Genomic DNA, 136,842 nt, shown 5'->3' on the forward strand with positions numbered 1-136,842 from the left:
GGCCCGCGAGCGTTGGCGTTGGCGTTGGCGGCGCGCGCTGGGGCATGCCCCGCGCCTAGGGCCCGGGGGGCGCGCGGGGGGCGCGCGGGGGGCCCGGGCGGCGGCGGGCGCGGCGCGGGGCGCGTGGATGTGGCGCCGGGCCCGGGCGGCGGCGGCGGGCTCCAGCGGCGGGACCCCTTCGCCCCGCCCGCCTTCCCCTTCGCGCCCCCGGGCGAGGCCGAGGCCGCGGCCGTGATCGGCCGGGAGCCGGCGGCGGGGGGCGGCCGGGGCCGGGGCCGGGGGCGCCGCCGGGGCGCGCGGGGCGGCGGCGGGGGCCGCGGGGGCCCGGGCACGCGGGAGCGGGAGCGGCCTGGGGAGCCGGAGCGCACCATGGAGGCGGCGGCGGGCGGCCGCGGCGGCTTCCAGCCGCACCCGGGGCTACAGAAGACGCTGGAGCAGTTCCACCTCAGCTCCATGAGCTCGCTGGGCGGCCCGGCCGCCTTCTCGGCGCGCTGGGCGCAGGAGGCCTACAAGAAGGAGAGCGCCAAGGAGGCGGGCGCGGCCGCGGTGCCGGCGCCGGTGCCCACGGCCGCCGAACCCCCACCGGTGCTGCACCTGCCCGCCATCCAGCCGCCGCCGCCCGTGCTACCCGGGCCTTTCTTCATGCCGTCCGACCGCTCCACGGAGCGCTGCGAGACCGTGCTGGAGGGCGAGACCATCTCGTGCTTCGTGGTGGGCGGCGAGAAGCGGCTGTGTCTGCCGCAGATCCTCAACTCCGTGCTACGCGACTTCTCGCTGCAGCAGATCAACTCGGTGTGCGACGAGCTTCACATCTACTGCTCGCGCTGCACGGCCGACCAGCTGGAGATCCTCAAAGTCATGGGCATCCTGCCCTTCTCGGCGCCCTCGTGCGGGCTCATCACCAAGACGGACGCCGAGCGCCTGTGCAACGCGCTGCTGTACGGCGGCGCCTACCCGCCGCCCTGCAAGAAGGAGCTGGCGGCCAGCCTGGCGCTGGGCCTGGAGCTCAGCGAGCGCAGCGTGCGTGTGTACCACGAGTGCTTCGGCAAGTGCAAGGGGCTGCTGGTGCCCGAGCTCTACAGCAGCCCGAGCGCCGCCTGCATCCAGTGCCTCGACTGCCGTCTCATGTACCCGCCGCACAAGTTCGTGGTGCATTCACACAAGGCCCTGGAAAACCGGACCTGCCACTGGGGCTTCGATTCGGCCAACTGGCGGGCCTACATCCTGCTCAGCCAGGACTACACGGGCAAGGAGGAGCAGGCGCGCCTCGGCCGTTGTCTGGACGACGTCAAGGAGAAGTTCGACTATGGCAACAAGTACAAGCGGCGGGTGCCCCGGGTGAGTGTCCTGTGGCAGCCCGTGCCTGGGTAGTGGGAGTGGGGGCTGGAGAGGGGGTGGTGCCCTCCTGGGTCGGGGGCTCAGCCTCCCCCCTACGTTTCAGGGCTAGGTTTTGTTTTGTGGAAACTTGGGGGTGGTGTTGGCGTCTCCATAGACTGCTTCGTATAGGGAGGAAGGTCCTTTGGTCTGACTCCTAGGACTAGCTCCTTGCTGGTTGGGAGCCTGGGGGGCAGGCCTTGGGGCTGAAGCCCTCCTGAGGCCCACAGCTGTTGCCCAGCTGGGTCAGGAGGGGCAGGCCTTTTCTGCCCTTAGTCCCATGAAGTTTGATCCTGGCTGGTTCCAGTCTGAAGCCTCCAGCCCAGGCCTTCCTGGGGACCAGGGGGATGTCCAGGCTGAGTAGGGGGCAGGGAACCGCCCTGGCCTTCCCATTCCCGGGCTGGCACACAGAGGGGTGCCTGCCCATGTCCCCAGCAGGCGGAACTTGGCCGGGCAGGGCCTGTTTGTGCCTTGAAGTCTTGGGAGACAGACTCCAAAGCGAAGCCAGGTGTCTGGGCCGTGGTGGCCGGGGGCCGAGACTCGGCGACTCCAGCTCTGTGTGTGTGCCTGGCCTGCCAGAGAGTGAGTCTCAGAGTCCCCTGTGCGGGGGCGAGGGCCACTTGGCACCGGGCTCGGGGACTGGTCAGCGGGCGCCTGAGGCTTTGAGTGTCAGGGGAGCCACTGGCCTGCGGTTTGTTTTGGACGTGCACGTTTTCTTCTGTCCTTTCCTCTGAGATGCAAAGGGCGAGGTGGGGAGGGCCTCTGGCCTGGGGTCTGTTGTTTGTTCGCCAGACGGTGGATCCATGTGATGCAGCCTGGCAGCTCCTGGCCACTCACTGGGGTCCACACCAGCTTTGCATGGCACCTCCCCCCCTCCCCAAGTATTTGTAACTTTTCTTTTGAGTATCCAGGCTTGTTAAATTGCACACACAGAATGCTGCATTGGCTCTGCTATTCTTGGGAGGCCTAATTAATTCAGCTATTGCATCAAACTTTTTTTTCCAAATCTGTGAATAGATGTTCCCGCCCGGTTTTCTCTGGGCGCCCCTCCAGCTGAGTGTCAGAGTCTCTGGGAGCGGAGGAAGGGAGGGGAAGCCAGGCCTGTCGCCCGCGCTCGGGGGGCCCGTGTGCGCTCGTGGATGTGCTGGTGTTCCTGCCCTCGGCTCAGCTGGCGCCCAGGTGGCAGCTGTCTGCAGACCGGGGCTGGGATTGGGCTGGAGGGACGGTCTGAGTGGGCATTGTGGATGGGAGAGGTTGCTGGTGGCAGATCCCAGCAGGCTGATCGGCCCCTCGTTTCAGACTGGGAGCTGGCCGTGTGTGGCATGAGGGGTGTTCCCAGTGAACTGGGGGCCTCTCTGTTTGGGATGCCTGCCCCCTCGACAGCCCTCGTGGCCTGAGGGCACCCCGTGTGCAGGATTGTGGTGGGTTCTGGCCGCCTGGATAAGCCTGTGGTTGAAAGGCTGTGGCAGGTCACTTAGTGCAGGGTAGACAGGAGACGGTCTTGTCTGCAGGGTGTGTCTGTGTTTGTGTCCGAATCTGGGTCATGCGTGTTTGTGGTTGTCTTCCTGGGGTTAGCTGTGGCAGCTACAGGCCCAGGCCTTGGCTCCCTTGCAGAAGGCCCTGCTGTCCTGGACAAGAGTGTCCGTAGGCTCAGGGAAGGCCTGGCTTCAGCTTGTGGGCCCAGGCACTGCCAGACAAGTGGGCAAGACGGCCTCCTGAGTCCCAGCCCCAGAGAGGGGGCCAGAGTGAGCTTTGGTGTCTGGTGATTCCCCAGATGGTCAGTGCCGCCCTTTCCTCTCGTGCCCCCCCCTCCCCAGCGCTGCTGCTGGGAGCTCTCATCGGTTCAGAAAGCTCCCCCGGGGATGCTGATGGTGATGTGATCATCTTGAGAGGTTAGGATCTCCAGGCTGTGTGTCAGTACCACGTGTCGTCACAGTGGGGTCTGGGCCGGTGGTCCCATGTGCCCCCATCCAGGCCTCGGCTATGCCACTGTCCACGCTGGCTCCTGTGCCCTCCTGTCACCCTCAGCTCAGTTATCCTGTTCTCTGGCCTCTGCCCATGGCTTTGGCTCTGTGACTGTGCACTCGGGAGTCCTTGGGTGTGTGGTCCTTTTCAGGTCTCCCCAGCACAGCCTGTCTGTGCGTCAGGGACACCCCACCCTGAGAGTGGGAAGGGGGTTTCGGCCTCAGGGTGGGGAGCTCGTGGGGAGTTCTGGAAAAAGCTGCAGGGGAAGACCCCCTCCCCAGGCTGCGGGCCTCTATTTGCTCCACCCCTTGCCCGCCTGACAGATTATTCGTGGGATACGTTTTGATTTCTTCACTTCTTTCTGTAGTTCATTTTAATATATTTGATCTCCTGAGACCAAGGACAAAAAGCAACAGAGAACGTGCTGGAACTGCTCTTTGTGGGGGCCTCAGGTTGCGGTGAGATGAAGTGAGCTGATGTTCGGCCCCGGGCACTGAGGGCTGCGGGGGTCACCTGGCTCTCTTGCTGCCAGCACTGGGGGGGCCTCCTGGGGTCCTGGGGCCCAGTTGCCTTCACCTGCCCTGCTGTGCCTACAGCCTGAGCACAGGGGGGTGGCGGTCCCTGTGGTCGCCCCAGCATGGGGACAGGGCTCCAGCCTGAGCCTGGAAACCCTTGAAGGTGGTGTGTCTATGAGTGCTGGCCCGGGGGATGCTCCTCAGTGATGCCCTTCACACCACAGGGTCCCCCAGGATGTGCTGCTGTCAGGGCTGCCAGGCCCTGGTGCCCTGCGTTGGGCGGGTCTGACTGTGGAGCTCCTCGGGGCTGCTCCTGTGTCCTCGCTCTGTCCCTCCCTGGCTGCCTGACTGAGCAAGCATGCGCCTCAGTTTCTGCGTGTTAAAACGGAGACAGTATGCGTAACGGTTGTTGGCAGTGTGTTGAGGGCGTGTTTGGGTGATGAATGTTGTAGGTGGGCAAGGATGTGTCTTTTCGCTGCTGGACTGTGTAGCACTGAGGTGGGAGTCTCAGCCTCCCCACGCCCCCTTCCCTTGTCTTCTGCCTGGTCGACTCCATCCCTCATCTGATGGCCCTTGGACTAAGTTGGACCTGTCAGTCATGGAGGGGGGCATTGGTATGTGTCCCTCATTTTGAGGGATGGCTGCTCATGGGCCAGGTGGGTTGCGGGGGTGCGTTGCCCCCCTGGGGCTGGAACTGGGCCGGCCCCTGCGAGGTTGAGGAACAGGCCGTTGGGGACTGCTTGCCTTCCGAAGGTCCTGCTTCCCAGGCTGGAGACCGGGGATGCTGTTTGCTCATGGGGCCTTGTCCTTCAGTGCTGAGTCCCTGTAGGAGTGTTTCTACAGAATTGCCTGCCTGGCAGGGGCTCGTTGACTGAGGGTCCCCGTGCTGTGAGAGTGTTCAGAGTGGAGTCTGTTTGAACTCCCAGTAGTGGAGCGGTTTCCCCCGTCATCTGGGGATGGCCAGGCCATTGGCATGGACTCTCAAAGTCCCTGCTGGGCAGTGGCCGAGACTTTGGTGGAGGGAGATAGGCCATAGGGATTCCACTAAGGGGGCACGTGTTGTAGGGTCAAGCTGAAGTGGCCATGGGAGAGACGGTGTCAAGAACGTCCATCGGGCTGGAAGGGACTCTGGCCAGCCTGCCTCTCCCAGCACCTTCTCTTTGTTGTGGGGCTAGGCTCAATGATGCCCTCAGTCTGGGCACAGGTGTAGAGGCTTGGCCGTCCCATCGTCCACTGGCTTTGCTCGAGGTTTTTGTGGGCCCCATTGTGATTTCCTGGCTCCTGATGTTTTGCTGAGAAGGCGGGGTGCTATTGGGTGATGCTCTGCAGCCAGGCTCCTGGATGGGCCCAGCCCCGTGTGCAGGAGGATGGAATCCGCAAGTTGGTCTGGTCCTTGGTGAAGGCCCCAGAGCGAAGGCCCGGCTCATCAAACGGGAAACAGCAGCCTCTGGTCAGCCTAGTGCGAATGAGGGAGGGTATGGGGGGCCGGCCGAGTGCCCTCGTCTGCGTGTGGTGAGCAGGGCCACGTTGAGGTGGTCCTCCAGGTGGGGGCCATCTGCCCATCTTCAGCCATCCTGCTGGTTTCCAGCACCTCTCTTTGGAACTGGGCAGTGCCTTCGGCTTGCCGGGGGCAGCAAGGTCCCTGAGTGGCCCTTGCCTCTGTCCCTGCTGCCTGTCTGGGGACCCTCGACCAATACAGGGCTTTGAGAGTAGAGCAGTTGGCTCCCAACCTTGCTCACAGCCCGTCCGAGTACTGTCTGTCTGAGGTGCCAAGCGAGGCCCACGAGGAAGTCTGGGGAGGTGACCGCCGGGCGCCGGGACGGCCTGGGGGAGGCGGTGCTTCCGGGCCCTGCACCCTGGCCGTCTGGCGGGAGGTGTTGGTGGCCGGCGGCCGGACTCTCTGTGGCCCAGAGACTGTTACACAAGCAGCAATAATGTGTCTCTTTCTAAGGATTGCGAAAGTTGGGGAGGATTTCTCCACTGGAAAAATTATGCAAGTTTCAACTGAAATGTCTTTTAAAAGTTTCTTTGTTTTGAGTCAAAATACAGAGGCTGAATTATTTCCTTAAGATCTGTGAGAGCTGCGGGAGAGGGAGAAGCCTCCACTCTTCCCAGGGCCCTGCTTGCTTGCTTCCTTCCTTCTCTCCTGCTGCCCATCACAGGGGGATGGGGTGTGTTTCGGGGAGGTTTGGCCCCGAGGTCACGGGCAGGAGCTCCTGGCCACACGTGTCTGTGGGTTAACAGGGGCCTGTCAGAGCCCCAAGAAGGGATGGGAAGTCATTTCTGGGAGTGTGAAGCCGTCGCGGTGGGGTCTGAGGTGGGTTCCTTTTGGTGTCAGGTTAGAGCTGTGACTGGTGTCTGTGTGTCCATGTGAGTGGAGTGGGGCGGGTAGGGACTCAGGCTGTGTATCCAGTGTGGCCAGCGTGGCTTGGGCCCTGCGGGGTCCCAGGATGGGCGGAGGAGCCCGCGCTGTACCCACCTCTGTGCGTGCAGGGCCGGCTTCTCTGGTGGCCCGGGAGCAGCCGGCGTACTATCGGGTTTATGGCGTTTGAGTCTCCTCTGATTTTATGTTTTTCACTTAGAAAGACTCAAAGAACGCTGTGACTTCTTGATTTTGCAGCTACAGATAATAATTCAGGAAGTCTCGGCGTGGCTCTGTGGCCGCGCAGCCCGCAGCGGTCGGGCCTGCCCCGCGGTCTGGGCTCCGGGGAGACCTTTTTGCGGCCGACCTGGGGGTTGTGTGTTTGTGGTTGTGTTGTTGGCTTCGTGTGGGCCCCCAGTTCCGGGCTCGGAATAAATACTTGTCGAATGACTCATGGAGACATGAAATCACTGATGTCAAGGTTTATTGGCAGCTCGGCGCTAGCTGGCTAGAAAAGGAAGGAGCGGGCGCTTTCCCTGGAGTGCACGGAGCCATCCTGTGGGGCCCCAGCTCAGGGCTGCTGGGGGTTCAGAGAGGGCTCCACCTGGACAGGCCCCGACGTGGCTCCTGCTTGAACGTTGGTTGGCTACTCTGAAAGGAATGTCTCTTGTTGAAACAGGCTTCTCGGGGCTACCATGCTGCTTGTCACAGAAAACGTGGTGACGGGTGGTGAGGGGGCTTTGTGGCTGTGGGGGAAGGAAGCTGGAGCCACTGGGCCTGAGGGTTGCCAGGACCACGGGTGGCTGGAGCGGAGGGGGTCTGAGGGCACCGGGCACCCGTGAGACCTCACTCAACCGCTGAGCCCCTGTGAGGGGTGTTGCCGAGTGGAGGTGACCATCATGTGATGGGGAGGATCTGAACCCCTGGGACAGGGCTGGCAGTGAGGGACGGGGCGGGGCTTCAGGACTGCAGGTAGGGGTCACCTGTGTGTTGGGGGTCACCCACTGGGTGGCCCCGTGTGCCTGTGCCCACCTCCCTCTGCCCCAGGAGCTGTTGGCCACGTCCTCACAGGAGCCAGGTGGTGTGATTGGTGTCTGAGGACCTGGCCGGAACCTGGGCCTTTTCTGCACCCGACTCTCACCTCATTCATCTCCTAGGCCATGTAGCGTTCCGGGAGGGCTGAGGGTCTAGGTTCATGTGCAGTACACGACCCCCAGTATCAGAGCCCCTCCATCCGTGGACGGTCACAGCCACGCTTGCCAGTGACAGCCAAGAGGGCCCTGAGCCCTGGGGAGCCTGGCGGCCCTGCTGGCCAGGAGGGTGGTGGGGGCTGTGACTGGGCCTGTGTGTGGCCAGCTTTCTATGTGCACGTCTGTCACCTTGACTCTCTCGTGACCCCATGGCACTGGTTTGTGGTTCAGGCCTGGTGGGTGGGTGTGGCATCCACACACTGTGCTGTGGTCCTCCGGTCCGCGTGAGCTGCCTTCAGGGCCTGACCTGCTCGCTGACTGGGGTCACTGTGGTCTCCAGTGGTGCTGGTGGTTTTCTCATGGTTGTCATGGTTCCTCCTGCCCGCCCCTGTGGGTGTGTCCTGTTTGCTTGATGGTCTCCTCTTGCTGCCCTTCAACTGTTGGAACAAGAGGGGCCCTTGGTCCTGGGGACCCCCTAGCCTTGCATGGGGCTGGGGCTTCTCTTGCAGGGACCCATGGGTCCGGCCATGGACAGAGAGCCTCAGAGTCTTCACAGAGAGCCATGGGGCCTGGCTGACCTCCCCTGCACCTCCCAGCCCAGCTGCTGTGGTTGTCTGGGTCTGACTGTTGCCCCCAGTGGGGCGAGCGTGTCACAGGTGTTCTCTGAGTCCCTGGAGGAGGTGGGGTGTGGGGCGGGGGCCGCAGTGCCACCCCGGGAGGAGGGCAGGTGCATATGTCCACGGGTGGCTCTGGAAGCTCCTGCCCAGCCCCCCGTCCAGGTCAAGGCAGGGGGGAGTCTCTGCTGGCCTTGCCTCTCCTTCCACCTGGGGTGGGGACCCCGGGCCTGGCGTAGTCCCTGGGGTCTAGCCTGCCCTCCCTGGAAGTGCGGAGGCTGCTGGCTCCCTCCACCTGCCGCCTCCCACTTCCTGGTGTTAGAACCACCTCGCCCAAACCATTAAAAAAATTATACTCCCATGTTGAATGATATGCAAATGTAGTCAATTAAGCGAGGGGATTTTAATTAGCAGTTTAAGTTCATGTGTGAAGTGCCTAGCCTTAATTACTTGACAGTTTTGTTGTAAATTTGCTAAGTTTTTTTTTGCAGAACTATCAAAACTGTGATTTTTTTTTTTAACATTCTTGTATGTAATAAGTGTCGCCCAGCTTGCCTGACCCTAGTGGGTCTTGTCTGCATTTACAAAGCTCCTTAAACTGTGAAAGCAAGGTAGGCCCTGGACTGGCTCCATGCGGCTCTGATAGTTAAACTGTATTCCGAGTGGCCCGGGTGTGGGTGGCCGAGGGGTCCTGGGCTCCTGGGTGGTGGACCCGGGGACCCTCCTCCTGGCTGGGGTCTGGCTGCTTGCAGTGGAGCTGGGGCCGGGCAGTGTACCAACAGGTGGGACCGCAGAGGACCGAGGCTGCAGCCCCTGCCCAGCACCATGTGGCCCGGTCCCCACGTCCTACCCTGAGAGCCCTGGTCCCTCGCTGCCGAGGACCCGGAATTCCCAAATTCCCAATCTCGCTCCTTCCCCTCCAGGAAGGAGGCCTCCCTCCTGCTGCCGCACACACTCCCCACCCCCCCACTCAGTTCTTCTGATGGTGTGGCCCACCCAGCCTGGTGTCCCGTTTCTCCTGCGGGAGAGGAGATGTGTGCTCTGTTTGTTGGATTCGGATTCGTGTTGGACTCACCTCCCCTTTGGGGAAGATCTGCTTTAATTTTCCTGTTGCTGTTGTTGAGGTGGTCTCAAGTCATCTGGGGTCTTCTGTGGTTTTTAGTGCCCCTCCCAGGTTTGATTATTTGAGCTCCAGGTGTTTCACATACGCAGTTAGAATTTTAAATGTTCTCTTGAACTACCTTGCTATTTCTCTCAGGAGTCCATGTGACGGGACCCTGGCCGGGACCCTGCAGAGCACGCAGCTGTGAGTGGGGGAGGGATGGGGTGCAGGCCTTCTGATGGGCTTGAGGGAGAGCCGTGGAGCTCTGAGCCACCTGGGCCTCTGCCTTTGCTTGCTTAAGCTTTGAGGGGTGAGCGGAGTGAGCCCAAAGGGTGATCCCAGGCCAGGTTCCTGCCCAGCGGTGAGCACCTACTACCCGAAGGGCCAGCATGTGTGTGGACTTAGAGTGAGTGGTGGTGTGAGGGCAGATTCAGGTGCCCGCACGTGGAGAAGTGGTTCACGCAGACACGTTCCTGGTTCCACACCTGCTTTCAACTCACTCATTTCCTCTAACGCCTTCTCTCTAAAGCAGACCCCAGGCATCATTTCACACGTGAGTGTTTCAGTATACGTCTAACAGATACGGAATCGTGGAAAATCATAACCTTGGGGCTGTTAGCATGCCTGGCAAAGTTGACAACAGTGTCTGAATGTGTCCCCAGCCTGTGTTCAGATCTCACGTCTCACACATGGCTCTGCAGGCCTCCCTGATCCACGCCCCTGTGTACACGTGTGTCTTGTGCACGGCTGTGCCTGTGGGCAGCCACAGAGCACTTTGGTGAACAGTCTGTGGTGTGGAGGGTCCTGGAATATCTTTCACATCCAGGGACCGGGCTGTGTTTTTGTTATTATGCGAGAGGCTTCAGAGAGTGTCTTAATGAGGACTTCCCCCCAGGAGCCTCAGTGCAGCAGTGCAGAAGGTCATGTACACCTGCCACCACCTTCCAGCACCACCACCCCCACTCCACCATCCTGAACGTCCCTGTGTCTGGACCTGTGTCCAGTGTGGCTGTGGCCCTCACCTCCACCTCGTAGCTGGGGCTGGTTCCTGCTCTTGTGTGATGGGCGTTGGGGCCTCCCGTGCAGGCACCCATGGATGGGACTGGTGCATCCTTGCTGCAGGCGTGTGCATGTGTGTCTGGGTCAGAGGTCACGCTCAATTGTTTTCTGCAGGGAGGGCAGGGCCTGTGTCCCGAGGGGCCTCAGGTCAGTGGTCACCACAGGCACATCTCCTCTGATGCCCGGGACTTGAGCTGAGGTTCTCATAGATGACTTGGCAGCTCAGAGCGGGCTCCCGACCTTGTTGGTCGCGCTTCCGTTTGTCCCATTTGGTTGCTCACACACAGGATGCCTGTACTTCTCTGGGCATTCCCTTGGGAGACTGACCCAGAGAGGCAGGTTGTCTTCATGGATTCTTGATTTTGTTGCCAAGATTCTCCCTCTTAACAGCATCAGGTACCTGCTCACCTTCCTCTGTCCTCACAGCCTTAGTCACTGTCATTCAGAATAGCCTTGTTAAAGGGGAATATCTCATTGATCCATTTTTTCCTAAAGGAGTTGGCCATTTTATTATTTTTAGTATTTTTTTTCCTATAATTTTCCTTGTGTGTGTTGTTCTTTATTGTGGTAAGATGACACTTACCATAAAAACCACCCTCCTCCTTTTTTTTAAGTGCACAGCTCAGTGGGATCGGGCACATTATTGTGTTGGGCAGCCATCCCCACCATCACCTCCAGGACTTTCTCCTCTTCCCAAACTGAAGCTCCGCCTCCACCCACTCCCCCGGCCCCCACCCTCCCTCTTTATGTGTCTGTGACTCTTAACTCCCCCAGGGACCTCAGAGAAGTGGAATCACATAGGATGTCTCCTCTTACGTCTGGTTTGTTTCACTCTGCATCGTGTCCTAAGGTCTGTCCACGCTGGAGCAAGTGTCAGTGTCAGGACCTCCTCCCTGTTTAAGGCTGGATCCTGTTCTGTTGTATGGATGGACCACATTCTGTTTGTCCGTCATCTGACGACGGGCACCTGGGTTGCTTCTATGTTTCAGTTGCTGTGCATGGGGCAAGTCCCTGCTCTCAGTTCTGCTGGGCACATCCTCACAGGTGGAATGGCCGGGTCACACGGTAGTTCTGCGTCTGCTCCTTGAGGAACCTCCGTACTGGCTTCCTTGGCAGTGGTGCCCCCGCGTCCCAGATTCCCCATGTCCTCGCCAGCACTGGTTTCTGGTTTTTGACAGTATTTGTCCTGACGGGTGTGAGGCTGTCTCTCTGTGCTGTTGATTTGTGTCCCCTTATGATCAGTGATGTTGAGCATCTCGTCATGGGCTTGTTGGTTGTGTGAGTATGATGGCCTCTGAGGGGTGGCCGGTGAGCTTGACGTGAGACTGTCCTCTCTTGAGTCTATGTCCTGCCCCTGTTCCTTGAGAAAGTTCTTCAGAGAGGAAGCGGCGGTCTTCTCATGCTTTTCCCCACACAGAGACCGGAGTCTCTGCCTTTTAATCTCATCACCACACGGGGGTTGCGTGTTTGGCTCAGAGCAGGGGGACACCCACCTGTGTCCTGGATAGCTTGAGGGCCCCTCTGGGCAGGAGAGCCTGCTGGCTGGATGTGGACTTTCCCTCTGGCTCTGGGACAGCCAGGAGCCCACTCACAGGACCGCCGGCCACTTGGCGTCCTCCGTCTGCCTTGGACACAGTTTCCCAAATGACTGGTGCATGCGCCCCTCTCATGGGCTTTGGGTCCAGCCCAGCTTCCAACCATTATTTCCATTAGTTTGTGTCCGTTGGTTTCAGGAGGCCACAGTGACAGGTGGCCCAGGAGACACGGGTTGTCTAGGCAGACCAGGCTGCTCCGGGCCCTGACTGGTGGCCCTGGCCAGGATGGGCTGTGCTCGCACTGCCCACATCCCAGCCCTGGGGCTGCATTGCCTGAGCAGTTGAGTGGCCTCTGAACCAACCGAGATGTTTCGTTTCCAGACGCCCCCATCTTGGCCTCTTGCAGGAGCTGGAGTGGGCGTGGACCCGAAGTCCAGGGACTGGGAGAAGTGACCCTCTGCTTCTTTGTCCACTTTGTCTTAGCTGTTGAATATTGATGAGAGTCTGGGGTGTGAGGGCACCCTGCCGCGTAGCTCTTGAAAGGAGGGTCCTCGATTTTTGTTTTGCAAATACTGCCAGGTCTGCCTGCTGGGTGGGGGTGAAGGCACTGGTTGGATTCAAAAAGAAGGCCTGGTGGTGGGAACCTGGGCAGGGCCTGCAGGGACCTCAGTGAGGGTGGCTCTTTGTGTGCTGGTTGAAGAAAGAAAGAGGAGTTGGAAACCGCTTGGGGTGGGAGGGCCCCCCTCTGCCCCACCTGCTGCCCACAGTGAGCAGGAAGCACTGTCTTTGGATCTAATTTTAACCTCTTTCTTACCCCATTTTCTCTGTGCAGATGTTAGCAAGTATAATTTTTTGGTATTTCTGGTGAAGTCCAAGTTTCTAGAAGTCTAGAGAGGCAGCATTGCTTAATGGTTAGGGGCAGGGATCCTTAAACTTGATTGCTGGGAATTCCCTGGCGGGCCAAGGGATAGGATGTAGCCTTTTCACTGCTGAAGGCATGGGTTTGATCCCTGGTCAGGTGAACTATATACTTCAAGACACGTAGTGTGGCAAAAACAAAGAGAAAAAAGAAAAACATTGGCCTTTTTTTTTTTTTGTAAAAAAAACCAGATATAGCCCACTTGATTCCCGGGGCCAGATCCTGGCTTGGCCAACTTCTCACTTGTATTAGAGGCTTCGTCAGCTCCCTGGGCCCTGATGTCCCGTCTGTAAAGTGGGGGGCGGGGGGGAGTGGGGTGCCTCCTCTCATTGGTCGTTACAAAGGCCCAGCACTGCTCCCGGCCCTCTCTCTCTCTTCCTAAGCCGGGGCATCTGACAGGAGGCAGCGGGCCGGACAGGCCATCCCAGGAGCCCGGCCGGGCCAACGTGTGGGCATACACAGGCTGGCACGGTGGCCTCCTTGCAGCCAAGCGGGCCAGCGGATGGGCGCCAGCAGGTGCTCTGAGTGGAGCACACAGTATGCCGGGCGGCCAGGCTCCCTGTGCCAACGGTAGCTCTGGGTAGCCTGGGGCCTGTGCAGTGTGTGGTCAGTGTGCCCCATGCTGGCTGCCCTAATGGACTTGTAGAGACTCAGCCTACTTCCACACTGGGTCCCAGATGAGGCAGGTGCTGGTATGTTTGGCCCCTGTGTGGGGTCCTGTTGGAATGCTGAGAGCCGCCCGTCCTGGGTTCCCTGGGCTCTGTCTGCAGCCAGGCGTGTCTGTGCGGACCCAGCTGTCCACTGCAGCATGGTGCTTGGTGACAGGCTGAGAGAGTTCCTTCTCTGTCAGGTGCAGCCTCCAGGTGGTTCCCTGGACGGAGGGAGGACCCGCATCCTGTTTGAGCAGAGCGGGTGGTTGGGTTTTCAGATGGGAAGATGGGATGACTGGGGATAACTCTTCACACGGGGACTTGGGTAAACAGCCAGCAGTGGTCAGCGCCTCATCCGCAGCCTTGGTCTTAATGGAGCAGCACTGATCCCAGAGCCATTCTTCCCCAGAAAGATAAGGTTTTCCGGAAAGCAGAAACAAGGCAGTGTGTTGAGAACCCTCTTAGGGATGCTCGCTTGTTCCCATCCCGCTCTTGGGGCAGAGCCTCGGGAGGGAGGAGCCCAGGGGGAGCGGCCAGGGTCCAGGGTCTTGGCTGGGGGTTGGCGAGGGGAGGGTCCCATCCGCCTGCTCCTTGTTGATACAGGTCCTCACATGCTGGATTATGCATCACCCTTCCAGAGAGTTGAACAGAATTGGAGATCTGTTTTCCTGTTCAGGAAATTGGGAATTTTGAGAGGTTTTTCATGCTATTGTTCCATTTCTGATGCTTTTGGGTCTGATTTAGAAAAACCACTTAGCGTGGCTTACATGTTGCAAGATGTCATTGCCCTGCCCAAGCTGGGCATCCCCAGAGTGCCTCTGTCCCTTCGTGGCACATGTTCTTGTGTCCTTATGCCAGGGGGTGGCTTCCACGCCCCTGCGGACGGCTTCCATGCCCCTGCGGACAGAGGAGCAGACAGCCACCCGTTGGTGAATCTGTCGCCTCTCCTTGGTTCAGGGCTTTTTATTTTGTATTTGTTGTGTTCTTGGCTGCACCGGGTCTTTGTGGCACGCAAGATCTTTTAGCTGTGGTGTGTGGGATCTATCCCTGATGAGGGATCAAACCTGGGTCCCCTGCACTGGGAGCACAGAGTCTTACCCACTGGATTACCAGGGAAGTCCCTGGGGCTTTTTTATTATAAGAAATTTTCACACCTGCAGTGAAGCTTTGAGACAGGTTCCCCAGGGTTCACTGCCATCGTCCTGCTGCATTGGAGGGAAAGTGTCCGACGCTGTGGTCCTTGGTGTGTGACCGTGGGTGCCTGGCTGCAGCACCGTCACGCTCCTCATCCACTCAGCCCTCCTGCAGCAGTTTGCTTCTGCGCAGGACCCACCAGGATGGGCCCTGCGATCCTGCGTCTCTATCTGAGCCTGTCCGCTGGGATCCCCCCACCTGTGGTCCTGCCTGATGCGGTGTCGGAAGGGCGAGGGGCTGTCCTGTGGACACGTGCCTGGTGTGTCTCCTGGCTGGTGTCGGTGGCAGGCTCGGAGCCCACCTCCCCTTGGGGACGGCAGCTTCGCTCACACTCATGGGTGAGTCTGCTTCTTCCCTCTGTGGTTAATAAATAATCTGTGGGCAGACTTTAGACCCTACCGGTGTCCTGTCCCCGTGAACTTTCTCCTGGTGGGTTGGCTGTCCCTCCGGGATGCTGCCTGACCAGAAACAATTAGCCGGTCTGCTGCTCCTCTCCCTCCTCTCCTCCCTCCTCCTCGGGCTGGTTGGTGTCACCAGATTAGCCCCAGACAGTGTTGCGGTCATTCCTGCCATTATTTGATGCCTCTGCCGTCCTCTTTGGGCCACCTGCTAGGGACTCAGTCTCTCCCAGTGGCTTTTCTCCCACCACTGACCCCTGCCCAACACCTCCACACCTCCCTGCAGTGTGTGGCCCATCCCCTCCTGACTGTAAGGCAGCTGGTCCCTGGGGTTTAGACACAGATGCAGTCCCTTGATATGGTCACACCTGCCCCCCAGCAGGAGCCCCCAGGGGGTGTGTGGGTTCCAGTCTCAGGGTTGTGTCACGGTGGGGCAGCAGTTGGCTGCTGACAGCAGAGGGTCTCGCTACCTGTGAAAGTTGGGGCATTTTCCACGTCTTGTTGTAGGTCATGGATGGGACCCGAGCCACTTCCCCCTGATTTCTGTCCTGGGCTTCCCATGGGGCTGCATCTGTTGCCATTTCACTCTGAGCCCGGAGGCTATGTCTATGCCTCTGTTCACTCCGCCCTGGATGTGCCCTGCCCTGGGGTCACTCACACTCTTCCTGCCTGGGATGCTCCCAGATTCCCGTGTGACACATGGGGTCAGGAGGGGAGGGCACCTGGTGGGCTGTACGCCCTCCAGGTGCCTGTCACTTCAGTTTGAGGTGGAATGGAGAGGATTGAAAACCATCCCTTTTCCTCCCATTTTAAAAACGAATCTTTATTCTACCTCAAATCTCTGAAAGCTCTGTAAAGTTAAAAAAAAAATAATAAGGGTTGATTCATTTTAGCTGCCCTAATAAGAAAGATGTTGTTGTTCAATCACTAAGTTGTGTCCGACTCTTTGTGATTCCAAGGACTGCAGCATGCCAGGCTTCCCTGTCCTTCACCATTTCCTGGAGCTTGCTCAAACTCATGTCCATTGAGTTGGTGATGCCATCCAATCATCTCATCCTCTGTCGTCCCCTTCTCTTCCTACCTTCAATCTTTCCCAACAATCAGGGTCTTTTTCAATGAGTCAGCTCTTCACATCAAGTGACCAAAGTATTGGAGCTTCAACATGAATCCTTCCAATGAATATTCAGGGTTGATTTCCTTTAGGATTGACTGGTTTGATCTCCTTGCTGTCCATGAGACTCTCCGTCTTCCCCAGCACCACAATTCGAAAGCATCAATTCTTGGTACTTAGCCTTCTTTATGGTCCAGCTCTCACATCCATACATGACTACTAGGAAAACCAGAGCTTTGAATGCGAGTGTTTTGAGAGCAGTAGTGGCTGTTCCGGGATGAGGTCCTGCCCTTGGTGTGACCTGATGGTCTGAAGGTCCTCTGGGTCATGGTGGGGGGTGTGTTGGGGGTTCACGATCCCAATAGGTGGCCCAAGGCCTCTGCGTCTGGGAAGGTGACCCCAAGTTCTGGGCCCTGTGCTGGGGACACAGCCTCCCAGGGAGCGTGGGCGGAGTCCTTGAAGGCTCCAGTGCTCTGTACCTGCTGAGAGCTTCTGTCTCTGTCAGCTGCTGACCACAGAGTGATGCGAGAGCCTGAATGCAAGGACAGGCACCCTAAGAGAAGACAGACGTTGAAGACACACTGGGCCACGGCCACCTTGCCCTCCAGTCTTCCCACATAGTCCATGGCCCTCCAGACAGGACTAAGCCCGTGTCCCCACAGCCCTTCCCAGCTTGAGGCTGGTTCCTTGGTGAGGCCAGTGTTGGGCTAATGCCAGGCTCTGCCAGGAGTATCTGTGCATCTGGCTATCAGCAGAAGGTTCTAAATACTGAGCCTCACAGGAATATAAGGATTGCCTGATTGGAATGAATACTTAGGATCTGATTTGATTAAAGTTGCTTTGGCCAATCTGTGGGGTACTGTGCACCATGGGTCACAGCCTCATCCGTCCCGATCTGCAGCCAAGCACCCTGCCAGCAGCACCACCACCCCCCACGGTCAGTGAGCATGGGCGTCGTGGGGCTGGGGGCCTCAGGTCCTCCCTGATGAGGCTCCCAAAGCAGCATGTGTGCTTGTTTTCGATGTACCCTGTGTGTATCCCTGTGTCTATAGGCCTCCAGGGAGAGGAGAAGGACATTGTGTGTGTAGGTCTGTCTTCAGATGGGCCCTTTGAGGAGACAGCGCTTGAAGCCAAATTCGCTCAAACCTTCCTGCACACGTGCCTGGTAACCAAGGCTGCCGCCTCCACTAGGGGCCTTGCTCTTTTTCCCGAGGACTTGTTCCCAGCGTGCGTGTGTGCGTGCTTAGTCGCTCAGTTGTGTTGATTCTGTGACCCCATGGGCTGTAGCCTGCCAGGCTCCTCTGTCCATGGGATCGTGCGTTTGTCAGTAAGTGAGCACACACTCTAAGCCTGGAAGTGAGGCGGAGGCTGAGACAGGCCCCTTGGGGATGAGGAGGAGCTGGCCCTGGCTGTGCTTCCAGTTGGGTGCCATGTGCAGGCCTGGCCTGCCCGCCGCTTGCAGGACCCATGGGGGTTGGGGGGTGGCATGTGTGAGCAGCGGGCAGAGCAGGGCCTCCCTGTGGCGCTTTCTGTCACCTAAGGCCCCGGGGCCATTAGTTGAGGGCCTTGCCCCTACCTTGCCTGGGCGTCAGGTTCTGTGTGGCTCCCGTGGAACTGAGGGACCTTCATTCGGAAGCTGGAGGATATGTGGCCCTGGGAAGCCCAGCGTGAGTGGGAAGAAGCCTCACAGCTGCCCGGTGGTGTGAGGGGTTCAGAGGGGTGGGGGCGACCCTTCAGCCAAGGCCTTGGCCAGGCATGGCCAGGCATGGCGCTGGTGGCCCCTGTCTGTCGTGGGCTGAAGTGGACCCTGGGGACTGCTGCAGGGCGGCGCTGCCTTCTGGATGCCTCACACCTGCTTTATTCATCCCCTGCGAGGTCTGCTCTGATGGGAAGCCATCCCAGGCCCCATGCACACCCAGCATACCTACCACCTTGGTGGTGCCACCTAGCCCTTGCCACTGGAGGGGACTGTGGACTGTGCTCACTGGATACCCTCTGCCCCCGCCCGTGCAGTCAAGAGAAGGGCTGGAGGTACCAGACCTCTCTGGGCCCTGGGGGACCCCGACAGTGGCAGGGGAGGTCGAGGGCTGTGTGAGCAGACTTTGGGCTGCAGTCCTGCAGGTCTGAGTGCCTGTGGCCGGGAGCTGTCCTGAACTGTGCTACGGTGTTTCAGGCGCCCCAGGCATGTTCCTTGGTGGGTCCAGGGGAACTTCTCTGTGTCTCTGAGTCTTTCTGAGACACGTAGGAGCTTCTCGTCCCTCTCTAGATGCTGATTCTGTAGAGTTGGGAAGGCCCACCATGTTGACTGGGCTGTCATTCTGCGAGGTGCACCTGCTTGGAGTGCTGGCTGGCCTCTTGCCAACCCCTCTACCCTTAGATGAAGCACCATCCAGCTGTGATGGACTTGTTTCCAGTTTTGGCACTGATGGAAGGGCTGACCTAGGCTCTCCTGCCATCAGGGAAACACCAGGGTGCAAGGACCCCTTGCAAGGACCACTGCTGTCTTGTCTCATTGCTCTGTACCTTGAGTTACCCTGCAGTGGAGCTGCCTCCTCCCAGGAACTGCCAGACCGAAAGGTCAGGATCCTTGTCGGCTGTTGTCCATTTTGGTTTGCTTGGTGCTCCGTCTGTACATGCTGACGCGCACCCTGTGGCTGTCAGACAGCCCTTGTGTGCGCTCCTGCTTGTCACCGTGGCCTCCGGGTGGGAGCAGAGTTAAGACCTTCTGTTTGCTTCTGATGTCCTCAGGGTGTAGGCCAGCCGACTCTGGCTGTGACTCAGCCTTTGCAGGTGGGATCGTGATGTTCTGGGTGGGCACGACCGTGGCGGCTCTTCTTCCTCCAGATGCCCTGTGGGGCACAGGTGGGACCTTTAGCCCCATGCTGCCCGGTAAGGCCCGCTCTGTCAAGTGGTGGGAGCTGTAGGCTTGTACCCCCACTCCCCAGGCACACGGACGTCATTTCTTCATCTGTCTGGGGTTTGAGGGTTTGATATTTGTTTTTATTATTACACAGATGTCCTCTTACAGCTAAAGGGCAGAAGGCGCAAACTCAGTGTCCCCGTCTTGTCCTCCCCACTTGGCATTGGGCAGGGGCTTCCTGTGGTTCACAGTATATCCTCTGTTGACTCCATGTTTCTCAGTCACCTCCAGGCCCCCCCAAGCCTGTGTATCTCAGGTCTGGATACATCGACCCTTCATGCTGACCACTGTGACTGGGGAACTGTTGACCCTGAGCTGGTGGACAAGTTCTGATCTCATTTCCTGTCTGCTCTGTTTTCCACATCCTGACATCACTTCCTGTCTGTCTGTCGTGTGTCTTGGGTTGGTCAGTCACTGTTTCCTGCTCCCCTGTGTGGTGCTGTCCCCTCTCGGAGGCCGAGGTGCTGGACCTGGTGTGTGCCCTGCCTCTTCCTTCTGAGTCCAGCATCTGACAGGTGGCTATGCAGGCCTGGTGCGGGTGCCTGCCCCTTTAGGGCGCCTAGTGGCATGTCCCAGCTATTGGTCCACTGCTCTCCGGTGACCTGGAGAGCCTTCTGGCTGGGCGTCAGCCTCTCTGTCTCTTGGTGTCACTTTCTGGAGATCTCTTCCAGTTTATTGTCATGTTCATTTTCATTTTATTTTTAATTTTCATATTTTATTTTACTTTGGGCTGTGCTGGGTCTTCATTGCTGTGCAGGGGCTTTCTGGTTGCGGTAAGTAGTGGCTACTCTCTAGTTGCTCTGCGAGGGCTTCTCATTGTGAGAGTTCTCATCGCAGAGCCCAGGTTCGTTGTGGCTCATGGGCTTAGTTGCTTCGTAGCACGTGGGATATTCCTGGAATATGGATTGAACCCGTGTCCCCTGCGTTGGCAGGTGGATTCTTAAACACTGGACTACCAGGGAAGTCCTGCGGTGTTCATTTGTAATACTTCTTTTGTTGTTGTTTCTTCCGTAAAAGTGCTCACCTGTTCTTTTCCATGGCTTGTCTCCTAGCCCCAGGGATATTGGCTGTGGTTTCCTCTGAAGTCAGCTTTCAGGGCCTGCTTTTCCCTCGATGGTGGTTCTTGACCATATCGTTTTATCATGGGGAAGCGTAATGGGCAGCAGGGTGGGGCAGGGCCGGGCACTTGGAGTCCACTGAACTGTTTCTTGGGGATGCTTGCAGATGAGCCCCGATGATGATCTCGAGAAACGTCCTCCTGTGGTCGCTGGCGCCTGCATCCCGTGCCTGTCCACACAGTCCCTGGTCCTTCTCTGTGCTGCCCGCTCAGCCCCCACCTGCCCCCACATGTGCACCTTTGCTGGAGAGTGGGGGCTTTGGCAGTTTCTGAGAGGAAGTATCTTTGTTCTTCCATCTTGAAATGGATTTTTTTTCGTTAGCATTTTAATTATTCTATCTTGATGTGTTTCTCTGAATTTGTAGAAGGTTTTGGCATTTTAAGCATTCAGGAAGGAAGGGCATAAAGAGCTGCTTTAAAAAGGAGGATGCGTTGTTGCCAGTTATTTGTGATCTAAACTAGAAGTAACCTTCAAATAACCAAGATTTATTTTCTCAAAGTGTTTTATTTCTTGCTAGTGTGTGTGTGCATGTGTGTGTGCGTGTGTCCACGCAGGGTTCACTGCCATTGAAGGTCTCACACTCAGCGTCTCTGGCTGAGTGTGGTCTTGACTGATGTTTGGACAAGTGACTCAGACTCCTTATTCTAAGACTTAATCATCCCTGAAGGATGACTAAGTTCCAGATCCTGCAGAGCAGAGTGCAGTCAAGGGAGAATGTGAACCAGGACAATTTTAGAACTGCTTTTTAAAAATGAGTTGAAAACTCTTTGTCAAGAAGCGAAAAGAACCAGCAGGAGCTGTTTAGTAATAGAGGTTTGTCAGGACGAATCTCGTTTTCTTTTCTCTTTTTTTTTTGAAATTTTCTCCCGTGGTTATTCTAAGTCAGCACACATGTTTTATCACAGACTGCCCCAGACCTCGGCTCTCCTCTGTGGACCGTGGTATGCAGCTGTAATGTGCTCATTCTTGGCTCTGGATCTGTCCCTCAGTTTTGCTGGTTTTCTAGGGCAGAGGTTCTAAAGCTTGAGCTTCAGAATTCTTCATAGATGAGCCTGTGGGTTCCACCCGGGAGTTTCAGATTCCTGGGTCTGGGGTGGGTGCTGAGACTTTGCATTTCTAACAAGTCCCCAGGTGAGGCTGCTGCTGGGCCACCCCTGGAAGAACCCTGGGCTGAGGCCAGCCCCCACCGTCTGTGTAGATAAAGCTGTATCAGCTCACGCCTCGCCCCTGGCGTCCACTTGGCCTGTGGCTGCTTTTGTGGGAGCCTGGAGCAGCTGGAGTGAGAACGCACACCCTGAAAAGCCAAAAAAAAAAAGCTGAAAAGACAGTTTGTCCTTTGCAGGGAGTACATGCTGGTTCTGATCTGGACAAAGAAATGACTTGAATGCATGGTGACAGCATTTTTGTGAATCTTTTTGGGACAGAAAAGGAGGTGTTTGGGATCGACCTCAGAAATGGCGGCCTGTGCTGCTCGTGTACACATGTCACTGACCTGTGGGGGTTGTTTCAAACCGTGGAACAAACGAGTCCTGGAATATAAAGGCTCCGGTTGGGATAATTGCTGTATAGTTATTTTAAAGGCAGCTTTTTAAAGGTATAATTAACATAATAAGCTGTGCACATTTAAAACATACAGTTTGATAACGTCGACGAATGTGTACACACGTGAAGCCATTGCTGCAGTCAAGGAGGAGCAGCTGTCCCTCACCCGCAGGGTGTCCTGTGCCCCTTGGTCCCTCCCCACCCCCACCCCAAACAGCTGCCAAGCCAGCTTCCTTCCCTCTAGATGGGTTTCCTTGTCTAGAGCTTATGGGAAGGAAATCTTTTTTTTTTTTTTTTTTGTCTCATTTCTTCCACTCAGCACAATTATCTCGAGATTCTTCTGTGTGGTTGTGTCAGTGCTTGGTTTGTTTTGTTTTTGCCCCACTGTAGAAATTGCCATGGTTTCTTTCTTCATTCACCTGTGGACTGATGAGATCCTTCCCAGTTCTTGGCTGTTACTCACAAAGCTGCTGTGAATGCTCCTTGCGAGTTTTGTTGGGACACACACATCTCACTCCCTTCGTAGACACCTCGGTGTGAATAGCTGGGTCCTGTGCGTGCAGGTTGGCCTTTCTAGAAATGCTGAGCTGGCCTAGGCACCGCCACCGGCTCCCGTGTCCTCACCAGCACTGTTGCTCTCTTTGGGTTCAGTCCTTCTAAGAGGTGTGGAGGGATATCTCTCCTTGTGGTTTTAGGTTGCATTTCCCTAATGACTAATGGCTTTGGACTTCTCTTTGTGGGCATATTTGCCAACGTTTATGTATGTTCTATGGTGAAGTGTCTCTTGAAGTTTTTGTCTGTTATTTGAGTGGAGTTGTTATTGGTGAATTTTGAGAATTCTGTGTGTATTCCGAGTGCAAGTCCCTTTTCACATTTATGCTTTGCAAAGCTTTCTCCCTGTCTGTGGCTTCCTTTTTTTTCTCTTTTGAAGAGTAGAATTTTAACGTTTTCATCAACTCCAATGTATCGATTGGTTCTTTTGGATTGGAGTTTTGATATTCTAGATGAGAAATCTTCTCTGATGCAAGGTCACAAAAGTGTTTCTCTTATGTTTTCTTCTAGAAATTTTGTGGCTTTAAGATTTACATTTGTTTCAAGGTCCACATCCAAGTTCACATTTTTGCATGTGGATGACTGATTGTTCCAGTCCTGTTTGTTGTAGAGACTATACCTTCCTTACTGTGTTATCTTTGCACTTTTGTCAAAAATCAGTTGTCTGTGTGAGTTTATTTCTGGACTGTATTATGTTCATTTGTAGTCAGTGTGTCTGTATCAATGCTGTGCTGTTTTTGCTTATTATAGTTTTATAGTTCTTGAAATCAAGTGACATTAGCTCTCCAGCTCTGTTCCTTTTCAGGGTTATGGCTATTTTAGGTCCTCTGCATTTCTATGTGAATTTTAGAATCAGTTTGTCAATTTCTATGAAAAACATCTTGCTGAAATTTTGATTGGGATTGAATTGAGTTACAGATAACTTGGGAAGAACTGACATTTTAACACTTTTTCGTTTCCATCTCCTAGTCAAGTTATATTGCTGCATTTATTTAAGTTGTTCTTTGTTTCTCTCAGTAGTATTTTGTAGTTTTCAGGGTATAGGTCTTTGATGCCTTTGGTCAGATTCATTGACTTATCTCTAAGCTTTTTCTTTTTCTTTTTTGGTGTTATTGTGATTATTATTGGTGTTTTGAATTCAACCTACTTGATCATATTAAAGGAGAAATATCATATGATCATCTCAGTTGATCCAAGAATATGTGATAAAACTGTTCATCAAATTGGGCTTCCCAGGTGGTGCTAGTGGTAAAGAACCCATCTGCCAATGCAGGAGACATAAGAGACACTAGTTTGATACCTAGGTTGGGAAGATCCCCTGGAGGGGGCCATGGCAACCCTCTCCAGTATTCTTGGCTGGAAAATGTCATGGACAGAGGAGCCTGGTGGGCTACAGTCCATAGGGTCGCAAAGAGTAAGACATGACTGAAGTGACCTAGCGCACACGTACCATCAAATTAATGGTGAAAACTCTTGTCAAATTAGAACTAGAGTTTTGTTTCCTGATAAAAGGCGTTTACCAAATACCTGTAGCAAACAGTTGCCATAATTAATACTGAAATGTTAAAATCATCCTTTTTTAAAAAATCCTTTTTATTTTGTGTTGGAGTATAGCCGGTTAACTGGAGAAGGAAATGGCAACCCACTCCAGTATTCTTGCCTGGAGAATCCCAGAGACGGCGGAGCCTGATAGGCTGCCGTCTATGGGGTCGCGCAGAGTCGGACACGACTGAAGCGACTTAGCAGCAGCAGCAGCATAGCCGGTTAACAGTGTTGTGATAGTTTCAGGTGCACAGCAGAGGGGACTCAGCCATACATATGCATGTATCCGTTGTCCCCCAAACTCCCCTCCCATCCAGGCTGCCACTTAACATGGAGCAGAGTTCCCAGTGCTGTACAGTAGGTCTTGTTAGTTATCCATTTTAAATAGAGCAGTGTGTACATGTACCTTATTTTTTTAAAAAAATTCATTTCCTGATTATAAGTTGCTGGTACAATTGATTTTTGTATATTGATTTTGCATCTTGCAACTCCTTCTAGTAGCCTTTTTATAGATCCCTCAGGGTTTCCATCTGTGAGTAAAGACAGCGTTGCTTCCTCTCTGACTTGGACGCCTTTTCTTTGTCTTGCCTGGTTGCACTGGCTGGAGCCTCCAGTGTCCTGAGAGCAGACAGCCAGCCCTGCTGCTGGCCTGGGGGGAGGCGTGGTGTCTCACTGTCAGGCATGCTGTTAATAGGTTGCTGGGTTTTGTAGACACTCTTCAGGAGACTGGAGAAGTTCCTGCAGTTCTGTCCTTTACTTTGGCCAGGAATGGGTATTGGGTTTTGTCCAGTGCTTTTTTTGTTTTTTGCATTTATTGATACTATTAACATGGTGAATATCTTTTTTTAGTTTATTAACATGGCGAGTTGCACTGGCCAATTCTTGAATCCAATGAACCTTTCGTTCCCAGGATAAATCTCCTTGATCATGGTGTCTCATACTTCTAGAATGTTGTTGAGTTTGATTTGATAAAATTTCATTTATACCTTTTACATTTGTATTCATTATGAACATTGGGCTGTAGTTTTGCTTTTTTTCTCCTGGTAATAGTCTGGTTTTTGTATCAGAGTATTGTCGGATTCACATAATTTGGGAAGTATTCCCTCCAAAAACTTTCTGAAAGACCTAGTAATTCTTTTAGAAATACTTGGTAGCACATATTTTTGAAGCCTATTTGGATTTGGAGGGGTTTTTTTTGTGGGAAGTTTTTTTAACTATTCAGATTATCTATTCTTGGTTGAGAGGTTTTTTGTTTGTTTGTTTTTTAATGAGTAATTGCCTGGTTCATTTGAATTGTCAAATTTATTGGCATGGGCTGTTGACAGTGTTTTCCTGTTACCCTGTCATAGCTGTAGAATTCAGGGCGATGGCACCTCTCATATTCCTGATGCTGACCGGTTTTCTTTTTTTATTTTCCTGATCAGTCTGCGTAGAGGTTTATCAGTTTTACTGGTCTTCTCAAAGAACCAGTTTGGGTCACTGTTTCTTCTGTTATTTTTCTGCTGTCTGTATTGATTTATGTTTTAGTCTTTATATTTCCCTTTCTTTGACTTGCTTTGTGTTGAGTTTGTCCTTTTCTTAGTCTCATATGTTGGATGCAGAGCCATTTGTTTGTGACCTTTTTTTTTTTTGTGATCTAAATGTTTGGTTTTCTCCTGAGTCCTGTTTTAAGGGAATTGCACATATTCTGATGCGTTGTTTTCATTTTCATTCAGTTTAAAGCTCTTGCAATTACTTTTCAAAGTCATCTGAATAATGAGAGGAATCAATATATTTGTGTATGTAGTAATCGTTTCTTGCTCTGCTCTTCCTTTGTGTAGACACAAATTTCCATCCGAGGGTGTTTTCTTCTACTAGAAGGATGTCCTTCCACATTCTTTGTTGGTTTCTGTATGTATAAAGCGTATTTACTTCTGCCTCTTTTTTGAAAGATATTTGCAGTGGGTGTAGAATTCTAGGTTGATAGTTTTTTCCAAGAAGAGGTGGCAAGAATACACAGAAGAACTATACAAAACAGATCTTAATGACCCAGATAATCACGATGTGATCACTCACCTAGAGCCAGACATCCTGGAGTGCAAAGTCAAGTGGGCCTTAGGAAGCATCACTGCAAACAAAGCTAGTGGAGGTGATGAAACTCCAGCTGAGCTATTTCAAATCCTAAAACATGATGCTGTGAAAGTGCTGCACTCAATATGCCAGCAAATTTGGAAAACTCAGCAGTGGCCCCAGGACTGGAAAAGGTCAGTTTTCATTCCAATCCCAAAGAAAGGGAATGCTAAAGAATGCTCAAACTACTGCACAATTTGCGCTTATCTCACACGCTAGCAAAGTAATGCTCAAAATTCTCCAAGCGAGGCTTCAACAGTTTGTAAACCGAGAACTTCCAGACTTTTAAGGTAGATTTAGAAAAGGCAGAGGAACCAGAGATCAAGTTGCCAACATCTGCTGGATCATAGAAAGAGCAAGAGAATTCCAGAAAAACGTCTACTTCTGCTTCATTGACTATGCTAAAGCCTTTGACTCTGGATCACAACAAGCTGTGGAAAATTCTTAAAGAGATGGAAGTACCAGACCACCTGACCTGCCTCCTGAGAAATCTGTATGCAAGTTAAGAAACAACAGTTAGAACTGGACATGGAACAATGGACTGGTTCCAAATTGGGAAAGCAGTATGTCAAGGCTGTATATTGTCACCCTGCTTATATGACTTACATGCAGAGTACATCATGCGAAATGCCAGGCTGGATGAAGCATAAGCTGGAATCAAGAGTGCTGGGAGAAATATCAGTAACCTCAGATATGCAGATGATACCATCCTTATGGCAGAAAGTGAAGAGGAACTAAAGAACCTCTTGATGAAAGAGGAGAGTGAAAAAGCTGGCTTAAAACTCAACATTCAAAAAACAAAGATCATGGCATCCGGTCCCATCACTTCATGGCAAATAGATGCGGAAACAGTGACAGACTTATAAAGAAAGCTGAGCACTGAAGAACTGATGCTTTTGAACTGTGGTGTTGGAGAAGACTCTTGAGAGCCCCTTGGACAGCAAGGAGATCAAACCAGTCAATCCTAAAGGAAATCAGTCCTGAATATTCACTGGAAGGACTGATGCTGAAGCTCCAATACTTTTGCCACCTGATTTGAAGAGCCGACTCATAGGAAAGACTGTTGTTGAGAAAGATTGAAGGCAGGTATTGAGGGTGCAGTAGAAGACGAGATGGTTGGATGGCATCACCGACTCAATGGACGTGAGTTTGAGCAAGCTCTGGGAGATGGTGAAGGACAGGGAAGGCTGGTGTACTGCAGTCCGTGGGGTCGCAAAGAATCATACACGGCTGAGCGACTGAACAACAACAACGTTGAAAATACTGATCTGCTGTGGTTCTTCATTCCTCTTTCTGGGATATCTTTATGATTTTCATTTTTATTAGCCACTTCCCAGGTAGTGCTAGTGGTAAAGAACTCACCTGCCAGTGCAGGTAGATGTAAGAGATGTGGGTTCGATCCCTGGGTTGGGAAGATCCCCTGGAGGAGGTCACGGCAACCCATTCCAATATTCTTGCCTGGAGAATGCCATGGACCGAGGAGCCTGGTGGGCTACAGTCCATTGGGTTGCAGAGTCAGACTTGACCGAAGCGACTTAGGACGCACGCACGCATGCACTGCTTTTGAGCATCTTGATTTTGATACACTTTGTTGTAGCTTTCTTTAGATTGCATGTGTTTGGGGTTTATTGAGCTTTTGGGGCTCATAGTTTTGAAGTTTGGAGGGTTTCTGGCCAGTGTTTCTGAAGACTTTTCCTGCTCCCCCGCCTCCTGCAGGAACTCCAGGCACCGTTGAGTCACTGTTTGAAGTGGCCCAGCCCAGGGGTGCTCTTCCCCTCCCTTGTCCTTGCTCTCCATTCTGTTCTGAGCAGTTTGTCAGCAGCCCCTCGGGCTCACCTGTGTCCCCTCAGCATGTCTGCTCTGCCAGACCATCCAGTGTTGTCTTCATCTCGTGGACGCTTGACTTCACAGACCTTCTGCATCTCTGTTTAACTCCTTGAATGTGTGGAGTTTGGCCTCAGTAATGGTTTTAATGTCCTCTGTGGATTCTGGCGTCTGTGTCAGTTCCGGTCTGCCTTGAAGGATTCATGAGTCTCCTTGTGGTGGCTCGTGTTTTCCTGCTTCCTTGGCTGTAGACGTGCTGATGCCCAATGTCCTGAATTCCTGTGAATCTCCTTGGGCTTTGTCCTGAGTCACTTACTCTGAGACAGTTTAATCCTTACAGATCTTGCTTCTGTGTTTTGGTAGGTCGCTCAGTCCTGTCCCCTCTGTGTACTTCTGGTGGGTGTTTCCCAGCCTCAGGCAGCGCTCACACATTTGTGCCGACCTGTGCTCTGCTACCCAGCCTGCCCCCTGGGGCTCCTTCAGGTTGCCCTGGATCATCAGCTCTGTGTCTTTGATTCCCGGGCCTTGGGCCCCACCTGGATCCCCTCCCTGCACTGCTGCCTGGGGGCTCAAAGCAATGGGCTGGGTGGCCGGGAGCTCCCCATGAGAGCCTCTGCATCTGGGTCACTGTCCTCGGTCGCCTGATGTCCAGTGCCTTGAGGGCGATTGTCTCCTGGATCTTGTCTGGGTTTTAGCTGAATGTTGGAGGGGGCGATTAGTTCCTTTGATGCCATTTGGGCCACAGGTGCGTCCTCTCCCCATGGTGTGGTTACTGCCCCCAAGTTGGCTTCCAGCTTGTCTAATCAGGCTCTCTTTTCATAAACAGCATTAGAAAAATGAGATCAAAAGTTTAAAATTGCCGTCATCTTACCTGATGCTGGCATCTGCACCCAGGAGGCTTCTCTGCCCCGGGGAGACCTGGTGGGGGACAGCCCGGTGCCACCAGAACCCACGAAAAGCAAAATCGACTGGAGACTAGAGTAGCAGAGCCTCCGGTGGTCTCGACTACAGGAAGGAGGGGAGCATGTCCAGCTCTGAGGTAGAAGGTTTTGAAAGTTCTCTGAATTGTGCTGACTAGCATGTCCATTGTGAGCAGATATGTTTTCCTTTCTGCAGTAATTTTGGCTACATTAGATTCGTTTTTGTTAACATCTTCATTACTGCCTTTTCAATTTTAGTCAGAATTGATTATGAACAAAGTGCCGTGATTTTGACTATTCAGAGTAGCAGCTGTGTGGAGCCAGCGCTTAACCAGCCTAGTGACAGACTTGTGTCCACACACTCCCTTGGCGGCTGCGCGAACGGGCTCGTGTCCACATGCTCCCGTAGCGCCTATGAGAAGGGGATGGTGTCCACGCACTCCCCTGGTGGCTGTGCGAATGGGCTTGTGTCCGCGCCTTCTCATGGCACCTACCAGAAGGGGCTTGTGTCCACGTGCTCCCGTAGCGCCTATGAGAAGGGGGGGGGTCCTGTCCCACGCTCCCCTGGCGGCTGCGCAAACAGGCTTGTGTCTCTGCGTTTTTTATGGCGCCTACCAGAAGGGGCTTGTGTCTGCACGCCCCCCTGGCGGCCCCCCCACCCCCCAGAAAGGGCAGCGCTCATAGTTGAGGCCTTGGCTGTTGGGGAGGGGAGTTACCAGCTGCCACTCACTTGAGCTTGAGCAGAGGCAGAGTTGAACGTTCTGAATTTCAGACACTCCCAGGCAGTGTGGTCCCTTTCAGAGGAGGAGGTATACGCTGGTGACCGTCTGGATGGAGCAGGGCTGTGGACAGTGCCTCTGTGCCCTCGTGTCCTCACCCTAGAACACCACATCTGCTCAGACCCTTCCTTTAGGTCTAGAGGCACGGTCAGTAGTTTTGGGGTCCAGCCAGGCCATGGGGGAGCTGTGTTCTCCTGCGACACCGTGGGGGAGGGGCTCAGGCCAGCAGGTCAGCACTGCGCTGTGGTCTCGCTGGGGGAGGGGCCACATGTCTGTGCCCGTGGTGGGCCCCAGGCATCCAGACATGGTGGGAGAGGGTCATGGGCCTCCCGCATCCAGTGCCCCCTACCCTATGTCTGCCTAGAGGTGCATTGGAGAGGCTTCACCAGGCAGCTTGAACTCTGGGGTCAATGGGTCCGGGCTGCTGTGGTGGCTTGGGTGCCAGGTGGGGAGCCCCTTGGTAGGTGTCATTCACCCTGGAAGCCCGTCCCCTGGTGCCTGGCTTGGGCCCAGGGCTCCAGCTCAGTGTGTTGCACAGCAGGACCTCAGCCCTGCTGGAGTCAGGGTGGGCTGAGGCCCCGGGGTACCTGATGAGTGGAGGGCCTCTGAGGGGTGGAGGTGGGGGAAGGTGCTGCCACAGCTTGGTTGCCAGGGGTGTTTTGCTTCCTGAGTCAAGAAGGCCCCTCGAGGGCACATGACTGCCTGGAAAGTTGTGTCCAAGGCACAGGGCCCAGTGGGCTGAGCTGACCACAGGGTAGCCGTGGAACAGGAGGCTGTGAATGCTGGTGGTGACAAGGAAGGAGGCAGGGCCAACTGAGACCCCAGCCCTGCGCACACTTCCTGTAGCTGCTGCAGGCCCCCGAGTGACTGGAGGGTCATCCCGAGCTGTATTTAACATGGTTTCCAGGGATGGAAAAGAAAGCTTGAGTGCTAAAGAATTGATGCTTTTGAACTGTGGTGTTGGAGAAGACTCCTGAAGAGTCCCTTGGACTGCAAGGAGATCCAATCAGTCCGTCCTAGAGGAGATCAGTCCTAAATATTCATTGGAAGGACTGATGCTGAAGCTGAAACTCCAATACTTTGGCCACCTGATGCAAAGAACTGACTCATTTGAAAAGACCCTGATGCTGGGAAAGATTGAGGGTGGGAGGAGAAGGGGACGACAGAGGATGAGATGGTTGGATGGCATCACCGACTCGATGGACATGAGTTTGAGTAAACTCCAGGAGCTGGTGATGGACAGGGAGGCCTGGTGTACTACAGTCCATGGGGTCTCAAAGAGTCAGACACAACTGAGTGACTGAAATGAACTGAACCAGGGGTGGGGGTGAGGTTCCCTGCCCAGTTTTAGAGCCTGGTCCTGGGGCATCAAACCTAATTTAATTTGCCTGTGGAGGCTGCAGAGCAGAAGGATCGAGGGGTGGTGGGTGAATACGTGGAGGGGGAGGCCTGGGAAGCTGCACTCACCCACTTGGGACCCCCTTGGTTCTGGCTCAGGGGTCCCTTCATGCTGGGCCCTCAATGTGGCTGTGCTGTTGGGGATTCTGGATGAGTGTGGTCCATTTGGGACCTGCTGTGATGTCTGACATGTCCTTCTGGACAGCAGGTCTGCAAGAGCCATTGCCTGGAAGTCCTCTGCAGGCCACAGGGCTGTTTAGGATGACGCCAGGTCTCACAGGGGTGGACGATGACCTGGAGGAGGAGTGGCAGTGAGTGCTTGGGCTCCCAGCCTTGTCCCCAGGAGAGGACCAGGCTCCAGGGGTATCTGGTCTCTGGGGTGACGATGTGCTGCTTGTCCTCAACCCCCAGGAAAGGGGGTCACTGTGCTGATGGTGCCTGGCCTCCTCCTGGCCTGGCCTGTGGTTGTGCTGCATGCACTGGGCCGAGGGAGCTGCTGTGTCAGGGTGGGGGTGGGGGTCAGTCTGCACACGGAGCCCTGGGTGTCCCGCCATGTGCATTCCCATGGCTGTGCCTGGAGAGGTGGCCTGGCCATGGAAGTGCTGTCGGGCAGGCTCTGAGCAGTGGGGCCTGTGCCTCTTCCTGCCCTGTTCCCGCTGGCGGGCTGGCTTCTTTTCAGTTCTCACACAGCAGGTCTGGGAGACAGTGGCTCATCACCCCGAGGCCAGGGCTGGACGGAGCCCTGGTGACCTTCGCTGGCCCCTCCCGGGTGGGGGTGTAGCCGCAGGTCCTTGCTGAGGTCAGGCAGTCATAGCGACTGAGGAGGCCTGCGGGCCCCGGGCCGCCATCTGGCGATTGTAAAACTGGCAGTGTGGGGTTCTGGAGTGGGGATGGTGGTGTCGCCCCTCCCCTCCCCCCCGCTGCGGGCAGACACCTCTGAGCCCTGCTCTCTGGTGTCTGTGCTGAGGGTGAAAAGTTCAGGCCACCAGCTCTAGGGATGGGGGTGGGGCAGCGCCATGGCTGCACTCCTTGTGGGCCCTGGACTCCTCACGGGCGGGGCAGTTTCAGGACCCACAGACGTGTCCCACCTGCTCTCCAGCCCCCAGGACCAGCCAGGTCCAGAGTGGGTGGCAGGAGCTTGGGCACCAGGGACGTGCCTTCCTGTGTGGTCAGGCCTTCTGGCTGCCCCTGTGACTCTGGGTAGAGGGCACCCACCCCCTGTAGGGGCTTTTAGGAGGCCCCTATCCTGTGTTCTGTCACCCAGTTCTCAGGGAATGAGGGGCTGGTCTGGGCACTTGGAGCCATGGGACCCTCAGCACAAAGGCCTGGTGCTGCCAGCTCCGACCCAGATGCTGCTCAGTGCTGAGTGTGTCCTGCCCACGGGAACCTTTGTTCCTCTGGGCCCGCCAGAGCCTGGTCCCCTCTGCCCACAGGACCTCTGGGCTGAGATTCAGCCCTTGTCCTCGAGGCTCCTGGTGGCTGCCTGGACCATGGGGACTTGGGGGACCCTGGGGTGCCCCTCCTCCCGTCCGGACCATTGCTGAAGGGCCAGGAGGCACTGATGACCTTTGTGCAGATGACTTGAGAGGACGATGCCGGGGGAAGGCCTGCCCAGCTTACAGAATTGTCTTCTGGGAAAGGGGACCTGGTCCCCCAAACAGTCAGCATCCTGGGGACAAGGTGCTGTGGGGTGGGTGTGCCAGCCCCCTGGGCTTGTGTCTTCTCCCCAGGGGCACTGGCTCCCAAGGGCAGGTGCAGGGCCAGCCGGCCCCTCCGGGGAGAGGCGCTCCACCCCCAGCACACTCTCCAGCAGCCTGGCCCTGTGGAGAGGCCAGGTCGAAAGGTCACTGCCCTGATTCTTACGCCATGTCGTGTGTTCTCACGACCCCTCGCCCTCTGCACAGGCAGCTTTTCAGGGGCTGAAAGGCCTGGATTGTAGCTCCCTAAGTGAAATGTTTCAGTAGCAGCAAAATGGGGTTAAAACTGAGAAAACACACACACACATGTCTCCATTTAAGACAAAGAGAAGCCAGGACCGCTCGGGACGACACCACCTGCTAAAGCAGAGTGAGGTGGGAAGGCCAGGTGGGAGGCCGCACCAGGAGCTCGTCCAGATGTGCAGGGTGAGAGGGCCCAGCTCGAGGAAGGCCTCCGGGACGTGCCTGAAACCAGGGCGAGTGGGCGAGCTGGTGTTTCTGCGTGGTGACCACTCCGCCGCTGTGTTCTGTCGGTATTGCCCTTGATGTAGCTCCATGTTGTGCCAAGCCCAAGACTCCCTGCTTTTCTGGCTTCTGTCCATGCATGTCTCCGCAGTGTGGGACCCTCACCTCCCTGGAGCGGGTGAGGTGTTCTGCTCCCAGGATGACCCTGGTTCCTTTCTGAACCAAGTCATCACTCTGCTTGTGGCTGAGGTGGCAGGGGCCTGGGTCTCAGGTCTGGGGAGTGCCCACTGGCTTCTTCTCTGAGGGGACTTGGGTTACGTGGCCGAGAGTGTGCCAGGCCTGGGTATCAGGGCAAGTGGCCTTGGAGATGGGCGCGGTAGGTGGCCTTCATGGGATGAGGTGCTGAGGGTCCTGGGGGGGGCAGGGTGGATGGGGCCCTCCCATCTTGCCCTGCCCAACCGCCAGCTCTGTCCCTCATTCTCCCTGTCACTGGGGTCAGGGAAGTGGTTCCAGGCTGGGAAGGCTCATGTGTTTGGGGAGGCCTCCCTCTCACATCAGTTCTGGTCTCTACTGTGGCTTTCCAGGCATTTGTGCAGTGAAACCTGCACGCCTTCCCCGCTCTCGCACCTTTTATGCGCTCACATCCACCCGGGGGCTCCTTGTCCACATCCTGGCCACATGCTCTGTGTTTCTAGAAAAGCGAGTCCAGCTGGGACCCAGGGCGTGAGGGACAGCAAGGTGAACACACTGGGCTGGTTCCAGGAGGATGCGGTGATGACAGGGGTTTCAGCCTCGTCCCCTCTCCGCATCCATCCATCATCACTCTCTGACCATTATGGGGCGGCAACCGCGGCCTCTAGGCTGTTTTGGGGACATGGCACCATGGTCATGTCCGAGCTTCACTGCGCTTTGCTTTCTGGTCTTTCAGGGTCTCTCCAGCCCAGGGGACCCACACCCTCCAGGTCTTCGGGTTTTTTTTGCACACCCTACTGCATCTGTGCTTAAACATTTGCTAGAAGCTGTGGTGGGGCCTTGAGGGGCCCTGGCTCTGTGGGAGAGTCCTGAGCACACCTTGGAGATGGGCTCTCCGGCCTTTGCCCTTGGGCCAAGGGGTGGTTGCTTAGAGCTGGCTTTGGCTTAGCTGTGGCTCAGTCCTCCTTCGCCCGCTGTGCCCATGGCCTGGTTTCGAGTTTCAGCCCACACTGCCAGCGTGCTAGAGGGAGTGGTCCATCCTGGCACTCACCCCCAGGAGGCAGTGGGCCGGGCACACCCCAGGGGCACTGGACTCCCTTCTCTGTGCTCTCAGGAATTGTATCCTTGGTGCCCAGTATTTCACTCCAAAAGGACGAGGCCCCAAGGTGAAAAGAGAGGCTTGGGCGGCTGGGCCCTTGGGGAGGTTGGACCCCCGGCTCTGCTGCTCCCTGGTAGAAAGGGCCCACCGGCAGGGCCTGCACTCCTGAGGTCCTCCTGGCCCCACCCCTGGATGCTGTGACCTCGTCTGGTCTGTCGGAGGAATGGTGCTCTTGTCAGCTCTGTGAATTCTCCATGGAAAAGGTGGAAAGCCTCCCAGGAGCCTCAGGGTCCCTAGCCTTGAGGTGTTTCTCTCTTGTTCTGAGATTTGGGAGGTTCTTGGGCTGTCATGTCCACATGTGCATTTGCAGTGGGCGTCACATGTGTGCTTGGCCTCTGACTGCTCCCCCAGCAAGGATGGGCGTGGGCCATGGATGCAGCTGGGCTCCCCCAGAGGTGAGGAGGTGGGTGCCCATGACCACCAAGCCCTGCGCTGGGGGAAGGGTTTCCAGCTGACCATGGAGAAAACAATTCTGTTTAAAAAGAAAGGCGTTTTAAAACCTTCCACACTTAAAAAACTGAAACCTTTCAAAGTGAAATCCCTCGGCGCGTGCAGAGCACACACAGTGTGCACTCCCCTCTGGCGAGTGCAGACCGGAGGCAGGAACCCCTGTCCTCACCAGTGTCGTGTGTGCTTGGTCCAAAGAGGCTGTTCAGGCCACTCTTCACATCCATGCACAGGAGAGGCTGTCACCCAAGGCAGGATGGAGTCATGTGGCCTTGGGGCATTGCAGGGAGTTCTTTCAGCTGAGCAGGGTGTGCTGGCTGCAAGTCCAGCCATGCTAGCCCCTGCCTGGCCTCCTCTGTCCTTGCCGGGAGGCCTTGCAGGGTGGCAGCTAAGATGGGCCCCAGGGCCAGACTAGCGGCTTTTATGGAGCCATTCTCACAACCTACAGATTCCTAAACTTGCTTTGAAGATGCTTCTCAGTGAGGTCCCCACGTGGTCACTCTCCACCTGGTCACTCCCCAAGCAGAATCACGTCGTCCTCACATGCCCTTCTCCTTTCACCCCGCCCTTCTCAGAGCAGGAGCCTGACCTTCCTGTTCTAAAGACAGAGGCTTTTCCATGGGTCCTGGCAGGTTAGGGGGAGACAGAGGGGCTCTGAGGCTGAATAGAAATAGGGTGCTAGTCAGAGCCATGCATGGTCAGTGGGGGCGTGGCCTCAGGTGGCCACTGTGGTGTTTTAGTTTTTGACAGGTAAACAATGGAGGTTCCACAATGGCCTACGGGGCTTTGGCTTTTTCTCTGCCTGCTGCCCTGGGCGGTGGGTGGAAGCCCTGATGATCCCCAGGGTGGCTGTGGAGATCAGCCCGGCCTTGGGGTGGGGACCCTGATCATCTAAACCGATCTAAACTGGGCTTCCTGCCAAAGGAAGAGACCATCCGGCCTCCTTCTGGCTCCGGTGCCTGCCAGAGGGCCAGCCTGGAGACGGGGCTTCCAGTACATGGGGCTGTGGCCTGGGGTTTCTTTCACAGCCGTCAGCCTCGACCCCCAGGAAGCTCAGACAGCCTTGTATCCCCAGGACACCTAGGGCCTTGAGACGGCTGTAGCTTGGCTGCATGGGACAGATGGACGTGTCCATGGATCCATGGGACTTGTGGCCTGTTTGGACCCCAGGGTGGCCCAGCAAGGTTCTTGTGACCTCCCAGGGGCATTGCAGCCCCGGCTGGGTTCCTCCGTGAGTCGGGTAGGAATGTTGTCATGCCCTTGACTACACAGTTAGACTTGGATATCCAAGTCCTGCCTGGCCTGCAGGGGTTGGGGGTGTTGGTCATCATAGCCTGTGGGAGGAGTAGCCACCCGTCCCCGGGGCTCCAGTCATTCTGGGCCCTACACACAGCACAGGTGTTCCTGGAGCAGTTGTCACAGACCTGGTGTCCAGAGGCCCTGGGCTCCCCCCATGAGCAGCACAGAGCTGCCCCGGGGCAACTCTCCCCAGTCTAGCTGGGGTGGCCGAGGTGCTGGGTCGGGTGGCAGAGCCCTGCTGACTGGACAGTCACCCACCTCCTGGCCCCCTGGCATCTCTGTGTCACTGAGGGTCTCCCACAGCCCTGGTGCCAGGACCGCCACTCAACTGCCCCTGGTCCTGGCCTCCTGTGTCGGTAGGTGCCGTAGGCCTGGCGGATGCCCTGGGTGGGGAGACCCCAACACAGAGCCTCTCCCACCTTGTCAGCCTTCTTGGAGCCGAGTGCTCCTGTCCCCCACTTCCAAGCCCCTTCACATCCTTGCCGCCTCCTGTCCTCGGGGCTTGGCATGGAGATGGAGGGGGACACAGGAAATGCCTCCTTCCTTCCAAGGACCGCTCCAGCTGCAAGTGCAAGGGCTGGGGGAGGAGCACGGGTGCGGAGAGCTGTCTTCCCCGCATCCCCTGTCCCCTTGCTGAGGCCACCCTGCACCCTTGCCCTGCATACTGGGGTGCCCTGCCAGAGGGGCAAGGCCGGAGGGACTGTGGCCGGAGGATAGTGGGCTCCTCCTATCCTCCTAGGAGCTGTATCTCCTTTTCCTGTTTCAGGTGGGGTTTGAATCAGTGGTGACCCCCGCATGTCCTTAATGTTGAGACACGTTAGCGGCCGGGGTGGGGCCCGCTCCTGTGTGAGTGGACGTCCCTTCTCCAGGAGGCGCCCAGGTCACCATCACTTAGGCAGGGCTGGTGTCCCCATGTGGCAGCAGGAGCCTGGCTCCTGTGCTCACGTGTGTCTGAGCCCCGGAACAGCCCTGGCCTGCAGAGAGGAGATTGTGTTCCCTGACAGTGCACGGTGCACCTTCGGTGAAGGTGAACCTGCCTAAAGACAGCAGTGAACACAGGCTGCAGCGTGGCGGTTGGAAACTCAGACAGGAGACCCCAGTCTTCTTAATTAGATAATGTGAACTCAGGTCTCAGATCAGTGAGGGTCAGAGACAGGTTGTGTTGGGGGTGGGCCATGGGCTCCAGTCCCTATGCCACAGTGAGCAGACCAGGCCTGGAGCTGGGTGAGGGGCCACTCACCAGCTCTAAAGGTGGCACCAGCCCTCCGCCCTTGAGGGCCAGATCAGGCCTGCGAAGGACTGTGGGTCCTCCCTCCTCCCCCTATACACACACCCAGGAGAAGGCGCCAGAAGGCCCTGTCCTTGCTCCCAACCCAGGCTTCAGGCACACTCCTCTTTCCCCATGGGTTCTTTGGCTTCACACAGCTAGGGGAGGGGGCCCGGCAGGGCGTGTGGCAGTGAAGAGACATTGCTGGGTGGGGCGGGGGTCAGGTCCCCTGGTGCAGCTGTGTCATCCAGCCGCTGGCCTGGCAGCGCTGGGAGAACCTTGTGCCTGGGCCTCAGCCTCCTGCACCTGCCAGGACCTGTTCCCCTCCATTTGCTGGGATGATCCACAGAAGGGGGGAGTGTCAGGGGTTTCTGGCCATTGACCAGCTCACCAGTGGTGGGTGTCCTGCACCTGAGGGTCAGCTGTGGATGGCGTGGTTCCTGCCATGGGTGGACGTGTGTGGTTAGTGACCCCAGTGCTCTCTGCTCTGAGGCAGCAGAACCTGGGTCTCCCACTTGTCAGATGAAAGGTGTGTGTTCTGCAGCCTTGTCCCATGCTCACCTTGTTGACCTTGTCCTGGCTCTCCTGGGCCCAGCGTGGCCCACGCAGCCCCTTCCTCACCCCAGCCTATCTCCCGGGCAGTGATGAACCTTGGACAGGAAGGGCCGGGCCCTCTCGGAGACCCTTATCCACGTGTGAAGGTGACGCGATGTGCTTCACGCGATGTGACCTGCACTTTCCTCGGGACTCAGTCTGGTGGCCCTGCCTTCTGGGAGCTGGTCGGTGCCAACCACAGGCCCGTGGATTCTCAGCTCCATCTCCACATGAGCTGTCTTCCAGCCGGCACTCTGGGAATGTGCCAGGGACACACCTGTGGTGACTTCCCCGGTCCCTCGCCAGCCTCAGTGCCTCAGCCCGGAAGCGGAGGCAGCCACCACGCCAGCTCTGAGCTGCTTTGAGGCCAGGCAGCGCCACTGTCCACCACGCTGGCTCAAGTGCTGGGCTCAGTGTTGTGTCGGTTTCTATGGAGAGAGAACAACCAGGGTTGCTGCCAGGAGAGGGAGGGGTGGGGAGGAGGCACTGAGGAAGCAAAACAGACCCGGCTGTGTGGGCGGGGCTGCCCGCATGGGCGGGGCCTCCAGGCCACTTCCTGGCCAGGAAGCTGGCGAGAAAGTGGTCTGTCTCTTGAGCTGGCCGCTGAGGCCAGGACACTCTTCAAGAGCCAGGCTGGGCCTTGTCGGCTTTCTCTGCACATGCGGTGCCCAGGGGAGGACGACCTGCCTCTGGGGGCCCTTCAGGCCTCTGCAGAGTTGGGGGCAGCTCCCCCGGGACCCCTCCCGCTGGCAGGAAAGGCCACACAGGGTCTGGCCCTGTTGTGGATGACCATCAGGTCCAGCGTGTCTTCCCTTCTACCCCCGCCACCCCGCTTGTCCCACCGCCCACACCTGCCCTTCCGCAGCCTCCTCAGCACCGGGTTATCCTGCTTTTTCTCTGGGCTGCTTGCAGGTGTGGGTGAGGGGCCAAGCTGCACCTCCCCTGCCTTGCTGTGTGTCTCCTGCTGGGTCAAGTTCCCCTCCTTTCCCCCAGAAGGCCTGCGCCCAGAGGAGGAGAGGTGGGGGCAGACGGCCACCTTGCTCTGGGGGCACCTGCCTGACAGGCCACACCCACCCAGGGGCTGTGGCCACTGAGGCCAGAAGCGGGGTGGGTGCTCCACGCGGGTCCTGTGACTCCATCTCTGTCAGTGGTCAGTGTGGACCGGGGATTTGAGGGCACATGTGTGTGCTTTCCTGGACAAAAAGCATCCCCAACAGTAAAAAGAAGGGGCTTGTTTTGTTTGAACTGGTAGTACAGAAAGCCCTTTAGCTCTGTGTTGTATTTGGGCCGCGGTGGGCGGCCTGCGTGGCGTGTCCTACTCTGGTTCAGACACCTGGGGTTTCTGCAGGCTTGAGCCACCTCCACCATGAGTTTCCATCTCCTCGCCATCACCAGCCCTCTGCGTGCACTTGGGGTCCGTTAACAGATGGGCTTTTAAAACTCTTCTTTTGGAGGATCTTTCTTCTTACCAGGTTAGAAAGCAGTTTCCAAGTTTCCTCGCAAGGCTGCGCTCCACAGCTGGGGGAGCCCTTGACCCCGGCTCCCTGAGGACCGTGAGCAGCCGTTGCTGAGTCTCTGCAGTCGCGCACTTGGCAGGTCCAGGTGACCATGTGTCTTGTGGGTTCTGGCTGGCTATGTAACTCGCCTTTTGTCTGGGAAGCAGAAAGAAGGGCTAGAATCTCTGACAGACTTGTCTTGGGGGTTTTTGTTGCTAATTAACGCCATCTCAAATAAAGAAAAATAAGATGTTTTAAGTTATCTAAGTTCTACCGTTACTCTTTGTTCTGTGCGGTGCAGATGGGCGTGTCTGAGGTGTGTGCGGGGAGCTGCAGCAGGCTCTCAAGTTCTGTCCTTGCTTTGCGGGCGCGGGGCCTCAGCAGCTCCTTCTGCTACCCTCTGAGGAGCGGAGGGCAGGACGATGAGAACCTGGGAGCCTGGCTTTCCTCCGGGCCAGTCTCCTTCCCCCATGTGGGTGCGAGAGGCCAGGACGGCCTGCTGGGCTGGGGTGGGGGGTGAGTGGCCCCCTCTGTCTGAAGGAAAGCCCAGCCCCTTGGGGTCTCGTGCTGTCTCACTCTCTGCCCGCACTCTTGTCCCATTGTACTTCATCTACCAAGCATCTGGTCAGAGTTGACCCCAGCTGGGTGTTGGCCGTCGTGTGTCCTGGGATCTAGCCCCCGTGTCTCGTCCTCAGGTTAGAAAGGCTCTTGGGAGGGCCTCCTGGGGCCTCCTTTTCCATCCTCCTCCTGCCCCAGGGCGCTATGGGAGTCTGGTGTCAGGCTCCAGAGGGCCAGGCAGAGCCCCGTTCTGTGTGGAGATGGGCCTTGTGCGGCCTTTGGGTGGACACCACATATGGTTGTTTTTGCTTAGACTCTGAACGCGGGGAGTGTGTTCCCCGGACAGGAGAAATCCTGACGTGGAGAGAAACAGGAATCTCCCAACATGGGCGGTTTGGATGCTGAGAACATTGTTAGCAGGCTGTCCGCATGAGGACAGTGCAGCTCTGTGGCCCCTGTGAGGTAGGCAGGTCTGCCCCCATGGACTTGAGGTGCTGGAAGGTGGGGCCTGAGCGAGGGGCTCCTCTCAGTGGGTTGGGGTGTGGGGTGGTGGACCTTGTCCACGCGGGGCCTTCCGGGGCACAGGGAGCCAGGCCAGCTGGAGTGAGGGGTCGTTGGAGAGCAAGGCTCCCCCTCTCTCGCTCCTGCTGTGTCTTTGAGGCCCCCACCAGCTCCTGCACGGTCAGCAGATCTGTTTCCCTCTGGCCTCTCAGGATGCACCGAGCTGGGGGCTCAGGGTCCATCGAGTGCCCTCTACCAGCACCAGGTCTCCTTCCTGGAGTCGTGCTTGTGCAACAGTAAACTGAACGCGGGAATCACACCTGCCTGCTCAGAGGTCAGGGCGTGCTTGACCAGTGGGGGTCATGTCAGTGCCCTCAGGACACAGATGGTGGCCGGGATCCCAGCATGGAGCTCTTGGTCCTCCAAGCCCCCCCACAGAACCGACCAGCCCCTGCACCGTGTGACCTCCTCCCAATGCCAAGCTTCCCGGTCCTCCTCCCATGGCACCAGGACTTGATGCTGCCCATCCTGCCCATGCTGCCCTGGCGGCCCCTCCCACAGGAATGGTTCATGGGTGAGAGGGTGGAGGCGCCTCTGGGGATACAACCCCTGCTTCTTGCTCTGATCGCGTGTGCTCCCTGGCAGGATTCTGAGCAGTCCTCAGCCTCGTCCTCCCTGGGCCCCCAGGTGCTCAGTGGGCCCCTCCCGCTCTGCTCTCAGCCGAGGCTCAGGAGGCCAGTCAAGTCCGAGGCCCTCAGTGGGCATGAGGCCGGCGTTCAGAGGAACAGGAAGACCCCTTACTGGAAGGAGGCTGGGCTGCTGGGTCCCAGTGGCCTCTCATCGCGTGTGGCTCCCGTTTCCAGTGACGCTGTGGCTTAGCGGTGCCCCTCTGCCCCCAGTCAGCATCTGGGTCAGTGTCTGACTGACAGGACCAGTTGCGGGGGGCTCTCTTCTACCCAGGCCCTGTCTCGGGGCCACTTGGACACCACCCCCCCACTTAGCCTGCCGGGTTTAGGGCTCTGCTCTGGGAAAGGATCCCCCTCCTGACCCCGTCCCCTCATCTGACTCCCACCTGCCCCCTGCCTGGGCTTCTCTCTGAGGCTCTCACCTGGGGCAGCTGACGGATTACACAGGAGAGTGTGCAGGCTACATGTACTCCCCATGTGCCTGCACACATGTATACACATGCTCCCCTATGTATGCTGTGACCTTGTCCTGACGGCCAGTGCCCTTGTGAATCCAGGAGCACGTTGGGGTGCTCTGTAGGTGTAGGGAGCAGAGGGTGGCCCAGAGCCGCCGCCGGGCAGAGCTTGCAGCTCTGAGGAGGAGGAGGCCGGTTAGTGGAAGCAGAGAGGGGCAGGGACCACACCCCCAGAAGCCTCAAGGGAGATGCCGTGGGTGCGGTGAGGCTCCATGGCACCCCTGGTGGCAGACGCGGGTGTGAGAGGAGCGGCTGGGGGGCGGGTCCGGGTCAGGAGGCGTCAGAGGAGTGACCCTGCAGAGCAGCCGCCTGGCCCTCATCGGGACGACACCCACGCATCCGTCCTGGTTCCTGTGTTGGAGGCCTGTTGGGGGTCAAGGGGGTTGTCGAGCCTCCTGAGGGCCTGGCGGGGCCAGGGCTGCCCATGTGGACCACAGTGTGTGCAGCCCCCCACTCCTGCCTCGTGAACTGTTCTCTTCTGGTGAGGCCGGGGCTCAGTCACCCTCCAGGAAGGGCAGCCGCTTTTCCTTTCTCGTTCTGGTTGGACAGGCTTGTTTGTCCCCCTCCCTCTCCCGGGGCCGGAGGCCTGCGTCCACTCCACACTGGCCAGTCAGGGCACTCACCACCCTTTAAAACCAAGAACAGTGTTGTAGGAGTAAAATAAGCCCCCAAAACAAGAACCGTGGATTTTCAGAACAGCTTCATTGTTCTTGGGTTCTGGTTGTTTGGGGGTTTTTTGAAAGTCTTTTTACGGTTACTTTCCAGTGACTGCAAAGGAAAAGAAAGGTTCCATTCCCCCTGCCTGGTCCGGCGGGACTTTCCCTGACTTTCTGATTCTCAGAGGCCAGTTGTGCATGGGCGGCAGGTGTGGGCGGCCTGGTACGGGGCTGGTGGCAGGGCTGTGGCGTGTGGGGATAAGGGCACCAGAGGCCTCTTGTGATCAGGACAGATGTCTAGGGTGTTCAAGGACGGCGCCCCCCACCAGCCCTTCCCCCACTCCCTACAGTCTCCATGGGGGGGCGCCAGCTGCAGCTGAGGGGCGGTCTCAGGGTTGCCAGACCGTGCGCCTGCCCAGGGTTCCTTCTGAGTGGCGAGTGGTGTCCAGGGCTCCTTGAGGAGGGAAGGCCCCACCCTTGCCCCCACCCTTGCCAGCCGAGAGCTGCTGAGGTTTGGTTCGTGGGGGAGGGGCAGTGACTTTCATTAGAAAAGTCTTAACTTATTCTCATCAACGATGTGGAAGTAACAGAAAAGATGACCTACTTAAATTTTAAAAAAATCAAAGTGAATCTGTAAAATTGCTATTTTCACTTCATTTTGGGGTTTGGGGTTGTCTTGCAAATTTAATCTGCTTCCTCTGTACCACAATAATCAGAAAATAGGTTAATTTAAGCGTAATATGAAACATGAATGATCACGTGGAAAATATTAATGGTACTTACAAAAATAGCTTGGCAGTTTCTGGAACTGTAATCTCCCGGACCGTCCACGACGCAGCCCTGGGGTGGACTTAGAGATGGTGGTCCGAAACGCCGGGCTGAGAGCTCCTCTCAGGAGACCTGGGTGCTGTTGGCAGGACTTAGTCTCGAAGCCTGGGTGGGACGTGGTAGGCCAGAGCCCCGCCCCCGCCCGGGGGCCACACTCTGTCCTCTGCAGCTGCCCTCCCTTGGGGTGGGAACCCCTGCAGGATGGAGCCTGTGGTTCCCTGCTGTGCCCATCCCGGATGGGGGCATTCTGGGCACTGCAGGGCTGGCCCTGGTCTTGGGGGGGGGGTCCACCTGCTGGAGCAGGGTTGACCCCCTGCCCCTGTGGGCCCTTGGCCGCCCTGGGCAGGAGAGTCCAGCAAAGTGGGGCCTCTTGCCTGCCCAGAGCTGGGGCCGGTCCACGTGAGGTTTCCCCGTGTCCACTCCTCGCAGGCTGGGTCTATATGGGTGTTTCCGCCCTGTTTTCTTGCAGGGTCTGGGCGTCTGTGTGGTGCTGCCCCTCACCTTGTTCCTCCCAGGGGTCTCTGCAGGCCTGAGGTTATGAGTTCTTGAGAGACTTTTCCCTGCATGGTGGGCATGGGTCCTGGGGTGCCCATTGCCCACCACAGGGTTTAGGAGGTGGGGATCTGGTGGTCCTCAGGAATTAGGGGCCACCCCCTGTGCCTGGCCTCTGTGTTTGTGTGCAGCCCACAACCCCCACCCCAGAACCCTGACCGGGTCCATGCTGTTGTCCTGGACATTCCCTGGTTGCCCAGCCGGATGCCAAGTGGGTGCCAGCCCCACTGGGACCTTCCCTGACCTCTGATGCCCTCTGGGCCCTGTGGGTCAGAGTGGCCCTGTGGGCATGGGGCTATTACCCCTACCAGGTCCAGCCACAAGTGGCTCCCCGGGCTCCTCAGGCATCCTGCTCCGTCCTTTGCTGGAAGGACAGTGAGTCAGGAATCGTTGATCCTCGGTGGTTTGGTTTTTCAACCAACAGTTCATTTCATTTTTCTAATAGGTAGTTTTAATAATAGCTTTATGGAGATGTAATTCACGTGCCATAAAGTCCATCCTTTCTGAGAGCACGACTCCATGCTCAGGCACCAGTGTCTAGTCTCAGCACATCTCCATCACCCGGAAGGAAACCGTGCCCCGTGGGCCCCCGGGGCCCACTGGTGCACTTCCTGTCTGCGGATCCGCCTATTCTGGACGGTCCACGAGAACGGGGCTGGAACAGTGTGGCCTCTTGGGTCTGCTTCTCTTGCTGGGCTCCCTGGTGTCACGTGTCAGAGCCTTGTGCCTCGTTGGGATCAAGGGGTGCTCTGCGGTGTAGATGGATGGACCACGTTTTGTTTACTCCTTCGCCCACTGATGAACATGTGGGACTTTCCACTCCTTGGCTGTTAGGAACAATGCTTCTGTGAACACATGTTCCATTTTTTTGAGGATGTGTTTTCAATGATCTTGAGTGTGTCCATCCAGGAGTGGCATTGCTGGGTCGTAGGCTATTCTATGCTTTTGAGGAATTGCTGGGCTGTCCCATGACTGTTCCCCTCCAGCAGCACGGAGTTCTGGTTTCTCCATGTCCTCCCCAACGATGCCGCATCTCGTCCATCCTTGAAACAGCTCCAGCCGTCCTCGTGAGTGTGAGGGGCACTTGGCGGGTTATTTAAATTCTCCTTCTTACTGAGATGATTGTGGATTCATGTGTGGCTGTAACAGACATTCCTGTGCACTTTGTCTGGATTCCTGCAGGTTCTGGTCCCAGGCCGAGCCCCTCTCTCCAGTCCTCTGGGTGTTTACTGTGCTCACGGGGTGGTTCTACATTCAGCTTTGCCGCAGCTGCCTGGGTCACGTCCCCACCAGCAACACACAAGCTCCCGGTTTCTCTCCCACCTCCCAACATACACTTTCTGGTTGTGATTGCAGTCATCCTGGTGGCTGTGAGGTGCATCGCCCTGGTGTGAGATGCTGAGCATCTTCACGTGCTTGACGGCCGTGTGTCCTCCTTGGAGACACGCCTGCTCGAGTCCTTCTCCCTGGACTTGGGTTGTTTTCAAAGTCTTTCTTCCATTCTGTGGGTTGTCTTCACTTTCTTGGTGGTGTCCTTTCAGGCACAAATGTTCTGATTTTGCTGGATTCCCCCTTTGCTATTTTCACCTTTGGTTCCTTTTGCTTCAGCATCATTAGGGAGTTCGTGGGGATGGGGCTCACCCCTTTAGAGCCTTGGTTTCTCCAGACGGTTCACCTTCAGGTTTTCTCTGAGCTGGTTTAAGGTTCTCCGTGTTAGCTGCCACCTGGTAAAAGAGGCAGGTTGATGGACAGGGTGGTGGAGACAGTGCGGGCAGGTGTGTTGTACAGCAGAGCTGGTGTGTCTGGAAGGCACTCCTAGCTTTGTGTGAGCCTCACGTGGGGTTTCCTGCTCACCTGGAGGCTGTGCACACACCAGCCATGTTGGGACATGGCCGTTGGCTGAGCTGTGGTGCTTGCTCTGGGTGTCTGTTTGTCCAGAAGTGACGCTGCCTCTGGGGAGAGCTGACAGTCCTTCAGCATCTGATGGTGGGAGGCACCTGTGCTGCTGGGGCTTGGCCTGGGCCGCCACGCAGGCATTGAGTCTGGAGGGGGTCGGGTGCTTGACAGCAAGGCTGACGTTGTCCTTCGAATCAGTTGACGACCAGGGTCTGGCGGCTGGACGGTGTGTTTCACTCCCTGGTTGAGTGCAGCGCCTAGCTAGACCCTCATCTGGGCCTGGTCCCCAGATGGCAGAACTCTTGCCCCCAGCAAGGAGTCCAGGAAGCTGAGTGTCGTTTTCTCCGTGGGGCGGGTCTTCCATCCAGGTCACGCTCCTCATCCCTAGTGCAGGTCTCATCGGAGACTCTCCCGCCCGGTTCCCCAGCCACATCACACGGTGCCACTGGACCAGAGGGTGTGTGGGTGCTGGCTGCCCTCAGCCCTGCAGAGCGCCCAGGGCAGCGTGCATCCTGGCCTTAGGCCCCGAGGCCAGAGGGGACACCTTTGTGCTGGAGAGAACAGACACACCCAGCTCGGGTGTGGGGATGGGGGGCACTGCTCTTTTCTGGATGCCTGTGCATGCGGCCTCCCCACTGAGCTCTGCGTGTGCACGACTGTGAACGGGGGCGTGTGCCCCTCTGGCGAGCATGCAAGGAGTCTCCACATCCTGACCACCTAGGGTGCCCTGGACAGGCACCCTGGACAGATGCCCAGCTGTACTCGGGTGGCATTTCTCAGGGCAGCACAGTGCCTGCCTGGGTAGGTGGAGCCCGGTCACCTCATGTTCCGGGGCCTCAGCCCAAAGCCCACACATCCCACAAGGGCCCGAGGATGAAATTGTGGACCTGGGCGGGGAAGTGACCCCAAGTGGCCACCCTCCCGCCAGGCAGCCACCTGGGTGGTCTCTGGATGCTGCACACGGCCCGGCGCCTGCGCCGTTCTCCGGCAGCATCTCCCTCCACCCTGCCTCGTGTCCATGTGCAGGCTGAGAGTCTGACCCTCCCGGAGCCCGTGGCCGTTTGGGCCTGGTCCTGCCTTGTGCTGGGCTTCTCTCGCTCCGGCCCGTTCAGGTTGGCGCTGGGCGGCTGTGTGCCCAGCTGGGCCCCGGCTCTGCCTTTTGGTCAGAGAGAGCCTCTCCTCTGCACTGCCCGGTCACCCCAGAGCCAGGGGCCTGGAGGATGGGCCAGTCAGTGCTCCTGTGTACAGAGCTCACACTGGGTGCTCGGGCCTTAGTTCGGTGCCACCGGCAGGTGTTGGGAATGTTCTCCTGTTCCTTCATCCCCTATGTACACTTTCTCTTTCTGTTTAAGGTGGACAGGGTGGTGCCTAGGAAAAAGAGTGTGGAGCCAGGGCTCACAGTGCAGCACCCAGGGAGGAAAACCCAAGACAGCTTCGTCCTTGGTGGCTTGAAGTCCTCCTTTCCCCCAGGAGCCCCCTGCCTGCAGAGAGGACCCTGGGTTTGCCTGGCTGGGCTGGCCTGCAGCGCCTTTGGGGCTCAGACACTGAGTACAGCCCTTGTGAGCACCAGGGGGAACGCTGGGAGCTGCCCTTGCTCTGCCTGTTGCCCCTTGTGCTGCCCTCCAGGGTGGCCACGGCCTCAGCAGCCATGCACACCTTGCTCCACCCATATGCGGTGGGCTGCACGGTTTGGGGCCTCTGACCTGGGAGGACAGGAAGGTCATGGGGGTGACGTCACCCCCAGTTGTACCCCAGATCCTGCACACGTATGCAGGTCCCTGGGTGATGCACAGGCTCCACAGTGACAGATACGTGTGGCTGCTGAGCAGTCCCGGGTGGGGGCTCCCTGTGGCACCAGGGGGGTTCTCCTGGAACCCACGTCTCCGCGCTGTCCCCTCAGGCTTCTCTGTCAGGCAGGATGTGTATCTTGGAGTGTGGGGAAGCCACCTTAGGCTCCCAGTGCCCCTGCTGCTTGAGTGTGTCCTGGATTTCCAGGGCCCAGCAGGGTCAGGAGCTGGAGGCCACAGGCTCGCCCCCTCGCAGAAGTGGCCACGCAGTTATTGTTGCACACATGTCTGTGTCTCCAACCTTCTGCCATCTCTGTGGCCCATCCTTCCTGGACTTTGAAGAGGCGTCACTCCCTCGGGCCCTGGTGGTCATGCCTCCTTCTCTGCTGCTTCCACATGCCCATAACCAGCCAGCTGGACTTTATGGAGAGCACATTGGGCTTTCCTTGGACGGAGTCCCCGAGGTTGCTCGGCTCCTGCATCCTGGGTGGACCAGGGCTCAGGCAGGTTGGGGGGCCAGGAGGCTACAGCCTTTCTCCTGAGCAGGAAGCCTCCCCCGCCGTGTGGTGGGGCTTGCTGGCCGCGTGGGGGTGGCCTGCGGCCCGGGTCGTCTGACACCTCCCACGAGGGCTCCCTGAGGTTTCTCGGAATCGGAGGAGCCGGCAGGGCGCTGTGGCTTCTCTCCCGTGAGAACTCAGCTCAGACAGGAAGCCCCACCCTTGCAGGCGGCGCCCGGTCCAGCGCTATGCACCAAGCTCGGGAGGCCCCCAGGCATTGCCCAGCTCCTTTCCCCTCCACCCCACACAAGAGCACCAAGTGTGTTCAGGTCTGAGCTGTCTGTCCATGCCGTCTGCAGGACCCTCGACCAGTCTCCCAGGGGCTGGGTGGGCAGGCTGAGGGGGCAGTGACCCTGTGCTGGGTCCAAGGCCAGAGCACGCCGCCCAGCCCCACGGGTCTGGGCCCAAGGGTTCCGCGTTTCCTGGAGTGGAGTTAGGGAGCTTCGGCTGTAGGGTTGGGAGTGGCCCCTGCACGCACCCAGAAGTGTGGGCTCTGTTGCCCTGGCGGTCTGGCACCCAGTTGGCTCCTTCCCTTGAGTTTTGTTGTGATGACCCTTCTGAGCATGGCAGCTGACTGACCACTTCCTCCCCCACAGCTCTGGTGGTGCAGGCCCCTTAGGGCCAATTCTGGGGTTCGGTATTCTCTCCAGGTGCTCCTTGGGGCCAGCAGGCAGGGGGCAGTTTGACACCAGCCTTGGAGGCCACTCCAGCTACAGTATCCAGCAGACACAAGGCTCCTGTGTCCCGAGCTTCCTTCCCCAACACGAGACTTGGGGACGTCCAGGGGCCTTCTCAGCAGGCTGAGTGCACTCAGTTCATGTTGGGGCTGTTTTCTTCCAGCAGGGATGGGGCATGGCCCGAGCTTTCTGCTCACCCATCATGCAGCTGGCCCAGCCCCACAAGGAGTTTCTAAAATTAGTACCATGTGATGAAATCCAGGGCTCTGGGGGCACTATGTGTGACGCCCCTGGAAAGCTCTGGGCAGTCCCAACAGGGCCCTGTGCTCAGCCCGCGAGCCTGCCCGCTGCTACCCCTTCCAGACCTGTCAGCCCAAGTGGTGGGGGCAGGGGTCCCTTCTGAACCAACATGCTGTGGGTCCTTGGCCTCTGCCAGCTGTCAGGCCCACGTGGGGCCAGGCACACCATGCGATATGTACCTGAGGGGTCTGCGTGTTCCTGGGCATGCCTCATGTGTGGCTGCGTCCTACCCAGTGTGTCAGCAGGAACTTCTGTGTCGCTCACAGGTCTCTGATCCCCCGGCCTCTGTAAGAAAAGCAGATGACGCCCCCTCTCAGCACCCCACGTCCTCCGAGAAGGACAAACAGCCCGGCTGGCTGCGGACCCTGGCCGGCTCCTCCAGCAAGGTGTGGCATGTGGCCCTGGCAGGCGGGATGGGGACAGGGTGGCCTGGGGCCCCCCTCTGACAGCCCCTGTTCCCACAGAGCCTGGGCTGCATCCACCCTCGTCAGCGTCTCTCCGCCTTCCGACCCTGGTCCCCTGCGGTTTCCACGAGTGACAAAGAGCTCTCCCCGCACCTCCCGGCCCTGATTCGAGACAGGTGAGTGACCACCAGCCATGACCCACGGGGCTTGTGGACCAGCCGGAGAAGCAAGTTCCTGCTTTAATCATCCCTGAGCTTGGCAGGCAGGCAGTCTGGAGGCATTGTGTCAGGCCCCAGCTCTCTGGTTGAGGCAGTGGCAGAAGTGCTGGTCCTTTGGTGGTATGGGGGAGGGTATCTAGATTTTCTGTGCTCTAAAGTTGGTGGCACACAGTGCTGGTGTGGCCTGTCCCACATACGGTGGCTGGGGGCCATGTTCCAGCTGCCCCAGGGCCCCAGGCTGAAGTGTCCGCTCCCTCATGCTGTCTGCGGGAGCGGGGCCTGCAATGGGGGGCGTGCAGGGGCCGGGGCAGCTGCCGAGGACCCAGCGCCTGCTATGTCCCCCACAGCTTCTACTCCTACAAGAGCTTTGAGACGGGTGTGGCTCCCAATGTGGCCCTGGCCCCGCCAGCCCAGCACAAGGCAGTGAGCAGCCCACCCTGCGCCACGGTCGTCTCCCGGGCCCCCGAGCCCCTCCCCGCCTGCATCCAGCCCCGGAAGCGGAAGTTGCCTGCGGACACCCCTGGAGCCCCGGAGACGCCAGCACCCGGGCCCACCCCCGAGGAGGACAAGGACTCAGAGGCCGAGGTGGAGGTGGAGAGCCGAGAGGAGTGTGAGTGCCCACGCCCCTCTGCCCTTGGGGGCTGTCGGTCCTCCTGAGGGTCCTGTCCCGGGAGAGGTCGCTCTGCTAATTGCATCTCTGTCTGTCTGTCTTTGCAGTCACCTCCTCCCTGTCCTCGCTGTCCTCTCCATCCTTTACCTCATCCAGCTCTGCCAAGGACCTGAGCTCCCCAGGCCTGCTCGCCCCGCCCGCGGCCCCCGCCGCCCCCGATGCTGTGGCCCCCGCCGACGCCCTGAGCAGTGGGCTGGAGGCGGAGCTGGAGCACCTACGGCAGGCCCTGGAGGGCGGCCTGGACACCAAGGAAGCCAAAGAGAAGTTCCTGCATGAGGTGGTGAAGATGCGCGTGAAGCAGGAGGAGAAGCTGAGCGCCGCCCTGCAGGCCAAGCGCAGTCTGCACCAGGTGAGCGGCTGCACACCCGTCCCCACACCGGGCCCCAGGCCACTCCCCCGGGGCACTTACTTCCTTTCCAAGAGACTCCTGCTGGCCTCTCCTGCCCACCTGACTTGATGATGAGTCCTCATCACTCGGGAGGGCGGGGTTGTCACCCAGGGCTCTGTGGCCTGGGCCCCCTGGCCTCACTGCTCTCACACCTCAGCCAGCGTCTGGCATGTGGGCTTGCTCAGCACAGCCCTGCCAGCCCCAGAGCTCGCTTGCAACCGCTTGCTCCCTCAGCATCCCTCCTTCTCCCTGGTTCTGGTTGGAGGTGTGATTTCCCACATGCATATTCATGAGCATGTTTGTGGAGACAGGGCTGAGTCCCCAGAAGGGCCGCCTCTTCTCCATCTGGCTGTGGGGCCTCTGGGGCCCTCAGATGGTGTGGTGCCTGGGTGAGCCCCTCCTGGCTCTGAGGATACCCCCGGGGGCTGTGGGCAGTGCTTGGAGGGGACAGGGATCTATGAGGCATGCAGGTGCTGGGGAGGCCTGGCGTGGGGGCGCCCCTGAGCTGGCCCCTCACCCCAGGAGCTGGAGTTCCTGCGCGTGGCCAAGAAGGAGAAGTTGCGGGAGGCCACGGAGGCCAAGCGCAGCCTGCGGAAGGAGATCGAGCGGCTCCGCGCGGAGAATGAGAAGAAGATGAAGGAGGCCAACGAGGCGCGACTGCGCCTGAAGCGGGAGCTGGAGCAGGCGCGGCAAGCCCGTGTGTGTGACAAGGGCTGTGAGGCCGGCCGCCTGCGGGCCAAGTACTCGGCCCAGGTACGCAGGGAGCCGCGGGAGGCAGAGGTGGTGGGTGCACCATTGGCATCTCAGGGTCCCTCCCCTCCTCGCTGGGCCGTCTGGGTGTGGGGAGCTGCTGGGCTTTGAGTCCGTCCTCCATGGGGTGGTGGTGTGGCCCCAGGCTCTCCTCTCCTGTCCTGGAGGAGGGCTGAGTTCACCCTCACATGCGCATTAAAGTCTCAACCGGTCCCCATTGGCCATCCTGCCATCTGGGGGCCAGGGCTGGGCAGCAGGCTCCCAGGGGTGGGGGGTGGGTGTCGCCCCCTGTCTCAGGGTCTCTGGAGATGGTGCTGGTCCTCCTACTGAGCTCACCAGCCTAGGTTCAGTGGGTGGCGTGGGGGGCGAGCCTGTGATGGCCGGAGGGTCAGCCCGGGGCCAGGGCAGCAGCAGGGTGGGTGGGGAGCAGCTGGCTAATGTAGGCATCCCTTTCAGATCGAGGACCTGCAGGTGAAGCTGCAGCACGCAGAGGCTGATCGCGAGCAGCTGCGGGCCGACCTGCTGCGAGAGCGGGAGGCCCGGGAGCACCTGGAGAAGGTGGTGAAGGGGCTGCAGGAGCAGCTGTGGCCACGGCCCCGCTCCGAGGCTGCAGGTGGCGAGAGCACGGCTGAGCTGGAGCCCTAGCTGAACCCACTGTCTTCTGTGCAGGGTGGATGCCGTAGGGCGGGCGGGCGGCGAGGTTGGGGCTCTGTGCCAGCGGGGCGCCCCCCTCCAGTCCTTATAGCACAACGTCTTACTGTGCCTAGAACCAAGCAAGTGTTTGGAACCACATACTTTTGGAATCCACTGCAAAATTTTCTACTGGCCAAGTTCAAGCGTGCAAGCTGGTTCCCAACTGCCCCGGAGATGAGACCAGCTCAGTGGTTGTGGCTGGCCCTCCGCTTGCCGGAACGTTCTAACATTTACACTTTTGTTATAAGCTATTTAAAACCAATAAGGAGACTTGATATTCAGAAAAATCAACACGTTTTTTAATGACTAACTTTTAAAAGCCCCACCCACACGTGATGCCCCCCGAGGACCCACATGGGAGCCGGGGTGGCCCCCATCCTGCCCCTCGAAGCCATCGCAGCTCGTCTGCACCCGCGGCCACGTGACCACACGAAGGGTTTTTCTCCAGAGTCTATTTTTTCAGCGACAAGGACCCATCTCCCGCACTGTCGGGGGAAGACCCAGGGAGTGCCGCACGCACGCGAGCTGGAACACTGCCGCCTTACCCGCCTACCGCCCCTACCGCCCGCAGGGGCGTCCGCAGGGGCGTCCACAGGGGTGCTTGGGCGGGCGGCGGGGGCGGGTCTGCGCTGGCCGGGCATGTGCCCTCCTCCACGCGCCCCTCCGGCCGGCTGGCGGCCCGCAAGGGCGTCTGCAGGGGTGCTTGGAGGGGCGACGGGGGCAGGTCCGCTCTGGCCGGGCACGCGCCCTCTTCCTCGCGCCCCTCCATCTGGCCAGCGGCACACCTGTTTGGGCCGAGGCTGCAGCATTGCAACAAACACAGCATTATTTCAGTTTTTCTTTTTCCTTTTGTTTGTTCGTTCATTTAAACGTATACTTAGAACTGCACTTTGTCAAAAACCTTCCCCTTCTCTTTTTATTCCCCAGTTAACTGAGGTTTTTACTTTCAGATACTGCAAACCGATTTCTAGAGCATCCACATCCTAAGTGCTCGAGTGTCTAGAAACCCCTCTGGTGCTTGGTTGAACAAGGGAATCACACGAAAACGAAAACGCAAAAACTGAACTTCGGGGGGTGGTTCTGTGCCTTCCAGCGTCTTGTACAGCAAACCCTGACTCGTCTCCTTCCCCCAGAATACGTCTCCAGTAGCTGTTGGATCTGCCATGATCACAATGAGTTACCTGCATTTATTCCAAATAATCGCGTTTACTCTCAACTGTATGCGAATTGTATAAGGTTTCTTATGCCCAAGCTTGAAAAATGATTTCCCAGTAGACCAGGTGGCTCCCTGACCTAAATCATGGTATTTATTTACGTGGAGAGACCTGATCAGAACCCTCTGCTCGTGTCCGTCCCAGCACCTGGCAGCTGCGGCCATGGGAGATGGTGCCGCGGCCGCCGAGCAGAGCGGAGTTCGGGTGACCACGTCGGTGGTGGGGTTCTGCCCTTGGTTTGCTGGGTGGGGGCTGGGTGCTGCCAGCCCCCCTTCTAAAGTGCAATGCAAAAGGGACACCGTGTATATGCAGCGTGCGTTTGGTTGTTTTTCTTTTTTTCTTTTTTAAAAATTTTTTTGCTTCTGTTTTTCTTTGCAGTTATTAAATCTGTATGCATGGACTTTTAAACCTCTGCCATACGTATATCCACCAATGGGCATTATTACCGTGTCGTGTAGAGGGTCGGTTGTGTCACGCAACACTCAGAATGCTGTGTTTACCCTTGTTTTTCCAGAGTTGTGTTTTCCAGTCATTTCTTCAAGGGAAACTAAATGATTTAGTTGGAGCAAAGCTTTGAGTGTGTCAGTGTGCTTCTGTGCGGCTGTGCTCTGTTGCCATCTGAACCTGCATTGAGGTCGCAGGGCCCCCGGGACCCGCCACCCGAGACCGCCGGGTTTGCTCCATTCACTTTCTGAGTTTTTAGACTCCAGAGGGAGACACATTTTTCCAAGTTGCGCGTGGGGGCAATGTGTCGCCTCACTTCCCTTCTGCTCACCCACACATTTGACCATCGGCTAGGTCTGCCGCGCCACCATCCAGCTAGGTCCCTGATATCGGGAGGAGCTGAGGTACGGCAGTGGGGTTGGGCAGCCTCGTCCCTCCCCAGCCTAGGCCCACTGCGAGGGTCCCATGACCTGCCAGAGCCGGTGGCAGCCGCGGGCGAGGCCGGTGTGGGGCTGTCTGTCCTCGTCCCCGTCCTCAGGGGCAGGGTCCCCGGGCTCCCGCCTCGCAGCTGCAGTTGCATTTTTCAGAAGAGGCATCTCTCCGTAGGCTGTTGACTCTCCCCGTGTGTAATACCCATTACCAGAATGACCGTGTATTCAGTTTAATCACTCATTATTTCTATGCTGAAAGATTTTTAACGAAGGGAAAAAAACAACAGCAATAACATTCATATCTATGGAGCAGCTAACTCACTCACATAGTGTCCTGCTTTTCGTACAGAACTCGCCAATGTACAAAGCGACCGTGTAAATACTCTCTCCTCTTACACTCGTGTATCATACGTGTACATGGTGGGTCCTCCCCCAGGACTCTCTCCTTACTGGTAGCTGTCCTATTTTCTGGGTTGTTTCTAACAGAGGAAGAACACGCCCACTGGCTTGCCCGGCTTCCTGGGCAACCCCACCCGTCCTTCATGCCTGCTCACTGGGCCTGGGGGGCTGTCTTGTTCTTGCTTTAAGTCAGGAGTCACAAACGACACTTCTTTTTTTTTCAGTTAAGGAAAAAAACCACAGCTCCACCCTGGTGCCCGCCAGGAGCGTCCGCATCGCCGTCCCCTTCTCTCCTTTGCTGCTGCTAATGACAATATGACGACTTACTCTACTATTCGAAAACTATTTTTATGTAATTAATGTATGCTTTCTTGTTTATAAATGCCTGATTTAAAAAGAAAAAAGAAAGAGCTTGGCATATTTCTCTATTTCTCTGTGTACCCGTCAGTCCTTCGACGCCCCATCCCCCAAACAGATGACATGGCACAATCAAGGTCAGGGTTGGCCCTGTCCCTCCCTGGGCCACCACCCAGGCCTGAGCCCAGGAAGAGTAAGGGGGTGCCTGTCTTCCCATCAGACCCTGAGGTCCTTCAGTCTCCACTGACTCTAGGTGGACAAGTGGGCAGGTCCTGGCTGGGGCCCTGTGTCCCTCCCTCTTGGTCACACTGAACTGTGGCTCCTCCTTGTACTGTGGGCATCCACTGGGAACGCCTCATCTGCCTGCTGGAGTAGGTGGCCAGTCCCCTGCAGAGCTGTCTCATGTCTTAATGGGGAGGGAGCCAGCAGCCTCAGAACTGCAGACCCCAATGTGCTGCCCTAAAAGATAAGCAGAGCCCCCACCCCTACCTGTGTGACTTCCTGGGGACTTCTCCAGACCCCCCTGCCCCTTGATGCTGGACCTCACCTCGCTAGGCTGCTTTTCACCACCCAGACCCACCCTCCCAGCCCAGATCCCAGAGCCTCACAGGTCACCTGGAGGAACAGACCCCAGCCTAGGAAATCTCGGTCCCTACCTCCTCCCCCATCCTTGGTAAACCCTCCAGAGCTGGGCCCAGTGGTGTTCCCTTGGAGCCCCTGGGGGGAAGCAGGATGGGCTGTGGTGTGGACAAGGAAGCAGACTCCACCTCACCCAGGAGCAGGACTCCACCCAGGCCAGGTGGGGGGCAGCAGGGCCCAGGGTCGCCAGGCGTCACCTTGGGTCTGAAAGGTCAGGCTGGGGGCAGGTCAGGGGAGGGGAAGCAGGGGCCCCGAGGTGTGGGTGACAGACCCTCCTCATAGGGCATGACTGGGGCCCCCACACCCTCTGCCCCCTAGATGCAGGTGTCACCTGGGTCTGACTCCCACTGGGCTGAGGGCCCCCTTCCCCCGGCAGGGATGGACCCTTGGGCACTGCCCTGCATGAGGTGAGGTGAGGACGGCCCCTGGGCACTCCTAGCCCCCTGTGCCCATGGTGGGGAGGGGAGGGGAGAAAGGTTGGCGACCAGATGCTGCGTGTCCCCGTTACTGGGCTGGGCAGCCCTTCTGTCCTGACCACTGCCTTATGCCCGGATAGGGTGCCACCCAGCACTGTCTTCTCAGGTCTCCTGAGTGGACAGCCATCCACTGTGGCCTGTTGAGGGTCCCAGGGGTACCCCTGCAAGTGTGGACGCGAGTCAAGAGCAGCTGAAGCCTTGTACACATGTGATACCAGATACACACACCTTCCTCAAGACCTGCACGGAGCCCAGCAGGGTGGGCAGTGTGATGAGGGGGGCAACTGTCCATGTCCAGACCCCCCGATCCCCGCAGGGCCTCATCCCCACTGTGGACACCACGCGCTCTGCAGCCTGAGCTTGTCCCCAGAGATGGGTGCCAGGGCCTTTCCTCATCTGCGCCCAGCACCTGAGGCCTCCTGGCTCCACCTGGCTCACTGCTCTGAGGGTCCACGTCTCACCTGAGGTCTTGACCACAAGGAGGTGTGGGTGGGGAGGAGGGGTCCCCAAGGGAGGCTGGGGAGCCCGCTGGAGGGCTGTGTGTGCGTGCGCATGTGCGTGTGTATGCATGGGCACACGTGTGCAGTCAGGGTCCTCACAGCCAGTGCGCTGCTCAGCCTGTCGTGAGGGGCCTTGGAGCTGGACCAAGCGCAGCCCCTGGAGCTCCAGGCTCATCACCGTCCTGCACTGCTCTGGCCTTGATCTCTGGATGTGACCTTTCACCTCTGGATGTGACCTGCTAGCACTAAAGGGCCCTGGGCACCCTGGCCCAGAGAAGACACAGTGGGAGCCGTCTGACCTCAGAACCCTCTTCCCAAGCCCTTGCTGAATGGGTCAGAGAGCCTCAGGCAGAGAAGGGCCCCTCCTTGGGGATTCCTGGCAGCCCCCCATCCCCACTTCTGGTCCCCAGGCTCGGGACTGCCACACCAGCCAGGGCCTCTGTAGGGACCCCCTGGTCCCATCCCCCAGATGGCCTGTGCCCCCCTGCCCACATTGGTGCCGATTCCCAGGCCCCTCCCCCGAGGCTTAGGGTGAAGTGAGCCTGGGGCAGGGGTGCTCCTGGGAACCTACTCAGCTCCCCAGCTTCTGTCCCTGCCCTGTGGCCCCCACCCCCAGCTTTCACTTCTGCTCAGTCACAGACAACAAGGGCCCCACCCCAGCCCGCTGGGCTCTCAGCTGTGCCTGCCTGTCTCTGTCCTGGGGTCCCTACCCGTCCCCTAGGCTGCCAGCCCCAGAGCCTCAGTTTGGCACCCCCTGCCCCCGCCCAGCATCCTGTGGTCAAGGGGGCTGACCACAGGCCGAGAGCTGGGCCCTTGTCTGGGGAGGCGGGTGCCAGGCACGCCGTGTGGAAAGAGGAAGCCGCCTGCCTTTTACAGGAACAGCTGGCACAGCCTGTCCTCCCTGCTCTGACCCCTGGCCCTCAGTGTGGCCCCCAGCTTCCACCCCACCCACACCCCCAGCACAGCCCAACTCTGGCCAGCAGCCCCCTCCCTGGCCCACCTGGCCCCAGACCCCAACCTGCCTTTAACCCCTGCTACCCCCTCCCTCGTCTCTGGTTGTCTTGTCCCAGGGTCACTCCTTGCTGGCCAGGAAGAGAACAGCTGGAGCATGCCACGAGCGGGTCCAGGTCAGGTCAGGCTGCTTCACGATGTCCCAAGGCCTCTCCCCACACCATGCTCATCAGGGAGGGTGACCCGCTGCAGGGAAGTGGAATCCTGTAGGGAAAAATCCGGGCTGGTCTGCGCCTCTGGCCTGGCCCCTAGGCCAGTCTGTGCCCTCAAGAAACAGTGTGGCCATCAGCAGGATGTGAAACCAGGGCCTGGAGAGGATCCTGTGTCCTCCCCACAGAAACCCCTGTGCTCAGGGACAGCAGCCCTGCACCCTCCTGTCTGTGCTGCCCGCTGATGGGCGACCCTGGGAGGGGCGGGGGCAGAACTTTGGGGACCTGGGTACCTGCTGGCCCCTGCCCCCAAGAGTTGAAGACGTGGGCCCTGCAGGCAGCCCCCCATATGGGGCCATCTGCGCCCAGGCCTGTGCCAGGGCTGGGGCCACTGGGCGGGACTCCCAGCCCTGGAGCAGGTGGCCCCACGACAGGGGGTAGGCAGGCAGGTGGACCTGGCTTGTCTTGGAGCATCTTGTGCCAGTCAGGTGTCCGGCTGGGCTGGGGTTGGACCTTCTTGCTCTGCGCCCGGCCTGGCAGGCGCCCTGCTGGCAGGAAGCTTGGCCCAGGCTCTCGTGTGGGTCACTCCTGCTGCCATGGAGGCCTGTTCCGGAACCCTCAAGGGATAAGGCACCTTGTGCTCGAAGGACTTTGAGGTCACCCTCTCTATAAGGCCCCGTCGAGCATGTGTGTCCAGGGCCACTTGGGTCCAGCAGAGAGGGCAAGCAGGTAACTGGCTGAGCCCGTCATGGTGCGGCTCTGTAGCCCCAGGGAGGCGGGTGGTGTCAGGTCCCCCCACCCCTCACCGGGCACCCAGGCAGGCTGTGGGTGTGGCCGTGGGGCCCACACCCTCGCAGCTGAGTGTCTGGGTGCCTGCCCTCCCCCTACTTGTCCCCACTTCTGCCTCTCAGGTTCCCTCCCCCCACCCCTCTCTCTCGTACCAAGTCAGAAGGTGCCAGGTGCCCTGCCAGCTGGAGGTCAAATGTGCACAGACTCGGAGCAGGGCCCACCCTACAAGCCCTCCTAGGCTCCACCCTCTGTCATCCTGGGGCCCCCAGGTCCACAAAGAGGGCTGGGGTGGGGGCCAGCCTCTGAAAGCCTCCAAAACCAAACCTTCCTGTTCTGGCCAGGAGGGTGGGGGTGGGTAGCCGCTGACCCTGGCTGGGCCTGGAGCCTGGTGGGCAGAAGTGGCTGGGAGGGGTGGGTTGGGCGTCCAGGGCTGTGTCCACAGTGTCCCTCCACGGGGTGCCCACCAGAGTGGCTGGCAGTGGGACTGCCAGGACAGGTGCCCTGGGAACACAAGGTGTCAGACAAGGGCAGAAGTGGAGACCCCAACCCTGTCCAGTGAAACCCCCTGGAGCTCCGCTGGAGAAGAGGCAGGGCTGGGCCCCCAGAGGCTGGATGGGAGACCCAGGTCCTCAGGCCCAGGACAGGCACGACCCCTTGCCTGGAGCTGTTGGTCTCCTGGCCTTGCGGGCAGGCTCTGCTCCAGTGAGTGTGCACACTTGCTCACGTTTAAGGACAGGCCTGGTGGCAGGGCCGGGGCTGGAAGGAGAACATCAGTACCCCTGCTCCACACACCTGGGGCTGCGCTCGTGGAGGTGGCACCGACAGGCTGAGTGACCCAGCGTTGGGGCTGCAGCCAGGTGGGCAGCAGAGCCAGGGCAGCCAGGCCCCGCTTCTCCTGTTCCCCTCCCCTCTTCTACCTCCGTCCACCTTTGGGCTTCCATCGGGCGCCGGGAACTGCAGGAGTTAGGCAGGGTGGCGCATTCCCATGGGTCCAAACCCCCACCATGCTCTGCCGACGGCGGGGCCTTGACCTGCGGGACGTGTGGCCCACACCCCAACTTCCTGTTTCTAAGAAAAAACAGTCCCAGAAAAGGCTCTGGTGGTGTGTGGAGGAGGCTCCCTGCCAAGGCCGGGCCGGCGGGGAGGGGAGTTGCTGCGCGCAGAGGGCAGTAGCCGGCGCGCCAGGCAGGTGTCACCGGCCCGTCATCAGGGGCGTCTGCCTTCCCCACGGCTGCTTCCCCGGCGGCAAAAACAGCGGCCGCTCGGACACGCCCAGCGCGGGGAGGCCCAGCTGGTCCGGGCTCCTCCGCCTAGTGCGGCCTCCCTGCCAGGACGCGGGGCGCACCACCACCCTGCTGTGCGCTCGGGCCTGAGGGAGGCGGTGGGCCGGGAGCCCGGGACGGAAGGCAGCGCTACGGGGCGCCCGGGTCTCCCTCGGCCTGGGTTTACCCCAGAACCCGTGAGATCGCGACCCTGCCAGACCCCAGGGCTGCCCCCAGCCCTGGAGTACCACCCCCTCCTCGGTGGCAGACTAGGCCCCGCCCGTTTCCCCGCCCCCTATGGGGGGGACGGTGGGCAGGGGCGGAGAAGCCTCGGGAGAGTTATAACTCCGGTTCCAAACATTCCAAATTCCTGCTCCTTCCGGCCTGGCCGGAAGCCGGGCTGGGGAGGGTGCGCAGGACCGGGGGCGTAGGGGTAGGCCGTTTTGGGGTGAACCTGAGTCCCTTTCCAACTTCCCTTGCACGCGGCTCCAGGTTCCCGGTGCCGAATCTAGGGCGGCGGGTACGGGGGCCACGCCCTACTGGGCAGAGGCTGGACACACCCCAAGGCTGCGCGGCACCCCAGAAGGCTCCTCCCAAGTCACGCGGGTCTCAGGCGCCCCGCAAACGCACCGATGGGGGTGCATAACATGAACCCGAGATGCACCCCAGCACGGGGTGTCCGTATGGGGCACGGCGCCCAGTGAGTCAGGCAGAGTGGGTGTCACCGCCGGAGTGAGTCACCGAGAGGGTGTGCGCCCCTCGTGGGCGGTGCCAGGAGCCTGGGGGGCGGGCTGCGCCCGCCCCAGGAAGGCCACGCCCCAGTTGGGGACTAGGCAGATTCCCCCCACTTCCTTCCGCGAAGCTTCCTTCTGCGATCCAACGAGGCTGTTGAGGGCCGGGGAGGGGCGCGTGCTGCGCCCCGGTCCCCGGCCGAGGGGCTTCCCGGGAAGGGCGGGGGCGCCGGGAACGCTGGCGGCCGGGTCCGGAAGGGCCGTGCGGCTGCAGCGCCCCCACCCCGCGGCCTCAGTTTCCGATGACGCGTCTGCAGAAACCCCGACGCGGCCCCCGGGCTCCGCTGCCCGGTTTCACTTCCCCTCCCCCTGCCCGGCGTGGGTCGCGGGGCTCAGTCCACCTCGGATTCCGACGGGGGTGGGCACCAGGGTGCTTCCGGCCGTGGGGCGGGGTCGACGAAGGGGTTACGACGGGGCGGCCCGCCCCTGCCCAGGCCCCTCCTCTCCACGCCTGCGCCGGGACCGGGGGTGGGGCCGCGCGGTACCCTGCCGCCGCGAGATCGACCCCCTCCCCCGCGAGGGGCGGGATCAGGTTCAGGCCCCAGTAGGGGCCGAGCGGGCCGCGGCAACCCCCACCCCGCAGCCTGGGCGCGCGGGCCGGGGGCCCGGAGGCGGCGCGCGCTCGGGAAGGAGTGGGGCGGGCGGCAGGAAGTGCGCCCTCCCACTGCGTCCTGAGCGCAGTGACCCCCTCCTGCCCAGGGCGCGGGGGAGAATTGGGATGGCGGGAGAGAGAGGGGTAGCCTGGGGAGGAGGCGCCTCTCGGGCACGTTGAGCTGGAGCGAGTCCTCGCTCAGGAGTAGGGTAGGGGCTCCCCGGTTCTCTGAGCGTCTTTCTTGTGGGAGCGGACGGGCGCTGACGTGTCCACGCGTCTGAGTGCAGCTAGGTTTGGGGGGACCGGGGAGGGTGTCAGCGCGACCCCCGGCGGCAGAGGTGGGAACTGCAGCTCCCGACCGAGCGCGGGGAGGGGCGCGCTTTGGGGTCCACATTCAAATCCGCCCTACCTGGGAGGTTTCAGCTCAGCTTGGGTGCTGTTTTTCTGTGGGGGGTCGCTTGCCTAGTATGCCAGGTTCGAAGGAAAATCCGATCCTTTAAAATCCCTTAAATTCTGGGAGCGCGATCCTACTGGTGTGGAAAAGCGACCCTGTGCCAAGAACCGTACCCCACTCAGTACAGGCCCTGGGCCCCATTTCTCTGCGGTGTTCCCCATCCAGGTCGGATTTTATCTAGTCACTGCTAGGCGGCTAAGTGCTTCCTCTGGAGGGGCAACCCCAGGGCACCCCAGTCCCCAGGGTGGGTGGGAGGTGGGATGGGCCTTGAAGGACATGACCAAAGAAGGCCACAGTGACCTGCTCCCCTTGCATTACACTCCCTCTCTGTTTTCTCTAGGCCTGACCACTTCTGTCCCCAGGCCTCTTGGTCATCAGGATGGTAACCCTGTAGTCCACACGGCTTACCTCTTTCTGGCACTGTCCAACACATGGACTCCCCACCCCATTGGGATCCTGCCCTCCTCCACAAGCTCACCACAGCCGGTGGCTCCCTTCCCAGCCCTCCAGTGCACCGCTGGCCAGCAGGTTCTTGCCTAATCAGCATCTGTGTGGTGCCCAGGTGCACCCCAGCCCTGACCCTGGCATCTGCCTGATGGCTGCCCTTCATGTCTGCTCCGTCTTTTCTAGTGGGGTCTTCAAGAGGAGCTCACCACGGATGATCCCACAGGATGAGAAACTTCTGGAGGGCCAGCCTGGCCTGACCTGGTGCAGGGGTCCCCATGACTGCTGTGGCCAGGCTGGCACCTGTGCAGGGAGCAGGGCCAGGGAGCACTGAGGGGTTGGGGGCTGAGCAGCGCTCCTCCAGGCTGCCTCTGGAGGCAGGACCCCCATCCGGTCCACCCTGCTGGGCTCTGCAGCCCCATCCTTGGGAGGGCCTCTCCTGGTGTCGGGGTGGGGGGAGCAGGACGAAGGGGTGACACCCCTGCGGGCAGTGACCAGGAGGACGGGTGGGAGCGCTGACCTGCTGGCTTAGTCCCGTACATCTGGCGCAAGGTCAGGTTGCCTCCGACTGATGACAGTCCTATTTATAGCCTCCAACAGACAACGTCCCTGGCCGTGGCAGTGGGCACCCGCCTGTGCCTCGAGACCTCGGGCCTCCCGCCAAGAGGAGCCTGGGCGGGGGCCGCTGTGGCCAGTGCGGGTCACTGCCTGGATCGCTGCCTGCCCCGGCTGCTCCCCTGAGGGGCTGAGGCAGTTCCCAGCCTAAGGAGAGGGCCTACTGGAGCCACCACCCACCCATCTCCTGAGGTCCCCTGTGCCCTACCCAGCTTGGCTCTTCCATCACAGAGGCCCCCAGCTGTCCTCGGTGGCTGGCTGTGCCCTGCAGGGATGGGGCAGGAAGGAAGAGGCCTTGGGCAGCTGGCCTGTGCCCCAGTGATCTGGCTGAAACTGGCTCAGAGACCCCTGCTGATGCCCCGAGGACCGAGGTTCTTAGGGTGCCTTGAGTCCACAGTGAGCTGGTCACGCTGCACAGGAGCCAGACTGGTGGGCTGGTCCCCCTGCGCCCTCCAGGAAGCCCTGCTTGGGGTGGCGGGAGGTTGTTCAGCACAGCTGGCCTTGCCACCTGCCTGGCACCGAGACTAGGCGGCCTGCCCAGGATGCGGAGAAGGGAGGCCTCCCCCGGCAGCATCCTGGGTGACCCACGGACCAGGGGGAGGTGCTGCCTGTGCCAGGCTCTGTCCTGTGCTAACTGCTAGGCCGCCGCTGATGGTCTGAGGGGCCATGCCTGCCAAGGCTCTGCAGGGAAGTGGGCTGGACAGAGGGCAGGTGGTTCCACCTTTCTCATCTTTTTGTCTCTGCATCTTTTGTCTGTGGCTCCAGACTCCAGTCGAAGAAGGAAGATGTTCTCTGTTTCTGGTAGTTCCTGACTCAGGGCTCAGGCTCGTGCTTGTAATTCAGTAAATGTCCATTACATGAGTGGACCATCCGGAGCCGATGTTGCCACCCTTTCAGAAGTCAGAGGGCAGGAGGAGGGCCCACGGGGGACACTGAGGCCTCAGGGGGAAACATGCCCTCATTCTTGGGGTGTGAGGCACATGGGGGCAGCCTCATGGCACCTCTACACCCACCTCTGTCTGCCTGCCCCCACCCCGGCATGGAGGTGGTTGGGTTGGGGGCCCACCTGGCCTGTGGGAGACCCCAGGAGGCCTGCTTCCTCTGGGAGGGTGGCCCTGGGGTCTTCAGGCCAGGGGCAGACGCAGAGCCGCCCCAGGGAGGCAAGCCTGATGGAGCCCAGTCATTTTGATGCTCTGGCCGTTCGTGGTCCAGGCTGGACGCCGCCCTCTCAGGACCCTCCCTCTCCCTACCCAGCTCCTCCTCCAGCCAACTTGATGACCAGGCCAGCACCTCTGGCCGCTGCTGACTCTCCCTCTTTTTTTTGGTGGTTTTTTTGAGAATTCAGATTTTGTACAGATTTGTCTGCAGGCACGGTGTTAGGATTGGGGGGTCCTGTCAGGGTAGGGGCAGTGCCTCTGTGAATCCCCAGCTCCCCAACACCTTCAGCCAAAGTCCAGTGGGTTCCTGAGGCCGTGGCCCCTAAAAGACCTGCTGGTCACCAACTCAGGTACACTGGCCAGGAGTGGTGCCCACACCCCACCCAGGACTCCTGCCAAGGGGTGGGCATGGGGTGGGGCAGCGGAAGTGCCTTTCACCCAGGACCAGAACTGCCGCGGCTCCCCCACCTCCCAGACTCCGAGCCTCCCCTGCTTTCAGGTTTTGGAAAGTATAGAGGTTTCACTGGTCTGCGTTTGGAGAGGCTGCTGACTGAAAAGTCAGCTTTGCTCCAAGTCTGCAGGGCCCCCATGTGGGGACCCCCCGCCCTGCGTCCGAGTAGGCCTGTGTCCTCATGAGACAGCGGCCCTGAGCTTGTGGCCCTGGGCTTGGTAACTGGAAACCATGACGCCGGTTTGGAGTTCAACCCCAGAAGATGCCTCCTGACCGGGGTGTGCGGGAGACAGCAGCTGCTTCTGTTTCCAGCGTTTTTGTTTTCTAAATTGAAACATCATTTTCATTGTTTTCCTTTTGACAGAAATGTGGTTTCATCTTGAGAAGGAAGAGTTGCAGAGAATTTGCTGTCTCAGGCGGGCCGGAGGAAGTGGTCTCAGGGGGCTTTCAGGGCCACGTGGCCCTTTGGCTCCTGGCCCCACACTTGGGGGTCCTGCTGGGGATCTACTCCCCCATTCATGCAGCCAAGTGTGGACACTGCTACCCCACCCCCAACCCCGCAGCTCACTTGCACCCCCTTCTGGAGGGCACTCCGTCCTGCAGCCCCCTCCAGCTACCTCCATGCACTTTGGACAGCACAGAGACCCCTGGGGCCCAGGCAGGAGTCAGAGCTGCCTGAGAACAGGCCCCTCTGGGGACTCATCTCTGGGACACTATGGCCTATCCTCTCCTAACAGGTGTTCAGAGGCCGAGGCCTGGCTTGCTGCAGGTGCCCAGCAGCCACCCTCCACTTCTCAGATTCAGAACTAGGTCAGTCCCCATTCCCCTGGACCCCCTTTTCCTTCCTGGCTGTCATTCCTCTCTGTTCTGTTGCCACAGCTAGCCCTTTGGAGGCTTAGTGCCCAGCTGCCCCACCTGCTTTGGGAGCCAGGGCCCAGCAGAGGCGGAGGTCACCTGGTCCTGCAGGGGGACCAGCTCCATCCCAGCCACCCCTACTTCTAGCTGTGACTGTGTTGAGGCAGGTGTGTTGAGGGAAATTGAGTGGGAACCTACTAAGAGACAAGCAGGAATGGTGAAGGGATGGGTGGGTCCAAGGACATGATTTGTTCTGGTCATCAGACTCCTCTGGCCTTTCACATGAGAACATAATTATCCCACGTAGTGGTGGTTTTAGTCTTCAGTTGTGTCCTAATTCTTTGCAACCCCATGGACTACTGTAGCCCTCCAGGCTCCTCTGTGGGATTCTCCAGGCAGGAATACTGGAGTGGGTTGCCATACCCTCCTCCAGACCTACCTCCTGCATCCATCCATCCATAATTATATCCATCTCCACCCACCATCCCTCCATCCGTCTGCCCTCTGCCTGTTCTTCCAGCTGTCCTCTGCCTCCTGCCCTGTCCTGCACACCTCCTCTGCCTGTTTGTCTCCAGTGCCTCTAGACACGTCACAGAGTGGCTGCTGCACCAGCCAGGTGCTCCACGTCCATCCGTTGGTTACAAGTATCTTCTGGGCACCTCCTGTAGGCCACACACTCCGCCAGGTGCCGAGCTATGCTGGTGAACAGAACTGAAGAAGTGCCTGGCCTTTGGGAGATTCCCTTGTGAGATGCATGGCATGCTGGCCCATAACGTGCAGGGGAGGAGAGAGGTGGTGGCGGGGGGGGCGGGGCAGGGGAGCAGTGTTGCTGGATGTGAGGCGAGGCTTTGGAGCAGATGACCTAGGAAGGTCTTATGAGCAGGTGAAGAAAAGAAAATGTTAGTTGCTCAGTCATGTCTGACTCTTTGTGGCCTCATGGACTGTAGCCTGCCAGGCTCTTCTGTCCATGGTATTCTCCAGGCAAGAATACTGGAGTGGGTTGCTATTTCCTTCTCTAGGGGAGCTTCCCGACCCAGGGATGGAACTGGGGTCTCCTGCATTGTAGGTGGATTCTTCACCCGCCAAGCAGGTGAAGGGCACATGCAGAGGCCATGAGGCAGAGCATACCTGGCTCAGCTGAAGGGCTGCAGGGAGCAGGGGGATGTGGGGGGTCAGGGCAGAGAGCTGTGGGGACCAGCTCTGGTTGGGCCTGTGGTCCTGGTCACGATGTGGCCTGACGGCCCCTTATGTTGGGGAGGGGTGTCATAGTGAGATGGGTCGTGCTGCGGATGCACCTTGAGCACCCGCAGGATCACTGGGGGCAGGGCGGAGATATGACCCACAGAGCCAGAGAACAGAGTCGGATGCTGACAGTTTGGGCCTTGACAACAGAAGGTTGTGGTGTTCTCTGTGGAGCAGGAGGAGCTGGTACGGGGCACGTCAGGTTTGAAGGGCCCTGGACCCCCGCCCAAGGGGGCTGCCCCACCATTGCTGCTGGCCATGCGCTGGGAGAGATCAGGAACCTGGAGGAGAGATCAGGAACCTGGAGGAGGGACCAGGCTCCAGGTCCCAAGGCTGAGTGGGGGCAGGCGGCGCAGGGTGTACCAGGACCAAGAGTGATGTCTGGAGCCCCTCGGGGTGTGCTGGGTAGAGAGGAGGCAGGGGGCCCTGCTGGGAGTACTCATGGGTGGGGTAGGGTGCTCATGGGGGAGAAAGAGGGCGTTGACCATAGGTGTGGGAGGGCGGTGGGTGCTGGATGGAGGGTGATGGTCAGGAGGGCCTTTAGGATGGGAGATGGAAGCTGGGGCTTCAGTGGCCAGTCCACCCTGGCCCAGAGGTGACTGCCAGCCAGGACCAGAGGGCTCTGGGTGTCCCCCCATTCCGTGAAGGAAGCAGGTGGTAGGCGAGAGGGTGGAGGTGAGCTCATCCCTTCTGGATGCAGGAAGGTAGGGGGCCTTGGATCTGAGGCTGGGGTGTGGTCAGCTCCAAGTAGGGGGCTGGCTGCCCCCAGGCTTCCTGGTGTGCTAGGCCTCTATCCTTGACCTGAGGCCTGGCTCATCCACCGGGGGTGCATTTCAGAGGCCTTCTATCCCCATCCCCCAGGCCTGGCTTATCTCCGGGCTGCATTTCAGAGGCTGCTGTAATATCTGAGAAGCGGTCCCTGCAGACAAGGCTTCTCAGTTCAGTGTGTGACCCAGTCACCAGCTTGTGGCCTCTTGATTTCCCGTTTGGGAGCCGTCGCAGCCCCCAGCTTTGGGAAGGCCCCTGAGCTGCCCTCCAGGGCAGGGATGGCAGGAAGCAGGCGCTGGCTGGCCCGGGCTCCCCCCAGGGAAAGCATGGATGGTGCAGCCGAGACAGCGGAGAAGGCACTGGTCACACCACCCGCCCAGCCTCGGGAGGCCCAGATGAGCCGGCATGGGTCTGGGTGTTCGGGCAGGGGCCGCACCCTCTGGTTAGCACTCAGAAGTGGTTGTTCAGGATTTTATTAAAGCCAGTGATGGGAGTCTCGGACACCGCTCTAGCTCAAGGCTTCCGGGTCTTCTCTGGGGACATGGGGCTGTTGGCCTGCTCCCCTTGCCAAGACCCGAAGGTGTTTGAAGGCCGTGGGCAGCGTGTGGCCCAGGAATGGAGGGGTGGTCACGTCGCGAATCATGAGAACATACTCGCCTGCAAGAGACGGGCACTTGGACTCAGCTTCTGCCACCCTCAGAGCCTCTGCTCCCACCCTCAGGGCCCCCGGCTTGGTGCCTGGCTTAGGGTGGCAGGCCTTTCTCTTCCTGGGGTGCTGGGGGTACAGTGTAAGTAAGTGCATTGGGGGTGAGTGAAGCCACCTCCCACCTCAGGACACAGGCCCAGTGATGGCTCCGTGTCCTAGGGCGGAGTGGGGGCCACACCAGGGACGCAGACCAGCTCTGCAAGGTGGGCCGGGCTCAAGGCCTCCCCCTACACCACCAGTGGGGCCGTGTGGCCGAGGGCAGGGGTTCTTTTGAAAATACTTTCCTATCTTTTTAGGAGAAATATAATTAACTTCCTCTAGAATGTTTTTAAAAATAATTAGCCTCTGAAGACATAGCTGTCTGGCTTGCTTTGTGGGAAGGGGTGGCTCTGGGGGTGGGGTGGGGGGCCGCCCGCTGGGGGACGTGGGGAGAGAAGGAAGTACTTTTCCTCCATAGTCTGTAAACTGTCTGGAGAGCTTCAAAGTTGGAGAAACCATAAAAAAGAAAATAAGAAATAACAGAAAGTGAGGTTGCCGTGGAAACCGTCTTCTCCCGCCCGAGCCCGCGGGGGCTGGCACCGGAGCACGGAAAAAGCTCGCCGGGCTGGCCGGGGCTCCCATCAGGAATGCAGCCGCGGCCGAGGGGGGCGCGGGAGTCCGCTCCCACCATCAGGGAACATTCCAGCACCCGGGCCTGGAAAACAGGCTGCCTCCCTGGCTACGCGGCTGCCCTCCGACTCAGGCCAGCCCGGGGGCCCGTGGCTGCCCCTTGTTCCCTGGGGTGGACGAGAAAGGGCCTCTGGGGCTGGCAGGAATTTGCTCAGCCTTGAGTCAGTTCCTTCAGAAGAAACCACGGTTCTGGGGGGCCGAGGGGCCGGGAGGGGGCCCACATTCCGCAGTCAGGGCACTGGGCCTCCCTGGCTGGCCTGGAGGAAAACTGCTCATGGCAACGCAGAGTGTTTCCAAGCAGCCGGTTTCTAGGTGTTCCCGGGAACACGCAGCCACCCCAGCCGCGGCCGAGGGTGCCGACCGGTGGGGGAGCGGCCTCAGAGCCGAGCCCCAGCCCTCAGCTGACCTTGTTCCTGAGGCCGCCCTTCTCCCAGCAGATGGGAAAAGCCTGGCCGGGGGCCCCCTTGCCTGCCTCAGAAACCACCCGAGGCCTGGCCCCCACTGCCACGACCGCCACGTGGTCCTGCCATGGGCCCGGCGCCCAGCCTGGCCTGGCCCGGCCTGACCCACGTTTCAAAGCCATCCACCTGGCTTCGCCCCTCACAGCCTGGACGTCCAGCCTATCCCCTGCCGGCCTCTCCCAGGTGGTGCACGCGGTGAGGGGTTGGGGGCAGCCTCTCCACCGCCTCCTCAGCATCCGGGGGTCCTAGGGTTCTGCTGGGGGTGACCTCGGTGCTGACCCTATTGGCTGGTTGGTAGGTGTGTGTGGCTCTTGGGACAGCGAGTACCAGCCCAAAGGAAAGATGGGGTCACTGCCTGGAACCCCGGCTCTGCCCCGCACAAGGGCCTTTCCGGCTGCAGTCAGCCAGCAGAGCTTGCTGACACTCATTGCTGCACGAGGGGTTGGAGGACCCACACCTGGAGGCCTGCTGGCCTTCCAATCAGGACCCCAGAGACAGGAGCCAGGGTTTTTCGCCTTGGCCAAGGGGACAGGAGGCACCCTTGCCTGGCATGTGCAGTCCTTTCTTTGAAGGGACCAAGACTTGGGAGGACCTTCGGCCTGTCGGCACACCCTCCTCCCGCCCAGGCCCTCTTGGTGCTTCTTCAGAGGGCCCGGAGAGCATGGTTGGGGGCAGCTTCATGCACCCCAGGGCCCACCTGGAGCCCCGAAGCTGCCCTTTCTGACGATGTGCTCAGAGGTTGACACAAAGGGTCTGCTGGGGTGGTGGAGTTACAGCAGGGGATGCCCCACCTGACCATGTTCGCCAGCTGCCTGCCTACCTGGGAAGGCCTCTGCTGCCGGCTCCACTGTGGCCACCCCATCAAGCCTGCAGGGAGAGAGGAGGAGGCTCTGAATGCACAGCCCGGCCCCTGAGTCCGGGCCCCCGCATCCAGGCCTGAGGATGGCAGAGGCAGCAGGCTGGCCCTCGTGTGACCATCCTGTCCTCCCAGGCCCACTGCTGTCAGCTTCTCCTCGCTCTGCCTGCACCTGGTGTGGGGGGGGTGTCCCTGTGAGGCTTGGGACCCCCTGGGCCCTCAGCCCCTGAACCCCACCATCTAATCCCAGATGTGCCCATGGATGGATGGAGCTGGAGACGGGCAAACCCGGTCCCATCCACCCCACGGGCGCTGTGCATGCAGAATCCAGGGGCGGCTCTGAGAAGTGGGCACCAGAGCTGCAGCGGGTCTCGTGGACATGTGGCGTCTGTGTGGAGGGGACGTGAGAGCTGTGCTTATTTTCCAGCAGGAAGTGACAAGCAGCAGCCAGGACTCGGGGGGGTGGGGCCGTGGGGCACTGGCATCCCCCGCGTGAGGTGGGAGAGGAGAGGCAGCAGGTGAAGACAGGAGGGGCCTGGCCCACATGTCTGAGGGCTGGAGACCCTCACCTGTGGCTGCAGCTGCCACAGCTGTTCCCCCTGAGGCCCAGTCTCAGCGTGTCTGTCTCGACCACTCCAGCTTCCGCTCTGCTGTGTGACAGGCTCACCCTGCCTGCCTGCAGGGGAGGGTCATCTGCCCAGGAGGACCCAGCTGTGTCCCTGGCAAGGACCACCTGGCATCGTCTCCAGGGAAATGCAGGTTGCCCACACGGGGCCCTGTGCCCAGCTGAATCCTGGCCGCCTCCTCCATTTCTCCTCTGGGTCAGACCTTCGGGCCCCCCACCCATCCTCGGGGGACAAGGGAGCCGGTGACGCGTGGATGGCCACCCCAGACCCTCTCTGGGAAGCAGAGTCCGAGGTGCGAATGATCCTGAATTATCTGCCCTGAATTATCCTCCAAAGGGACCTGGGGGAACCAGGTGACGCCAACCCCTGTCCTCCTTGGCCAGCAGTTTCCTGTCCTCAGAGCCCAGGGGGGCTCCTGGTGCAGGCTTGGTGACCCACCAGGTTCTGACCCCTTGCCAAGCTTCGACACCACACGCATGGCTTGGGTGATAAAAAATTAAAGACAAAAGATTTCAAAATTATTTCATTTTGAGTAGAGGAAAATGGGCCTTGGCTTGGACCCAGGAGCCACGTTAAAGATTTTGAAGTGTGGGTAAGGAGGGGAGGTGGATAAATAATTCAGCTCTAAGAATAACCAGAGCCTGTCAGGCTGCCAGCTTTAAGAGAAATAAACCGGGTTACAAGAATCCTGAGAGTTTTTACAGAACCCCCAGGGCTTCAAGAAAACAGAGGCAGAGTCAGGAAGGAGCTGTGGGAGGTGCAGGTTAACTGACGGTTCTGGTGGACCCTCGGGCGCAGCTGCAGCCTGGGCAGTGTGTGAGGTGGCGGTTCTGTCTGGGCCCAGAAGTGCCAACTGGGCCCCCCTGGTATACACAGCACTGGAACCAGGAGGGCTTGGAGCTGGGACACTTAACGGGCTGCCTCTCAGACTCCACCTGGACCCCACGTTGGTGGGAAACCACATGGGGGAGACCCGTGACTCGGGTTTGGGTGGGGTGGGGAGAGATGTGGGAGGGGCTGGGTGTACCCCAAGGTCCTGCAGTCCCCCGCCCTGTGGTTAGAGTCTTTGTGCTCCTGTCTCTTGTGCTTGGGGTTCTTCATTGTCTGGTACCTGTGGGTTCATAGTTGTCATCGAATTTGAAAAACTTTTGGCCATTATTTCTTCAAATATTTTTTCTGTCTCCTCCTCACCGCATCGCTTTGGAAGCTCTGATTTTTCTGTCTATTTGGCTTCTTGAAGTCATCTCAGGGTTCAGTAAGCAGGATTGGCTTACTGTGTCTGGTCATGTCTTTCTCTCTGGGTTTCACTTTGGATCCACTTGGCCTCTTTACAGCTGTTACCCCTCCCTCAGACATTGCAGTTTCAACCTCCGGACATTTGATTCAGTCTTTTCATACCTTCCATGTCCTGTCCAGTTATCACCGGTCCAACGTCCTTGTCTACAGATTCTTTCAGCTCTGTCATTCAGGCTCAGTTTTGATTGATGGTTTTTCTCTCATTATGGGGCCTGCCTTCCTGCATTCCCTGCATGCCTGGTGATCTTTGAAAAGATGCCAGACACTGGGGTTACCATCTTGCAGGCTGGATACTTTGTATTCTTGTACATATCCTCAATGCTGTTACACTGCTCAAAAACAGTTTGATTCTTGTGGGTCTTTCTTTGAAGGTTCAGTGGGGTTTAAGGTAGGACCCTTTTGAGTATTATGCCGACACTCAGTGAATTCAGCCTGGCTGTCAGAATGAGTCCCCACTTTTCACAACTTGCTTGAGCTCTGGGCATGACTCCCTTTGACCCTCTTGGTGGGTCTTTTCTGGCCTCTGGCACGATCGATCTGTGCTCTGCAGACTCCAGGGCTCCCTCCTCTCCAGGGCTCCCATCCAGCGAACTCTCACTGTCTTGGCTTTCCAGGCCTCCTACTCTGTGTCTCCCCTCGGGGGCACTCCTGAACCTGCCTGAGTCCCCTTCCTGTGCCACAGTTGGAGACTCTGGGGGAAGCATGCTGGGGGTTCTTGGGCTCACTGTGATGGATCCCCACCCTTCAACCTTGGACGTGAAATGTCTCCAGCTCTGTTGTATATCTTTTCCAGTTAATTACATGTCTCCTTGTGGGAGAGCAAGTCCGGCCCCTCGCGATCCACTTTGGCTGGAAGCAGAAGCCTGAACAGACCAAACCAAGGCCTGGCACCCACAGAGCCCCGGCTCGTCTCCCAGTGACCCACCCTGAAGGGTGGGACTCCTTGGCACAGGGCAGCCTCCAACTCCTGCCCCTTCACCCTGCGCCTGCTGCGTGGGGTTGTCCTTCCAGGCCCCTCAGTGGCATCTCGATCTGATGGACAGGTCCCTGTGAGATGATGCTTGTAATGAAGCCCCTGGTGGCCCCCCAGCCCCCCACGAGGCCTGGAGTCCTTGCCCTCTGCCAGTCCACCAGCTGTCCCCTGGCCTTGCCTTTCCCTTCCGGAGGCCCAGAGAGCATCCTTCTGGAGCTGGTGCTACACAGGACTGCACTGGGGTCACAGAGGCCCCAGGAGTCTGCCCTGGGTCCTGTCCACGGAAATGACCACGAGCATGTCTGTCCCCCAGCAGAGCCGTTGCCAAGGCAACGCCCACTGATCCTGGGCACAGCGTGGGAGGCACAGCCAAGCTCCGTTTTCTGTGGCTTCTCAGTGCTTTTCCTCATGTCTCAGGTTGGGATAGCCAATGGGTAGAGGTGAGAAAAGGGCCCTGATTGGATAAGAAGCTTGAGGCTGGTTGGCCAGACCTGGCGAGTGGGGCACTTGCACACACCTCATTCTTTTGCTGGAGCAGCTGAGTGGAGGCAGGAGGTGGGGGAGCAGGCAATGGGCTTCCCCGGCCAGGTGTACGGAGGGCAGTGGCGAAGTGGTCCACCTTCTGGGGAGACGGGTTCCCTAGTGGGTCAGGGGTTCCCAGTGGCCCTGTCTACCACAGACCCACAGGGAAGGGGGCTTGGGGCATGGGTTCTGGCCCTGACCCTCGTGACTGTCAGTTTTCCAAGCTCTGAAATGGACACGTAGGCAGGGCATTGGGTGTGGATCCCCAGACCTGATCTGGCCATGGCAACCAGTCTGTGAGGCTGACCAGCTGCGAGAGGGTGGGGGCCCCTTCCTGCGGCCTGGTCAGGGGACATCCCTGGGCACTCTGGGTTGAGTCCACACCCTGGCAGTGATGGTGGTGGGGGGGAAGGATCAAACTGGCGCTCATGGGAGCCCAGTCAAGACATGAATCAGGGAAATGGTTGCCCTGATGGTCTGCAGCTCACGGGGGCCGTGGACCCAGGGCTGCTGTGGCCCCCACTGAGAACCTGTAAGAAACTTCCAAAATTGGAAGTCAGATAAATTGCAGCATTGCAGCTGACCCTGATTTGGGGCCAAGCTGGAAACTGTCACTGCCTCCCAAGGGCCCCCGAGAAACAGGAGCCGCAGGCCATGAGCTCTGAGCTCCGGCCCAGGCGCAGGCCTGGTGTCTGGCCCAGCTCCTCTCCCAGGGAGCTTGGCCTCATATGCAGAGGCTCTTGTGTCCCACGGGGCACCTGCTGGTACTCAGCTCTGGGCCCTGGACAGTCTCCAGGGTGCTTTCTGTTTGGGGGTGCCTGCCTGCCTGCTGCAGGGGTCCTCTCCTGGGGGAACTGTGGGTTGTACCTGGCAGGAGGTGTGTGAAGGGTTAAGGGCGCTGCCCGGCCTCCAGCTTCTCCATCTGCCACGGGAGTGATTCTTCCAGGCCTGCGTCTTCTGCCCTGCTGGGCGGGGGGTGGTTGGGGCACCAGAGCCACACGGCCTGGCCAGCTGTTCCCACCCAGCCCCCACACCTGCTCTGGTTTGTTATTCCCGCTCAGACAAGGCTCACTTCTCAGTCATTGAAAGTCTCTAATGGCGGTGCAGTGGTAAAGAACCTGCCTGCCCATGCAGGAGATGCGGGTTCGATCCCTAGATCAGGAAGATCCCCTGAAGAAGGAAATGGCAACCCACTCCGGTATTGTTGCTTGAGAAATCCCATGGACAGAGGAGCCTGGCAGGCTACAATCCATGGGTTCACAAACAGTCAGTCACAAATAGTGCAGTGATCGACTGAGCAACTAAACAACAGAAAGAAGAACTTTCTGTTTCTCTCATTTTCCATGAACACCCACCCAGAGGCTCTCCTAACTGGGGTGGGGCGGGGGTGGGGAAGAGGGCCTGTGGACTTCACCCTGGTCCTCATGTGGGGATTCTTAGTGTCATTTGAGATTCAGTTCTAGAGCATTTGCCTGCACACCCCAGGGCTGAGCTCTGGGTAGGACACAGAGTGGGGAGTTTGTTGTTGTTCAGTCATTAAGTCGTGTCTGCCTCTTTGTGACCCTATGGACTGCAGCACACCAGGTTCCCTGTCCTTCACTATCACCCAGGGTTTGCTCAAACTCATGTCCATTGAGTCGACAATGCCATCCAACCTCTGTTGCCCCCTCAACTCCTGCCCTCAATCTTTCCCAGCATCAGCGTCTTTTCCAATAAGTCGGCTCTTTGCATCAGGTGGCCAAAGTATCGGAGCTTCAGCTTCATCATTAGTCCTTTCAATGAATATTCAGGGTTGATTTCCTTTAGCATTGACTGGTTTGATTTCCTTGCTGTTCAAGGGACTCTCAAGAGTCTTTTTCAGCACCACAGTTCAAAAGCCTCAATTCTTTGGTGCTCAACCTTCTTTATGGTCCAACTCTCACATCTGTTCGTGACTCCTGGAAAAACCATAGTTTTGACTACAGGGACTTTTGTCGGCAAAGTGATGTCTCTGCTTTTTAACATGCTGTCTAGGCTGGTCAGGGTGCCCAGAATTGGCTCCCAGAGCAGAGGGTGCAGAGAGAGGCTTGGGGGCTGAGGGAGACAGGCAGCCCCTGGCCTGCGGCCGTGGGGGGAGTTGCCCGTTCACTCAGTCATGGGGGCTGAGGTGGGCCCCATTCGTATCCCATGGCTGGGGGTGCACGTCTCTCATGTCTGCTCACCAGGCCTGCCCCACTGGGCCCAGCGCACCGGGGGGAGGGGTGCTGAAGCTCAAGACAGGACTCGTGGACCCTGGTGGCCCCAGGGCTGTCTGGGACTTGGCAGGCAGGGGGACGGCAGGCAGGACACAGGCTCAGGGCGGGTAGCCTTTCGGGGGGACGAGAGCCTGTCCTAGGTGCTCGGCGGTCACGGCAACCCTGTGTGGAGGTGGGGCTCGTGGGCCTCAGGCATCAACTATCTGTTCAAGTAAAAAATTGTCTCCATCTGTGTTGGCTAATGACTGATTAAATGACTAATCACGGAAGTCTTAATTAAACCCATTTTTCTCCCAGCGAGCGGGGGATGGGCCCTGTTCCCAGCGTGTGTTAGGCTCTGGCCGGTCCTCCGTGGAACAGTTACGGGCAAGGTCAGTGCAGTCACTGCGCTGACAGGGCTGCAGGCGTGTCTTCCTGTGGCGGAGCCAGTGTTCAGGATTTCGGGGAGGATGTGGCCGGAGCCACGCGCTGTGCGTTTTGACGGGAGTCCCCTGTGTGGCCGGGCAGGCTCAAGGCCATGGTTCTGAAATGGAGTTGGTCTTGTGCAGTGATCGGACACAGTCTCACGTCAGTCAGGAACTGCCAGGGCTCTGTGTCATGCTGTGAAATTCCATAACATGCCAGGAATGTCTCCACAGGAATGCGGCGGGGCCGGCGGCAGGGCCCGGGCTCGCCTCGGGAGCAGCGCCGTGCAGGGCCGTCCGCCGGCCTCCCCCATCCTGGGGCTGCCCTGTGTGCACACTGTCTCTCCCAACCCGGAGCTCGGAGCTGGGCGACCCGGGCAGGCTCCCCTGATCATGCTGAGCCAGCCACTCAGGAACCAGACTTGAGATGTGATGAAGCCGCGAGTGTGATGGCCAGGAAGAGCCGGAGCCCTGTGGACACAGGCCATTCCCAGGGGAGGAGGAGGTCAGGGCGGCCACACCTGTCTGCGACACCTGGTCTTAGGCCCTCCCGGTTCGTGCACGTGCAAGGCCCCTTCCAGGCCATGACTCTCTGGGGGTGGGGTCTGTGTGGTGAGGGGTCCCAGTGGGCTAGGGCCTTGGAGCCCCAAGACTTGGGAGTACCTGGGCACCCCTTCTCCGAACTTGGGGCACTCACCCCAAGACCAAACATTCTGTCTGTGGAGGGGCAGGGGTCTGGTGGGCCACCGGCTGGGCTCTGGGAAGGCCCAGACCCCTAGGCCAAGGGTGCTAATCTACCCAGTGGACCCCTTCCTCCACTGTGTTGAGGGAGCATGAAGGTAGTTTAATTAGACTTGAACATTGTGACAAAAGGCCAGAACTTTCCTCCTGAAGTTGCCCCCGTTGCGTGAAATAAAGACCCACTCGGCCCTGAAGTTGGGGGCCCGTGTCTTGCCAGACCTTGGGATGAAGAGACATTGTTTCAACCCTTCCTGTTCTTGGAGCCTCTTGACTACGACGATGGGCGAAGCTAACACGTGACCATGTGAGGTGTCCTGTGGCTCTGGGGGGTCACCAGGTGAGGACAAACGGGGGCCCTGGGGCAGCAGGGCAGGGAAGGTGGCGACTGAATGTGGGGCCATGCAGGCTGTGGGCCGCCGGAGACTACTCTGAGGGTCAGGTGGCCCCGGGGCCTCAAGGTCGGCCTGTCCTGGGCCCAGCCCCGCAGTTGGCCGCCTGGGCCCCTTCCTCGGTCACCAGAAGTTGAGGAACAGCTGGCCTGCCCTTGATCTCCTCCTGGGCCACCTGGGGGCCAGGGGGCAACACCTGAATTCAGCAGCTTCTTCCACCCCTTCCTGGACCTTGGGATCTGACACCAAGAGGCCAAAACCATGGGCTAGCCTGGAGGCTCCAGGGTCATGGCCAAACTCAGGCCCGTGGACGGGACACGGACAAACTCGGGCCCTGTGGGCGGGATTTTGGGGAAAACGGAAGGGCTTTGAGTGCCAGCTACTGCATGTTCGCTGACCAGACATCAGGGGTGGGCTAGGCTGTGCCCTGCCGGGCACTTCGCACTCCTGTCTCGCTCCTTGCAGGTGGTCAGGAGGACTGTCCCTGTGCCCCGTCAGGTCATGGGGGACATCTGTGCAAACATCCTGCCCCCGGTGGGGGTGGGCATCGGTATGTGCTAAGTTGCTTCAGTCGTGTCTGACTCTTTGAGACCCCATGGACCAGGCTCCTCTGTCCGTGGGATCCTCCAGGCAAGAATACTGGAGTGGGTTGCCATTTCCTTTTCAAGGGGATCTTCCTGATCCAGGGATTGAACCCACGTCTCCTGCATCTCTGGCATTGCAAACGGATTCTTTACCACTGAGCCGCTGGGGAAGTCCCAGCAGGCCCAGCTGAAACCAAGTGTCCACAACCTCACAAGGAGTCTCAGTGCAAACCAGGTGCTTCTCATTTGCCTGAGCCAGTTGCTGGAAAGGATGGATTTCTTAGAAAACCTAAAGGTGGGCCTTTAGGGTCCAGAGCCAGGTTTGGATGCTAGCGCGAGGCGCTGGTGCCTGAACATGCGTGAAGAACTAGTGGCGGGGACGGTGGATCAGGAGGCCCTGGGGGCCTCGGGCAGGCTCCCCACCTCTTCTCTGGGTGGGAGCCTTGGACATACAGACACCCATCGGGGTGGGGGCTCAGGGGCACAGAGCTGGACACAGAGCTGGGCCTGGATTCAGGAGGTCTGGAGACCAGTGCCCGCAGGAAGGAAAGGAGCTCACGGCTGCAAAAGCCTGGCCTGGGGCCTTGCAGGCAGGCTCAGGCTGGGTAGGAGGGCTTGGGCCGGGGCGCTGTGGTCAGGCCAGGGTTGCCTGTCCACGCTGGCTCGTGTCTTTAACCAAGGTAACCCCAGGCCCATGGGGAGCCTGTCTGTCCACAGCCAGCATGGCCGGGGGGCGGGGGTGAGCTTTGGGAGAATATCTCCCCAGGGTTTCTGTATTTGAAGCACAAGCTCAGAGGGGCGCCCCGAGGAGAACGGGCCAGCCTGCCCCTTGGGCCAAGATGAGGGAATGCAGCAGAGCACAGGGCACACGCACCCTCTGCCATGGTCCTGGCCTGGGTGAGGACACTGCATTTCAAGAGCTCGGAGAGCCCTTGGCAGAGCGGACGGTGGGAGGAGGAGCTGGCTGCTCCTGTCTTCTCGGAAGAGGACAACAGTGAAAGGCTCCTTTTTTGCTGAAATCAGACGTTTCCACATCAGCCTCAGCTGCCGAGTTGCCACAGTTACCGAATCCAGCACACGCTTTGCCGTGAGCATCTGGGCCTGGGCCGTGTTGTGAGTTAGTCCTGGGGGTGTTTCAGCCTTTGGCCGGCAAGTGCGTCCCTGAGACCGAAACACTGGGCAATGTGGGGTCTCCGTGTCTCGCAGGAGCCTTTTTTTTTTTGAGCCTGTGCTTCTCTGGTTGTTGTGTGAAGCGAGCTTCATATTTAGTTCACACACCATGACTCAGAACGATGCAGAACGGTGGCCCCTTCCTCTGGAAACGGCACATCCCCACTCAGCCTGCGACCCCGTGCCAGCCTCCGAGTGTCCCGGCACCCGCTGGCGTCATCGTCACCGATGAGCAAGCTAATTGCAGAGCGTTGGCAGATGCAGTGGCTCAAGGCCGCTCGCCCCCTGCCTGTTTGTCCTGCGTTTCTCATTTTCCTAGAGTTTTGTGGCCGCGTCTCTGCCTGCCAGCTCTTTTGCATGGCTGTTTCCACGTGTGCCCTAGACTGGTGGCAAGAGGCATCCATGGCACCCCGACCATGACTCCCAAGGGCTGATGAGCCTCACGCTGGGGTTGGAGGCCAGACCTTGGTGGGAGATGGGAGTCTCGGAGGGCCTAAGTGGCCACATCCTCCCCTGGGCCTGGGTCTCTTCTCCAGAAGGAGGGTTCCTGTCTTTGGGGTTCCATGGCTGGATTGCCAGCCCAGGTCTGCTTTGCCTGACCACACCTCACAGGTTCTACCCCATAAGGGGACCTCAGGTTAGGGGGGCGCTGGTGCCTCCTCGGGGGCTGCCCGGTGCTCAGGGCTCTCAGGTGGGTGAGGATCAGTCCCATCCAAACTTCTGGAACTGTGGGGCTTGGTGGGGAGGTGGGGAGCAAGGAGCTCCCAGGAATTTCTCCGGAATCCAGCCTTCCTCCTGAGAAGGAACAGCTGAGGGATGTCCCCTTGCCTCCCTCCAGACCCCCATGCAGCCCTGCCTACTTCTTCAGATAGAAACCTGAACTCAGCCTGGGTGAGCTCTGATCTCCTTGCCTGTAGGCCGGGTGGCTGTGGCCCCGGGTGTGTGATGGCCTGCACAGACAGAAAGGGAGGCACACAGACAAAGCTCCAGGCCATGGTGCTTGCCGCCTGAGGGCCTCCTGCCTGCCCGGTGGCCCTGGCCTCTGTCCACATGTCAGAGTGTCTGCAGGCCCCTCAAGGGAGGGGACCCCCTATGACCACTCTGCTCCCCTGGCCTCAGGCCTGGCTGGGCGAGTCCCCACGTGGACAGCTGCGGGACGTGGGTGGGCTCCACCCAGTTGCTCGCTCCCAGGTGAGGCCCTCGGTGCAGGAAGATCACCATCCTAGACCAGGCCCCGGGCTCCATGGCGTCCGAGACATCTCAGGCCCCTGGGACACCGGGCAGGCGGGTGGAGAAGGGCCCCGTCCTGGGATTCACACACCTGGGAGGCCTGGCTGTGGCCCAGCTGATGCAGAGGCCAGAGCAACCCCAGCACCAATGAGTGCTCCTACCTGCTGCCTCCTGGCGGGCCTTGCGCTATGGGCGTCGTCCCCCCGTGGTCCTGGCCTCTGGGCCTGCTGCCCACCTGTTAGAAGCAGCGGGTGGGGGCAGGGTTCAGCTCCCAGCTCTCCCATGCATGGCCTCGGTGTCAGGCTGGGCAGTCGGGGGTGTCCCACCCCTACCTCGCGGAGGCCCTCCAGAAACAGGATGGCGTGGTACCCTGGTGGTGGGGGCCCAAGGCGGACGTCGGAGAACTGGACGCAGCCGCGCTCTGCTCGCTGACGGCTCCCAGGACAGCGGGGCTCGTGTCTCCCAGCTGAGGGGAAAGAGGATTCCAGAAAAACAAAGGAAAAGGCCCTTTAAATATCACAAAAGTCAGAAAGGACATTTCCCGTGGCCTCTCTGAAGTGGGACTTGTGTGGCTGAGGTTATTGGCCCATGGATGGCCACATGGGCCTGGGGGGGGCCTGGCGCTACTGCCCAGAGTGCCGGCCATGGCCATCTCCAGGTGAATGGCTGGGCTGGTGTAGACAGAGGGCTCCATGGGGCATGGTTTTGGGTCCACCGCCCCTCGATGCCCCTTTGTCTGCGGTCCACCACCAGGCTTGGCAGGTGGTGCTTTGGGGCTGAGAGGGTCTCCTGTCACAACACCTGTGCCACTGAGGACCTGGGTGTCCTGGACAGGACTGGACAGGCCTCAGGTCAGAGGCCTTGTGCTCAGCCAGGCAAAGCCTGGTGCCCTCTTCTGAACAGTATGACCAGAGGACATGCCTCCTTAATGAGGGCTGCCCCATGTGGTGATGTCAGACCACACGCACAGAGCATGGAAGGGCCCACGGCCACCAGCCCCACAAGGGTGGCTGACCCCCTCAGGGGACCTGAAACCCTCTAGTGCTAGAGAACATCAGAGGGTTAGGTTTAATCTGCCTGTCCTGCCACGGGGACCCCACTGGGACCCCCGGCCACCCTGGCTTCCTCCAGCCCCTCCCCCAAGAGTCCTAAGGTGTGATGGCCACAGGGAGTGCTTCCACCCCTCCCCTTCCCTGTGTCTCTTCTGCCTGCGGGGGACTCTGCGGTGTGGTGCTGTGCAGGGCTACCCCACGACCGTCCCAAACAGACACACATCAGGCTTGCTCTCATATGGGGCTGGACTCAGGGCTCTCCTGACCACCCTCTGCCCCGAGGGCCCTGCCCACATGTACACAAGTGGGGAGGGGCCTCGGGGAGGTGGCTGGACACTCCTGCCAGCAGACTCTGCAGGGTGGATCCTTCATCGGCCCCCTCGGGGGGAGTGGTCTGGGTGAGTGGAAGGGTCTCTCCTCCATACTCTGGATGGGGCCCTGGGGTGCAGGCATTAACACCCCCTCCCTGGAGCCCAGCTTCTGCAGGGAGAGGTGGAGATGGACCCCAGAAGTATTTCCAAATTACAGGTGGGGAATTATTTCTCTCGGCGGGGTCTTAATCTCATCGTTACGGCACATTATAAAAGCAGAGTCTTTGCTCCTGCAAGGATGTCCTCTGTGCACGCTGTCTCCCTGTCAGTTTGGCTGCCCGGGCACCGTGGATGTCCTGGGCAGCGATGGGAAAACGCACTGCTGATGGAATCGTTTCCAGCTCTTAACGCACTGCGGCTTCTGTGCAGCTTTGCAGGAGCTAACGTCTCCCACCTCTGGACAGTAAAGACCCTGTGCTGTGTCCTCTGCCAAGGTGACCGGTTAGTGGGCCCCAGAAGGAGCTGGGCTTGCTGAGGCCGCGGTTCCTCCTGAGCAGCAACTCAGATCTAGGCCCACAAAGCACCGTATCGAGGGGCCTGGGTGGAAACAGCTGGTGTGCAAATCTGTGGATGTCCACACCAAGTTTGAGCTGCCGCCCCCCGGCTCTGGGCACCAACAGGGCTGCTGGAAGAGGATGGTTAGTCCTCCCGACCCTGCAGGCTGCCCGGAGCATGGATGCTCCTGTGTCCGCCCTGCAAGTGAGGAGGGACTGAGGAACCGAGGCTGGACCATGGAGTGAGACCCCAGTGCTCTGGGAGCACACACGACCCTGAAACCAAGTGGGCAGATGTGGCGAGGAGGGGATGCCGAGACCCTGACAGCAGCTCAGGATCACCTCCGCCTGAGTCATGAGGGCGGGCACCCTGACCCCTAGGATGCCTGCTTACGGTCCAGGGACAGAAGAGGAAGGGCTCCAAGACCCTTTTGTTGAGAGTGACAGAACCCAGCTCTGTCCGGCTGAAACCCCATAGGCAGCTCTACCTGCAGTCCTAGGAGGGAACCTTCTAGATTTTGGGACATGCGGACCCTGGCCTGGGGCTGGGGGCTGGGGCGGTCCCACCAAAGGGGTGGGGGGCGGCCGCCTTTGGAGTTGGGATCATGGACACAGGAGACGGGGGAGGGGTGTCCATCTGCACAGACACGCACTGCCTGTGCTGGACACCTGGCCTCTTCCTGCCACCTCCGCTCACTGGTCTCATACCTCTCAGGGGGACCCCCCAGCTGCCCACTGCCCTCCCTGGTGATTGCCACCCCACCGAGCCTTTCGGCTCCAGGCTCTGGATGTCCAGTCCACCCCTCATGCTCCAGCGCATGGATCCATCTCTGCCTGTACCCTGAGCACGAGCCGGTCCTGTCCTTGCTCATGGCTGAGCCGTGCTGAGCCCTCTGGTCTTTGGTGCTGCGGGCCTCTGCCCACGCATCCCCATCAGGTCCTTGCTGTGGGTGCGATGACCCCTCCCCACCCTGTCTGCCCTGTGTCCAACCTGGTCCCGAGAGTTTGAACCACCCACAGGAGAGGCAGGTGCCCCACGGGAGGGAAGACTCCACTTCTGACAATAGACTTGGCTGCAGAAACCCTGCCAGGCTTCTGGCTGCCCACTGCCTTCCCTGGTGGGGACAGGCTGGCCGTTCTCCCGGCCGAGTGTGCAGGGGCCAAGTGGCCACTTCAAGTGTACCTGAGTCCTGAGGATGCTGCAGGAGAGGGAGAGAGCCCTATCCCTCGTGTCCTGAAAGGGTCATCACTCCTGGGCGAGGGTCCTGCCTGGGCCTCTGGGGCCCTTAGGGCGGCTCCTGGTGCATTTCTGCGGCCTCCCCAGCCAGGTGGCCCCGTGAGCAGGTTCGCGACTCCAGCTCTCTGGAGTGACTTCCAAACCTTTCTGTCGATTTTAATTACATCAATTACAGCTTTATCAGCAAGATAAAGGTCACTGTGCTGCCTCCAGGGAGCAGGAGGCTGAGCTGGCCAGGGAGAGCGGGCAGCTTGACCTCTCCGGGAGGGAAATGCCAATTAATTATCTTTTTACAGCCGACTCAATTAGACTCCCTAATCACCTGTGTAGGACACAGAAGAGGCGCAGAGACCTCGGGAATAAGCGCCGCTGCTGTGGGCCTGGTGTCTCCGGGACAGCTGGCTCCAGGCGGGATGTTTGCTCCCTTGCAAGACTTGAGCCCCTAGGAGGTTATCAGCCTGAAGAGGACGAGCTGGCCCATCTGCTGGTGACCAGACACACCATGCCAGTCTCAGGGCAGACCCCATCAGCAAGGGGCTGGCTGGTTACAGAGATGGACACGCTGGCAGCCAGCAGCTGGGGAAGCAGGGAGGTCCACGCGGGAAGGACACCTGGGGCCCTGGGTCTTGATGGCCAGGGGCAGGGGAGGCAGCCTGAGGGCTGGGGGGCCTCCCCACCCTTCTCCAGCTGCCCAGGACCTGGGAGATGGCTCCCTCTGATTTGTGTGCCAGCCCTTTGGGCCCTGTTTGTCCCTGAGCGTACACAACTCTGCTGGGGCCTTGGGGTCTGGCCTGGAGGGTCTGCCTTCAGCCGGTCAGCTGCCTCCCCACCTGGCACTGGTGTGCACACACGCACATGCGCACACACAAGTCCTGACTCTCACACGCCCCTGCCCAAGAGGCCTCCAGCCCCAGGGCCACTGCCCTGTGACCCTCTCCACGGGCTGCCTGGTGCCAACCTGTGGGTGTGGTTGAGGGTGCCGACCACACCCCCGAACAACGGAGCTGCCCCCACAGACCAGGCCTCGGTCCTGTCAGTGGTGTTTGCCTGGGAGGGCTTCCTAACGTCTGTCAAAAACCTCTTGAGTGACCCCCCCAACAGGGCCCCTCCTCAGCCCTGCCGTGGTTCCTGGGGGAAGGGGAGGGGGAGGAAAGAGGAAGTGCCACCCCCCCACCCTCCCAGTCACTGGAAGCTGCCTAGGCTCCTTCATGTACATTTGGTGAACCAGCCAGAGGGAGCAACCTGGATGTCTGGGCAAGCTCCCCCAACACCTGTCCTGGCGGCCACATCCTGCAGAGCTGTCTGGGCTTCACTTCCCATGCAGTAGGCCTGAGGGCTGGGGCTCCCCCGGCAGTGAACCCATGCTACTGTCCAGGGAGACGACAGTGACAGAAACACTGCAGTCAGGGATGAGCGAGCTGCTGACATCTGACAGGTCAGTCTGTCCTGTTGGCTGATGGGGTGAGGGGTGTGGCTGGGAGAATCGAGTGCATCCTGAGCCCCCCAGGTGACCGGAGGCAGAGCAGGGACCCCTAGCCCCTCTCAGTCCTACCCTCCTGACCGTGGAGCCAGGAGTCAATTCTGGTGTCTGTGAACCACTTGATACCAGGAGATGGTCCAGGACAGGAGGAGGTAAGAAAGGCTGTGGGTCTTGGTTGTTTGAGGCCACAACTGCCTGAAAACCCTGCAGGTGGGTTCATGTGGCAGGGACCAGAATGGATGGGCTACTGTCCCCCAAGCATGGCTGACATCCATCCAGAGTCCTGCCTTCTGACCCCACCTGGCACCCCCCTGGACAACACATCCTAAGGTTAGGCTGTGACCATCCTTCACCAAGTGGGGATTGTTTCTGTACAGGAAACAAAGCCAGAGCCTCATCCATTGCCTCCTGGCTCCTCCCCATCTCCCAGGGTCCCCATCCACCTGGGCCTTTCTCCAGCTTCGCTGTTGCTCACCTCCACTGGCTCCTCCAACCCCAAATATGCTCCTCTCTAGACCTCCTTCCACACCTTGTTTGGATGCTGATCCCCTGAGGAGTGAAGCCTGCTTCTCCTGGACAGTCTCTCCTGGTTCTTATGGCCTCAGTTCTTAGGTGTCCTTAGGACCAGGTCTGCCTGATGCATTGTCCTCACCACCCTGACTACCACGATCATCCTCATCACCATCATCAGCATCTTCATCAACACCATCATCATCCTCATCACTACCACTTCACCATCTTCATCACCATCACCACCATCACCACCATCATATCATCACCATTACCATCATCATCATCACCGTCATCACCACCACCATCACCACCATCATCATCACCGTCATCACCACCACGACTGTTTTCACCTCCATGGTAGGGTCACTCTGCACTCTCCAGGGGCAAGGTCCTTTGCTAAGCTCTTCCCAGGTGGTTTACACACATGGAACCCTCAACTCAGCCTAGAAGAGGAGCCATCGTCTCCCTGTTTACACAGGAGGAAACTGAGAACAGCCAGCTCTGGCCAAGGTGCTGCTGCTCTGCTGCTGCCACCAGGGTGGAGGCAGGTGCACAGAGCTTGTCTCTGAAGAGCCCCGGGCTGGGCCTGCAGTTCCCTCAGGAGCCCCTGCAAGGGCACCCTCCTCCACCTTGGTTGTACTTGTCCAGGCTGCCTACACCTGGGATGGAGACATGGGCCTAAGATCAGCCCCAGAAACAAATTCTCCATGTGGGGAACATGGAGCCTTATTTGTAACTGGGCCCTCTTCCCAGCTGGGGGACTTGGCTTATTTTTTTTAATAAGAGATTTTCAAACTCAAGAATTTCCAGGCCAGCCAGGGGACTGTAACCTGGCCTGGTCTGGCCTGGGAGGGGTGGCCATGTGGAATCTCCTGTTCCCCTGATGGGTGGCTGCAGATCATATACAGCCTTGACATACTCCTTTCCCAATTTTGAACCAGTCTGTTCCATGTCTGGTTATAACTGTTGCTTCTTGACCCACATACAGGTTTCTCAGGAGACAGGTAAGGTGGTCTGGTACTCCCATCTCTTTAAGAATTTTCCAGTTTGCTGTGATCCACACAATCAAAGGCTTTAATGTAGTCAATGAAGCAGATGTTTTTCTGGAACTCCCTTGCTTTCTCCATAATCCAGTGAATGTTGGCAATTTGATCTCTGGTTCCTCTGCCTTTTTTTAATCTAGCTTGCACATCTGGAAATTCTCGGTTCATGTACTGTTGAAGCCTAGTTTGAAGGATTTTGAGCATAACCTGCTAGCATGTGAAATGAGTGCAATTGTATGGTAGTTTGAACATTCTTTGGCATTGCCCTTCTTTGGGATTGGAATGAAAACCGACCTTTTCCAGTCTTGTGGCCACTGCTGAGTTTTCCAAATTTGCTGGCATAACAAGTACAGCGCTGTAGCAGCTCCTGGAGGTGCCCACTAGCCCACAGGTTCCCATCCATCCCCCAGTCCTTAGCCAGAGACTGAAAAGCAGCCAATGGCCCCTGGGTGTTCCCTGTGTGTTCATTTTGTCTCATGCAAGTGGCTCGCTATGCAGCAGCCTCGTTCTGGGTAGAGGAATGGGGGTGGGTGGGGCCCAGACCCCAGAAGTGGCCCATGGACGCTCGTCCAAGTTCTCTCCTATAGAGATGTGTCCTTTCACATGCTGGGAACTTGCCATTTCTGAAGCTGCCACTTTGATGACACCCGTCCTGGGGGTCTCAGATGGCTCTGGTCAGAGGCCTCAGGGGCCATGAAGCGGCCTGAAGTAGGGCAACGGGCAGCTGCTTTCCACCATGAGGGTCACTGCAGGGAGCAGTCAGCAGGCAGGGAGGCTGGATGGCTGCGGGGGAGGCCTGGGGTCTCCAGAGGCAGAAGCTTGTCTTTCTGAGTGATTGAGTCAGCCTCGGACTGGGTAGGGCTTGTACTTCCTCACGAGAAGGAACTCACGTGCTTCTGTTTTTCCAGAAAAGAGTGGAGAGGTGTTTGTTGCTCTCTCTAGGAGGCCATCAGGCCAGGGAGCTTGTGGCTGGCATGAGGGGCCCGGCCTAGGTCATGCTGTTTCTGCCTCCAGCCCCCTCCTGCACAGGGCAGGGCTGGCACAAGACCCTAGGCTCTGAGGAAGGAAGGAACTGTGTCAGCAAACTTCCTTTAAAGAGAAAAAGTGGGACTTCCCTGGTGGTCCAGCGGTTAAGAATCTGCCTTCCAATTCAGGGGACACAGGTTTGATCCTTCGTCAGGGAACTAAGATTTACATGCCATGGGACAAGTAACCCTGTGGGCCACAACTACTGAGCCCACACTCTAAAATCTACATGCCACAACTAGAGAGACAGCTGTATTCCACAGGAAAGACCCAGCACAGCCAAAAAAAGGTGCTGATTCCAAGGCTTCGAGAAAAGGCTTGTAGGGGCTCCAGCCACCAGGTGCCTGGGAGCAGCTGGCGGTGGGTGGGTGGGGGTTGGGGGGTGGGGGGTTTTAGGGGGCAAGACCTGAGAAGGCCACGAGACTTACACTCTTCCCCGCGCTGCTCCGGGAACCATGCCCTGACTGAGGGGTGAGAGTGCACGGTCACACGCACACACAAGAGCTTGCACACACTCACACACTCATTCACACACGGGACTCAATCACAGGGAAAACACTCTCCCCAGTGCAAGGCCCCCAGACTCCAATGCACACACACACCTACGCGTGTACAGACTTACGTGTGCACACACCCCCCGACAAGTGCAGCCCCTCAGCTGGTCCAGGCCCCTCCTCCTAGTCACCCAGTCCTGACTCTGCCCCCATCCCTGGGGCCCGGCTCAGGCCCGCCCTGCTGCCCCCGGGACCACAGTAACCCCTCAAGTAGACCCCTTCCTCCATCCCGAGTGCCTTTGGCATGTGCTCCCTGACAGAGGCCGGGTCCTGGCCTCTCGCGGGGAGCTCTGGACAAGTTAGGGCACCCACCTTGCCTCCCGCCCTCCATAGTCTCCTGGTTGAAGCTGCTATTGGATCCCAGGGGCCACACCCTATGCCACAAGCCCCCATGCCTCCCCTCTGGGACGTGGACCCATCAGCCAGCCGCGGCATCTCAGTCAGTCAGCGCAGGAGCCTGACCCAGCACGGTGTTCTGAGTGGCCCCTGTGGACAGGGGCCTGCAGGCAGCACTGTGGCTGACGGAGGAAGCCATGGGTTTGGTGACATAGTGGGGTGACGGGGTGGGGGGGCAGAAACTGTTCTTGTGGCAACCCCTGGGGTGAGGCTGCAGACAGGCAGGGGCTCTGACCACAGAAGATGGGCAGCCCCATGGGGGGCACCCAAGTGGGAGGCGAGGCAGAAGGGGTGACGGAGGAGGGCCACCCCATCTGATCCTAGAAGCTGCCAGCAGCCGCTGGCTAGTTAGTTGGCTTCTTGGTCAGAATCTGAATGTGAGGGAGACCAGGAAGCAAATAAGTGACCACCCCAGCTGGTCTGGTGATTCAAAGTGGTCTGGGCCCCCATGACTCCCAAGGTCATGAAGAGAGCCCACTGGACGATCTCAGAAGTGGGGTCCTTGCCTCAGAGGCTATGACCCGGAGCTGAGATGGGGGCCAGGCTGGCGCCATGTTGCCGGGAGGCTCGTTCGGGTCACCCATGGTTCAGTCCTTTCTAAGGACATAGGTGCACCCAGCGTGAGCATCCACATTGGTGCAGGTTCGTGGCCATGCCAGACCTTGGCTGCACAGGGAGCCTGGGTGCACACTCGCCTCCCTTTTTCTCTCCACCCCGTGCGGCCCACTGGACAGACGCCAGAGACCCACTGTCAGGGGCCTAAGTGCATAGGGTGTCCGAGGCAGCGCCAGAGTCCTTCTGCTGCCCATGCCCATGGGGCTGCAAAACACACAGAGGGGCTAGTGCCCCGCAGCTCCTGGCCAGCCCCAGACCAGGCGTCCAGTCATGGGAAGGAGGGGCTGGAGGGGGCTCCCACTGCCCTGCAGACAGGCCCCTCTTCCTCCCTGGGCTCCCAGACCGCAGGATTGCCGCAGGGCCAGAGGGCTGTGTCCAGGAGAGCCACCAGGGAGGGCACCCCCTGAGGCCCTGGCTCCCAGAAGCTGTGGTCTCAGGGGCCTGAAGCCCCTACCCCTCTGATGCCGGTTCCAGGCAGACAGCCCCCTCCCATCTGAGTTCACTTCCCTTGTCCTCCATGGCATCGGCCCTGGAAGCAGCGCGGAATCTTTTTATATTTCCCTGGGACATTCCTTCTAGCTGGGACAATTCCTAGACAAGAAATTTATAGCACAAATTTTCCTTTAAAAATATGGATCTTTCATGCTATTCTGCCATAATTAACCATAGACAATTAATATTAAAATGCGTTATCACCCCAAGAGGCAATGAAATTTCCAGATCTCTGCTATGCATTCCGTCACTTTTATTGGCAAGACTGTATTAGCGGCAAAGGGCACCTTGATTTTTAAAATCGTCTCACAGATCCCTTCTGATGGGCACTCAAAACCATGTTCAACAGTGAAAATGAGGGCCACTCAGATCAACTGGAAACATTTCCTGGTAGGGTTTTGTGCATTAAAAAAAACCAACAAAACAACAAAACAACAAAACAGCAATCTGAGGTTCTCCCTCCCTGCTTTGGCGTTTTTTAGGTTCCCAAATCCAATTTACAGGGGATTGTCTGAGCCACCCGGCTCTGCCAGCCTGACAATGTCCCTCCAGCAATTAGCAGCACCTGCATTAGGATTCAATGGACTTAAATTACTGGGGGGTGAGGCAGACACCCCACTGACAACAATTAACACAAAAGGGCTGCACCATTTAAAGCTGTGGGTGGGAATTACAAAAGGTTAAGAGACTAAATATAAAAAAAAATTTTGAATATAAAATCAACGTGCTTTGTTACAAAAATCTGGGTGCTATAATTTAACCAAATTAGGGTTTAGAATATCTGGCAATAGGCCACGTCTATGACATCGTCTTTTATTCTCAACAAAAAGCAACTTGTCTATTCAAAAGTTAAAAACAATTAAACAACTGAAATATTTCATGTCAACAAAATAATAAAACACAGAGTTTTGAATTACGTACTACTGACATTAGGCCTTTGGAAAGGGAAAGCATTTTCTCTCCTCGTTTCACTTATTTGTATAATTGGAAGCCAAGTTCTCAGAGGTTCGTTTTCTTAATTGCCTGCCGGATGCCGGAGTAGAATGCTGACCCGCCATCTGTGAAAGCCTGGCCCCATTGGGGCCGGGGCAGGTGAGGGCTGAGCCCCCAGGGCAGGGGGCCTGCGGGAGGCTGGGGTAGGGGGTGAGACCCAGAGTGGGGGTGCTTCCCAGTGGCCCCTCCTTTGTAAACAGGCATTGGCTCCGGGCACCCACAGTTCTGAACCACTGACCAGGAGGCTACATTTTCTTCTGCCCAGAGAAGTCTGGGGTGCAGGGTGGGGGCACAGGGGTGCCGAGCCCCTGTAGCTGCTCCTGCCGGTGGGGGTCTGTGCTCATGCATGCCTGGGCTGTCAGAACAAGTTGAAACAGGAAAGCTGCTTTAAAATGTAAGACGGCGCGGGTTTTGTTCTAACTTGTGGTCAGCCTCAGCTTCGAGGCTTCTGCTCAGGGTCGTCTTTCCTCCCTCCCTTCCCGGGGCCGCCGACCTCTGGGAGACCCCCTAACCACTCCAAGGTTTGAACCTGACCTTGTGCTCCAGGGTGGGAAGGGGGGTGGGCAGGAGGCCACAGCAGCTCCCCCTATCCGCTCGCTGAATGCAGTGCTACCTCTAGGAGCAGGGTCACAGGTGCCCCTGCCAGGGTCCACTGGACACGCCCACCGGGGCCTTGGCTCAGGGCAGAGCCTGGGGTTGGTGGCTCCTGACCCCCAGCACTCAGCTCTGGCTGGCCTGCCCCACTGAGTAGGCCTGGGGGGGCCCTCGTCAGCTCCTGAGGCTGCGACATTCCCATGGCACAACCACACCATCTCCCTCAGTACCTGCTGGTCTAACAGAATCAGTATCTTTACCACCAGCCCATTTTAGCAAACCCGTTAACCACAGCCTATAGTCCTGTCATGGGGCTGGAGGGTGAGGTTGGGGGCAGGCAGGGGTCACAAATGGGCCTGCTTTCTACAAGGAGATGTGGGGGGAGATGGGGGTACCTGCACGGAGGTGGCAGGAGGCCCAGATCCTTGCTCACAGGCTGTGGCCTGTCCAGCTCTGTGCCCTCCAGGGCCTGGTGGTGCAGCGAGATGATGGGGTTTCTGATTTAGGCTTCAAACCACTTGGCAGATGACGAGAAATATCCAGCCTCCACTTCTTCTCTGGTAGCAGAACCTGGTCCAAGCTGGCAAACTGTTTCTTGTCTCTGCATGGCCTAGTGGGGTCCTGTGACCAAGTTCTGGCCAGTGAGGTGTAAGCGGCAGTGGGAATGATAACCCAGGAAGCTTTTTAGAAAGCTTAACACTCCTTATGCTTCCCTCTTCGTGCTAGCTGGAATATGGCAATGATGGCTGGCACTTGTGCAACCCTCAAAGGCCATGAAGTGGTGCACAGAGTAGCAGAATAGAAACAGAAGCAGGAGTCCTTGGTCACTGAGAGATGGGTGACCACAATGGGGCTGCTCGATAAGCACAAGGGGTTGGGTGACTAGGCTTTGGTGAGAGCCGCCCCATATCCGGCTGTGCTGGTCACAACAGGCAATCAGTAGTGCTCACAACTCTGGGGGGGGGAAGCTGGATGTTTCACTGGACTCTTCTGGTTGGGGGGGTGTCCCTGTAAATTGCTTCAGTAGGAACAGTCACCTCAGAAGTTCTACTGGCCCTAGTTTCTTCCAGGACTTGTGCTGGGTTATCTCTGATCTGAAACCCACTGGGCTGTTCTTGAGACCTGTTTGTGTAGGGATCCTGGCTGCAGCCGGCAACCTGAAGAGACGTCCTCCAGGCTGGGCCCACGGCAATGCCCCTGGCCTCAGACTCAGCAGGGGCTGCGCTCCGTGCTGTGTCCTGCCCCTCTCAGACCTCACCCAGGGGAGCACGCAGGCAGAGACAGCCACCCGAGACCCCTGGGGCCCTTAACAGGCTGGAGAAAGGGCTCGGGTCCCTGGTGAAGGTCTGGGTCTAAGAACCAAGGAAGAAATGGTCATGGCTGTGCTGGGGTGAGTGTGAGGGGGACAGGGCTTAGTTTCCTGGTTCTGAGATACAGACATTCACCCGATGTGGAAAGGACTCCTGGTTTGTGCTGCCCTTATGGTGGAGCTACCCCAGAACACTGCACTCTCTGCTTTCCTTCAGGACAAGGGAGGAATAAAGAAAACTTAAAAGTTAAAGATATCTATCTTCATATAGCTGGGCTTCCCAGGTGGTGCAATGGTAAAGAATCCACATGCAATATGGGAGACGCAGGAGATGTGGGTTTGATCCCTGAGTGAGGAAGATCCCTCGGAGGAGGGAATGGCTGCCCACTCCAGTATTCATGACTAGGAAATCCTGTGGACAGAGGAACATGGCGGGCTATATAGTCCATGTGTTCGGACACGACTGAATGACTGAGCACATATACACACATCCCTGTATAGTCACAAAAGGAGGTTTTATCAGAACTAGGAAAGGCTTGATCACTCCTCTGGCCATTTCAGGGCTTTGCTCCACCCACCAGAGTCCTAGGTCCCACTGGGTGTCCCCCAGGCCCCCCTGAAACCCTGGGCCCTCCTTCCTGCTGTGTACATGACCCACAAGTTTTAACTGTTATTGTTGTCGTTGTTGTTCGGTTGCTCAGTTGTGTCTGACTCTTTGTGACCCCATGGACTGCAGCACACCAGGCTTCCCTGTCCTTCACTAACTCCCAGAGCTTGCTCAAACTCATATCCATCAAGTTGGTGATGCCATCCAACCACCTCATCCTCTGTCGTCCCCTTCTCCTCCTGCCTTCAATATTTCCCAGCATCAGGGTCTTTTCTAATGAGTCAGCTCTTCGCATTAGGTGACCAATGTGTTGGAGCTTCAGCTTCGGCATCAGTCCTTCCGGTGAACATCTGGGATGGGTGTTCTGTTATTATCTTAGGGTTTCTCTCACTGGAGGCTGACAGCTCACCTCCTTGCAGCAGAGCTGGAGTGTGCACCACAGTACGGACAAATGTAGCATGTTCACCACCCTGGGCTGACCCAGGCTCCCTAGCAACAGGCCCGAGAGGTTCGGGTATGGGGAGGGGAGGAATGTCGTCGTGGGGGGTGGGGACTTTCACCTGGAAGGGTCCCACGTGAACCCACTCCCACGAGGGGCAGACTGAGTCCTAAGAGGGGCAGAAGCAGGAGGAGTGTCCTCCCTGCCCTCTAGACGGGGGCCCTGCTCCCTCCTCAGGGCACTGTCCGGGGCCAGACCTGGTGGTGGGGCAGAGGGCGCGGGGGGCTCAGTCCATCGTCCTGCAGGCGGATGCTGAGAGCACCTCATTTTGTAGAAAAGGAGCTGAGCCCCAGGGAGGTTCAGGTGGAAAGGGATGGAGTTGCTCCTGCTGAGTACCCAGGGCCTGCGACTCGGCAGCAAACGCTGAAGGGGCTGGAGCCAAGTGGGCGTGGACCCCTTGGCTTCCCCACGGGCCGTTTTCTATGGCTTGACACCCACATGCTGGGTCCAGTCCATGGGCCTGCACATGGTCACTGACACGGGGCTCACACTCGGGCCAGCAAAGGGTCTGCCGCCCAGTGAGCGCCTCTATGTAAACACCAGCACATTCTCCAATGACGAGGACAACGCAGCTAAATTTGCTTCCATAAAGCAAGGGGACGCAGAGACAGGGTCCTGGGCCAGATCACCAAGGGTCCCCTGAACCAGCCAGCCCTGCCACCCTGGGAGGGAGGGACCCAGGCCTTGGTCTGGACTCTGCTCCATCTGACCCTGGCCCTGGACGTGGCAAGCCTGTGCCCCCACCCACCCAGGGTATGCCCAGGGCAAAGGAGAGTGTGAGGCCCTAAATCAAAGAGTAAGTATGCACCTGCCCGGTGGGGACCCCAGCTCCAATTACCCAGAGTCCCTCCCAGAAGGGTCGAGGACCTGGGGTACCAGGCTGGACCCTCACAGCGGGGACACTGCCCTCCCTTAACTAAAACACACCCCCTCCCGACTAAGAGCCCCAGGTTTGCGAGAGGATTCGATCCTTAGCTCTAACTGCAGAGATTAAAAACATACGGCCTCACTCTGCGTTCATGGCCACAAGGGACATGCTTGTGGAGGGCGCAGGACAGCGGTGTAGCGGCCCGGACCACTCATCCCCCACCCCTCCCTGCCCGGGGCTCTGGATCTGCACCGTGAGCACGTCCAGCAGCCCAGATGCCAGGTCGGCCGCCCCCAGCCCGCCTTCAAACTCCCGGCCACAGTGACTGCCCTCGGAACCATCTGGCCGGGGCCTGGGTGTGTCTTCCCGGGACATCCCAGGTCTCCCAGGTCCACAGTTCTCAGGGGTCAACTTCACTTCCTCCTGCCAAGGTTTGGGGGACACTGCTGTCAGCCGTGCATCCCTGAGCTCATGTTGCCCACCGCAGACCCCTCAGTTAGCCCCACTCACCAGGTGGGCCACCGGGGTCTCCCTCAGGGAGCAGTGAGTCGGCACTGGCACTTTCCAGGGCAGCTCTGGGCTCCGGGCCCCCAGACTCCGGGCTGGACAGAGGGTAGGAGATGCACTGGAATCCACTGTGGAGGGAAGGTCAGTGTCACCCACTTGCAGAGACACGGAGTCCAGGGAGGAGAAAGGGCTGAGGTGGCTCCTCAGAGGCCATGGGGTGTGGAGGAAGGAGGGAGGGGACGGTGTCTCACTCGGCCTCCCTGCCTCACTGCCCTCGGCCCGGGACTCCTGCCCTGCTCTGCCACCACTGTCAGAAGGGGCCTCGGTTTCCTCTCCACCAGATCAGCGTGTGGTGACCCTGCACGTCTTGGTGTGAGGAGCGGGCAGGGACAGTCCCAGCCGACACTCTGCGGAGTAGAGGAGGGGCTGGTCCTGCCATGCCTGCCCAGGTGCCGCCCAGGGCCACCCGTACTCACAAGGGGGTCTGGATGGGCGTCTGCCTGAGGCTGTCGTCCACTCTGAAGAAGCTAACCTCGGAGTAGGCTGGAAGCTGCACATACCGGACGCCCGCGGAGATCTCCAACTCCCGGCCATCCTCACCTTCCAAAAGGAAAGAGAGGCTGCTGAGGGCTGTGAGGGGGAGCGGCAGGACCTGGGTCCCCGTCTCCCTGGGGCTTTGTGAGGAGCAGGGCACCGGATGGGGCTGCAACTACGCTCACCTTGCCCTACCCTTGCATTCCTGGACCCTCGGCTCCACCCCACCCTCAGCCAAGCTGCCCACGGCTCAGAGGAAAAGGACGTTTGTATAGAGGCATGAAGGCAGACTTCTTGGGGAAAACAGCACAGAGAGGCAACCCCACGCGGCAGTGGAAGATGAGCCGGGATCCTTGACGTGGTAACAAAACCATGATGCAGGAGAGCTGAGAAAACTTATCACTAGCAGACGTACATGACAAGAAACGTTAAAAGTTAAGTCCTTTGGGCAGAAGGAAAATGGTAGCAATAGAAACCTGTGTCTACAGGAAGCAGTGAGGGCCAGAAATGGTATCTATAAACAGATGAAACTTCCTTTTACGTTTGTCAGCTACTCCTCAAAAGATAAACAACTGTTTAAACAAAAATGATCTATGTGTTATAAAGCTTATTAGATACATGAATGTAAAATGTACTGAAACAAAAGCATAAAGATTGTATTGCAGACAGAAACTATAAACTATAAAGCTCTTATACTGTCCATGAAGGAGTATGATACCACTTGGAGTTAGACTGATAATTTAAAGATGTATATTTACATCTTTAAGTAAACCTTAAAGTATCCTCTAAAATGACACAGAAAAGAGTTACAATTGATAATCCAGAAGAGGAGATAAAATGGAATTAAAAAAACAAAACTCAATGCATCCAAAAAAGAAAGGGATAGAATATAAGGGAGAAAAGCCAGCCGGGGAAAATAGAGAAGAAATCACAAAATGTTAAGTTTGAACCTACTATATTAAAAATTATATTAAATGTGAATGGTGTAAACCATTTAGTTAAAAGAGAGATGGTTACATTGGATAAAAAAGCAAGACCTAGGTATATGCTGCCTACAAAAAAATATATTTAAACTATAAGGACGTGAATAGGTTAAAGGTAAAAGCATGGATAACTGATGGAACAAACAGACATAAAATCAGTAATGATATAGCAAACTCAACAAAAATATCAACACAATTTACTTGATTGATGTTTATAGAATATCCTATTCAATTCCACTCAAGAACAGAATCCACACTCTTCTCAAAGTGCACTCAAAACATTTCCCAAAACAGACCATATTTTGAGCCATAATACAAGTCTCAAAAATTTAAGAGAATTTAAGATACGAAGTATGACTCTAACCACATAGAATTAAGTTAGAATCAATAACAGAAAGATCTCTGGAAAATCTTCAAATATTTGGAAGTGAAACAACACACTTCTAAATAACTCTTGGGTCTAAAAGGAAATCAAAAGGGAAATCAGAAACTATTTCAAATTGAATGAAAATGAAAGCATACCACATCAAAATTTGCAGGATGCAGTTAAAATAGTACTAAGCGGGAAATTTATAGCAACAAACTTCTATATTAGAAAAGTCTGAAATAACCTTGGAAACAATTCCACCTTACCAAGCGAAAAAGGAAAATAAAATTCAACCCAAACTAAGCAGAGGCAAGGAAGTAATAAGATCGAAATAGGAATTAATGAAATAAAAAGCAGACAATAGAGAAATGAATGAAACCAAAAGTAGGCTGTTTATCAATGAAACTGATAACATCTCACTATACTATTCAGGGAAAAAAAAAAAAGAAGACACCCGTAATCCATATTAGGAACAAGAGAGGTGATATCAGTTCATTAAGCAGGGAGCAAGGGAATGTCATGAACATTCAAGAAATCGGACAACCTGGAAGACACAAAACACCAAAGCTCACTCGAGAACAGATAACCTAAATAGCCTTATATGCAAGGGAAATGGGATTAGTAGTTAAAAATCTTCCCACAGAGAAATCTCTAGGCCCAGGTGGGCTTCGTATTAAATTCTACAAACATTTAAGAAACAATACTAATTCGACACAAACTCTTCTAGGAAATTAAAGAGGAGGGAATTTCCCCAACTTACTTTATGAGGCTGGCAATATTCTGATATCAAAACCAGACAAAGACATCACAAGGAAAAAAAAATCAAGACCAATTTCCTTATGAACAGACATGCAAATATTTGAAACAAAATGTAGCAAACTGAATGCCCAGATAATTCAAGGGGGGAAGAGAGGAAAGAACAGTTTTTTAACAAATGAAGCTGTGACAACTGGACATCTACTTGCAAAAGAAGATGAAGATGGACCCCTGCCTCACACCATATACAAAGGTTAACTCCAAATAGACATTAGGCTAAATGTAAGAGCTAAAAATATAAAATTCTTAGAAGAAAACAGAGGAATAAAACTTCATGACTCTGGGTTAGGCAGTCTTCTTAGATATGACACCAAAAGTACAAGCAACAAGAGAAATAAAAATAAACTGAACTTCATCAAAATTTAAACTTCTGTGTTCAAAGGACACAGTCAAGAAGCTGCATGACAACCCACAAAACAGAAAAAAATATCTGCAAATCAGATATCTGATATGGTGCTCGTATCCAGAATATATAAAGAATTCTAGATTACTCAGAATAAAAAGACAAGTTGCCCAGTGTTTTAACGGGCAAAGGATCTGAATAGATTTTTCTCTAGAGAAGATCTACAGATGGCCAGCAAGTGCATAAAAAGATGCTGCACAAATCATTATTTGTTAGGGAAACTCAAGTCAAAACCACAGTGAGACACCAGAACAACTACAACCAGAAAGACAGAGTAACTGGTGCTGGTGAGGAGGTGGAGCAACTGAAGCCCTCGGCCACTGCTGGTGGGAAAGAAAAGGAAGAAAAGCAAATTGTGTTTATTTGTAGATGACATGATCCTGTGTACAGAAAATCCTAAGAAAGCCTCAGAAAAAATTAGTTAGAACAAACAAGCTCAGCAAGGTTATAAAACATACATAAATCAGCTGTAGTCTTGCAATTTCTGAAGCGAAGATAACAAAACAATTCCATTTGTAATAGCATAAAAGGAAATAACAAATGTATCAGTAAACAAACTATAATTGAATAATGATAAATTTTGTTGTTGTTCAGTTGCTAAGTCATATCTGACTCTTTGAAACTGCATGGACTGCAGCACGCTAGGCTTCCCCTTCACCATCTCCTGAGTTTGTTCAAACTTGTTTTTTGCTGACTACAGAGCTTCTCCATCTTCAGATGAAAAGAACATAATCAATCTGATTTTGGTATTTACCATCTGGTGATATCCAAGTGTAGAGCTGTCTCTTATGTTGGTGGAAAAGAGTGTTTGCTATGACCAGTGTATTTTCTTGACAAAATTCTGTTAGCCTTTGCCCTGCTTCATTTTGTATTCCAAGGACTTGCCTGTTACTCCAGGTATCTCTTAGACTTCCTACTTTTGCATTCCAGTCCCCTATGATGAAAATAACGTCTTTTTCTTGGTGTTAGTTCTAAAAGGTCTTGTAGGTCATCACAGAACCATTCAACTTCAGCTTCTTCGGCATTAGTGGTTGAAGCATAGACTTGGATTACTGTGATGTTGAATGGTTTGCCTTGGAAATGAACCAAGATCATTCTGTCATTTTGGGGTTGTACCCAAGCGCTGGATTTCAGACTCCTTTGTTAACTATGAGTGCTACTCCATTTCTTCCAAGGGATTCTTGCTCACGGTAGTAGATACAATGGTTATCTGAATTAAATTTCTTTCCATTTTAGTTCATGGATTCCTAAGATGTTGACCACTTGATTTACCATTCCAATTTACCTTGATTCATGGACCAAACAATCCAGGTTCCTATGCAAATTATTAATCATTTATTAATAAGTTTAACAAAAGAGCGAGATTTGCACACTGAAAAATACTAACATTGATGAGCCTGAAGATAAATAGATGGAGAAATGTTTCAAGGTCAATCAGAAGAGTCAGCTTCTCCCAGCTTGTTCAACCTATCCCTGACAGAATCCCAAAGAAGGCAGGCTTGCTTTTTTCCCTTTTTTGGGGCAAAAATTGACAAGTTGATCCCAGAATATTCATACAGAAATACGAAGGTCCCAGAATAGCCAAAACAATTTTCAAACAGAAGGCTGGAGGAATCTCCGGTTTCAAAGCATGTGCTGTGTGCTCACTCTGATGCTCAGGCGTGTCCAACTCTGTGACCTTATGGACTGTAGCTCACTAGGCTCCTCTGTCCATGGGATTTCCCAGGCAAGAATACTGGAGTGGGTAGCCATTCCCTTCTCCAGGAGATCTTCCTGACCCAGGGATTGATCTTGTGTCTCCTGCATTGGCAGGCAGTATTTTTTTTTAACCTCTGAGCCTCTGGGGAAGCCCTTCAAAGCTTACTGGAAGGCTATGGTATAAGGACAGACATATTGATCGATGGAGTGGAACTGACATCCATCCAAGTGTAAACCTTTACACTTACGGTCAAGTCACTTCTGACCAAGGTGCCCAGGCAACTCTGCGGGGGAAGGACAGTCTTTTCAACACATGGCACTGGGACAGCTGGAATCCACGTGAGAAAAGATGAATTTAAACCTTTATCTGATCCATGAAAATTAACTTGAGCCAAAGTTGTAAAAGAAAAGAGGAGAAAAATCTCTGTAAACTTGGGTTAAGAATCCTCAGATGCATGACTAAGATCATAGTCAATAAAAAAAGAAATTGACAAACTGGGCTTCATCAGAATTTTCAGACTTCGGGGACTTCTCTGGCAGTACAGTGGTTAGGACTCTGTGCTTCCACCGTACAGGGCACGGGTTTGATCCCTGGTCGGGGAACTAAGTAAGATCCCACAGGCTGTATGGCAAAAAAAAAAAAGAACTTTTAAAACTTTTAACATTAAAAGACAACATTAACCAAAGAAGAAGAGGGCGGCAGAGGATGAGTTAGTTGGATGGCATCACCAGCTCAATGGACGTGAATTTGAGCAAACTCCAGGAGATGGTGGAGGACAGGGGAGCCTGGTGTGCTGCAGTCCATGGGGTCACAAAGGGTGGGACACAACTGACTGAGTGAACAACAACAACAAAAGACAGGTCACGCTGCAAGAAAATATCTGCAAAGATACATGTGACAAAGGACTCATATCCAGAACACATATAGAACTTGTAAACAAGTAAAAACTAAGATGAACCACCTTAATTTTTTTAAAAAACTGGGTGAAATACATGAATAAACATTTCTTTGTGAAGATATACAGATGTCCAAAAAGCACATGAAGAGCTGCTCAACATCATTAGTTTTGGGTTAACATAGATCAAAACCATGAGGAGGTGCCGCTGGACACCCTGAGGATGGCCTCTCCCTGGAGAGGATGTGGAGAAATCAGAACCTCGTATGTTGCTGACGGGACTGTAAAATGGTGCCACCACTTTGGAAAACCGTTTGGCTGTTTCTTTAGAAATTTAAACGCCAGCCTTCCCCATGACCCAGCAAGTCCACTCATGAATGTGTGCCTGAGAGAAATGAAACATGTTTACACCAGGCCCTGTGCACAAATGTCCACCGTAGCCAAGTGCCCATGACGGGACCGGCCCCTGGGGATGCAGGATCAGAGGTGTGTGGCCCATGGAGGGGCGAGCAGGGCTGCGTGGGTGGGCTGAGGGGCAGAGCGCGGCCACAGGCAGGAGTCCATCCACAAACAGCTTCTGGGAACGGGCATTGGTGGTGCCCAGGGTGGCAGGTGGGCATGGGGCAGGAGCCAGGGGTCTCTCTGGGCAGAAGGAAATGCTCCAAAACAGAGTGGGTGTGGTGATGGTTGCCCAGCTCTGCAAGTTTACTACAAATCATTGGCTCACCGAATACAGATGAGTTTTACAGTATGTAAGTGACACCGTGATGAAGTTGTTAAAATAAACCAATTGTGACTAAATACACTTGATTTATGCTACACATCATGCTTCCTCACAGAGCCATGGAGCCGAGGTGAACCAGTAGTGATTATCCCTGGTGGTCCTGCCCTGTCCCTCTGCCCCCCGAGGTCTGCTCTGCTCATGGGGTGAGAAGCCTGGTGGTCCCTTTGCTTGGCCGCAGGGCTGACTGAGCATCTAAATGCAGCCTGGATGGATGGGCGTCTGTTCACCTTGGTTACCCCAGGAGGAGTGAGAGAAGCCCTCCTCTTGGCAGGCTGAACGGCTGGCCCTGCCCTCTCGCAACCTCCCCATCCGCTGACTCTGAGTGAGCACCAGGGAGGGCTGCCCATGTGCACACACACAGGCATACACACGTGCATATGCTCACACACATGTGCACACGTGCTCACACACAGAGCACACAGAGTCCACATGCTCATATACATGCACGTGGAGGCACCCAGAAAGCCCAGGCACACACACACACGGAGGCATGCATGGAACCCATGTACTCATACACACACAGGCATACACAGAGCCCACGCACTCACATGGAGGCACGCATGGAGCCCTCGTGCTCACATGCACACACAAGCCCCATATGGCTGGCTGCCTCCTGCCAGCTGGAGGCTTGCGCCCTGCCACCCTTTCTGCCAGGGCCCCAGCAGCAAGAACTCAAAAACGGGGGCACCTGTGCGGAGCCCCGATGCTAGGAGCCACCTGCGGCATCTCATCTCCCAAGCTGACAGCTGCTCATCTTTCTGAAGAGCTCGCTGACTTCCTGGAGACACTTACTTGTGGCCACTTCCCCATTGTCCCGCTGTAGCTGAACAGTCAATGTGAGGGAAGACCCTTGGGCTGTGTCCATCACCTCTGGACCCAAAATCACGATCCTCGTGGCTTGTGCTGCAGAGAACAGAGCACACGTGTGGGGGGGGCGGGGCGGGGGCTCCGGGTCTGCATCGGCACCCCACACGCCCTGAGCAGGTGCTCAGCCCCGTCCCTGGGGCACTGGGTGAGGGGGGTGTGGATGGCACGGCCGTCAGGGCTGGGGTCTATCATGGGGGCCACGAACCCTATCCTGAGGGTCAGCTCTGAACCCACCTGATGGTGTTGGGGGAGGGCAGGGCAGAGGTGACCGCTGAGTGCAGGTGACCACCCAGTGGTGTCCAGTGCACACAGCCTCCCGCCCACCATTCTGACCTGGGCCCTGCCTTCATTGTGTCCATGACCTGACATGCGCTGGACGAGGCTTCAACCACCTGCCTGGAAGCTGGCCCACCTGCAGCTCTGAGTGAGCAGCTGCACCCGTGGATCTGGTACCAACGTTCTGATCAGGTACTCGAGTCCCCGGCCAGACTGACCCCTAGGGTGGTGCCCTTGTCCTGGAGGCTAACAGAAGGTCCCACACATGTCCGGGGGGCAATTCAGGGTGGGGGGAGGCCCCAGCAGAGGACCTGGCAGGCCACAGGCCACTTGAGGTCACATGCAGTGCAGAGAGCTCAGGGTAGGGGCAGGATGGAGACCAGGCAGGGGGCCAGGCACCCAGAGCCCTGAGGCTGGGAGAGTCCGAGACTGGCAGACCCTGTGCCTGGGAGGCCTGCTTGCAGTAGGACCACATGGCTCCAGAGTCCAGGGGCCTCTGCATGTCTTGAGCCCGGTGAGACCACACAGAGCATGAATTTCTCAAAAGGGGACTGTAGATACCTCTTCATCCCAGCCCCCTGGTCCATTCCTCCCATGAAGCTGCCCAGCACCAACCAGGAGAGGACATGCCCCGACCCAGACATGACCCCTGGGAGGACCCTGTGAGGCCAGCAGCAAAGCTGGGGCACCTACCCATGGGGTGACCGTTGATCCATATCCCTCGGTAGATGACCCCAGAGCAGTGGGCCATGCTGCCCTGTCCACTGAACACGCCACTGTGCCACTGTCCCTGCGGAGAGAACAGTGGGCTCAGGTGGGCTGGGCCCCAAGGACACTTGGCCCTCCAGGTTTCAGGGGCCACGGGGGACACAGGCTGAGGGGGACCCAATTTGCTCCGCATGGTGCAGTCCCCTGTGAATTGGGGGTTTAGGGACAATGGCCCAAATGCAAAATGCAAACAAAAATACGGCTCCAAATACTTGACAGCACAAAACGCTTTTAGTACAAAGACGCTGCGTTTGTGCAGAGGATCACGGGAGGCCTGTGGGGTGGGGGAGCCAAGCGCTCTGGCTCATTCCTAGATGATGAAAGGGCCAATTAAAAGCTCAGCGTGAACCCGCACAGCCCACCTGGGCAATGCCAGCTCATGCACACTGCACCCCTGCTGCCCCCGTAACAAGCCTGCTTTGTAACCAATACACACAACAGAGTGGAAGAAGGATGGAAAATAGCAGGAAGATTATTTTCATGGAAAGTTTGAGATCTTAATGGTGTTTTACTGACTATGAATTGCTCCTGTTAGAAGAAGAATCAGCCCAACGCATGTTTGGTGCAGAAGCTGACTGGGCTCCCACTTTCGTGGCCTGCCCTCCGAGGCCCCAAGGCCACGCAGCAGCTGGGCCCTGCAGCAGGCACTCTTGGCCCTTGGGAGAGACCAGTAGATGGGAATGGCCCCTGAAGGCTGCAGCCCTAAAGAGCTCAGATGTCCCCAGACCTGGGGGAGGAGGTTCCAAGGAGGTATGGAGCACGTGGCCACTGTAATCTCATTGTGAGTTGATGGGAAGGGCGTGGTTGTGGCTCACCCTCCAGCTGGGGCATCGGGCAACTGTGACATCCAGTAGGTCAGCCCATGGCTTCAGGAGAAGCCGGGCGACCGGCTGGGTAGAAGGTGGGCAGAGGCCTGGTTCTCCTGGAGCTGAGGGGCAGCCTCGTCCCTTCAGCCTCCGTACCCAGAAGGCGGAGCCAGCCAGATAGTGGCTGGGGCCTTTCCAAGACTGCTGTGGGCCGTGTTCCCAGAAAGCTCAAGGCCGGCTCGATGACCTGACAGTTGGTGTATCGTGTCCCTTAAGACGCAGCTCACCTCTGCAGGCAGCTGGCCAGGCTAACGTGGGGGCGATGCCTCAGGTATCATGGCAGGTGGGGACCGCAGCCAGCACGGGGACCCCTGCTGCCATCCAGGCTAGGGGTGGGGAGCCCCAGAGTTGCCCGCTGACCATCCCTGGAAATGGCATGGCCTCTGAGCAGCATCTGCTGGGCTTGACACTTGCTCCTAGGAAGGACTCCTGTGCACACACATGCATGCACGCAGGCTTCTGTGTTGCGCGATTGCTTCACACCATGTTCTGGCATGTATGTGCCTAAGCTGGGCTGGTGTCCCCCAAGTTGGGGTGGGGACAGCCCTGGGAGGGCAGGGTGGCCCCCCAGGTGTGTGGGGCAGGTTAACGTGGGCACCAGACCTTTCCCCTGCTTGAGCCCCAGCAGTCTGTTGGCTGGGGGCAGTGGTGATGCTCGTAGGTAAAGAAGTCATTGGGACGCTCTGCTCCCCTCACTCCGGAGAACGCAATGGCAATCCACTCCAGTACTCTTGCCTGGAAAATCCCATGGATGGAGGAGCCTGGTAGGCTGCAGTCCATGGGGTCACGAAGAGTGTGACACAACTGAGCGACTTCACTTTCACTTTCATGCATTGGAGAAGGAAATGGCAACCCACTCCAGTGTTCTTGCCTGGAGAATCCCAGGGATGGGGGAGCCTGGTGGGTTGCCGTCTATGGGGTCACACAGAGTTGGACACGACTGAAATGACTTAGCAGCAGCAGTTCCCCTTGTTCAGGACACCGTTCCCAGACCTGACAAGTCACCAGCTCGCACTTGGGAAGCAGGACCCTTGGCCGGTCAGATGCAGACCTCTCACGAGCCAAACTGAACTTGTCGTCCTTGCCCCGCCCCCTCAGCCCTTTTGCTTTCATGTCCGTGCCCTCTTCTGCAGCTCCGCACCGGGGAACAGAAGCCACCCTGCCTCAGGCCCCAGGCTTGGGCATCAGCAGACGGTCTAATGGGATGCAGTCTGGCCTATGGCTCTGGGTAGGGTGGCCGCCTTCACAAAGCCCTCCTGCGGGGCGGCACAGCCCTTTGCCTCCACGTTTCTGTGGCAGGGGCTGTGCTTACTTTGCGCTGGGATGAGTGCTGTCTGCCTGGGTGGCTGCGGTGGTGCCAGAGTCACCTCCCCTCCCCCCGCCCACTGGGCTGGATGCCAGGCCCCTGGAGCCGGGCCACGTGCCGAGGACGTCCAGGGGCAGGTGGGAGGCTGGGAGTCCAGCTGTGGAAAGCTGGAGGGAGCTCAGTGTGCAAGGCCCTTCCCCAACGCGACTGCCTGGGCCTCCCCTCCGAGGGTCTCCATCATGTGACCCCAAATCTTACTGCCATGGGAGGCCAAGTTCTGTGCCCATTGGTCCCTCCTTTCCCTCCCCATTGTGGCTATGGCCTGTCTGTCTGGTCAGGACACGAGCTTCCTGGTGGCAGGGATCACACTTCCCTCAGAGGCCTCCTGAGACAACCAGGGCAGGAATGCGTGCATGCTGACACTCAGACAGTGCTCTGGACCCAGGGCCACTCAACTATGTTGGGGCGGAGTGGGGGGGTGCGGCTGAGATGAGATGTGGGTTTTCACAAGTATGAAGGCAGAGCCTTGGGCTCAGCCAGCAGCAGATGCAGGCAGGTCCAGCACGCAGCACCTTGTAGGGTGGCCGGGGGCACACAGACTGCCGAGCGGATGGGCTGTGAACCTGTCCATCAGACCAGGAGCCCCGCACCAGGTGTCAGCAGGATCAGCTCCCTGTGGGGTCTCTGTCCAGCGCTCGCTGTCTACTTGTCACCGGGGTCCTTCCCGACCCTTGACCAGCCATTTAATCACACTTCTGGAATCTGGGCCCCTCTCTTTTCCCACCAGCTTAGGCTTCGACAAAGAACTCACTTGGGACAGATAGACCCCAGCAACATAACTAATGCAACAGTGTAGAACCTAATCACTGTTATAAATCATGCCTTTGAAAATTCTGCCCTTTCTCAGTCAGCCGACATGCTCCCAAGCAGGAACAAACATGGGTTAACCCGTCTTACAGAGGAGGCCAGCCCCCACTGCCCCTGGTCCAGGTGAGGATACGTGTGTGCTAGCAAGGGGCAGGGAGGAAGTGAGGATGACAGGGCCACACAGGGCTCTTCCATAACACACATAAAGTCAGAAGGGCATGGGGCCCCTGTTAGGACACAGGAGGGGACAGGGGACACAGAAGGAGATGGTCGCCAGGGGTAAGTGAGCCACACTTTGTGGCAGATGGTTGCTGGGAGGCCCACGGCCTCTCAGCTGCAGGATGGGGATGTACGTGTTCGTAACTCCTTTCCTGGCTTTTTATTTGAGGAGCTGAGTCTCCTTCTTCTCCTGCCTTCAATCTTTCCCAGCATCAGGGTCTTTTCAAATAAGTCAGTTCTTCGCATCAGGTGGCCAAAGTATTGGGAGTTTCAGCATCAGCATCAGTCCTTCCAATGAATATTCAGGACTGATTTCCTTTAGGATGTACTGGTTTGATTTCCTTGCAGTCCAAGGGACTCTCAAGAGTCTTCTCCAACACCACAGTTCAAGCAAGGAGAGATAAGAAAGCCTTCCATTTTCTAGTTAACCGATGCTATTTTTCCTTCCGGGGAAAGTGCTGATGGTTTCCCTAGAATTGCTTTTGCGACTCTGTTGTCCTCTCTTGCGTTGTTGGCACTCCCAGGCACACTCTGAATCTCTGCCCTGGTCAGAAGGCCACCCTCCTGGCTCCTCCTCGGTCTCTTCTTCACCTCCAGGTCTCCCCAGGGCACTGGGGTCTTGATGACACACCAAGAGGGCCAGGGCCCAGCTCTGCAACGCCTGCCTCAATGGCATCTACAGTCTGGAGGGGGTTGTCCCCACTGTCACCAAGCTCACTCCTGGAGCAAGTGGGGGCTTTCCTTGGGCCTTGGCTCCCAGACCAGGCAGGGGCGTGGCCCTAGTCACCTGCCTGAGCCTCTGACTGCAGAGGCCGGGGTCTCCAGATTTCGAGGTGGCCTGCTGGGGCCACAGTGACCATGCAGGCCAGTGTTGGTGGCCCTGCCCATCAGTCTCAGCAGACATAAGACCCCTCACTTTCCTAAGGCGTCACCTTTGGCCACCAAGATCCTGGTCAAAAGTTCCTCGGGTTTCAAAGTATGACAAGTTCTGCTGCTGCAAAAACAAGCTGCCTCCGTGGGTCCGTCTGCATCTACCCTCCTCACCCAGGCGTGCAGGGTGGTGCGGGTTCCACTCTGGCAGCCCAGGCCCCTCCTCTGGCGATGCTACAACTGGCCGATACCTCTCGCAGTGCTCCTGGGGTCAGGGCCCCCATTCCTAGACTGACTTCTGGCTGGGCACTCAGGACTCTGGCATTCCTGTGGATGCACAGGTGAGAAGCAGGTGAGGATGCGCACAAGGCCACCACCTGCTCTGTGCAGTGAGCAGGTGCACCGGCCAGCAGGCCTCCCTCCAGGAAAGCCAACACGAGAAACGCAGCCAACGCGCACGGAGGTACCCCGGGGATAGATGGAAGCTGGCGGAACCATGTGCTACTTTGCACAGGTAGAAATGATCCACGTGCACCCAAGGCCGAGCTGCAGCGGACAGCAAGCCTACGTCCCCTCTGCCTGGCATGCACTTGCCTCCGTGGCCAATGATCGTTCCCTGCGCTCCGCAGAGGCGGCCTCAAGGACGCCACTCTCCCAGGGGCTGCCTGGTGCTCCTGGGGGTCACCAGCCCATGCCACATCCTCAGGAGGAGCGATGAGCTTGCTGCTGCTGGGCATGCACATCCCCACCTCCCTCGGTGGGGGAGCAGCACAGACAGTCTGGCACGTGCCAGAGACACCCTCAGGCTCCAGGATGGACCAGATGACCTGGCTGCTGCAAACTATGGCCACCCTACCTGACTGCCTGTCCGGCTACACTGCAAGGCAGTGGGAGTCAGTTTGGGTTTGGGATTCATTGTTCTTACTTTACAACAGAAGCAGCTTTACTGCATTGATTTTCAGGGATAAGATTTTTCTAGAACTAATTTTTTTAAAGTTTCCCTGAGAAGCTCAGCTTCAGGAGGCCCTGGGGATAAGGCGGCAGGAGCCCTTGTGCAGTGATGCCAGGGCTCTGGCCACCTTTCTCCTGGGCCTTCCTGCTCTCCACATTGGATGTTTTCCCATTGGATGGGCTGGGCTGCTGGAAGAGAGGCAGGGGCAGGGAACTCGGGGCAGGGGGGGTGGGGTGCGGCTCTGACACAAAAACACCCACAGAAGGCAAACCGTCTGTCTTCTAAGAAATCAAATCACTGCAGGAGAGATAAAGAGCAGTACGCCGGGGGGTCTGCGGCAAAGGGAGCCCTGAATGGCTTTCTGGAGCAACCGGGTGCTGGGGAGGGTGCAGTCCGAGGAGGCCCGGGCCTCACTTTGGGGCAAAGACTCTGAGGGTGGAAGTCAAATGGTGGAGGAAGCCCCACCAACCACACGAGGCATCTCATACATCCCTAGATAATGAGCACGTGCTTCAAGCGGGGAACAGCTGTACCTGGAGCCGGCCTCAGGACGTACCCCAGAGAAGGGAGTGTGGAGAGTCCCCTGGGAGGGTCTGGCAGAGGCCAGATGGCCAAGCAGAGGCCACGGCTGCAGTGGACGAGGCTCACCTCCCGATCACCTTATTGGTAGGGCTGACAGCCAGCACCCGGGTTGTTTAGAGAAAACACAAGCATCGAGAGGATGTGGAGGAATTGCAACACTGGTGCTGCTGGTGGTGATGGAAAATGGTGTGGAGGCTCCTCAAAAAGTTACAAATAGAATCACCACGTGACCCAGCAGGTACACTGTTCCCAGGGGAGTGGGGAGCAGGACAGGCCCACGGCAGCGTCACTCACAGGAGGATGCCAAAGTGGGGACAGGCTGAGTGTCCATCAGTGGACAAGAGGCCGGACACAGTGTGGAAGGATCATCTGTGCGATGGAGCAGGACCCAGTCTCAAACAGGGAGGAAGTCCTAACACCTGCTCCAATGTGGATGGACCTTAGGACACGATGCTGAGTCAGACAAACCCGAGACAAATCCTATGTGATCCCAGTTCTCTGAGGTCCCTGGAGGAGTCAGAGTCACACAGACACAAAGCAGGAGGGTGGGGGTGGAGCTTCGGTTTGAGAAGAGGAGAAAGTCCTAGAGATGATGGTGGGGATGGCTGGCCAGTGTTAATGGGCCCAATGCCACTGAGCTGTGCACTGAATTAAAATGATAAATTTTGTTATTTGTATTTTACAATAAAATTAAAAAATAGAAAGCTAGCTGTTTGCCTAGTGAGAGCTTAGGGACAGCTGTGCCCTCACGGGAGACACGCCAACTCCCTGTGGTGGGTCCGCCTCTGCCGGGTGACCCCTCACGCCCAGAGGTCAGACCAGGAGGCAGCCCCACAGCTCAGAGGTGGGCACTGAGACCTGGAGCCCATGTCTATGCGGCTCCGTCCTCCCACCAGCCCTGACCCTGCAACCCTGAGTGAGCGGGCCTGGCCTGTGTCCACAGTGTCAGGAAGCTGTTTGGCAAAGGCGGTCTGAGGGCCTGGGGGATTTGAGGGCCTGGGTGTCTGCCCCAGGTGGGGGCTGTGACCATGGTGGGGGCTGGGAGGGCAGGTGGCACTTCCTGACCATTCAGGTGCTCAGGGCCTGGGTAGAGGGCAGGTCATCAGAGCATGAGGCCCTGAGGCTGGGCACTGCTAAGCAATGGGAACACAAGTGGACAGTTCAGATCCTGGAGAAGGACTCTTGCTCACCTGTAAAGTGCCCAGGGGTGGAGGGGTGGGGATGAAGCTACCTCCCCCTGGCGCTCTGCCCTTCCATCTGACATCCGGCCCAGAGCCCAGCTCCTCACTGGAGAAGCCCCCCGTGGGGATGGCGGCCGGCAGGGCTGGGCTGCCCCCTGGTGGAGGGCGGTGGAGTGAGCCACTGAGCTGAGACCTGCAAGGGAGGCAGAGGGGGGAACCCAGGATGGCCCTGGAGGCACCCGCAGAGCCTCCGGGGGCAGGGCATGAGGGGTGGGGGTGGGGGCGAAGTCTTATGGGGCTCTCCGGAAGAAGGTGGGGTCTCTACCACCCCCTGGTTGGGAGGCCTCCTCATCTCTGAGTTGGGTTGTGAGAGTCAGCAAGGCCCTGAGGACAGTGCAGGCCGCTGTGATCCCTTGGTCGCCAGCCTAAGAGGTGTGGATGCTGTCGGGGTTCTCCTGGGTCCCCCTGTGTTTCTTCCACAGCAGCTCTGCACAATTCAGGCTGTGGCTGCCCAGGAGAAGCCCTAAAGCCTGACCTCGTGAGGATGGACAGACATTCCCCTGGGGAGAAGAGACAAAGCTGTGGCTGGGTCACAGTGGCCTCTGCAAATAGGCTCCAGTGCAGACTGTCAACCACAGCAGCCCAGGCACTGGCTGGCAGCTGCGTGGATGCAACATCCTGGGAGCAGCCAGCTGGTGGATCAGGGTCTGGGAGGTGGTGGTACCTGAGCAGAGCGCTATTTTACCAGCAGGTCAGGGAGCACGCTGCAGGGAGCTCTGCGGCCAGGGCAGGACTCCACGATCTCTGCCAGGCCACTTCATCTCAGGAAGGGCCCCGGTCAGTTACCAGTTTACCACCTCTCAGCCCCAAATCTACCCTTCTCGCCCAGCTCTGTGCTTTGGGAGCCAGACCCTGAAACGTGTCCCTCCGCCGGCTGGTACCATCCTGGGCGGGCACTGCAGGGACGCTGGGGGAAGGGGCTTCCCTTGGGCTCCAGTGTGCCCTCTCCTGACCCCTCAGGCTCAGGGGTTTGTGCTCAGTGAGATCCTCTGCGTCCCAGGTTTCCTGCGCACACACCTGGTGCCCTGGGCAGCTCCCCCACCCGCTGGGCTGTGGCTACAGCCTGCCTGCATCTCCAGAGGGGCTAGGCTTTCCCTTGTCTCCTGGGACTTCCTTCCCAAACTTCGCTCTAACCTTCACATGAGAAAATTGGCAAAGATGTGAATTCAACTGACAGCCTAGTCCTGCAACCCACATGATCAAATTCTATTTGAGCCTCGAGACTGTGAGACAGGAGGGCTTCTTGGGGCTGCGATGGAGCTGAATGCAGACCTGAGCTCATATCGTCTCCCTGCAAGTGTCCAGGACACCAGGGGCCTCATGGCCACTGTCAGTCATTCACAGCCATCCCGTCACAGCCAAGCACGATGGCAGCTTGGTCACTCCTGAAGCCGCGGCCTCAAGTCACTCACATCTCCCAGGCGCTGAGCCCGGTGGTTGGGCCCAAGGATGCAGCCAAGCCAGTCCCAAAACACTACCTTTGGGGGCGCCTTCTGGGCCAGTTTCACATTTGTCTTTCCCATATTCCTGCTTCTACCCCTTGCAGTATCTTCTTCCCTTTCACTCATTAACATTTTCAATTGCTGGTGTGGCTCCTGTTTCCTGGTTCAGGTTTAGGCATCACTGCCATCCATCCAATGTCTGGGCCATCAACGTGGGGACATCCTCACTTCTGCTCTTGTCAACAGTTCGACGTCTTTACCTCCAAACATTGGGTCCCACACCCCACACTGGTCGCCATTACCTCTTTTCACGAGTGAGAAACAGAGGGACCTTTCAAACACAGGGATCAGGCCACCAACTTCTTTCAGCACTTTCCGTGATGCTTAGAATAAAATTCCAACCCCTTGTGGCTCCAGGGCCTACACGTGAGACTGCCCCGACCTCCTGCCTTGTTGCCCCCACCCTGCTCAGGCCATGAAGACTTCCTCCTGTCCTGCAGCCCAGTCTCACTCTGCTCTGCCCGCAGTGCCCTTCCATGCTTCTGCACACACAGCCTCTCCCATCCTTCAGGCTGGGCTCACATCATGCTCTCTGACCCCGGGCATCTCTGCAGAGCTGGTGGGGCTCCTCAACCACTGGGTGGGCTGCTGGGCTGTCCCTGCCAGCCAGCCACTAGACGGAACATACATCTTGGGCTCCAACATCCTGGCTCCCAGCCAGACACATGGGCTGGCGTCTAGGAGGCACAAGGATGATGGATTCTAGGGACCAAGAAGATCTTCCCATGTGCCTGCCCCTCTTGGCCTCGTGGCACCTAAACTCCATCGACCCGAAAGCAACAGCTGCCATGATGTGGAGAAGGGGCACAGAGCCCTGTTTATGAGGAGGGGGAGGGCCTCGCTTGCTTCCCCAGGTCATTGGCTCACTGGGACCCCCAGGCATGTCCCCTCAAAAAGGCGTCACCAGCCATTCCCGCAGGCGACAGTGTTGGTCACGGGGTAGGTCAGGACCAGACGGATGAAGATGTGTGAGTGGCCGGACCTTAAGTTCCCTGAACCTCAGCCTTCTCATCAGTGAAATAGGAACAGAGGCTGTCCTTACCCCGCGGGGCCAGAAGGACAACACCTGGCTGCACCTGGGGGTGCCCAGGGCAGATGACACTGGCCAGCTGGCCCCCGGTACCTCATAGGTGGAGCCGTCTGCGAGCCGCAGCATCCCGTGGCCGTGGCGCTGGTCCCGGACCCAGTTGCCCTCGTACTCGTCTCCATTCCTGGGGGCAAGCGCAGAGGCTGCTCTCAGGCCGGGAAGGCCAGGTGGCCGCGCTGACGCAGACCGGCTCCCTGGCCGGGCCTCAGCGCATGTCCCCAGGACTGAGGCAAAAATAGGCCCAGAACAGATGGCATGAGCTGTGGCCTTGCCAGGGCCCAGTGGAGGGGCGGGCAGCCTGGGCGCCCGGCAGGGTGCAGTGACAGGCAGCCCTGCTTGCCGGGTCCCAGGTGTGAAGATTGGGAAGGATGACGGGGAAGGAAGTGCAAGGAGGGGGGGACCCTGCAAATCTCAGGGCAGGATTTTGCATGAAAACTGCCCAGAATTTGGAAGATGCCCAGCCACAGGCCTGAAGGAGAGACCTGGGGGGCGTGCTCTCAGCCCCACTCCATGCTCCCCCCAACCTCCACCTTCCCACCAGGTATTTTATTCGTGGGATGGAGAAGGGAGGTGGAGATTGATGTTTTTTCTACTAAACACACACAGAACCAAGTTCAATAACTGAGAGAGCAATTATAGAGTCCCACCAAGGCACAGACCCTCCTTTCAGGGCTGGGCGCTCGAGGGGGGATGGCCCGTTGGCCAGCGAACTCACCGGAAGACCATCCGCCCTCGGCCGTGCCGCTTGTTGTCGTGAAACGACCCCCAGTACACTTGTCCGTCTGCGTCCACCAGACACCCGTGTCCTGGAGAAGGAGCCCAGAGTGGAGGTCACTTTGTGCCTCCCTTAGGGGAGGGGATTGTCTGGAGGAAAACTAGCATTGGCACCCCTGGGGACTGAGCCGCATGGGGTCCCTCGGCCCCAAGATCTGATCTGGGACAGCTGGGCAGCCGCACGCAGTGGGAGCAGCTCTGGGTTCAGTTCTCAAGGTCCCGAGTGAGGGTGGGAGTGCCATTCAAGTGCCACGATCCCCCAAAATAGAGACTGAGATACTACTGAGGACAGACGGCCATCCCGGGCCTCCACCATCTACTCTAAGGACCCAGAGACCAGAGAAATCACCAATGTAGACATGGTGTCTCCAGGATCTGGACATTCAGGGAGGGGAGTACATCCAGACTCCACCAGGAGGCCTTGGAGGGGGCAGGGCCTTTTGCAGGGGGTGGGCTGTCGGGGGCATAGCCACTCCCCTCACTCCCCGGGGCCTCACTGGCACTGGTCCCCCACCAATGTGGCTGCTTAACCAGCGCTGATCCCCCCCATGGTGGCCTCCTGACTGGCGCTGTTCCCCTCCATGTGGCCTACTGACTCACGCTGTCCGCCCTCCCCAACACGTGGCCTCCTGACTGGCTAGACCTGGTAGGATGTGGAGATGACAACTGAGTGGAGGATCAGGAGTGGCCATCAGTTTCTCACTCCAGGAGACCCACAGCCCTGCTCAAGGGCTGAGACCCTCCACAAGGCCAGAAGACCCACCCAGCTGAGCCCAGACCAGCCCAGGATTGAGCACAAGGACAGAACGGGGACCTGAGTCACCAGGTCTGGGTGGCTTGCTGTAAACCCCTTACTCTGAACCTCAGTGGACAGGGGAGCATGCTGGTGCCCACGCTGTCCAGGCCCTGAGTCAGAATCCCAGAAGGGCTAGGTCTAGGCCCTGTGGTGCCTGCCCCACAACCCACACCCTGCACCTTCCTGTGGATACTCAACCTTCTCTCAGGCCGCGGAAGAGCTCCCCTTCGTAATGTCCACCGTCTTGGTACTTCATGACGCCGTGTCCCTGGGGCTCTCCCAGAACAAACTGTCCAGTGTAGGTGTTCCCTGGATGGGAGGCGGGAAGCTGTGTCTAGGGTTGGAGCCGCTTTCTGAGTTCCTCAGGGTAATGATTACCCAGGTCTCACCTGACTCTCAGGCAGCAATGGTCACAGAGCAGGGTGTATGTTTATCTCACAGCTCACGCTGGTGGACAAGGGAGATGGGACAGAGTGCGTATGGTCCCATCACCTACAATCCTCTCCCTCTTCCTAGGGACCCTCTCAGGGGCGTCTGTATGCCTGGAGCAGAGGCCCCTCCAGGTCAGAGTCTGTGGGGTGAGACTTCTCTCTATGAAAAATCCACTTCACGCTTGCCTCTGAGGGTCTGAGGTCTTGCAGGCAGCACCGGGGCCATCCCGCCCCAAGCTGGCACGAGGCTGCTATGAGACACCTGTGGGGAGCCAGGGGTCCCCAGGTTCTAGACGCAAGTGCCTTCTGCATCCAGAAAGGAGGGGGCAGCTCACAGCAGGTGGGTTCAGGAGGAAGGGCTGGCAAGCTGACCTGTCAGTGCCCAGTGCCGACAGCCCTCTCCCGTGATCTCTCCGTCCACAAACTCGCCTTCGTAGTAACTCCCATCTTTAAACAGCAGCTTCCCCTGACCTGGTGAAAGACATCGTGATGTCAGGCTGTGGCTGGGAGTGACTGCTGGAGCCTGTGTGCGGCTGGGCTTGTTTCTCAGGGAGAAGAGCAGGCCGCAAGGTCTTTGATTCTGTCTGGGCCATCAAAAGCTCAGGGACCCTGCCCCTAGATCTCCTCAGAGGGGACTTGATGGCCACCTTGCCTCTGTCAGCGCAGGTGCAGAGGGAAGTAGGGGGAGAGAGAGAGAGAGAAAGGACGAGAGAGAGAAAAGCATGGGTTGACACTGAAAAATACATTTTGAAAAGAAGGAACAACTTTGTCCAGGTCAGGAAGAGACTCAGATTTCAGCACAAAAGGGAGAAACACCCGTGTGGCAAAAACATTCCCATAAAAGTCAAAAGGTTCAAAATACACTGGCAGCCAACTGATACACAAATAGTTCATGAGAAAATACTGAAAGATCAATCCTCTGGCAGAAATATCAGCAGAGGCTTCGAGCAGACAGAACCCCAGACAGGCATAAAACTGTGATAGTAAACTTGGGAAAGTCCAGGTCTGCTTCTGGGGTGGATGCCAGGGGACTCTCACTTGCTACTTGCTCTCCTTGCTATTTAGATTTTTTTTACAAAAATGGTTAGGCTCTTCATCTTCAAGGAAAAAATAAAGACAGTTTTTATCAGCACCAAGGCGGCTGTCTGGGTCCCCCACTCTGCAGGAGATGGCCCTTTATGGGCACAAGTGAGGGCTGAGGGCCTGGTGTGGCAGGCACTCACGTGGCCTCAGCCCCTCTGGGACTTGTGCTGTCAGTGGAATGGCTACAGCAAGAGGCCATAGCCTGTCCTTACCGTGTTTCTTGCCTCCTCTCCATTCTCCTTCATATCGAAAGAAAGAATTCGGGTAAACGTAGACCCCATAACCTGAAGGTTGAAACGACACCCAGGTGAGCACCAGGTACAGATGACGTGGCTGACGACCAGCACGCACAAGGTGGGGGCCATCCCGGGGCTTCTCCAGGTGTCTGTCGTTTCACTCTTAGTGAGCCTCACCCCCACTACTTCCCAAAGGCTGTTTGGGTCACAACTCTCCCTGTTCATCCGTTTATGCAGCAGACATGCTGAGCACCCAACCCGTGCAGAGGCGCCCGCCCCGCCACCCTGGGTCACCGAGGGTCGACTCAGTTCCTCCCGACTGGGTCTCCAGGCCCCAGCCGGTTCTGCTACTCGGGGCCCGGGACCCCGCCCATGCCGTGGGCACCCAGCCACCTGAGTTGGGGACGACAAAGCTCCCAGGGGTGCGAGCTGGGTTCGCAGTGAAGGTGCGGGGATGCTCAGCGAGTGCCCGGACCTGTCCGCCTCCCTGCCTTCCCGACGGAGGCCCGGTAGGGTAGTCGGTCGTTACCGTCCCACGGTGGCCTCCCTGGATGCTCCCGGCGCTGCACGCAGCGGGTCGCGCGCCCCTCACTGGCGGAGGCCATCTTGCCGCTAGAGGTTTCCCTTAGCAACCGCATAGTTCTTTTCTACTGGCTTATTGGTTGTGAGGGGAGTGGCCTCTAGTCAGTCCCTGGGCGTTACCAAGTTCTGGAGCTGAACTACCTGGGCCCGGAGCCAGAGGGGGCGAATGCGCTTGCGCAGCACGGCGAATTTCCGCAGCATACGTCTCTTCCGCCGACGTGACAGCTCAGCCAACGGCCTGGCGCTCGCACCGGAAGCGGAAATGGTTGGAGGCTCTCGGCCCCGCCCCGGCGGCCATCTTGGAAGCCCGGGAGGCGGTGCCGCGCAGGGTTGAGCGGAAGTGCTCGGTTGCCCCTTCCCGGACCGAGCGAAACGCCGGCGCGGCAGCCACCCGCGTCCTCCTTCCCGCGGCCCTCGGGAGACCGCGCTTGGCTGCAGTGGACCGCGAGGTGCTGGCAGGCGGGGCGGGGCGGGGCGGGGCGGGGCGGGGCGGGGCGGGGCGGGGGTCTGGCGGGCGCCATGGTCCTGAGGGTCGCGCGTGAGGCTGGGGCTGGGCCGGACCCCTGGGGTCGCCGCAGTGACTGACCCCAGTCCCCTGGTAGCGCGTCCTGGGAGGGGTTGACTGCCTGCCTGGGGCTGTGGGACCTCGGTGTCCTCGCCGATCCAGGGCGGCCTGCGGGATTTGGGTAGGAAGCTCCGCGGTGGACTTGGGTCGCTCGGGGTCGAGTCCTGGCTCTTCTGCAAACCGAAGAGCCCGAGCGCTCGGGCTGACTCGCCCGACGGCGCCCCGCGTGCTGTCCCACAGCTGCCTCCGAAACCTGCCGCAGGCACCTGGGCCTGGGAGCGTCCCGGGGCGCCTGCTACTCGGTCGGGTTGGTCTCACTCCCGGAGATGTGTAAGGTGGAGCTCTCCTTGTAGGTGAATATAGGGCCCCCAGGTCTTGGTGGTGCAGGTGTGGTGGAGACGGGAAGGTGGTCATGCCCAGAGAAAGGAGCCGGCCGTGAGCCCTGGCCGAACACTGTGGTGGGTGAGGTCTGGAAGGGCTTTTCAGCGAAGGGATCAGCATCGGAGGATGAAAGTGTGGGAAATTACCAGGCTCGGTACCCATGAGAAAGGGGGCGGGGGAATGAGGGGAGACAGAGGGAGCCAAACGGTGCCAGGTAGGACTGTCCTCTGTGTGGGATACGTCTGCATGGGGACAGCTCCACAGACAGGTGCAGTGATGACTCTGGTACTCTGCTCACAAACCCGCAGAAGTGATACTCCTGGTCTCTGTTAGGAACAGTTTGATCTCGCTTTTTTCTTTGTTTCCTCTGTGGCCGAGGCTGAGGCAGTGACATCGGACAGAGAACTTAACGCACTGCTAACTCTGTGTGGGGCCTCATGGTTAACGGGCCGGCAGTGGAGGGACAAGGCTCCCCCTCCAGGAGCTTCCATTCTAGTAGGAGGAAATAGAGAAATGAGGCAGAAAGCAGTCAGAAGTGATTGTCCCACAAAATAGAACAGGGTGATGTGATCTGAGGGACAGGCGCCAGTTGGATAGTCATGGAGGGCCTCTTTGAGGAGGTGGCCTTGGAACTGCAGAGGACTGTAGACAGCCCAGCTGTGTGCGGGCCACCCTGATTGGAAACAAGTCCGAACAAGGCCAGCTTGCTGCCTTCCTCCCTGGGGCTGCTCCTGGTTAGAACCAGGCCCCACACTGGTTCTAACAAGGCTGGCTGCTGACTCCCCACCAAAGGCCTGGGAAGGGGCGCTGAGATGCTGTGGCCCTGTTTCACAGAGTGGAGTGGGGAGGGCCACAGTGGCCTGTGAGTCACGCCATAGACAGGCCATTTGATCCAAAGTGCATGTTTTTAATGTTGATGGGAGTTCAGCCAAGGCGTGGAGTTATGTTAATGTATATGTCTTATGTCAGGTGACATGAAGTTGGCCAACATGTCATGGGAAGATCTTTCACATATTCAGTTAAGAGAACGATACTTAGAAGCGGTTGTCTCTGTGTAGGGCATACTTTAGAGGAATAGCAGGTGTTTCTCTAATGTTAATTTTAATACCTCAATTCAAGTAAATGCATTTAAATGGCAGACGCTTTGGTCATAAAAAATTAAAATAGGGGAAAATTTGTATGGAATCGTAGGATAAATGATGTTACTGATGTAGCTTTCTTCTGGCCTAACTTTGGTCTAAATAGGGTGGCTGGTCTTCTCTAATTTAGCTCTTTTGAAAATAGGAAATTTTTCCCAGTTGAATATAGAGGCAAACTTCCCCAAAAGACAGGGCTAGGAGCCACAGTTCACCTGTTCAGTTCACCGGGGCTCCCAGGAGAACAAAGAGCATTTCTGGGTCTCCTTCTTGGCACTCTGCCCCTCCACTGTGGGGCTCCAGGAAATGGTGTTACGGAATCAGAGTAGACGTTCTAGCACAGATGTGGTGGTGCTTGTGGGACTGCTCAGGTTATCTTCATATCAAAGTTGTACTGTTGACCCTTGAACAACATGGGTTTGGACTGCATGAGTCCACTCTCATGTGGATTTTTTTCATGAGAACAGTACTGTAGTACTGCACGATCTGCGATTGGTTGAACTGCAGGTCCAGAGACTGACTCTAAAGTTATACTTGGATCGTTGACTGCTGGGGCCGACACCTCTGTGTTTGTTCAAGGACCCACTGCAATTGGTACCGTGTTCCATCTGGGATCTAGGATCATGTTGTGAGCCTGCCAATTAGCGGGTGCATGCAGGGAGGATGTGCAGATCCAGGCTCCAGCCTGGCCGTGAACAGGCCGAGCAAGGGGGCGGCTCAGACCATTGGAAGCCTCAGGTGTTTGCCCAAATGGGAAGGGCTGCTGTGCCAGCAGGCACCGCCTTCCAGATGAGGAACGGCGGCCGCACGACCATACCGCTCAAGGGCGGTGAAACAGACTCCATGTTGGAGTCCACTTCTGGTCCCCAGCCCTGCCATGGTGCCACGTTGGGGAGGAAGCTGCCTGTGATATGGGGGCAGCGAGAGCTTGGCCCCAGCATCTTCACCAGCTTCGGACTGGCACGGCCTTCCACCCTCTGTGTCCTTTTTGTTCTGCGGTTCAGGTGGGGGCCATGCTAGGCTGCAGGAGCCGAGGTCAGAGCTGCTCTTGACTTTGAGCGAGTGGCCTGGACTGTCTGAGGCTGACGCGCTGTTGTGGCTTAGGGGTGGCAGTGCCCGCCCTTCCCTTGGCGATCCGGGCTCTCATGTGCTGAGTCCTCACGGAGTCACACAGCTGGATGAAGTAGTCAGGAGCAGATAGGGTTACCTCCACACACAGATAAGGAACTGGGGCGCAGATGGACGACTACTGAGAATCCTGGTCATGGAGTGGGGACCTGGTCTGGACACGGCCTGGCGCTGTGGGAAGCGGCCTGGACAGAGACCAGGTGGGGCCTAGAGAAGAAGGGCCACTTGGGAGCCTGTAGAACTGCAGGAGGACATGCTGGCGGTGGGCAGTCTGGAGAGCCCTGGGGAGGTGGGCGTAGCCGCCTGTGCTGCAGACTGGCCCCAGGGAAGTGGACACAAATGTGTCCACAGGACTTTGCAGCCAGTGGGGCGTCCCTGGGACTGGTGGGAGGAGTGTGAGCAGGTGACAGGAGCGGAAATGAAAGTCCACCGGTGCTGCTTCGCATGTCATGTGGCCTGGCTCTCCACCAGAGCATGTCGCTGGCTTCTTTCTCTTTCCTGGATGACTCGTGGTAAAGACACAGGACGGAAACCTCGGTGTGTGTGAAATAGTGAATACTGGAAAAACCTGCTTGATGGTGTTGATGGAAATCGGGCAAAGTGATTAGGTCCTTGAATGCTTTTATTTCATACAAAAGTGTTTTGTGTTTTTCTTGCTTACAGAATGTCTGAAGGTGACAGTGTGGGAGATTCTGTCCATGGGAAGCCGTCTGTGGTCTACAGATTTTTCACACGACTTGGACAGGTTGGTTTTGGGTTGCAGAGCTGTATACACATTTAAGGAGAAGGCAGTGGCAACCCACTCCAGTACTCTTGCCTGGAAAATCCCATGGACGGAGGAGCTTGGTGGGCTGCGGTCCATGGGGTCACTAGGAGTTGGACACGACTGAGTGACTTCACTTTCACTTTTCACTTTCATGCATTGGAGAAGGAAATGGCAACCCACTCCAGTATTCTTGCCTGGAGAATCCCAGGGATGGGGGAGCCTGGTGGGCTGCCGTCTGTGGGGTCACACAGAGTCTGACACGACTGAAGCGACTTAGCAGCAGCAGCATACACATTTAAATGAGACTTGACCTGGCGTATGTGTGCTGGCAGCCCCTGGGGGCGGGGGGTGGACAACTCCCTCAGTCTCACGCTCACACTCAGAAGTATCTTGTCTTGTTACTGTGAGGATGCTGGGTCTCCTGTGGTTCGGGCCACATACTTGTCTTCTGTGTTTTTTCAACAACTTTTAAAATGTGAAAACTTTGATTCTTAGCAGACACGGTTGCCCTGCCTCTGCCCTCACTGTCCCCTTGCTTAGCCACCCACATCCACCCTTGTCCATCCATGTCTCCTCAGCCCCCTGCCCCCAGGTCTGCGCTCCATGGTGGGACCACCCCTCAGGCCATAGCAAGGCCTGTGAACGTCTGTCTTGGAGGAAGAAGTCCGACTTGGTAGATAATCGTACAGACTGACAATAGGTCTCAGAACTAAAACTGTGTCGACTTTTAAAAGTAAAAAAATAGCATCTGGAAAACTTGATAATTATTGAAGCCAGGTCATGGGCCTCTGTGGGCTCATATTCTGTCTTATGAATGACTAAAATTTTTCATAATTAGAATTTCAAAATGGGAATTAATTTCAAATTAAAATGAGAATACAGACGTGTATATTAGTTAAATACTTACACAGATGTACACACGTATGTAGACGTGTACATCTAGGAATTTGGCCATTTACTCTGCAGCTGTGTCCGTTCCCTGCCCCCTGCCCTCCCACTGCTGGGCAGGGGGCACTGGCTCCAGGGTAAGCGGGATGGGACCTGCCACTGAGTCCCAGGTGCGGAGCAGTAACATTCCGCTGTCTCCCCACGACGGCCCCTTGGGGTGATGCTGTGGGACCATCAGCTGTGAGAGACAGATCCATAATATCTTTGATTAAAGGACAAGTGCGTCTCCAGAACTGTTGCAAGTAACTTTTGGATTAGTTGTAGTCACTGCTGGGCACGAAGGTCAGCAGCAGGTGTGCTGTGCAGTGGGAACCACAGGGCAGCCGTAACACAGGCTATGTCTCTCCTAGATCTACCAGTCCTGGCTGGACAAGTCTACCCCGCACACGGCCGTGAGATGGGTGGTGACGCTGGGCCTGAGCTTCATCTACATGATCCGTGTTTACCTGCTGCAGGTTGGTGGGGCGGGACCTGGTCTGGTGTGCAGGTGGGAGGGTTGTTTCTCCTTCTGTCTCTGGGGTACAAGTGTCCTGGTCTGCTCAGGGGACCTCTTGGTGTCCCTTGGCTGGGCCTCCTGGGGGCTGGGGACAAAATCACCTTCTGGACTGGCCACCTCATTCCCTGCGTGCATGAGACAGGCTGGCGTCCGAGGAGAACCAGGTGAGGTGACTGAGGGCTCTCCTCCAGGGGATGGGCGTCCTCCCTGAACCCTGCTGACTGCCTGGGTCCCAGGTGGGAGTCCCTGTGGGTCCTGAGAACAGGGAGGCTCAGGCCTCGTCCAGAGCTTTTTTCCCTGGGCAGGACAGTTCTTTCTTCCATGAGAGCAGACCCATCTTCCTGGATGTCTCCCAGGTTAAGAAGGATGTGGGTGTGAGGACAAGTACTTCACCCACTGGACACTGCCCTGCGTCCAGCCCTGGGGGAAATTCTCCCCTCAGCTGAGAGTAGAGACTCATCCTTGGTGGTGGTGTTTGTGTCTGTGTTTCCGAGAGGGAGCCTAACCCTGGTTCAGCGCAAAGGCGGCAGGCCTGTGCAGCTCTGTAGCAGGCACAGTTTGTGTCGGGAGTCTACAGTTAATGTTGTTTGCTGTGATTGGGTCTAGGTGTTCTTAAGAAATTAGACCTTGGTCCAGTCTTCTTGGAAAGAGTGACCTCGAAACCTTGAATTGGGGATTTGGGCAGGATGGGGGTGCGTTTCGTACAGGCTAGTTTCCTAGGTTAGACTCACCAAGTGTGTGCCTGATTTGACATCCCTCCAGCCTTAGCCCGGCCACCAGGAGCTGAGTAAACACTCAGCTGTTAATTTTTCACATCTAGGATTTTGTTGTCTCACTTGAACATTTTTTAAGGTATCAGGACATCAAATACCAACGCAACAGATCTCAACTGGTTTGTGTGAAAACGTTTGGGCTTTTCGAATTGGTCATGCAGCGCAGTTCTTGTTCTGATTGGATAAACTCACTCCTTTAAGAATGAGCTGAGGACTTCTCTGGCAGTCCACGGTTAGGATCTCCAATGCAGGGGCCCAGGTTCTATCCTTTTTCGGAGAACTAAGATGCCACATGCCATGCGGCCAAGAAGCCCAGTGGCAGATGTACCCCCTCCTCTGTGTCTCCTGAGGAAAGTTTTTCTCCACAATACTCTGTGACTCGTTGGTTTCCTGATTTTCTGGTTCTGGATTTCTTCTGGGCAGAGGTTGTGAGCAGTCCCGCACGGTGTGTGTGATGCCAGCCACCTGCTGGAAGGAGCTGAACCCTCAGGTCTTGGGCTGGTTCAGGGCCCGTGTCCAGATTGGGGGCTGCTGGCGAGGACAAACCTAAGACCTGGGTGTGCATCTTGGGTGTGTGGCTTTGTGAAGCACCCCATTTCTACTGTCTTCCAGGTTTCTGGTAGCTTTAGGTTTTGGGTGCATCTAACTGGACGCTGGCTTGTCCACGCTCAAGACCCAAAATGCAGCCTGAGACTCGCTGTCATTGTGGATGCTTACTGCTCTTCTGTCACTTGTTCCGAGCTCGTGTCCACGTGGGTTCAGTCCAGATGAGGACTGGGTTCGGGGTGGCCTCACTGACCATGTCCCTTCTCTTCCAGGGTTGGTACATCGTGACCTATGCCTTGGGAATCTACCACCTGAATCTCTTCATAGCTTTCCTTTCTCCAAAAGTGGACCCTTCATTAATGGAAGATTCAGGTAAGGTGGAGCGTGCCTCCTTCGCTGTTTGGGGAGAGTTGTGATTTTATGAGCTTCACAGAACCGCTGTTTTCTCCAGAAACATATGAAATCTCAATTCTAGAGACTGTTCTTTAGGTGTTTAAAATGTACCCGGAACTTCTGTGATCCTGGCAAGTTTGTTTGTAGAAGGACTCGTTAAACCCTGTCACAGTCACAGGAGGCGAACGCTTTTTCCTTTCTGTGTTTGGCAGATGAGGAAACTGAGCCTTGGGGCTGTGTATCCTGTGCGGGGGTGGGACGGGGGGGTAGGGTGAGGTGACCCAGGGCCTGCCTCCTGGGCAGCTGGCCTAGCCAAGGTCCCTTGTTGCGAAAGTAGGCATCCATACCGCTTGGCGTGGCTCACCGAGGCCTCTGGCCCCCTGATGTCCCAGGACAGCGGGTTGAAAAGTTCTTGGCTCTGGCTGCTTCTGGCATACTTGGGCCAGATGGAGGCCTCAGTGCATGCCTGCCGGCCAGCTGGGGATGAGACAGTGCATGACCAGATGCTGAGGCCTTCATTTGGGCCGATGCTGCCATGTTGGTAACACCTGCTGCGGCTCCTGTGGAGCCTGTGGGATCCTGCTCGTTGTGGCAGAGACACTGTCCAGGATGCAGATCATGGCTAGAACCGTGTGTTTTCTCTGTGGAGTATCTGATGGAAATACCAAAGGAAACAACCCTTTCATTTACTGTTGCCAATTGGGGAATTAGAAAGCAAGAGGCCTGTCTGTAGGCCTCAGTTTCTCCATGTGTCACTGGGGAGGGTACCTTCCCTGGTGGGGTGGGGTGAGATTCCCGGCTCGTGGCAGAGGGCGGCTGTCCTGAGCCCAGCGCCCCCTCGAGCCAACACGGCTTCTGCCTCTGCCTGCTCGTGACTGTGTGTGCTCATCTCTCCCCTTCCCTTCAGGTCTCATGTCACCCGGTTGATGGGTTCCTGAAAATCGGCGTAGGGGTAAATTTTTTACATGATCACTTGAAAGTGGTCTTAACAAGAAATTCTCATACAAATATTCTAAAGCTGTGAAGCTGTTTCTAAATCAGCTGAAATCCCCATTTTGTGTTTGGTTAAAGTCTGGGTTTCACGTGTCAGGGCTGTTGGTTCAAAGCCCTAAGGGAGCTTAGAGCTGTAGGAAGGACAGGACTGCCCGCCTCACCCTGCTGACTGTCCTTTCAGACGATGGCCCCTCATTACCCACCAAACAGAACGAGGAGTTCCGACCCTTCATCAGGAGGCTCCCAGAGTTTAAGTTCTGGTGAGTCCCTCATCCCCTGTGTTCCTGCCCTCATGCTCATCTTGCCCCACCCTTGTACCACCCCCCGTGCTCCTCCCCGCGTGTTCCCCTCTTTTCTTCCACATGCTCCTCCTCACATGCTTGTCCTTCTGTGCTCCCCCCTGGCCCCATGCTCCTCCCCCCATGCTCCTCCCCCCCCATGCTTGTTCCCATACATGGCTCTGAGCTGGGCAGGTGTTTTGGTTCTGGCGAGCTGGCAGCCTAGACTCCTCAGAGAAACGCCAGCTCTAGTGTGTTTCCCTGTCTTGGACGTTGTCTCACCCAGAACGTGAGATGTGCCTGCTGGGCATGGGGGGTGCTGGGGCCTCCAGGGCCCACCCTGCTCTGGGTTGCAAAGTAATACCATTGTGCCTTGAAGCCACAAAAAGGGGGCTGCTTCGGGGTGGAGGGTCCTGGGCCTCTGAGGGTACGCTGCTTTGCACTGAGGGGACTAACTCCCTCCTTGCTCAGTCCTTAGATGACCTGGGCACAGGGCAGGTGTTGGTGTGAAGGGGGGTTGACTTGTCTGTAGGCCTCCTGGAGGTGGTCCCGTGTGTGTGATGTAATGATGAGTGTGACGGGGGTGGGGATGACCTTGCTGGCTGGGGAAGTGGGAGGGTCTGTGAGTGTGTCTGTCCTGTCCTGCGTCATTGGCCCCTTCGCCCTGACCTCCTGGTGTAGGTACAGCCCCAGTTGGGTGTGAAGTGCTGGGCCCAGGGCTGCTGGGGGAGGGGTGGGAAGCAGGCGAGGCCGGGTCCTATCTGCCCCCTGGGGTAGCCTTTGCTCGCTAGAAAGGGAGAGCCAAGCAGACTTGAAGTAGGGCTGCAACCCTGGAGGGTTTGGCCCTGAGCTGGAGGGCAGGTGGCCCTGAGTCTGACTGCACCTGTTTCATGGGACGCTGCTTGGCCATCGGGGGACAGCCTGCTGGGCATGTGGGACTTGGGATGGAGGGTTGGGACTGGGTTTCTAGACATGACCCTGCAGCACACAGCATCCCTGTCCAGCCACCAGCCTGAGCAGCACCAGCACCCCCACTGCTCATTTTACGCTTTGTGTCTGGGTCACATGTAGCACGTGACACATGCCACACGTAGCTCCCACCCCGCTTCTGGAGGAGACCCCCCCCGCCCTGGGGCCACCTCCTGTACTGACCACTGACCTTCTCTCCTTCCGCAGGCACGCGGCGACCAAGGGCATCCTGGTGGCCATGGTGTGCACCTTCTTTGAGGCCTTCAACGTCCCAGTGTTCTGGCCCATCCTGGTGATGTACTTCATCATGCTGTTCTGTATCACCATGAAGAGGCAGATAAAGGTAAAGCCCAGGTGCGGCTACGCCGCGAGACAGCATGCCTGGTGTGAGGAGCTCTGAGCCAGGCTTCAGTCTGAGACACTGGGGCTGTGCAGACCCTGCTCTCTGTGCAGTCTGGTGGGTGTGTGCACTTGCCACTGGCATGAGCCACAACCGCCGTGTCTGGTCCGTGTGCAGGGCCGGGCCCTCAGCACAGCCTCAGGTCACACCCTCAAGTCTGGCGCATCATCCAGGGGACAGTCAGGGCCCAGGACCCACTGTGTGATGCCAACATCACCCTAAGCCGTCCTTGGTGACAGGGCGGCTCCGCTTTGTCCTGCTCTCCCCCAATCCTGGGTCCCCAGCTCAGTGGCTCTAGTTCGTCCTGCACACAGGGTGGGGGTCATGAAACCTGTTCCTACCCTTCGGGTTTCCAGCAGCTCAGCTGGCTCAGCCAGGCTTTGGGGGGCAGGGGTGTCTGAGGAGCCCTGGCTTCCCGCCTGCACGCAGCAAAGATGGGGCTCAGAGCTGGAGGGGAGGTGGGCCATGGGGAGGCCATGCTGAGACTCGTCTCTCTGTCTGTCCCAGCACATGATCAAGTACCGGTACATCCCATTCACGCACGGCAAGAGGACATACAAGGGCAAAGAGGATGCGGGCAAGACATTCGCCAGCTAGATGGCCACCTGCCATCTGACAGCGCCTTCTCTTCTCACATACAGTAGTTGAGTACAAGGGAGTTATTTTCTTTCTAAAAAGAAGCTTCGATTATTTGTAACTGAAGTATCAGGTTTTTGAAGAAACTGGCATTTAAACCGAATCGCATTGATTTATTTTCCAGCCAGTCAGGTGTGCAGACGCCGGACTTGTACTGGAACGCAGGCCGGGGGACAGCCGGGCGGTCTGGGGAGGGCGGGCGACCGGCTGGCGGTGGGGTCAGGCCTGCGGAGGGATCTAGGATGCCAGGCTGCTGCCTCCAAGGATGCCCGCCGCCTGCGTGGAGGATGCACGCCTGCCGGAGGAGCCGCTCCCTTAGCTTCGGGTTCCAATGCCAGTTTCCCAGTTCATCTCCCGGGAGATGTGTCGAGTTCGCCTCTACCATGATGACTGAAAACTTTGTTCTTAACCACCATGATTGCTTTTGAGGGCCTGGAATTATAAATATATATTTTAATTGTTTGAGATTATTTTGACACCTTTCTTTGATACGTCGAGTTGTTTTAAGTGTGTTCTCCGCAGCAGCCCCTTTCAGAGACACCTGGCAGGAGGGCCAGTGCCGTGGGTTTTAACACACGGCTTCTCACTTTCTATGGGGAAACAACATTGACCTGCATGTCAGCTTTTTTGATGTGATAAAAACCAATACTCGTAAACATTTTACTAAGTGACTTTTTAATTCCAACTTTATTAAAGACAGCGTCCCCGCTCTTGTGTGGTTTCTATCTAACCCACCACGAGGGCCTGCGGGGCACCCAGCCGCCCTGGGAGGCGGTCACACTGCCACACTGCTGACTCACGGCTCCAAGTGCCACTTCCATCTGTCTCGGTTTCGGACCTCAGGTGTTCCCCTCGTGGCTTCTCTTTTGCCAGTCTTTTGCAAATCTGAACTAAGCAGCTTTTGCTTTTAAGAGGCTACATGAAGATCTTTGTGTACCTGACCCTGAATTTTAAACTTTAGACATAAATGATGTTCAGATCAGTACCCATTACCAGGCTGTGGCGCCTGTAGTGCGGGCTCTAGACTTGTTTCATACTGTTGTCCCGGTAAGTGCACTGGTGTGAGACTTGGCCAGAAGTTGCAGCCACTTGGTGACAGTGTGAGGAGGGGGTTTAGGATCCACGGAGCCCTCCCCCTGTGCTCCTGCCTGCCTGGAGCAGGGCCCGTGGTCACAGCCGGTCTTGGGGGCTGACCTCCGCCTGTTGAGGAGGGCCTTGGCCACCAAGTCACGTGGAGAAGAGGCCCTTCCACATGGGTGTGTGCACCCCTCACAGCGTCAGCACACCAGCACTTCTGTGGAATTGGTGCTGTAAGGATGCCTACGCCAAAATCCAGTCTGCAGGATTTAAGCAGATCTAAAAACCTGAAGATAACAAAGGTGGCAGGAAGCAGGCTGGCCACAGCGGTGAGTGGTGATGGCAAGCTGGCCGGGCCCGCCAGGTGCTCCACGCGGGAGGAAACCTGTCCTGTTGTGAGGCCGGAACACACATTGCCGTATTTTAGAATGGGAAGCAGACTTAACCATTCATTAGAAGGCATGTGCCAGAGGTGTTAGGGTTGATGACAACTTCTGGCTTTCTGGAACAGTTGTGCTCCCGCCCTCCAAAGCCAGCTCCAGTGACAAGGGTGAGGTATGTGGGTCTTCTGGGCCGGAGGACTATTATGCTGGGAAGGCAAACTGCTGGTGCTCGGCTCCAGGTCACTCAGGTCCCACCCTATGAGTGACTGGTTTGGGGAAGGGAGGGGCGTTCTGAAGGTGGACTGGCCACCCCGCAGGTCCCCACCCAGCCTGCCCTGCAGGCCTGCATTAGCCAGGTCCAGCGCCCATCCTTCTGGCAGCTGGCATGGTATCACACGTGACAAAAGTCTGAGAATTTCTCGATGTCTGTGCAGGAGAAGTCGACGAGAATAAGACTGCTCTTCCTGCAAGGTGTCAGCGGTAGTGCCGCAGGTAGACCAGCTTCTGGGGGAGGAACTTCTCCCTGCAGAGGGGACACTCCGTCTGGGGAGAGGGGGAGACGGTCACAGGCCGCACCCAGCACAGCATCTCCAATAAAACAGGGATGTACCCATGTCTCTTAGAGAAAGCATTTTTTGAGACACTGCAGGTGGTCGGGGTGCAGGGCAGGGACAGTGACCAGCAAGGGGATGGTCAGGCCACAGGTGATACAGGATGGGGAGGATGCTTGGCCATTGAAGGACCATGGCCACCCAGAGCCTCTCAGGAGTTTTGGGGTGTGAACTCAAGTGTCCTGTCCCCACCACTCGGGACTGGGTCCTTCCTGTGAGGGCACATGCCCCACATGGGCCGTGTGGGGAGGCAGTGCCTGTGTTCCTGGGGCCTCTGCAGGGTGGCCTGGACCCTGAGAGGAGGCTGCAGCACCCCCACCCCTGGGGCCCTGTGAGCTCTGAGGAACCAGGCTGGCTGGGCCTCAGCCTTCAGAGCTGAGTCCCCTCCTCTGGCCCCCTGGCTTGCTGGATCCCACACCCCAAGGTCTCAAGGCCAAGCTCTGGCCCCAGGACTCTAGGGCCTTCCTTTTTGGGTCAGAGCTTCACCAGCTTCCACCAGTGCAGTGCCCTGACTCCAGACGTGGCCCCAGGTCCAGCCTACCTGGAAGCTTCTAGAAACATGCCCCTACCCCAAATGACAGGTGGTTTCGGGGACAGGCACACTCCAGATGCCCACCTTGGTGTCGCCCCAGTGGGTGATACACTCCCAGCAGAACAGGTGGCCACAGGGTGTGGCCGTCGAATGCCTGCGTTCCTCCAAGCACAGCGTGCACAGTGGGTTTCTGGAAATTGCTCTTTCCTCCCCATGGCTCCTGGCGGGAGCAGATGGATGGTACACAACTGAGCTGGAGACCCGCCGGGCACCTGGGGAGCCAGCCCCTGCCCCGTGCCCCCGCCCTGCCCCGCGCACCTGCGGTGGGACAGGCCACGCTGCAGCCTCCACTCCCTCCGGGCGCGCTGCCTCTGCTGGAAGCCGTAGAGCTGCAGGCCCGTGGCCAGTGCCAGGTGCAGCAGGGACACCAGCCCCAGCAGCTGGTAGCTGGCACGAACCCAAGGGTCCTCTGTGAGTGGGCGGCGGACACGGAGCTGTCAGGGACCCGGGGGACAGTCACATGGTCAGGGTGTGAGGTGCTGAGCAGCCCAAGGGCCCGGCCTCCCGGGTGGGATTAAGCCAAGGCCTGCCCTCTGGCTGTGGGAGGGGGCAGGAGTGCTTGGTGGGCCCAGCACTGAGCAAGGAGGGTGGCGATGGCGCCTGCAGGTCACTGGTTGCAAGCAAGGCATCATGGGAAGGGGGAACTGCTAGGCACCCAAGCCTCACAGAAAAGGAACCAGCAAAGAGGCCTGAGTGGGGGAGCCCCGCGGATGGCAGGGGAGCTCTGCGTGGCGGATCCACCACTCAGCCCCATCTAGAAATAGAAGCTCCTGCTTGTATCAAGGCCCTGGGCCTCCCAGGTGACTCTTTGCAGGCTGGGACTCCCAGCCACATCCTCCAATGGAAAGCTACTTGCCCTCCACTGCTGTCTCCTTCCCTAGCTGGGAGCAGGGACTGTCAGGTTAGCCAGACCAGCCGGAGCCCAAGAGGTGGGGCCCTGCTGTCTGTGGAGGGAGAGCCCCCATGGCCGCGCTGAGGCCCCGAGTGGGTTGCAGTAGCTCGGCAGACACCTGACGTAACAGGTAGTGCAAGTGCAGCGAGGACTGGAGCTGGGAGGAGAAGGGGCAGAGGCACTGGATACCCCCGCCAAGGGAGGCAAGGGGGTGGGGGAGAGCCTGGAGACCTGGGGGAGGCGGGGCCCAAGGGAAGGCCTTCCGGATGAACCTTGAAGCCAGGGCATCAGCTGAGACCCAGCAGGGTTGGAGTCCCTGTGGTGGGCGGAGACCACCAGACCTCCCCAGGTGGGAGGCCAGCAGGGATGCTGGTGGCAACGGGGTCCATGTGGTTGCTATCAGGTCACCCTCAGGGGAATGTCCCCAAACCTGACCCTCTGTCAGGGTGGCCTGGAAGAAGTGGGCATAGGGCCCAGGAGCCCGGGTATATAGTAAGGTGGCTGCAGGTGCTGGCGGTGGAAAACAGACTCACCCCACCCTCGTCAGGGTTTTTGGAAACCAGACTTCCTCCGGTCTTTTAGTAAAACAGGACCCAACAAGACCCATGTTTCCAGTGAGGATATCAGCTCTGGCCCTGTGACTGCTTGTGGGCATAGTTCCTGAAGAACAGCCTCCACAGACGAGCCAGACCTGTTACTTACATAGGTAATGCCCGTGAACCTCTTGGCCAGGTGGTAGAAGGCGCCATGGATGTAGAACCAGGCCACATGGAGACGCTGGAGGCACCCGAGGCCCTGCTTGAGCACTGACACGGCCCGCAGGAGCACACCCTGCTGCTGTTCCGTCAGGGCGGCCGTGCACTGGTGCACCCAGCGCCTCACCCCTGACTGGCTGCTGGGGGCCAGGCTGCCCCGCAAGGGCCAGGTGCCATCACTGGCAGCCTGCAGCTCGTGCTCCAGGTGGAGCAGGGCCTTATCCAGCAGGTAGGGCAGGACGGTGTGCAGCGCCACCAGGATCCCGCGTCGCAGCTTCGAGGGCACGTGGCGCTGTGACGGGCCCACCTGCACGATGCTGACGTATTCCTCCCCAAGGGTCTGGTAGCCTGCAGGGAGAGGGGCCTCAGCGATCTCCTCTACCAAGCCCCCACCTCCCCTCCAAAGGACGATCCTCATAGCCCACGCCCTGTGTCAGGGCGCAGTGCTGGGACCCCTCTCGGGCCATGGGTTCAGCCACAGAGAAACAGTCCCAGACAGATGTGACAGGGAACCTCAGGGCTTCCAGAGGCCCAGCCTAGACTTAGGGCCTGGACCCCACCTAGGGAGGAGTTTGGGCCCCTTTCTTCCCAGAGGCTGCATGCGGGACAGTTGGGGGACACTGTGAAGCACCTCCAGAAAGCTCCCTCTGCAGGCAGACCTCTCCTGTCCTTGGGGCCCCTCGGGAGGTCGCGCCGTGGCCACTACCTGCTAGTGTGGTGAGGCCAAAGTAGGCGAGATCTGACACCAGCTCTACCTCTCTCCTCCACTCCAGCCACTTCTTCGCACCTAAGAGGAGGAACTGTACGCGTTATTCCTGAGGGGCTTGGGGCGGTGGGGCATGAGGGTCAGAACAATCCTCGCTCCTGCTGCCCAGGCCCAGCCCTGTAGCCCCTGACTCACCCCCCACACTCTGCTCGCTCCCTGGACTCTCGCGCTTTCACACTTTCCATTGATACCTGCCTCGCCTGGGCCCTGAGTGTCCTGAGAACCTACCCACCTGCAGCCATGCCCCCTCCAGGACCCACCTAGGCTACTTCTCTAGAACCCAGAGAACCACAAGGACAGGCAGTGTAACACAGTGACCAGGAGCTCAAGCCAAGACCACTGTCCAGCATCAAACCCCAGCTCCCACACTGCTGGCTGTGAGCTCAGGTGAGTTATATCTCTGGGATTCCCATTTCTCCGTCTCTGAGGAGGGTAATAGTAACAGGTCCTCCGGGAAGGCATGTGTTAACAAAACGAGTTAATGTTCTGAAGCACGGAGAGCAGTGTCTGGCATGGAGTAAGTGACTGCTAAGACTGCTAAGTCACTTTAGTCGTGTCTGACTCTGTGCGACCCCATAGATGGCAGCCCACCAGGCTCCTCCATCCCTGGGATTCTCCAGGCAAGAACACTGGAGTGGGTTGCCATTTCCTTCTCCAATGCATCAAAGTGAAAAGTGAAAGTGAAGTCGCTCAGTCGGAGCAAAATTAATACACGGGCCATTTATTTTGATCCTGTCCTGTTCCTCTCCTGCTCAAAGCCGGCCCGTGGCCACCCGGTCCCAGTGTACAGTCCAGCCTCCTTTCAGCTGCTCCGAAGGAGCCCGCTGTCGCCTGGAATCTACTCCACGCTCTTGCCCTTACACTGGACTCCAACGCCCCTGCTCCAGCAGAGCCGTGGACTCTTCCGCGCCTGGTGCCTGGCCCCTACTCTCGCCCTCTTCAGCAGGGGTCAAAGACCGGAGCACCCGCTTCTTCCTTCAGCTCAGGTCTCAGGGGCGCGCAGGGTCAGGCCGAGCCTGTAGAGGGCTGACCGGCGGGCCTGGGGCTCGTTTCCCCGCCTCGCAGCCCCCACGGCCCGTACGGCCCCCGAGACCCCCGCAGCGGCCCTCACCTGCCAGGTTGTGCAGGGCGCCGCCCGCCGCGCTCCGCAGCCCGCCACGGTAGTAGTCGTCCTTCTGCGCTGCGCGGACCACCTCCGGGGGGCTGGCGGCCGCGGAAGCCATGGTCAAGGGTCGCAGGGCCGCGGGGACCTTGGAGACCGGGGGAACGGGGAGGCGACGCAGGGACCCAGAGAGCCACGCCCACGCGGCGGCGCCAGATGACGACTCGGCTCGGCGTGCGGCTCAGACCTTTTGCGTCACTGAGGGCGGGGCCTGGAGCGGGGCCTGGAGCGGGGCCTGGAGCGGGGCCTGGAGCGGGGCCTGGAGCGGGGCCTGGAGCGGGGCCTGGAGCGGGTTCTGGGGTCTGGGCTGGGGTGGTCTGGGCTGGGGTGGTCTGGGCTGGGGTGGGCTGGGATGGTCTGGGCTGGGCTGGGCTGGGCTGGGGTAGGGCGGGGCTGACTGAGCGGCGCGGTCCAAGCTGCGTCTGCTGCGGGTGCAGCAGACGCAGGGCTGGAGTGGGGCGCGTGAGCCGGGGACATGTGAGCTGCACAGTGTGGGGAGTGGCCGCGGGGACAGCCCCCAGAAACTGGGAGAGGCATCAGAGCCACAGCAGGTGCTGACTCCCCTTGGTGGGGCACTTGGCCGCCCCCGGGGCCGGAAGTAAGGTGGGCTGTGGTGTCCCCCCTCCCTGCAGTGCTCTCAGCGGGGCGCTGGCGCCCCTGTGTTCTGATCCCCGCGAAGCGCCTGTGGGCCCAGGGAAGGTGCTCTGGGGCCCGGGAGAGGGCAGGGAGCGCGGATTCTTGAACCGCGGTGTTTATACTAGCGGCTGCCCCACACGAGCAGACCCCCGACTCCTCTCAACTGCTCTCAGAGCAGGGACCAAAGAGGGCCGCGGGGGTGAGGGGCAAGGGGTGGGGAGACTGGGAGGCCACGCATCAGAGGGGACAGAGCTAGGAGATCCCGGTGCCCAGGCACAGGCCACAGCTGGACTTGAGCTGCAGTTCAGGGTCCAGGGAGGGGCCTGGGGAGGGAGCAATGAGAGGAGGCAGTTGGGGTGTCCCAAGGGCTCTGGGTCTGGAGCAGGGTGTGTGTGTGTGTGTGTGTGTGCGCGCGCTCAGTCGCCCTCCAGGCTCCTCTGTCCATGGAATACTCCAGACAAGAATGCTGGAGTGGGTTGCCATTTCCTCCTCCAGGGGATCTTCGCCACCAAGGGATCAAACCAGAGTCTCCTGTGTCTCCTGCATTAGCGGGCGGGTTCTTTACCACTGAGTCACTTGAGAAGTGAGCAGGTCATCAGTTCAATTTCTCGGTCGTGTCCGACTCTTTGTGTCCCCATGAACTGCAGCATCATAGCGTCTGTATGTGTGCCTCAGTGGAGGGGGGTGCAGGGACGCCCCACGAGGACCAGAGGGCCTTGTCCTTTCGGACCTAAGGGGTAGGAAAGAAAGGAGGCAGGTGACCCGAGGGGGTAGGGGCACCACCAATGGCCCTGACTTTGGCTGGGAGGGTGTGGGCTGAGATGGGCTGCAGCTTCTCCCTCACTTTTGCTCCCACATGGATGGCAGTGTGGGTATGTGCCCAGGCAGCACAGTTCAGCTGCACGGAGCCAGCCTGGGGACAGACTCAGGTCTCGTTGGGCTCTACCAGGTGCAAGCAGGCCCCACCTAAAGGGAAGGGACAGGACTTGGGTGGTCCCACAGTCCCTCCTGCTACTGAAGCCCCAGTGACCCTTGGAGTGGTGCCCTTGTCTGTGTACCCTGGTCACAGAGACCACCCACTGCTTTGGTCTGTAGTCTGGGGTGGACCCTCAGGCAGGGGCCAGGTGGAGGCACAGGCCTCACTAGTTTCTGGCCAACTCTCATCAAACAGGCTGGCCCCAGAAACTGACCCCCTGGCCTGTGGGTTTGCACAGACGGACAGTGTCCACCAGCACAAAGTTGGATTTGAAGAGGTTTTGTCCCATTCCTCAGGGTTGCCACCTGGCTCCTTCAGAACCCTGAGGGGTGGGCCTAACCTGGGTCACCTCCCCCACTGGCTGGTTCCATCTCCCTACCCTGCGCTGCATGTCCAGGTCTTCCCATCAGCACTGCCACACTGGGGAGGGCAAGGCCAGAAACTGTTACTGTGTGACTGTTCTCAGGGAAGTGCGGCCTGGGATCCAGCTGGGTCCAGTGCCATGGAGCTGGTTAGTTGGGGTCGGAGGCCCCAACTGTGACTTGAGTTTTTTGGGAGGAGAGTCAGAGCCCAGAATGGCCAGCAGGTGGCGCCATCAGCCCACCTGCTCCACCAGGGTAGTGGGTAGAGTTGTAGGGGACTGGGTAGTGAGTCTCACCCTAAAGAGTGAATCTGGATCAAAACCAAAGAAGAAGAAGTGAGACCAGCAGGGTGCAGAGATGGCCATGTGGCCAAAGAGGGGGATGAGACAGTTTCAGAAGGAAGTCGGGGTGGATGGGAGGTCCCAGCCTGGTCAAGAGTCAGCTGTCCTTGTCCCCTGGTGGCCAGGCAAGTTGGAGCCCTGGGCATGGGATGATCTCCTGCTGAAGGCCTCACCATGTGACTTCTGACCAACTCTGGCTCCTGGGACAGGAAGGGGAAGACACTCAAGGACTTGGCCACTGGGACCAGGCAGATATCTGACCAGGTGTAGACCCCGCATGGGGCCCAAATGTCCTCCACTTCATTTAGCTCCCTTTCTGCAGAAGCAGCTGAGCCAGGAACCTGCTGTGACCTCAGCTGTGTGACCTCATCTACAGGAACTCACCTGCTTCCTCTGACATCCCTGGGCCTCAGTTTTCTGGTCTGCGGAATGGGGATGCACATATAAGGAGCTGATGCTTGTAAAGTGCCTATTCTGTGTGCATCAGCAGCCGCAGGCTTGGGCAGGGCTGAGTCTGGGTCAATAGGAGTGGGGTCCTCACCTCACTGCTGAATTCAGTCACTTCCTCACACTGTCAGATCGATCCTTTCTTTGGGACACTTGCTATGGCCCCTCATTGAGCCCAGCTTGGGGGGCAGCCCTATGCACACTCTCTTGGTTCCCCTGCTCATCTCCCACCCTCCCCCAGCCCCACCCAGCAGCCCGGTGGTCAGGTTGGCCAGCTGGTTTGTGTCCCTCTGCTGAGAGACCAGCTTCACTGGGCACACCTTCTTGCTTGGGCAGCTGCTCTGCCCTCTAGCCCAGCTCAGGAATACCTGTCCAGAGAAGGAAGGAGGGGCATGGCAGGTTAGCTTGCAGCACTTGATTGTTGCCAAGGTGGTCTCGCTGTGTGATCCCCCTCCTCCCAAATCTCCAGGGCATGGGGTCTTCCAAGCATGGCAGGATACCTGGCTGGGCACACCGCTGCCCTGGGACTGGGGGTGGTCTGCTCCCAGCAGAGCCTTTCCTGGAACCCTGGATCCCCGGCACATCCTATGGGGGGAGCAGGTGCTTCTCATCGTCTGAGGATGGCTGAGGAGCCAGTGAGGCTGAGATGTCAACCCGGGGGTGGCATGAGGAGACGCAGATGGCTGGGGACCCTGGGTCAGCTTCGCTGTTGGGCCTGTGTCCTTGACTGAGCAGGCATTTTGTGGAGCGTGGAGCAGAGGTGCGTGGAGCAGAGGTGCGCACTGCTGCCCCTGGTGGGGAAGTGGGGGTAGAATGGGGGGTGGGCTGCTGCAGTTCTGGCCCCAGGTGTGGGGTTGGACTGGCCCAACTCGCCCCTTCCCTACAGCCTGTTAGGGTACAGCTCTCCCTGGGGACAAACCCGGAGATCAGGTTCCTCTAGCTGGTGGCGCTGCTGGGCTGGGAACACACCTTACCCGCCAAGCAGCTGCCTTCTGTGGATGGCCCCCCAGAACTGAGTTGGGACTCCCACCAGCCCCTGGGGCAGAGGCCTCTCCAACCCCCTTGATCCCCTTGTCACAGGAACCAGAGCAGTGCCCACCCTGGGGCTTGTTGGGAGAAGGGACAGGACAGGGTTTGCCTGGAGCTTGAGCTG

General features: G+C 57.8%; 4 protein-coding genes and 1 long non-coding RNA gene across 30 annotated transcripts; 2 read left to right on the forward strand and 3 right to left on the reverse strand.

Annotated features, from left to right (window-relative positions):
• Positions 1–326: 326 nt before the first annotated feature.
• SKI (SKI proto-oncogene) lies at positions 327–54,840 on the forward strand. Of its 3 annotated transcripts, XM_081488391.1 has the most exons (8): positions 327–1,338; positions 49,088–49,207; positions 49,286–49,401; positions 49,791–50,053; positions 50,161–50,462; positions 51,024–51,254; positions 51,708–51,864; positions 52,895–54,840. In XM_081488391.1, the coding sequence occupies exons 1-8, from the start codon at positions 370–372 to the stop codon at positions 52,945–52,947; spliced, it is 2,211 nt and encodes a 736-aa protein (XP_081344517.1). In that variant the 5' UTR covers positions 327–369; the 3' UTR covers positions 52,948–54,840. The 3 variants fall into 3 exon arrangements, with proteins under 3 accessions (XP_081344517.1, XP_081344518.1, XP_081344519.1); XM_081488392.1 differs by lacking the exon at positions 52,895–54,840 and having other exon boundaries at positions 51,708–51,991; XM_081488393.1 differs by lacking the exon at positions 52,895–54,840 and having other exon boundaries at positions 348–1,344; positions 51,708–51,991.
• On the reverse strand, positions 54,242–59,580 carry LOC145505697 (uncharacterized). The gene is made up of 2 exons (XR_014053214.1): positions 59,146–59,580; positions 54,242–57,619 (listed from the first exon to the last, which is right to left on the reverse strand). It is a non-coding gene; the product is annotated as an uncharacterized LOC145505697 (long non-coding RNA).
• Positions 59,581–67,441: 7,861 nt separating this feature from the next.
• Positions 67,442–116,313, reverse strand: MORN1 (MORN repeat containing 1). 12 transcript variants are annotated; one of them, XM_081488399.1, is made up of 15 exons: positions 116,229–116,313; positions 115,676–115,747; positions 114,753–114,851; positions 114,148–114,258; positions 113,095–113,185; positions 112,416–112,503; positions 102,813–102,909; positions 101,769–101,879; positions 94,972–95,095; positions 94,511–94,623; positions 90,778–90,837; positions 80,178–80,311; positions 80,007–80,080; positions 69,641–69,687; positions 67,442–67,641 (listed from the first exon to the last, which is right to left on the reverse strand). In XM_081488399.1, exons 1-15 carry the CDS (start codon positions 116,302–116,304, stop codon positions 67,493–67,495), a joined length of 1,446 nt encoding a protein of 481 aa, XP_081344525.1. In that variant the 5' UTR covers positions 116,305–116,313; the 3' UTR covers positions 67,442–67,492. The 12 variants fall into 12 exon arrangements, with proteins under 12 accessions (XP_081344525.1, XP_081344522.1, XP_081344526.1 ...); XM_081488396.1 differs by lacking the exons at positions 90,778–90,837; positions 112,416–112,503 and adding an exon at positions 109,740–109,923 and having other exon boundaries at positions 94,499–94,623; XM_081488400.1 differs by lacking the exon at positions 90,778–90,837 and having other exon boundaries at positions 94,499–94,623.
• Positions 116,314–116,582: 269 nt separating this feature from the next.
• On the forward strand, positions 116,583–127,157 carry RER1 (retention in endoplasmic reticulum sorting receptor 1). Of its 3 annotated transcripts, none has more exons than XM_081488416.1 (7): positions 116,583–116,730; positions 120,155–120,236; positions 121,556–121,660; positions 123,293–123,392; positions 124,588–124,666; positions 125,861–126,037; positions 126,527–127,157. In XM_081488416.1, exons 2-7 carry the CDS (start codon positions 120,156–120,158, stop codon positions 126,534–126,536), a joined length of 552 nt encoding a protein of 183 aa, XP_081344542.1. In that variant the 5' UTR covers positions 116,583–116,730; position 120,155; the 3' UTR covers positions 126,537–127,157. The 3 variants fall into 3 exon arrangements, with proteins under 3 accessions (XP_081344542.1, XP_081344540.1, XP_081344541.1); XM_081488414.1 differs by having other exon boundaries at positions 125,861–125,996; positions 126,561–127,157; XM_081488415.1 differs by lacking the exon at positions 116,583–116,730 and adding an exon at positions 116,773–117,199 and having other exon boundaries at positions 125,861–125,996; positions 126,561–127,157.
• PEX10 (peroxisomal biogenesis factor 10) lies at positions 126,782–133,078 on the reverse strand. Of its 11 annotated transcripts, none has more exons than XR_014053220.1 (7): positions 132,877–133,078; positions 131,706–131,786; positions 130,947–131,347; positions 129,611–129,786; positions 129,377–129,509; positions 127,884–128,692; positions 126,782–127,121 (listed from the first exon to the last, which is right to left on the reverse strand). XR_014053220.1 is itself a non-coding variant. In XM_081488413.1 (6 exons), exons 1-6 carry the CDS (start codon positions 132,986–132,988, stop codon positions 127,095–127,097), a joined length of 930 nt encoding a protein of 309 aa, XP_081344539.1. In that variant the 5' UTR covers positions 132,989–133,078; the 3' UTR covers positions 126,782–127,094. The 11 variants fall into 11 exon arrangements, 8 of the variants coding, with proteins under 8 accessions (XP_081344539.1, XP_081344537.1, XP_081344538.1 ...); XR_014053219.1 differs by having other exon boundaries at positions 129,377–129,512; XR_014053217.1 differs by having other exon boundaries at positions 129,377–129,512; positions 131,703–131,786.
• Positions 133,079–136,842: the final 3,764 nt, after the last annotated feature.

Source organism: Giraffa tippelskirchi, chromosome 5 (genome assembly GCF_054371585.1).
Source record: "Giraffa tippelskirchi isolate mGirTip1 chromosome 5, T2T-mGirTip1v1.2.pri, whole genome shotgun sequence".
In the NCBI taxonomy this organism is placed as follows: domain Eukaryota; kingdom Metazoa; phylum Chordata; class Mammalia; order Artiodactyla; family Giraffidae; genus Giraffa; species Giraffa tippelskirchi.

What these genes read in the sequence shown, in the direction of transcription:
- RER1 (XM_081488414.1), top strand. Translation starts at nt 120,156, where the DNA reads ATGTCTGAAGGTGACAGTGTGGGAGATTCTGTCCATGGGAAGCCGTCT. An exon ending in TTTTCACACGACTTGGACAG is followed by an intron (nt 120,237 to 121,555) that starts GTTGGTTTTGGG and finishes TGTCTCTCCTAG; the next exon opens with ATCTACCAGTCCTGGCTGGA. An exon ending in CCATGAAGAGGCAGATAAAG is followed by an intron (nt 125,997 to 126,560) that starts GTAAAGCCCAGG and finishes TGTCTGTCCCAG; the next exon opens with CACATGATCAAGTACCGGTA.
- SKI (XM_081488391.1), top strand. Translation starts at nt 370, where the DNA reads ATGGAGGCGGCGGCGGGCGGCCGCGGCGGCTTCCAGCCGCACCCGGGG. An exon ending in TGGCCGGCTCCTCCAGCAAG is followed by an intron (nt 49,208 to 49,285) that starts GTGTGGCATGTG and finishes CTGTTCCCACAG; the next exon opens with AGCCTGGGCTGCATCCACCC. An exon ending in CCAAGCGCAGTCTGCACCAG is followed by an intron (nt 50,463 to 51,023) that starts GTGAGCGGCTGC and finishes CCCTCACCCCAG; the next exon opens with GAGCTGGAGTTCCTGCGCGT.
- PEX10 (XM_081488406.1), bottom strand. Translation starts at nt 132,988, where the DNA reads ATGGCTTCCGCGGCCGCCAGCCCCCCGGAGGTGGTCCGCGCAGCGCAG. An exon ending in CGCCCTGCACAACCTGGCAG is followed by an intron (nt 131,787 to 132,876) that starts GTGAGGGCCGCT and finishes TCCTCCTCTTAG; the next exon opens with GTGCGAAGAAGTGGCTGGAG. An exon ending in GGTTCACGGGCATTACCTAT is followed by an intron (nt 129,787 to 130,946) that starts GTAAGTAACAGG and finishes GGTCCCTGACAG; the next exon opens with CTCCGTGTCCGCCGCCCACT.
- MORN1 (XM_081488394.1), bottom strand. Translation starts at nt 116,304, where the DNA reads ATGGCCTCCGCCAGTGAGGGGCGCGCGACCCGCTGCGTGCAGCGCCGG. An exon ending in CACCCCTGGGCACTTTACAG is followed by an intron (nt 102,910 to 109,739) that starts GTGAGCAAGAGT and finishes TTCTCTCCGCAG; the next exon opens with GGACAGTGGCACAGTGGCGT. An exon ending in GGCAGCAGAGGCCTTCCCAG is followed by an intron (nt 67,642 to 69,640) that starts GTAGGCAGGCAG and finishes CGTCTCTTGCAG; the next exon opens with GCGAGTATGTTCTCATGATT.